The 136902-nt window shown below is 42.4% G+C and overlaps 17 protein-coding genes and 1 non-coding gene across 33 annotated transcripts in view; 7 read left to right on the top strand and 11 right to left on the bottom strand.

Moving 5' to 3' along the window:
- Nucleotides 1-48598: 48598 nt before the first annotated feature.
- On the bottom strand, nt 48599-57943 carry LOC143322152 (kinesin-like protein KIF23). Of its 2 annotated transcripts, XM_076733120.1 has the most exons (23): nt 57893-57943; nt 57565-57631; nt 57231-57359; nt 56639-56744; nt 56286-56422; nt 56061-56173; nt 55808-55978; nt 55579-55623; nt 54554-54666; nt 54135-54256; nt 53920-54022; nt 53760-53839; nt 53563-53682; nt 53297-53456; nt 52950-53111; nt 52678-52844; nt 52420-52593; nt 52043-52246; nt 50148-50381; nt 49931-50019; nt 49756-49834; nt 49195-49265; nt 48599-49109 (listed from the first exon to the last, which is right to left on the bottom strand). In XM_076733120.1, exons 1-23 carry the CDS (start codon nt 57904-57906, stop codon nt 49094-49096), a joined length of 2676 nt encoding a protein of 891 aa, XP_076589235.1. In that variant the 5' UTR covers nt 57907-57943; the 3' UTR covers nt 48599-49093. The 2 variants fall into 2 exon arrangements, with proteins under 2 accessions (XP_076589235.1, XP_076589236.1); XM_076733121.1 differs by lacking the exon at nt 55579-55623.
- Nucleotides 54377-54473, bottom strand: LOC143322801 (Z30 small nucleolar RNA). Its single transcript, XR_013077348.1, has one exon. It is a non-coding gene; the product is annotated as a Z30 small nucleolar RNA (small nucleolar RNA).
- A 256-nt stretch (nt 57944-58199) lies between the features above and the next one.
- Nucleotides 58200-63271, top strand: ddb2 (damage-specific DNA binding protein 2). 2 transcript variants are annotated; one of them, XM_076731995.1, is made up of 11 exons: nt 58200-58320; nt 58424-58564; nt 58652-58761; nt 59762-59953; nt 60466-60632; nt 60869-60968; nt 61144-61321; nt 61643-61788; nt 62413-62568; nt 62651-62696; nt 62779-63271. In XM_076731995.1, exons 2-11 carry the CDS (start codon nt 58432-58434, stop codon nt 63018-63020), a joined length of 1470 nt encoding a protein of 489 aa, XP_076588110.1. In that variant the 5' UTR covers nt 58200-58320; nt 58424-58431; the 3' UTR covers nt 63021-63271. The 2 variants fall into 2 exon arrangements, with proteins under 2 accessions (XP_076588110.1, XP_076588111.1); XM_076731996.1 differs by lacking the exon at nt 60466-60632 and adding an exon at nt 60131-60276 and having other exon boundaries at nt 58215-58320.
- Nucleotides 63272-63323: 52 nt separating this feature from the next.
- LOC143322724 (protein FAM180B) lies at nt 63324-64124 on the bottom strand. The gene is made up of 3 exons (XM_076734111.1): nt 64052-64124; nt 63792-63865; nt 63324-63671 (listed from the first exon to the last, which is right to left on the bottom strand). The coding sequence occupies exons 1-3, from the start codon at nt 64122-64124 to the stop codon at nt 63324-63326; spliced, it is 495 nt and encodes a 164-aa protein (XP_076590226.1).
- Nucleotides 64125-65141: 1017 nt separating this feature from the next.
- On the top strand, nt 65142-68904 carry kbtbd4 (kelch repeat and BTB (POZ) domain containing 4). Its single transcript, XM_076732066.1, has 5 exons — nt 65142-65210; nt 66142-66616; nt 66707-66848; nt 67126-67232; nt 67345-68904. The coding sequence occupies exons 2-5, from the start codon at nt 66155-66157 to the stop codon at nt 68203-68205; spliced, it is 1572 nt and encodes a 523-aa protein (XP_076588181.1). The 5' UTR covers nt 65142-65210; nt 66142-66154; the 3' UTR covers nt 68206-68904.
- Nucleotides 68905-70134: 1230 nt separating this feature from the next.
- Nucleotides 70135-74760, top strand: rapsn (receptor-associated protein of the synapse, 43kD). 8 transcript variants are annotated; one of them, XM_076733611.1, is made up of 8 exons: nt 70135-70359; nt 71009-71347; nt 72029-72187; nt 73402-73500; nt 73587-73709; nt 73809-73862; nt 74387-74586; nt 74668-74760. In XM_076733611.1, exons 1-8 carry the CDS (start codon nt 70135-70137, stop codon nt 74738-74740), a joined length of 1272 nt encoding a protein of 423 aa, XP_076589726.1. In that variant the 3' UTR covers nt 74741-74760. The 8 variants fall into 8 exon arrangements, with proteins under 8 accessions (XP_076589726.1, XP_076589734.1, XP_076589730.1 ...); XM_076733619.1 differs by lacking the exon at nt 71009-71347 and having other exon boundaries at nt 70168-70359; XM_076733615.1 differs by lacking the exon at nt 72029-72187 and having other exon boundaries at nt 70168-70359.
- Nucleotides 74761-76909: 2149 nt separating this feature from the next.
- LOC143321651 (zinc-binding protein A33-like) lies at nt 76910-79305 on the top strand. Its single transcript, XM_076732106.1, has 6 exons — nt 76910-77302; nt 77670-77765; nt 77963-78193; nt 78452-78474; nt 78556-78674; nt 78755-79305. The coding sequence occupies exons 1-6, from the start codon at nt 76910-76912 to the stop codon at nt 79303-79305; spliced, it is 1413 nt and encodes a 470-aa protein (XP_076588221.1).
- A 560-nt stretch (nt 79306-79865) lies between these two features.
- ighmbp2 (immunoglobulin mu DNA binding protein 2) lies at nt 79866-86080 on the bottom strand. Of its 2 annotated transcripts, none has more exons than XM_076734166.1 (16): nt 85929-86080; nt 85241-85323; nt 84894-85063; nt 84606-84801; nt 84413-84510; nt 84150-84313; nt 83788-83988; nt 83536-83683; nt 83273-83447; nt 82884-83066; nt 82376-82494; nt 82194-82288; nt 81908-82031; nt 80981-81796; nt 80688-80887; nt 79866-80495 (listed from the first exon to the last, which is right to left on the bottom strand). In XM_076734166.1, the coding sequence occupies exons 2-16, from the start codon at nt 85315-85317 to the stop codon at nt 80304-80306; spliced, it is 2958 nt and encodes a 985-aa protein (XP_076590281.1). In that variant the 5' UTR covers nt 85318-85323; nt 85929-86080; the 3' UTR covers nt 79866-80303. The 2 variants fall into 2 exon arrangements, with proteins under 2 accessions (XP_076590281.1, XP_076590280.1); XM_076734165.1 differs by having other exon boundaries at nt 85903-85974.
- An 80-nt stretch (nt 86081-86160) lies between these two features.
- chid1 (chitinase domain containing 1) lies at nt 86161-90766 on the top strand. The gene is made up of 12 exons (XM_076733856.1): nt 86161-86604; nt 86808-86951; nt 87700-87832; nt 87919-87963; nt 88066-88172; nt 88251-88312; nt 88398-88487; nt 88584-88685; nt 88800-88949; nt 89576-89656; nt 89742-89784; nt 89907-90766. The coding sequence occupies exons 1-12, from the start codon at nt 86500-86502 to the stop codon at nt 90003-90005; spliced, it is 1161 nt and encodes a 386-aa protein (XP_076589971.1). The 5' UTR covers nt 86161-86499; the 3' UTR covers nt 90006-90766.
- An 8-nt stretch (nt 90767-90774) lies between these two features.
- On the bottom strand, nt 90775-92961 carry gatd1 (glutamine amidotransferase class 1 domain containing 1). The gene is made up of 7 exons (XM_076733857.1): nt 92773-92961; nt 92461-92537; nt 91569-91674; nt 91371-91478; nt 91199-91290; nt 91016-91109; nt 90775-90914 (listed from the first exon to the last, which is right to left on the bottom strand). The coding sequence occupies exons 1-7, from the start codon at nt 92819-92821 to the stop codon at nt 90799-90801; spliced, it is 642 nt and encodes a 213-aa protein (XP_076589972.1). The 5' UTR covers nt 92822-92961; the 3' UTR covers nt 90775-90798.
- Nucleotides 92962-93033: 72 nt separating this feature from the next.
- cd151 (CD151 molecule) lies at nt 93034-97373 on the bottom strand. 3 transcript variants are annotated; one of them, XM_076733469.1, is made up of 9 exons: nt 97183-97278; nt 96149-96233; nt 95683-95874; nt 94935-95009; nt 94547-94567; nt 94130-94234; nt 93794-93943; nt 93630-93716; nt 93207-93504 (listed from the first exon to the last, which is right to left on the bottom strand). In XM_076733469.1, the coding sequence occupies exons 2-9, from the start codon at nt 96230-96232 to the stop codon at nt 93445-93447; spliced, it is 774 nt and encodes a 257-aa protein (XP_076589584.1). In that variant the 5' UTR covers nt 96233; nt 97183-97278; the 3' UTR covers nt 93207-93444. The 3 variants fall into 3 exon arrangements, with proteins under 3 accessions (XP_076589585.1, XP_076589584.1, XP_076589586.1); XM_076733470.1 differs by lacking the exon at nt 94547-94567 and having other exon boundaries at nt 93034-93504; nt 97183-97373; XM_076733471.1 differs by lacking the exons at nt 94547-94567; nt 94935-95009.
- Nucleotides 97374-97494: 121 nt separating this feature from the next.
- On the bottom strand, nt 97495-99040 carry LOC143322681 (ras-related protein Rab-6B). Its single transcript, XM_076734029.1, has 4 exons — nt 98964-99040; nt 98562-98669; nt 98371-98447; nt 97495-97797 (listed from the first exon to the last, which is right to left on the bottom strand). Exons 1-4 carry the CDS (start codon nt 98967-98969, stop codon nt 97713-97715), a joined length of 276 nt encoding a protein of 91 aa, XP_076590144.1. The 5' UTR covers nt 98970-99040; the 3' UTR covers nt 97495-97712.
- On the bottom strand, nt 98976-99855 carry LOC143321806 (ras-related protein Rab-43-like). The gene is made up of 5 exons (XM_076732464.1): nt 99790-99855; nt 99432-99558; nt 99256-99337; nt 99040-99154; nt 98976-98990 (listed from the first exon to the last, which is right to left on the bottom strand). Exons 1-5 carry the CDS (start codon nt 99799-99801, stop codon nt 98976-98978), a joined length of 351 nt encoding a protein of 116 aa, XP_076588579.1. The 5' UTR covers nt 99802-99855.
- A 409-nt stretch (nt 99856-100264) lies between these two features.
- Nucleotides 100265-105911, bottom strand: cracr2b (calcium release activated channel regulator 2B). Its single transcript, XM_076733584.1, has 10 exons — nt 105816-105911; nt 103453-103709; nt 103264-103375; nt 102982-103129; nt 102632-102778; nt 102423-102513; nt 102236-102331; nt 101961-102148; nt 101121-101192; nt 100265-101020 (listed from the first exon to the last, which is right to left on the bottom strand). Exons 2-10 carry the CDS (start codon nt 103705-103707, stop codon nt 100867-100869), a joined length of 1263 nt encoding a protein of 420 aa, XP_076589699.1. The 5' UTR covers nt 103708-103709; nt 105816-105911; the 3' UTR covers nt 100265-100866.
- A 267-nt stretch (nt 105912-106178) lies between these two features.
- Nucleotides 106179-108923, top strand: tmem138 (transmembrane protein 138). The gene is made up of 5 exons (XM_076733585.1): nt 106179-106308; nt 106883-107404; nt 108213-108384; nt 108509-108584; nt 108686-108923. The coding sequence occupies exons 2-5, from the start codon at nt 107277-107279 to the stop codon at nt 108796-108798; spliced, it is 489 nt and encodes a 162-aa protein (XP_076589700.1). The 5' UTR covers nt 106179-106308; nt 106883-107276; the 3' UTR covers nt 108799-108923.
- Nucleotides 108924-109775: 852 nt separating this feature from the next.
- tmem258 (transmembrane protein 258) lies at nt 109776-111580 on the bottom strand. The gene is made up of 4 exons (XM_076733586.1): nt 111500-111580; nt 111067-111176; nt 110019-110147; nt 109776-109927 (listed from the first exon to the last, which is right to left on the bottom strand). Exons 1-3 carry the CDS (start codon nt 111500-111502, stop codon nt 110021-110023), a joined length of 240 nt encoding a protein of 79 aa, XP_076589701.1. The 5' UTR covers nt 111503-111580; the 3' UTR covers nt 109776-109927; nt 110019-110020.
- Nucleotides 111581-111924: 344 nt separating this feature from the next.
- myrf (myelin regulatory factor) lies at nt 111925-131873 on the bottom strand. 4 transcript variants are annotated; one of them, XM_076733501.1, is made up of 28 exons: nt 131813-131873; nt 130912-131543; nt 122773-122863; nt 122362-122640; nt 121807-121868; nt 120872-121094; nt 120664-120764; nt 120384-120498; nt 119390-119585; nt 119222-119298; nt 118948-119058; nt 118747-118852; nt 117934-118134; nt 117520-117628; nt 117199-117308; nt 116957-117117; nt 116778-116850; nt 116602-116684; nt 116414-116482; nt 116227-116310; nt 115950-116017; nt 115745-115819; nt 115437-115667; nt 115173-115266; nt 114833-114895; nt 114507-114612; nt 114259-114333; nt 111925-114143 (listed from the first exon to the last, which is right to left on the bottom strand). In XM_076733501.1, exons 2-28 carry the CDS (start codon nt 130955-130957, stop codon nt 114063-114065), a joined length of 3090 nt encoding a protein of 1029 aa, XP_076589616.1. In that variant the 5' UTR covers nt 130958-131543; nt 131813-131873; the 3' UTR covers nt 111925-114062. The 4 variants fall into 4 exon arrangements, with proteins under 4 accessions (XP_076589616.1, XP_076589618.1, XP_076589617.1 ...); XM_076733503.1 differs by lacking the exon at nt 131813-131873 and having other exon boundaries at nt 120685-120764; nt 130912-131668; XM_076733502.1 differs by lacking the exon at nt 131813-131873 and having other exon boundaries at nt 118762-118852; nt 130912-131664.
- A 3445-nt stretch (nt 131874-135318) lies between these two features.
- LOC143322417 (transmembrane protein 80-like) overlaps nt 135319-136902 on the top strand; it is a 2241-nt gene continuing 657 nt past the window's right edge. The window contains exons 1-5 of the mRNA XM_076733595.1: nt 135319-135337; nt 135534-135550; nt 135678-135771; nt 135874-135966; nt 136295-136496. Of these exons, the coding sequence (XP_076589710.1) occupies nt 135319-135337; nt 135534-135550; nt 135678-135771; nt 135874-135966; nt 136295-136496 (425 nt within the window). The remainder of the gene's footprint in view (nt 135338-135533; nt 135551-135677; nt 135772-135873; nt 135967-136294; nt 136497-136902) is intronic.

The raw sequence follows: 136902 nt of genomic DNA, 5'->3' as shown, positions 1-136902 counted from the left end.
ATTAGCAGTAATCCTGCTCATTACCGTCTGCTTAATTATCCTATTAATAGCACTTCCTGGGAGAGCTTGTTTGCTACGCAGGCAAATGTTTGTTCCTAAATTAGCAGACAAGAAGACAGCTCCATTGTTCAAACAGCAGCTTTGACAAAGCAGAACAGGCAGGATTAACAGCAGACAGAACGGGCCACAAGCTCATCTCCGCTTGGCGCTGACAGGCAGGGAGGAGGCAGCCTGGGCCAACAACAGCACTCTTATCCTGCAAGCTGCTGTATAATCTACATAGTCAAGCACACACAATCGGCACAAGCAACTTGTCATATCAGAGCGGCAGTGCACTATGAAATAAGCATGGGTGACAAGAATAGAACACGCTACAGGTGCAATAAGATTAATGGCAATTGTACAGTTAATATACAGTTTTTGTCATTGTGCCTGATGTGCAGTTTTTCATTGCTGTCAATGGAGATAAAGCCACTGTGTTGTTCTTAATAGGATCCAGTCAGATGCCTCCAACCTGAGAACCAAGAGTATTACTGGAGCACCCTGCAGACAAGCGCCCGACTAACCTCATTACATTGCAGGTAACAAGACACTAATGTGGACTTACAAGGCTGTGTGACTTTCAAAGGGAGAGTTGTGCCTGCTCCCAATCTTGTAAGGCGATAGGCTCGTCATGGTAAAAATGGAGGTATTAGTGAATTGGATCTGTCTTATCCATCCAGCCCTCCAAGTTTCCAAACAAGACTCCAGAGGAAAGCTTTTAAAGTAAATAAGGCAAGCGCTCAGAGCGAGGTGAAGACCAGCCACACAGAGCTATGCACACTAACCTAAGCAGACCCAACACCTCACGCTCCAGCAGGCCCATATATTATAAATGACCCTCTCTCTTTCCCCCATGCACCAACCCCCTATACATACACAGTGTGCCATAGCTGGAGTAAGCAGAGCCCGGTCTGTGGAGCCTGCAGCACTGTCAGCCCATTGATGTACAACACTCTGCCCTTTGTTCCTTGTACACAAACACACTTTCCACATTAATATTTTACAGGAAATGTACTCCGTGCTTGTGATTTAAAGCCTTTTCTTGTTAACAATGCTGTTTTCTCTATTCTGTTGCACTGAATTATGAAGGCAACTTGTCAAAAAGAAGACATGCCCATTATATTATAATACTACTGGAGATAAATGATTACTGGCAAGGCACAAGTGACTTAATCCACTGTGCCTCCCGCTGTATTCCAGTTCAAACATTTTCCCTGAGGTTGCACTTGCAGCTATTAGTTAAGAGTATGGAGATGTGTTTAATGTGGTGTGCGCACAGTATGTGTGAGTGAGCATTTGTAATGTGTGTACACATTATGCACATATGCATATTATACAATGCTTTATTGCCAGTGCATTTTTGTCAGATCTATTTGTCAGAGTGTGAGAAAATGTACAGCCTTGTGATGTCGCTTGTTTGTTCTTGTTGTCAGAGAAAAGGCAAGGATCAATGGATTTTCCTTGCAAGAGTGAAACATGACAGACATAACGAAAGCCTTTCATGAGAAATGAATGAATAATTCATGGGCGCTCTCTGGCTGTGCTTTGTTGTGTCTCATACAGATGGGATTACAGAAGGCTAGATCTTGGAAACATATGAAAGATTAATTTGTGATCTGGGACACTGCTTGCTTACAAAAGGACTAAATAATGATTTTACTGAGAGTGGCAGGGATCTGGGGATGGGTGTGATGTACACAGGGGGCTGGACACAAAGAGCCTGCAGGGAACGCAGCACACAGCACTCAGAATAATGTGACCTGACAGATAGTCAAAAACTTTGCGTGAAAAGTGAACTTCAGCTCAAACAGTTCTCTCATTACTTTGATTGATTTATGTTGAGATGCAATAAAAACTAAAAGACAAGTTAGTGTTGGAATGGCATTGTTAATCATTTTTTTGTATTGATCCCCGAGGAGCGAAGTCAATTTGCTTCACCCTATTTTACACAGGCAGGTCAGACGTAGCAGCTACAAAACGTCTTCCCGAGCTGTCGGTGATTTGCTGAAGGACTCTTCAGCTGAGCGGATCCTTTTTGAATCCAGGCCCTCCAGCTGAATAACTGTCTTCAAATTAGAGCCTGCTGGCCAAAATTCAACAACGGTAGACTAGGTGCTCCTGTCATAGCTGCTGAATGTAGCATCAGGGGTTTGCCTGAAAATAACTCCTATCTTTTCAAAAGAGCCCTCCAATAATTCACCCGGGAACATGAGAAGCTGTTGTCTGGTGTCTCCCAGATGGCAGAGACTCTAAGGTGGCAGTGCTTGTTGTTTTTGATGAGCTGTGCATATACAAAAGCAAAACATCTGGAGCCGCCATGTGGCCTCTCCATTTGGCCAACCCCATACCTCCCTGAGCCAGATGCACCCAAACAACTGTGAGCTAAACAGCATGAATGATTCATAGAGGAGTGAGAGGCACAGCTCACACCAGAGACCTGCCAGCCACTTTGATTGGAAATCTGAAAAAGCTATGAATATGCACGAGACATTAAGCCTGCTATGGGGGATGATTTGTCAAATGATCTGTATTTGACCAACATGGAGAAAGCTCCTGTGGTTTTCCTGATTAGAAAATAAGAAATTTAATGTCCAATTGCCGGAATCATTAAATTATTAAGATGTGTAAATGGTTAGCAAGGTGCTGTGGAAATGTGACTGAGGCTCGGCGCTCGATTGCTTCCTGTGTCAAAGATGAGCAGACAGTGTGGAAGGAGAGGGATTCACACCTGCTCCATGACTGGGTTAGATCAAACTTAATTAGATTCTAAATTGGAGACACTTTGCATCTGATATCAGGCCATTTATGCAGGAATCCGTCTGTGGAAATAAATTGGTCAGAGTGAACAGACGTTTGCGGTGGAAATACATGCGGTCATTAGAGTCAGTGCTCGAGTCAATGAATGAGTGAAAATTGAACTTTGAAATTTTCTCTTTTAGAATCTGTGGAGAAACATATCATGATATTTGATATCATGTTAATAAAAAGTGACTGATCTATTTTAAAAAAAAAACAAACAAACTCTGAAACCCATTATTTCCAGTTGCTTGTGGCACGCTGCGACAGCTTTTCTCCGTGTCGAGGAAAGTGGTGTGTGCAGCCCAGCGTGTCACTAGGCAAGCTAAAGTTCAACTTGAAGTTTGGGCGCTAGCTCGCTGATGAACTGCTGAACACAGATTGTGTCTGAAAGGGCCTTTATTGGGCAAAACCCACAGAAGTGCAGACGGACAAGGGAGTATTCTGCTGTTGCTTCATTTGTGACTGTAAACATTAGTTTGAACATGTTTTTAATTAGGTAAAACATAAGGCTTAGCAACATTAGGTAAAAAAAAAAAGACCACCTTTACACTTTGTATTAAAATGGGTTTTGGGTCATCAGCTCGCAATCAGAAAGTGCACAACCACATGAAAGTACAGCTGTAAATGTGCCTGCATTTAGCTGCGTTTTCAGTTCATAGACGCGGGTGGAATTAAAACCTGTTGATAAGTACCAAATCTCTTCTCCACCTGCATGGCCAAGTGCATGTCTCTTCTGAATAACACCATTTGCCGTCTTCTGCAAATCAAAGGTATGATGGAGCATCCTTAGGTTTGACATCCAGTCTTCATCCTTTAAGGTTTCCATCACTATCCTCTCTCAGCAGGCTCGACTGCATTCCAGCATCCAGATGAAATAAAAGCAGCTGCAAAAAACAGCAGTCTCCTCTGCTTTGGTGTTTGGTATTCCAGCTGTCAAAGACGGCTTGTTCCCTCGATTTGGAAAGTGATCAAAAGTCCATACCATTGCCGATTGTCAAGGATAGCTGCCATCTCTTTTGTGTGTTTGTTTTTTGGTTGTTTTTGGACAAGTGCAAATGAGCTGGACAGAGCAATCCAACCTCAATCAGGTCTCAATGTGGACACTGGAGATGCAGATTAATAGAAGGTTAAATAGATACAATCTGGATACGTGATGCGTTATCATGCAAAATATGAAATAGGGGTGAAATATGGCAAAATACTTCATCTCATAATGTTATTTAAAGCAATGTGAGCCTGTTTATATTGGGAGTTTCAATTTAGAATAAAAAATAGTAACTATTAGTTTATGTTTGGTGAATTTGGCTAAACCAAACTACAGGTACCAGGTATTTTAATTTAACCAATAAGCCTTTAAAACTATATGTTCTTCTCCATCTCTTTTCTCATTTTCTGTACCTTTTTCCGTATTCTGTTCCTACTCAATACGAGTTAGTCATGCATTATGACTATTTCCTGAAACATTAGCTGGAATCCTGCTGGGGCAGTTATCCAGCAAAATCAGCATTAATAAAACGTTTCCTTTAGGTATGTATGAATATTCATTATCTCAAATTTACACATCAAGCCATTTTGTAAGTATAGGTGTAGACTAATGTAGTGTGGCGTGCAGATGGGCGATGTAATGATGTGTCTCAGCTATGAGGTGGTCACCATCTATAAACAGACACATGGAGAGCTGCTGAGGCAGGTCTGTGGAGGAATGTGTCATCAGAGCTCCGACAACATGTTATACTCAGCACTGATACCATTCACTGTCTAATGAGATGAGCTCTCACTGCTAATTAACCCATCCATAACTCCCAGTGCTCCATTCATCATCGCACAAAGCTAAGTGAAAACAGACGCAGGCGAGGAGAACAACAGAGTGTTTAGACCTACTGAATGTTTCTGCAGAGATTCAGAGCACATTTCAAATTAGTTACACTGAGCTGAAGAAACAGTTTATATTGTTTAGTAAAAGATGAGTCATTACTTCTTAAAGTCAGTTCATACTCATACAAAATATTGTTTAGGGCGTTGCTGAATACAAGTGTAACTGCATGCAAAACACATGTGGAACACAACAACATTTGCTCAGATCACATCTGGAAACGCTCAAGCAGTGGTGTAACGTAACTAAGTACATTTACTCAAGTACCGTTCTTGCAGTTCCTGAGTATTTCCATCTACTTCTACCCACTACATTTTAGATACCGATATTGTACTTTTCCTCAAGACACATCCTTAATGGACGAGTGACTTGCAATCTATCACAGCGTGATCCAGCCACTGTCTGGATACACAAAATGCCACATCTGTAGAGGGACAAAGATCTGATACTTCACCTTCAATTCATTTTCACAGCTTCTTCTGCTCATTTGCATTTATGTGGACAGTAAATCACTTTTCATGAGTCTTCTATGAGGCGCAGTGGCTGGTCAGACCTTGAGTTGATGCAGGTTAATCTGTCTGATGGCTCTGACTTTCACTCATAATCCAGTTAGTAAAACCTGACACCTCTGTTGGAAGAGTTAGTTTCTTTCCTGATCCTGAGGGACTGATCTTCGATTGTCTGTCGGTTAGCATCATATATCATTTGCATGCCTGTTTTTAATGCCACTTTTAGCATAGACACTGTCGTGCAGGGAACTCTGCAGGTTAATTATAAATTCACATGCACACAAATTACTTATTTACTGTGAGCAATTACATTAAAGTCATAATTTTATTGAAGCATTGAATCATTATGAGAAACCAGACGTCCCTAATAGCCTGAGTTCATCGGAACTGTTTGATAGTCACGTTGATGTCAGGAAGGTTGTGTGGTAGCAAACAGACTTCACAGCGTCGTAGCAAAATGGAGCAAAATGTCAATATTGGATGATTCTGCAAAACCTCGGATAAAGTTCAATGCCAAAGGTTTTTTTTTTTTTACAGACAGAGCTGAGGTTATTAAAAATCTCCCTTCCTGCGATGTCTGCGCCACACAACTATATTGTGGTTATGCTTAGGGAAAGATCACGCTCATGGCAAATAAAATGTGTTCACAGCTAGACTGCAAAAACAGGTTAACGGTTAAGGTTAAGGACAGTTTGTCGTCACGGTGCAGCAACCGCCACACCCTTCACCCACCCATCTCTGCATATACACAATCATGAGGTGCAGAATCATCCAGTATGACTGACTTCCTGAGCCAACACTTGGCTGTCTGTTTTCACTCTTTGAATTACTTTATAGAACAAGCCTTCTTGCCTCACCACATTTAATTCAGTTTAAGGGCCAGGGTGTAACATTTAGGGGGACCTATTGGCAGAACTGGAATATAATATGCTTTCATTAGTGTAGAATCACCTGAAAATAATAACTGTTGTTACCTTTGAATGATTCTATATCTACAGATGGAGCTGGTCCTCTTCCATGTAGTTCACTATGTTGCTACAGTGGCCCAGAAAGGACAAACCAAACACTTGCTCTAGAGAGCGCCTTTCATGTTTTTTGCACGTTTTGTGGCCACTGTAGGCTCACCCACACACTTGGAAAGGGAGGAGTTAGGGGAGGGGTATTCAGGGATTCACCACTAGATGCATCCTGCACACATGGTCGTTTAAGTAAGCCAGCTATCTTAATCTCCTACTCCTGCAATTACCTCAATGTAAGTAAGATAACCCGGTTAAGGTGTTGACCATACTCTCGTATTAATGGGATTACAGTTTGCTTGTTAACTAACTGAATACCTCTGCTGAGCCAAACTACACATCACAGTGGTTTAAGTTGCACAAAGATGCAGCCGGGAACAGTGAACTCTGAACCCAGCAGTGTCTGAGGAAACCAAGCTAAGGGAAAGGGAAAATATAATGATCCACTGCTGGAAACTTTTCATGGTTTGTGTCTGTTGGACTCTTGCATTATTCACAATTCTACAGAATCTAGTTTTCTAATGTAGAGATCCTGGGTTTGTTTTCATCTTTTGTAACAATACATTGCTTAGTAGAGAGGGACACAGATGAACAGCATTAGTGCCCTTGTATGAGGATTAGATTGTGCCCTTCTGCTTGTATTTGATTCTGGTTTATTGCATTGATGGCAGCTTTCAATTTCCCCCAGTTCCCTTTGGTTTCAGAACTAAGCTGCGTAAAAAAGGATTAAGATTATGCTTTGAATGAGTCATCACTTTAAACTACAGATGGAGTTTACAGTTCAAAAGGGATTATGAATATTAAAGAGGGTATTTTTTTTTTTCTTTTCAAATGATTGGGTTTTGCTCCAGTGCATTGCTGAATCACACAGCATACACAAATTCAAAGGATTAAGCAAACATAAATCTTCAAGGTCTCTCTCATGACTAGGTCTGCATTTGAATTACCCCTGAATAATATCCAATTAAATAATGCATTGTTTCTAAGACAAACGGGCCTGTCACAGAGGCTGAGTGAAAGCACAGGAGGTGGAAGTCCGCAGATAATCGGTTTGCTTTGATTTGCAGAGGGCTTCATTTGATCGAACGGCTCAGGAGATTTTTACTCTTTTTTTTAATTTCGAAAGACAGCATGACTGCTAAACCAAAGCCTTGTTTCCTCAAAAACTACATTTTACTTTAGAATGGCACCACTGTAGTGAAGTGACCATCATCTTATACAGTGTAGAAAAACGTATGCTTTGGTGCTACATGTGCTATGATGACTTTGTATGATATTTTGAGATATTCTCATTTTTATAAACACTGTAAAACATTAAACACTGGTAGAAAAAAAATCTAATTATAAGTGGATGGGATGAAGGACTTCAAGGACACCATGGTAGACATGAAGCACAGGTGTAATTAATTGACAACATTAATTAATAACACTCACTCACCTATTGTTGTACATACTGCCACCTGCTGTACTGGAAGATAATCTAGCGAACACATTAAATGGGTGTCTATACCTCCTGTCAACAGGGGCGGGCCTTGTGGACAGGCAAGCCAGGCAGTTGCCTGGAGCCCCCGGCTACTTATTTACAACAACGATTATTGATAGGCCTGGGCTTTCAGGGACCTCTGTTGGTCCCTGGACCTCACTTTGAGAACCACTAATCTATTTTTTTCAGTATTCATCTCAAATGTCCCAGAAATTGTGCATTTATGTGTGCAAAAACCATATTTTTGCAGCATCCCCAGGGATTTCTAGCAAGGCCACTGCCTGTCAACGTTACAGCCAGTCTTAAGGCCAAGCTAAGCTAATCACTGACTAGGTTTAGGCTTCTGCGTCGCGGCGACGCCGTACCTACGCCGTCGACGCAGACCCCTACGCGGACCCTACGCCGTAGCCTGACGCGCACCTCCAAAAAATCCTGACTACGCGTCGCGTCGACGCGTAGTGACGTGAACGTCGAGGACTGTGATTGGTCCGTTCAGAACGTAATTTTCGGTTCAGTCGCAGCCCTATGGTCGCAGCACAACAACACCGCCATTTTCAAAGTTTCTGTGGTGAGAGCTACAAGAAAAACTGGACCAAGCCGAAGAAAGAATTATCGAGGAGGTACGCAAGTACGACCACCTCTACAACTCCTCTTCGCGGCAGCAAGAGCCCCCCGAAACCATACAAAGACACAGCCGCACCCCCCTAGCGGCTTGGCGGTGAATTGCGGAGCAACGCGTTCCCTCGACGCAGAACTACGAATGCTCAGACGGCGTAGGGTGTACGCCGTAGGTACGGCGTCGCCGCGACGCCGAAGCCTAAACCAAGCTAACTCTGGCATTATGTGCAGCATATTTCCCTAAGTGTCAAAACTATTCCTTTACTGCTTTGTAAGTACCTGTACAGTACATACTGTATACACAAGGTGAGTAGTGGTAGTAGTATATAGTAAGCTTTAGTTTTCCTAACATTGACTGAGGTGGCTCAGTCACTGGCTATGAAAATGATTGCTTCCATTATTTTTGCCTCTTTTTACTTTGCAGCTACTAGAAAATAAACTAAGCTGAAAGACAAGTAAAACTAAACAAATGCAAGTTTGAACAAGTGACCAGTAAAACTTCCAGCCAGCCGCCAGATTAAAAAGCTGGCATTGTACTCTCCTGAAGTACTAGAAGTACGATGAAATTGTATGTTTATGTATTATATCAACTCGGTATTTTTAAGACATTGCAGCATTTTCAAGCTGTGTTTGTGCAATAAAACCAGATATTTTATGTCAAAACATTATCTTTTCTTAACCCTTACCAAGTGTGTTTTGTGCCCAAGCCTAACCGGACTTTAACCACAGTGCTGCCATAACATAAAATCGAAAATTGCAACCTAAAGTTTTAACATATCCGTAGTTTGCAGAGATGATCGTAGCTGTTCTCAAGCTTTCAGTCATTTTCAGTCAGTCAATAACTACATAGAATAAAAACATGATCTCCCACGCCTGCATGATTAGATGTGCGTCATGACCTTGGACATATTTAAATCATATTGAATGTCTGAAACCATGCCAGTGTGGCAGCCTCAGCTGTAGGTGAGTGTAACACAGACACAGGCCATCACGGGATAGAAACCTCATCTCTCAAATCTGTTTGGGAGCAAATTACTGGCCGGGTCGATGACCAGTAAGCACATGAATGGATCAATATCTTCACTCTGAGGGAACAGTCTTCACTTATAATGACAATGTATTGACTTTTTAATAACCGCTCGTGTTTCAGCAGCGCTAATCATTTTGCTTCCCCTGAAAATGGATCCTTAACTGTGTATTTGTGTGTGCGGTTTTGTGTGTGTGATTGAATGGGTGAATGGTTTTCTGCGTCTGTGTGTGTGCATTTGTTTATGTATGAAAGGTCACGCATGCATAACTGGCTGCATGTGTGTGGCATCTGTGTGAGCCTGAATGGATAAGTACGTGTGTGTGCACATGTGTGTCAACATGTGTCTGCGTCCCATTTATGGATTTAAGCCAAATGTGAGGCAACTAATTGGCCGGGTCTTGCTGTCAACTATCTTACCAGCTGCTAAAATTAAAACGCTTTTTTTTTTTTTTTTCAGCAATAAAACTAGATGCTACTGGTAATTGAGAGCCACCTGACAGGTCACTTTGACTGTCCAGGTATTATGACCCTTAAATTGTCTGCCCGGCTGTTTGCTGGTCCTGAGCTGAAGGTTTGGAGGTACAGTGGCCAACATGAGCCATCCTGCTCTGACAGACTGCTCCCTATAAATAAATGATGGACTGTGTGTGCAATGGTCGATGACTGAAATAGCAGCATTGCTGACGTGCTGCTGCTTTCATCCTTCCCTTGTCTCAACAGCTGGGAGTTGCACACAATTTCACTTAAACAAGATCATGAGTTTATGTAACAATCAATGCACCAAGTAAGAGGATGTGTAGTTTATATGAGCAAATCATAGTATAGGTATGTTTTTTAAACTTAAAAAAAGCTCATTTTTAAAGCATTTCTTGTTTTCCCTGCAGACATTCAAGTCATTTCTAGCAGCATCACTGGAGGCAATGTGCTGTCAGTCAGTTGGTCAGTTTTTACACCACTTTGGTTCAGACTGAAATATCTCAACAACAACTAGATGGATTGCCAAAACATTTTTGTACAGGCATCCATTGTGCCCAGAGGAGTAATCTTAATGACTTTGGCGATCCTCTGAATTCCTCACGTGCAACTCTGAGGTTGACATTTGTGCCTTTGAAGGAAATGTCTTGACAACTATTTCATGCATTGCTATGAAATATGGTACTAGACTGCCCCAGATGTCCTGAAAATTTTCAGACAGTCTTAATTTCTAAGCAGTTTTCTGAATCCTGTCTTTTTTGTGCAGGAACTTAGATTAAACCTGAGTTTCAATTAGCTATAGATTAATAGAAAAATTGAGAACTGATTATTGTGAATATTTTTGGAGTTCCAGCTCAGGCTACATCAGGTCTCTTGTCTACATGAATTCTGGCTGTTTTAATTCTTTGTAGCTGTGTAAAGCGGTGCTACAAATTGACACTTCTCATGACAGCATCGTGGAGCTATGAAGTTTCTGTATTAATGCATTTATGGAGGGAAATTAAATCATCCATCGCTGACATGGAGCCCAGTGTCTCAGCACCTGCTGAACATCTGGCCAAAAAGCAAAAAGTCTGCAGGAAAGAATTTGGCATTGCATGTCTTTTTCCTAATGACAGCAACCTCGTGAACAAAAATAACTAATTTTAGCACTTTCACATCCTTTCCTGTTTGTTGATACTGAATATAACACACTGGATGTCCCCCCACTGTGGCCACGAGACCACGCCCACCCCCAACTCCCCTTATTATGACACCATAACTAGCAAAACATGATGCTATATACACAAGATGGTATTATAACAAAAAAAAACCTGAGGATTTCTTATTAATTGGAAAGATTTGTGATTTGTGCATCTTTTTGTGGATTTTAGACCTACAATTCATGAACACGTAAGTATAAGATTCTATTGAAAGCTCTGACTTAATGATGTGGCCATGGGTAGAACTCAAGCTTAATGGATCCATGGAGAGAAATTTGTGTATCTACTGAAAGAGGATTTGCAAACTTACATAAATTCCTCTAACTGTTTTCTTCATCATTCTGGAGGAGAGCCTGTGTCCTGAGGCAGTGCTGTTGTATTTGCATAAAAATCAAAATGTTTTTTTCTTGAATGAGGTAAATTGGTAATGCCACTCTGGTATATATAAGAGCTGTCCAGCTGTCACACTGCTGTTTCAGCACTGAAGGTTGGAACTATGACAACAGAGCAGAATCTATATAAGTCAGGGCAGAGATGAGTCTTCAGACTTTAATGTGACAAAAACCAAACAGAGTTCAGGATTTTGGCTGAGAAGCTCTGCAATTACTTGATGTGCAAACTAAATGTTGGCATAAACACTTGCGTAGGACTGAAAATACACAGCCTAATCTCACTTGCAAATATGGAGTGATTATTTCTGAACTCACTTCCCTCTGAAAATTATGGCAAAAATCTAAAATCATCCCCTCTGTGTACACAAATACAGAAAACAAGCAACTTTTTGTGATAAAGAAAGCATTGTACCGCTCTCCATAATTTCTTCTAAAAGTAATCTGAGTGACAGACGGATTTGTTCATGTAGGTGAAAGCAAATATAACCCGGAGTGCCATGTCTTCCTCCTTGTGTCTAGCTCACTGCAGTATTCAGAGAGAGGAGAGGAGAAGCGGGCCTGTGTTAAGTGTCTTATTAGTGGGAAATGACTGCAGTGTCAGACGAGCCCAAGCTGTCACCGTGCACCCATCATTAGAATAAGCATGAGAAGCTCTTGTCGTGGATGGAATCACATTTTAATCCCCACCACATTATAGCTGTGGTGAGGAAGGTCAGCACTCAGGCACATTTAAGCAGGAATAAACCCCCTTGAGAGCTTATGATAATGTCTTCCCTCAATGGGAAATATTGGTCATATTTTAGTTTCAAGCTTTTTGTAGAATACGGCACGGCTAATGAAGAGCCTAATGTAATGCAGCTGCGCGGGCCGCCATGGTAACCATGAATAATTCAGCCTACTTGTTCTTTGGTTTCCTGGTCTCAGGAGGGTTCTGCCTATATTGTCCATTATGACAGGCCATTATCCAGCCTTCAGCCTGCAAGCTCTCAGATGGTGCGCAGAGCCCATTTGTTACCCCTCTTGCCCCTGGTAACCTTCAACCAGCTGGAGAGAATGATTGAGACTATACTGTTATATAAACATGAGAGCAAGAGGTGCAAGAGGCAAGAAAACAAAGAGAGACCCCTCCACACCGGGGAATTCAAGGAGGCCTTTCCATTTCATTACAAGTGCATATTACATCTGCCTAGAAGGCCATCAGTTACTCTTTGAATACAAATTGCACCAACAGACCACTATGATATATTAATGTGCATTGTGCATGTCCTCTTTTGATCTGTGGTGGAAGATGTATTCAGATGCTTTACATAAGCAAAAGCAGCAATACCACAGTGTAAAAATACTCAATACAAGTAAAAGTCTTGCATTCAAAATATTGAATATGAAAGTATTCTCAGCAAAATGCATTTAAAGTGTAGAAAGTGAAAGTAATCATTATGAAGAAATACTCCTTTCAGTATTAAACATTGTTATATATTATTGATCTGTTAAAAGCGCAGTCATGGATTTACACATAAAAGTCTATTTGCCTCAACTCATGTCATTTTAGTCAGAAAAAAAATCTGGGCTGGTAACCAGAACTCTACAGTTGGCTATATTTCTGCTTGAGGCTAGCAGCTCGAGGCTACAGTAGCCGCTACCAGCGTAACAGGCCCATACATCCAACGGAACGGTCAGTGGTCGAGCTGCATTATGGGTAATATAGGCAGATGGTTTTGAAAAGCAGAAGATGTGTGGAATTAAACATGATATCTCTGATTCTGCTCTACACAGTCTTACAGGAGTGTAATGCTAAATCAGTGGAGTCCTGTAGCTGCTTGAGATGGAGCTAATTTTTACGACTTATTCCAGCTTTTGGTAGTTTGATAAATAATAATGCATCATGTTTTACTACATGACTACATGTTTTGTATGTAAAATCTTAACTTTCTAAGTAACTATAACGCTCAACTAAATGTAGTGATGTATGAAGTTCAGTGCAATATTTGCTTCTGAATTGCAGCCATTTAGAAGTAGAGAGCATAAAATGGAAATACTCAAAATTGTGCTTTAGTAAAATACTTGTACTTAATTATATTCCACCATTGGCTTTGAGCTGTTTTCTGGTTTCAGTCTCCCTGACATTTCATTCATTGTGAATATCAATGATCAAATCACTTCCTATAGTTTAAAGATGGAGCAAAGAAGAGATTCAGTCTTAAAGGGAATTAATTGTGTGATTGCAGTTGGTCTGGAACGTAGTCAGTATTGGACCAGGCCAGTTGAGGAGGTGTGATGCATTTGATCTAGTCATTAAGACGGGCAGGGTGCTCTGTGCCTTGGTACCTCAGCCATTTCAAATCAATGCCTGTGGCGGATCTCAAATCAATGAGCGTGTTGCATCTCAGAGACTCATCAGTGGCCAGTCCCTGAGGGCCTGGATAGCATGGAAGAAGGAGAGGGAGATAGACACTGGGAGAGAGGAGGAGGGAGGGGGGCACCCTCTCAGCTACTGACCTCCATAATTACCCTGTGCTACTGCCTGAATCCAAATGCGATCCGATTGAGATAATTGCCTATTGGAAACGCCATTGAACCTTAGTCCAGTCACAGCTCTCAGTGATCTCTGCCTGGACACTCCTGAACCTATGTCACGCTGTGGCCGAGCTGCTGCTGCTGTGCTAAGGCCTGATATTTAGCAGAGGAGTGAATTGAGACTGATGTTTGTGTTCTTGTGATTCCAGCCCAGCCATTGTCCCAAGGGCATGGCACTGTAATCAGGGCCATGATAGCATCTCTTGGGGGGACAAGGAGGAAGCAGGGCCTGTGGGCTGATCCAGAGGGCAGATATATTTATCTAGGTAATGAGAGCCCAAACACTGTGGCTCTGTGGGGAGGGCCGGGGACATGGCCTAGTGCGCCGAGAGACCCGCCAATGCCATGGCGGCGTGGTCCCCGTGCTGCTCATTAAACTTCCATCAGCGTGTGGTCACCATGTTCCTGCCAGGCCTCCAAAGTGCCCGTTATTAATTCATGAAAGCACACCGCACATGTGATTGAGTCTGGCGAGCAGTGAAGCATTGAAGCACGAGAGATGGGGGAAATATTGTCTGTGTCTGAACACCCAACCCTCCACCAAACCCCTCCCACGTTTTCCCTCTGGCAGTGTGCCCTTGAAAAAAAAAAAAAAAAATACAGAGACAGAGACACAGATACACTATGTTGTGAAACATTAATAGCCCCTGCTGCAGTTTGCCTACAGCTGGAAAGAGAGCAATGCAGGTCATGTGAGTGTGTGTGTGTGTGTGTGTGTGTGTGTGTGTGTGTGGGTGGGTGTGTGAGCACATTTATGAATGTATGTGCTTCAGGATGTGCACGCATGTTTTGAGCCCATTTGCTTTAGTGTTTTTTAAATGTGGAGGAGGTGGTCGTGTATTGTCAAGACATTCTGTGTGAATATATTACCAACAAACGCAGCGTTGTTTTGGGACGGGATGCTTGTATATATGGTGAGCCAGCCGCTTTTATCTTTGCTCCGCAGACGTGCTCTCTAAAGCTTGTGTTGGGAGGGCCGCTTTTAAAAAGGAGACAGTAAATTGGCCTGGATATGGATTGTTGCAATTGAATTTAAAACATTAGCTCCAGGATAATAAGGGTTGCTATAGAGAAAATCTAGGAAATGCATTTGGTCGTTAGAGCATGGAGGGATGGGACTAATGGCGTACGGGGGTGGGCTGAGGGTGGAGGCAAAAAACGATGAAAACCATTTTTAGGATGAATGGGTTATTTGAGGGAGAGAGTGAGAAAGAGAAGGAGAGAGAGGAAGTGAAATAGAAAAGGGGAGACGAGGGAGACGGCAAGAGAGAGGGGTGCTACATGATTTCAAATTAACCATTATTGTAGGCTGTGACATGTATTATGTCTCCTGAGGCTCCGAATCTTGAGCTCATTTTCACGGAGAAGAGGGGAATAAGAGTCCAATGTCACAGTTTGAACATGTACAGCTGGCTTGAGCTCCTCATCTTACGGCCAATTATAACTCCTCTTCTTCCAAATCCTTACCCCAGCTCTCCAAGGCAAATCTCGCCATGCATAGCTTATTGTTAGCCTCACTCGATGTCCAATTAACAGAATGTTCCTCTCACTTGCTTCCCTCCCCCTGCAGTGGAAAATAAGACAGTGACCAGTAAAACTGTGTTAAGCTGCAGCAGCACTCTTCATCAATATAATGATAAGGTAATAGCAGTGGGAGTATTTAGATTTAGCTATTGCATCTATGCAAGAAAGAGCATAGGATTATAATTATGTATAATTGTTTCCTGATAGAGGCATTTTGCTGCTATCACAAGTGGGAAGTTATTAGCACTGTTCTTGTTCTGTTCGTATCATAATTTAAATTACAGATCAGGGATAATATATCTATACTTTGCATTAACAGTATGTGAATGAAAATGGTATATTAATTACTTTAAATCAACAGTTCACCTGTTTTTTGATCTGTTCTCTGAGGTGTGAGCCTCAGGTTACGAATCTACTGAAGCTCATCTCATAATTGGCATTGGGAGGGACAAAAGATTAGACAGAACATGAAACTGACCTTGTTCTAGCCTGTGAGAAAGACAAAAAAAAAAAAACCCTCTGCGTCAGCTTACCTTCCTTAGCTAGTCGTGCAGAAACGACAATGGCAACTGTTGAGAGAGCAAGAGAGAGAGAAGAGAAAGAGAGGGGAATGTTTTACTACATCATATTAGCTTGTGTTTACTATCTTCAAATGTGAAAGGCAGTGGTAATAATGTGGTGCTGTCCAGCCCAGGAGCATCTCTGTCACATTTCATTAGAGTGTAATTAATAAGACGAGCCGAAAAAGCTCTTCTCGTATTAATAGCTGCATTAAACTGCAGTGTTTATGATATCATTAGGCCAGTATGTGGTGCCATTATCAGATGGGTGGAAAATGCAGCACTACAATTATACAGAGAGCTTTAAGTCCAGTGTGAAACAAGCCATGATTATTACATGAATTTCATTATAGACGTGATTAGCTGTATTTACTTGTTTTGTCTGTGATATTAATTAAATTGGGATGTTGTTTCATGTCTAATGCAAGTACATGTGAACTACATGCAGGTGCCAGGGCAGATACAATTCTGTGAACTGATCAGAATCATAAATTGACACTGACAGTTCCCTCAATGTTATGATCTTGCCGTCAAAGATGAAAAGGCCCCGTGTCCATACAGAGCCATGATACCAGCAGGCTCCATTTACAGACATGTGTTTTATTTTACCTTGCCTATCGTTGACAATCATTAGAAACAGAAGACATCATGATGCATTACCTACAGCCTGTTTTATAGTCTTTCTGAACTTGTATTGGCATACTGATACTGAGTGGATAAATCCATATAACCATTTGTGATTGATTCCTTGGTTCATGTGAGTGTAAAATGTGTCTTCCCAAGATCCCAGTGTCTCAAAGTCGTTGATCACAAGACTTCATGGTACTGCGCCAAGCAACTGGGAAATGTACACATTAACACGCTTTTCACAGTTATTGACCATAGACAGTCCTCTATGGGAACTCAGAGGTACCAACAGCGACATGACGTGCTGTAGTGTCTACATTAGATCCCTATGGTGTGCAGAATGAGCGTATAGTTTAGGCACTTTTTAAGTTTCAGAAAAACTCTGAGTAAATTACAAGCCTACTTCAACTTGCTTTATGACTCTCAGCAAGAAATACTATCAGCAGTTCAAGCGGGCTGACATTTTTATCAGTGTTTGTTTTGGCTAAGTAGCCCACACCAAAGAAGAGACTGCCCATTATTCCAAAACCCCAATAGTCCAAAATGTCCTAAAAGAGCCGCCCATTGTCCTTCTGATTGGCTTGTGGTTGCTTGGTTAGGGTTAGATGGTTATGGTTAGGAAAAAATGTCAGGATCAGAGCCAATCAAAGGCAGATAGCAGGGGGCAGCTCTTTGAGGATATGGGTGGGGAACAAATAACACAGGGAATTGGAATAACGGGCCTTTGGAACAATGGTATGGCACCCCCAACAGATGTGCAAGAAAAGGGGCGTGTAATCTACAGCAGTGAGTGACGGCATCAGGGTTGTGACCTCCACAAGGGCTTGTGACATGAATGTCAAAATTTAATTCCTGGTCTAGACAATAATTTAAAGATTATTACATTTCTTACATGGCTGTTATCATCCGGTAACAACCCGGTCTACAGTTAAGAGTACTGGATTGGAAACACTAGGTATTGCATAGTCCCTGAAATGTGCACATGCATGTGCACAAAAATACACCGACGCATACACATAGACACACGCCACAGACGTGACCCCTCGCAGCTCCTCCAGGGAGCGATTTCTCGTCTCACCTTCAGAGTGAAAGGCATACAGTATTAGCTCACATTTACTGCAGCTCGGAGAGAAGCGTGCTCTCTGCCAGCAGAGCAGAGATTTACCACCGCCAAATGTGTGCCACCTGTCTGCCCTGTCTGTCTGCCACCAGGGCTGCTGCCCAAGAGGAACCATTAGCAGACCTCTCTGACACTGTCTCAGCCCCCACTGGGGAGGACAGATGACATGTGCTGGCTCAGGTAATGTTACATATCAAGTACTTTTCCTTTGAGGATAAAACTCATTATGAAGCAAGAAATACATTTATGTGTTGCAATGCGGCACAAGCATTTTGATGATCTAAGAAAATGAACTTCGGGAGAAGCGTTATGGTGTTTTGTTTAGCTTTCAAATTGCCCCTCCAAACAGTCTGCTGAGTCTCTCGGATGCAGGACTTCCTAGCAGAGGGACATTTGTGGTATATGTGTCAGAAATGTGTTAGTAATGTAGTAGCATAGTCGCGAGGGGCGCTGTGGAGGAACAAGTCCCACTGGGAGACAGATGGCACTGGCCACAGAAGTACGAGGCGTGTGCTGGCTCGGCACATTCACTGTAGGGCCTGATCTCAACACCTCACCCCTTTCGATTAATCAAGCCTGCCTTGGTTATTTAAGGCCCCTGATTAATCACGCAGGATAACTGAGGTGATAGATTAGGGTTAAAGGAAAGTTCGGGCATTTGAAGATAAAAGGGTTTATTCGGGGCTAGTCTGGCACTGCAGTCAACAACCATCTGACCAAAAGGCTGCAATCAAGATTCAGGACCTTTCAGTGCAATGAATTTAAGTATTCATCACTGAGACAAATTTTCTTCGGGCCGTCATTTGTAATGTGATATTCTGACTTGGTGTTTCAGTGCTGTGTGTCCATAAACAGACAGATAAAGGTCAGAGAGCGCAGACTGGACTAAAGTTATCTCTCTTTCTTGCTAAAATGGAAATGATGCTGTGGGTGGTTTTGCAGAGGTGGTAATACGGGGTGTGCCCTTTTCAAATCACTATGAAGAAATGGCATTAAACCTTCTTTAAATGATTTTTTTTTTTTTTTAATCATAGGTGGCGTGAGTGTTAATTCTGATGGGTAAGTGAGGCAGCAAGAGCCCGAGAGCAGAGCTCTTCAGGCCTCTTCACTGGTAATTTAACTGCTGTATGTGAGAGGATATGCATACATCAACACTCAACACCTCAACACTTGCAATTGGCGGGGACGGGGGGAATGTGTGAGTGTGTGTGTGTCTTTCTGCAGCTCAGCAGAACATTGGCATTGAATCTGCACAAGGAGCCATCAGAATAACATTTCAGTCCCTCACTATGTGAATGCTAGCTCATGTTAAGAGTTGAAAAATCAAGGTTGCAATTACTTGTGTTTATAAAAATGTGTTTCATGGCCCTTTGTGTGTCAGTAGAGGCCCCTTTAAGCAGCAGGTGTATCGGTGTAATCACAGCACTGGGTTGTAGTGAATAGAGTGTGTCTTGTTCATGAGCAGGCATTCCTGCTGCACTGCAATAACAAGTCCTTCGTTTGCTAATGAGCGTCTAAAGTGAGACAGTCTGGTGTGCTGTTAAATGGCAGAGAGAGCTGTGAGGATCTTATTCGAACACTTAAAGCTGACTTGATCTTCTGTCTTTACTCTTGCCAGCTGCTCTTTGCTCTGACAGACAAGAGCACATTTCTTGGAAAGAAGATTCTGGTTGAGCCGTTTACCTGCCAATCAAAACCCAAGGGGTCAACCCCCCCCCCGAGGGGATAGCATGCTCTCACTGCCTCAGGCCGTCATGCACTGTGGGTCTCCACATGAACCCTGCCGCATGTGTGTTGATGTAGGATCATTTGAGCATGTCAGCGCACAGAGAGTATGCTATGTCTATAAGGGGCCACAGTTAAGTTTACACTAATTAAGTGTGGCTGAACTTTTCACGGCAATGCATAGCTTCCAAGCAGTGGGACACAATTCTATATTTAAATCGTAGATGCAGCAAGGTTATTTACAGCTGGGAACATTATCCAACACATTCTCATTTTGCTGAATCCAAATGAAAACTGCCACCTGAGTGCACAGATTGTGAGACTTGAGGCGCGCTTGTTTCTTCTCTTTGGAAATATATATCCAAAATTTACACATCAAAATGTGCAGAACAGTCCCTTCCACGGTCATGCTATTATGTAGTGCACATTAACATTATTAACTTAAGAAATTGTACGCAGTTAATCTTATATAGTAATAGTTGGCTAAGGTGTAATTTAACTGCTTTATATACTTACAGGTAGTTTGATATATATTTCAAGAGCTAATCATATGTTTTTAAGTTAATAGTAGAACTGGACTGATAAATTTGCCAGCTAATGTCATGATATTAGGTTTTCACAGGATTATTGTTATTGGCACACATATATTTGATAAACAAATTTAAAGGATTCCATCCAAAAATATTTGTTTTACTGTGCTGTTATATTAAAAAAACACATTAATAAATACATTGATAAATAGTTATTGTATTTTTTTAATTCACAAATATCATTAACCTCAAAAAAAAAAAAAATGTCAGGCTCCAACAACTAACTAAAGCTCTAAAATAAAGCAGTGAATTCAAAAATAATAATACAAAGAAACATAAAATGAAAATAATCTAGTGAAGTACAAGTACCTCAATACTGACCTTAGATACAGTATTGTTGTAGAATCTCCTTTAGTTGCTGTTTCACATGGCTTTAGTAAGCTGCTAGGGCGTTTTAAGATGCCATTTGGGTTGTGTGTGGGCTCCAGTCTTTTGTATGATTGTATTAGAAATATTTATTTCTGGTTCTATATTTTTGTTTAATTGTCATTTGGCATGTCTCGTCTGTATTATGCTGTTTGTCTGTAACCATTCCATATATATATATATATATATGCAAATATGTGAAAATATGTGAAATGGAGGACACACTATGGAAGGATACTGTGACATTTCACAATAGCAGTCTAATCTGAGCTAACGCTCTTAAACAATGTGGCACCTGATTGTTGGCTTATCCCGGGGCCTGTGGTCACTGAGGCCTGTCGTCCAGTCGGTGCCCTGCTCTCTTGGGGCTTTAGTGAAGCTCTGCAGCTGAGAAGGGAAAGGGGAATTGCCTGCTGAGAGGGGTGGAGGGCGCAGCAATGCAGGGGTGCTGAAATTCGTGCTCTCATAAGACTCTCTCCCTCTCCCCTTCTCAGCAGGGCCCTGTTGCCACCTCCCCCTCAGCCTGTCTCCCCCACTGCTCCTCCCACATGACAGAGGAGCCGGCGGAGCAGCTGGGGTTAGGGATACTTGTCAGCAGGGTGATCGTGTGTCCTCTGAGTCTGTCCCCTGTCTGTCCCATAGCCACGTCGACTGACAGCCAGCATCAGCTGATTATCGCCACTGTGGCAGTAAAAGAAACCCACTTTGGCAGTGACAGGCTTATGACCTGCAAGACATGCTCATATTGAGTAACCAGCACTTCATCTGGAGGCTCAGGCTGTGTTACCCTAGCCTTGAGAACACACTACTGGGCAGATAGTCTGACACATTAGCAATCTGTTTAAGGTTAAAGGATCAAATCATAGCCACGGTCATAAATTGCATCTGTTACCCGTACAAGATGTTTATGTGTTTGAACGCTGTAATTGAACTTTATTGCTTTTTGGACACACAGAGCAGAGAGACTGTCCCGAGCTAAATGCGATTCTAATCGTATCCACAAGAACTTGTCTAATAGATCATTAACCAAAAGGTTTACTCATCATTAAACCACCGCTTTGCTATGTTTGAATAAGTTATATTGCTGACTGAAGGCAAGTGTGGAAACGACAGAGTACGAGCAAGGCGCTCAGAAAAGTTATTTTAATCCCTCCTGACCAGTCGTGCTTGCTGTTTGTGTATTTTGAGAATCTCTGAGAGGTTAACACCCCCTGTGCTCAGAGGCTCAGACAGACTACTGGTGTCTGGTATCAAGCTGAATTAAAGCTATGTCAACACATTCAGTCAGCCAGGCTTACATTACAGAGGCCCCCCATTCGTCTCTTATCTGAGGCACAGACATAAAGTCAGCTACATTTCAAACACATACACTCACTCAAACACACATGAGATACTCCACTGTTCCCCGTGTTTATTCTCTAAATATATTTTTGTGTTGAAATTTAAATGAGTTTGGAAATCTTTCTATTGTTTGCCGTGAGGACATGTTTTCCTTGTTTACAATGCGCAAAGATTAGAAAGCGCTGAGAGATATTATTTATGGATGGAATCAAATTAAAAGTCTCATCCTTGTGCCCATAAGCATCAGCATGGAATTAAATTATTGAGAGTACGTTTTTGGGGTTGTGTGCTGGCTGAAGTATAGCTCTGGAGTGGCAGACATTGTAACGTTTCCTTGCTGACTGAGTGTGTTATTGTGTCACCAGCCTCGGGGCCCTCGTGCTGCAGACTAACAGTAACTGACTAGCTCAGGCTTATGCTGTTATGTAAAGGAGCCCGGTCCAATGGGAGAGGCGGACTGCCGCCTGGTGAAGTCGGCGCGAATGAGGCGACGTTGATGCTGTCCTCAGACTCCTGTTGTTCTGCTGATTGCCTGTGTGTGTGGCTTGTTAGGCTGCTGAAAGCATTGCGTTTAGCCCCAGAGACGGTGGCTTGAAGGTGACATCTGTCTGGGAGGTAGAGGGGAGAGGAGAGGGAGAGTGCTGCGCCATGCTGCTATAAATACGCGGCGGCCGTGACAGCTCACAGAGGAAGCAGCTGAGAAGAGGAGCTTTGCTATGCTGCATACCTCCTAGTGACCCTGTCACTTCCACAGAGGTCTTAATTATTCTGCACTGGCAGCTCCCCTCTGCTCACTGCTGAAGCTGTGACACACGGGGGCTTGTCAGAGGAAAGGGCCACACTGTTCTCTCGAACATACTGCACCCACAGAACATGTAAACAGCAGTTTGGTTCAGTGTATAAACACAGTAATCCCTATATAAAACTGTCATTTAGGTTTTAAATTAGTATGCCCTTGTGTACTTCAGCGCACGTTTTTGCAGCCTGATGCCATTTATCCTGCGATTATTTCGTACATTCTCCAGAGACTGCATGCTGACACACATAATTTGTCATCTTTTGCCTCACAATTACTTCAGTAGCTTTGTAACTTCAATTGTTCTCTGATATTGCAATTTCATCTTCTTTGTTCCCTCTCGATTTATTTGTATACACCCATTACTTATGATTACACCTATTTACTCTTACAAGCTCTTTCTTGTACTTTGTTTTGTCGCTGGAAATGTCACCACAGAAATGATTCAGTTAGATGTGCAGTTTCTAATCTTATACTCAGGGTTGCAGTCCATAAAACAAGTCATATTTTAGCATAGTGTGAATGACCCCTGTCACCCTGTGAATGACGCTATTGGCTTTAACGGCTGGTGCTGGTATGGAGGTACATCTTTATCACCTTTGCAGGCTTAATGGCGACTTATAAATGGGGCTAGTGTTTCCACACTCAGGTTTCAGCATGGTCAAGGTCACAAACTAGTTCCTGTTACACATGCAAAACTCGCGCAACTACACTGACACACGCATAAGCGTACAGTATACACATGCACATTTCAAAATGTCTTTGTTTTCGTGTTTTTCTGAGGGACAACAGCAATATCGTCCAGGCATTTTGGTTTTATTTGTCTGCAATCTGATTTAAAGCATCTCATAATTACACTGTTCCCATCCTTGTTCATCACCTGATACCAGACAGCCTTTTTGCTGCATTTTCAATTTTGCACCACATCGCTGGCAAGATAAGTGCCCACGACTCACCCTGAAATAATTCCTCATGTTGTTCCTGCAGAGCCATAACCAGCACTCTGCCCTGACAATGACTGATACTGTTGTGTTGCCTTTATCTGGGCTCAATTGTGCGCTTATGCATGAGTGTGTGTGTGCGACACTAACTGGCACCAGTGGATAGATTACCTAATACAGTCCAAGCACGTTATTAGACCCCAGGGCGCTGGCTAAGTCACTCTGAGTTCTGTTTCTGGCCTTTTAATTATTCATCAAGGTATTGCCTGGGATGTAACCTCAATTACTGTGGGCTGCGGGGCCAGGTCACGTGTTGTTAACACTGCGCTGTGATCAGAGCCACCACAGGGAAGGCTGCCAACGGGAAGAAGTGCTCTGTGGCTTGGCACTCCACCCACCACCACTGATTGGCTCACATTTAGCAGGATGCTGGCTGCACTGAGGGCAGGGAGGGGAGGGGCATTCTTCAGATTCCCTGTAGCCACAATGGGGAGAGGAGGATGGTGTAAATACTGTAAATCAAAGCTTGATTGGTGTGATCAGCGTGGTGTGAGCAGCCGTATGAGGCTGAAGGAGGGAGGAGGAGTGGGGGCGAGGAACAGCTGAAGGTTTTAATGAGCCAAGAGGAGGGTGAGATGTGAGCTCTCTCTCTTGGGCCCACCTGTAGTGGGCAGACAGGCTGTGCACCTGCAGTCCTGGAGCCCTCAGCACATAGAGCAGAGGGGGAGAGAGAGAAACTGGCAACCCAGCAACACTTGACAGAAGGACACAGGGATGAGAGGCTGGTCTGATTTGAGTGGCCAGAAGGTGCCAAAACTAAGGACATCGTCTATCACATGCTCCCTGTTTTTAGTGTTGCCATGTTGAAATTGGGGTATTATCTCACCTTTCATTATTTCTGTTTAAAAGAGAAAGAGGAAAATAAGCTAAATTCAGCGTTCCCGCCTCAGTTTGCACCTTTAATATGCCATCTGCATTTCCATTTGTAACATCCATAAAGTTGAACAGCCAGAGCTGAATTTCCGTACTTCTATCAGATTTGGTGGGAGTGATCAGACATCCCATTTCTCGGCTGATTTGTGCCGATCATGTGTGGCCGTCCCCTGTGCCTGCGTCGCTCTGACAACCATGCCATGCATATCCAGGTAGTGATAATGAGAGCTGCTGTCATGGCGATCTATGACTAACAGCAGTTTCACGCTGTGTTAAATCAGGCCTGCTGCCTTGTTAGAGTCTGCTCCCTCAGGCCACACCTACCTTTACCATCTGATAACGAGGCCTCCAAATCCCACGAGTTAGGATGTAAAAAGATGATGATCGTAAGGTGACAAATGTACAGATATTTTTACTGACGATGTTATCCATACACCCTCACAATCGCATAAATAATCCCCCGCCCCTTGATGTTCCACTGCACTGATCAAGCGTGACACCTGCCAATTCTGCAGCTCTGAACCGTGGTTAAATAAACAATACAGTAAACGGTCCTGTAAAGATTTGTCCATTAATTTAGTTGTTGATCATCAGAAAAATAACCTGCAACAATTTTCAAAATTGATTTATTAGTTTTCAATGCTAGCTACCAAAACACCTTTAGGTTATGGACTGTGTGTCATATAAAACAAGCAATTTGAAGATGCCACCTGGGGCTCTGACAGATATTTTCACTATTTTCTGTTATCCTAGAGGCCAACCAGCTCATTGAGAAAATTAAAAAAGATTAATCTATCATAGAAATGGTGGGTTCCCATTTTGTTTACCTCATGTACACACACAAGGACACATGTAAGTGGGTGACACACATTGATACCAGTGGCTCACACTATTCCACTGGCCTACAGGTGGTGGTAATGTGATAAGAAACATGGAAATGTGCCATCAAAGGCAGGGAAGAAGAAGACTGTAAGCTAACTGCAAGTAATCATGGTTAATAATGCTGGTGTCAAACTTTTAAGGAAAAGTGTCTTTGGAGGCAGCAGTAACTCAGCCCGTAATCACTAGGCTAGGAAACTGGTTTGAGTCCAATGTGCCCAATAGCAAGGCACCTAACCCCTAACTGCTCGGGGTACTGGGATGTGGCGACCCATGTGAGTGTGCGATAAAGTACTGATTAGAGTGTAAAGCTGAATTACCCCCAATACGCATCGCAATGTCCTGAAGCCCATATCATCAAAATGCCAAAAAATCAAAGACAAAAGAAGCAAATCCTCACAACTGAGAAGCTTAAACTCTGGAGTGTTACTGAATGTGTCATTGATTAATCGGTTATCAAAACGTTTGCTGATTATTTTTGTTAAACAGCTAATTGACTATTTAATCATTCCAGCTCTACATGAAATGATCATCTCTGAAAATAATCAATCGTTGCAGCGTTGAACGTCATATCAACATATCTGGAGACAAGCTGTTTCGTCTGTGCTGCAGCTCCCCTGCTGTGGGCAACTGTATTGTGTTACACCCAGAAGAGATGAGCAGATGTCCCAGAGAAGTGCTACCAGAGCTCCAGGCAGCTCGTCCTGGGGGGGCGGGGGGGGAGGGGGCAGCAGACAGGAAGCAGCTCCAGATGGGACATCCTGTGTCATAAATATTGTGTGAATTGTGCTGCCTATAATCGCACATGCCTAGTTGTGCTTTGCTTCCAAGTAACCTTGACTGTGGATTTACAAGTACGGACATAAATTACAGTGAATGATCTAGAGGCAGCAAGAGTGTTCAGTGAAATGTGGACAATGTTTGGAGTTGTGGCTCGTGAATAACATATTATGTCTAGTTCCTTTTTTTCCCTGCGTCATAGAAGCAGACTTGAGTGTTTTTTTTTTCTTTATGTTACAGTGACAGTAATAACTAGAGTCTATATGAAACAAAAATGCACATTAATTTGCTACCCGACAGCTTTTCTCCCTTATTAGTTTTTATCTGGTGGATTAATTATGTCTTCTCTCTAAAGGTCCTGTTTAGATAATGTAGTAGGCGCTAATTAACCAGCTTGCCCTCCCACTTGTAGCTAAGGTCACGATATTGCTTTGTTCATGTTGATCCAGCAGCTAAGCCATACACTCTCCGCTTTCCATTATGCTTAAACCAGAGCACGCTGAAGTAAACCTACAAAATGAATTCTGGGGCAAGAAATGCAAACGCTGTGCGAGCCATGTGAGCTGAGTGGATTATCTATAGCTGCAGTCCTGCTGCTTCTCTGGGATAGTGCCTTTTATTATGGAGTGTTTTATTGCTGCCAGGAGTAAAGCTGACAAGGAAGAGGCAGCTATAAAATGAAGCCTCCCATTCTTGGTCGTCTGCCACCTCCTGTGAAAGCTCTGCAGTCTGCATGCATGCGTGTTCATCTCTACTGTATGTGCATGCAGGGGATTGATGTGCATTGTGAGCTTGTTTGTTTGTTCAGTTGGTATAAGATGAGAAGCTGAGTTTCTAGAATAAATAAGACATGAGTGATTACTCATGTGTCACCGTAATCTATGAGGCTCTGATACCTAATCTGTGCTGTGCTCCAACCACAGAGTGCATACAGGAGTTTATGTGTCAAACAGCACCAGGAGGAAGTTTGAGAAATGATTCATTTTAATGCGCTGCCACATCTGTTTTTGGGCTGACAGAGTTTTGGCAAAAAGAACGCATCACAAATATTTTTCCAGAACTCACAATGAGCTAATGGTCCCGTTCATAAAACAACATTTGACCAATGCTTTATATCAGTGAAGTGTGTTTGCTTTTCGCCTCATAGCTCAATTAGTCCAGAACATCAGCATCAGTCGATTCCCTGGTGGACAGTGGGATACACCAGGGGACATTTTTCCAAGCTCTGTGTGTGTTTGTGTGTGTGACAGCGTGCGGATGACCATGTTCACATGCTTTGCAGTGGGGAGCAGCAGGGATCAGTGGAAGCACAGCGCTGACAGGTTGACCCATACCAAAGCCCTCTGTCATTACAGGGATCAAACTGTTCAAGGCCACAGACTTTCACTTCAACTCCTCCCACTGAAAAAATGCTGTGCCTGCCCTCCTCACTCGCTCAAGTACAGTTACATGATCAGCCAGTTTCGAGGACCATATCAGTGTAATTTCGGCTTCTCGACATCACCGTAGATGGTCCCGGTCTTTTGAAAATTGCGTGTGCATAAGTATACACTATGCATGCTTTAGTAGATCTCAGCCTGACTGCTGTTCATGTGGAAAACACTCTGTGAGGCTTGAAAGTTGCCCAGCATCTATAATTTTACCCTTGTGAAAATTAAGCAGACACTTCTTTTTTATGAAATGACTGTATTACTCTGCGACAACCTGCTGCATATAGATATTAAATCTCTTCTACTTTTAAGTTCCTAAGAAATTAATATTTTTTTTCTTGGCTGCATCGTCTTTGGCCAAAAAATGTCTGGCTTGCTCTCATTGGGCGAGTCCCCTAAATGTGCTCCAAAACAGCAAAAAGACTTAATGTGAGCTTCCTGCCCTAAATATAAATTATACCTTTTGTATATTTGTCTTGCTAAATATGTTTAGAAGAAAACATAATTGCTGGCTGGTGCACTGACGTTTATTCCAGTAAAGAAAATGCTCCATTTTTGTCCTGCGCAGTCGTAGGGAGACATTTGGTTAGGGAGATTGGGGTTCACATTCTGCCCCAAGTTCCACGTGTGGTTAGGTTTAGGCCACTAAAACACTTAAGGGTGGTGAAAAATTGTGGTTTTGGTAAAATATTGTAAAATTAGACATGTCAAGTCAAGCATGTCAGCATTGACTTTTTTCTATATTTAACTACAGTCCACAATCTTTTCCTAACTTCAAGTGGTTTGAGTGTCTAAACTAAGATCTTACAGCCAGGCTAGCTGCTCCGTGAGCCTGCACTGTGAGCTTAACCGCTAACATCAGCATGCTAACCTGCTCACAGTGACAATGCTAACATGCCGCTGATGCATTTTGCAGGTATTTAGTTCCAAACAAAAATATTGGACAAAGTGAAATTTTGACCTGATGGTGGAGCTCTGTGAAAAGATAAGGCATCATTTAAGTAACTGCAATTCATGCTGAGGGGAGACATAAATGTGCATCAAATTACGTTGCAATCCATCTAATAGTTGCCGAGATATTTCACAAAAAAACACAAAAGTCCACCTTATTATGGCGCTAGAAGGAAAGTTAGGGGATCACCAGTCAGTGGGATTCATCCTCTGGGGAACCTGAATGTCAGTCCAAAATTTCATGTCAATCCATCAAACAGCTAGCAGCTAACATGGCTAAAACCATTATGATAGAGCTAAGAAGTCAAAAGTACATTATTCTGGTGCTGAACCTGTCAGATGTTCAACGGTTGTTTGAGGAGCATACCTGCTGCAACAGTACCGTAAGTTATATGTGTATGTACTTGTTTGTGTGTTTATGTTTTATAACAGCAGAGCAAAAGGAAGGCGTCTGTTGTGAGAAAGCATGTTTTCTCTCCTCTCTCCGTCTCTGATTACTGCTGTTTTGGCAGCTGACGCCCAGTAATGGAGACCTGGCTGTCAGGGAAATTTGTAGCTGTCTGCCGTAGAGCAGCTCTTCATTCCAATCAGCAGCTGTCAACCCAGCCTAGGCCGTTATTAATGACGGCCACTAACTGCCTCACAAATTCTCGGCACTATTTGAGAGCCAGCGTGAAATAAGGTTACACTCTCCCGATGTGCTGCTGTGGGTTAATGGAGAGGTCTCAAATATCAAACAACTCTAGAAACTGCTTCTGATCCTTCTCTCATTTTTGGGAGCTCACGCATCATATAAAGCAAAAAGTTCTGTGATTGATGATTGTAAACAATAATAAAAGCGCAAAATAAAAGTTTCGTCCTTGAGAACAGCTCAGCTGCTGGAACGGTTTGCTCTTTTGGCCAATGTTATCATGCTGAAGCCTGCGTCGTCATGTCAGCGTGTGCATTGCTGAAGTAGTCACCCTACTTGATTGACTGAGATAACTGCATCATAAAAACTTCTTTATATCCTTGTATGGTTGAGGTTGCACTAATAGAATTGTGTGTGAGGCCATAAATGCGACCGTGACAGAAAAAGCATGTGTTTGTCAGCTGTTAAACATGGGGCACGGGCATTCAGAACGGCACACTGGGGAACAGCTGCCATATAAATCACTCACCTTTGAAATGCTGCGATGAGCTCTCCGCCCTCACCGTCACTCCACGGCTGAACAGAGGAGGGATTCAGTGGGGGGAGCGGCTGACACCGGGGACATGACACCACCTCCCATCTGCCTGGCAGGCGAGGCAGCAGAGATCACCAGCGGACACCTCTCTCGCCAGGTTCCTCGCCGCTTAAGCCTGCTGCACCCCTGCTTCCTATTGCGCTCAAGGCAAAACGGTGCGGCACCGCCTAGAAAGACACAAAGAATTTTACCACAAGCAACTTCTCGACACGATTGCATTGACTCACATGGTTTCCTTCTTATCTTTCATCTGCCAGATTACTTATCCACCCTTTTAGGTTGATGAGTTACACCACAAAGACGATTGATGCTCTTGGCTATTATGGGCCTTGTAAAAGAGGCAAGATTCCTGTCCTGTGACAGGTAGCAATTAAGTCTTAAAGAGGTGTAACAAGGTCCTGGATTATCCTTGTCAGAGGTCATATCAAAGGACAGCTTGCCCGCAAAGAGAAGGATAAAGTAGATGGACTAGAGATTGTTAAAGATTTTTTTTTTTTTTTTTTTTTTTTGCCTGACCTTTGGTTCAAAGGTAATCCTTATCTCAGGAATCTTGAACCTCAAAGGTGTGGCTGTTTCCTACCCTCATTCACAAGACAATCTTTCCATCCCTCCACAGTCTGCAAAGGAATGCTCACACCTGTGGCACTTCACCCAAATGTGAAGCCTGTTGTGAGAATTTCAGCGGGGCAAAGCTTCTGCTCGCACATGCTGATCACTCCTCAGATAACAGGCTGTTGTTTTGGCAACAGCCAGGCTATCTGAGAAATGATAGAGCAAAAGAAGGAATGATGATGATAATAATAATAATAGTCACAGTTATATGAGGTGCTGGCGCCCCGGAGTCCTGCGGCTGTTTGTGGTTCATTAAGACCTGTTCTCCCCCTGCTTTAGTGTTGAGCCACATTCCACAGCATGTTAAGTTGTTTGTTAGTGGCTGTGTCGGTGCAGTGGAGGGTGGAGAAAGAGATATTTGTGAGTCAACAGCTCCACTGATCTGGGACTGAGGAAAGAGCTGTATGACACACAGCTAACCGCTCAACCACCTGTCAATCCACACATTGTTACCACCCCGCCCCGTAGGCACATCAGTGGGAAACCACTGACAATTACAGGATGCTGTAGATACTATTTCTCCAGGAGGAGGAGGAGGAGGAGGAGGAGGAGCGAACAGTTCTCGAAGTTTTCTGTGGTATTTGACCCACAGTGTCAGGTTTATAATTAAAGTGCTGCTGCATCGCGCTGATGTTGCTCTGTGGAGTCATCACAAGCGACAAGAAGTGGCTGGCAGAACAACTCAGGTCCAGATTTGATAGATTTCCTTCAGGAAAATATTGCAACAGCTTTATTAACACAGCTGACGTTTGTTCAACAGATCTAGACAGAACATTCAAACAAAAGAGTACAGGAGCCTGAAGGCACACTCGTCTGCGTGTTAGAGCAAAGAGCGCAGTGTCACACATCTCTTCAGCCGGTGCATAGTTGCCATTCACTGCCAATCAGTTTGACTAATTGATAATATGTAACAAATACACGTGGGTGAAGTTTTCTGGTTGTTTCTTCTCTCCTGTAACATGATCACATGTCTGAGGAGATGAAAGGAGAGAGAGATGTGACAGGAGGTCACAGTGCTGGAGGCAGTGCTGCAGGGAGGGGGTCTTCACACTTGTACCAGCAGTTCCATGAATGTGGTGAACTTCTTTGTTTATCTTCTTGCATACACACTCATTACTGTGCGTTTTCTGGAACCAAAGAGAAAGAAAATAACTCGCGTATTTTCTCTGAAACACGAATGTGCAAGTAATTCCCAGAAATTCCCAGAAATATTATTTAGCACAGACTATGTTTACCACCTTAGTTCAGCGTGTTAGCGTGCTAACATTAATTGCAAGTCAGTAGTTGGCAGTTACAACAAGTACTGGACAAATATAAATTCAGCCTGGTGATGGTGCTACATTAAAAGCGAAGGGATCATCCACACCATCGGCAGTTCATCCTGTGGGTTTCCACATGAATGTCTCGACTAAAGTTTAAGAGACCGATAATTGTCTCAAAAATAAAAACTTCGAAGTGCTGCTACAGGGAAAGTCAGCCATGAATATCTCTGTATCAATTGGCAGTATATCCAATAGTTGTTGAGGCATTTCAGTTTGGACTAATATGATGAAATGACTGTCCTACGTAGCCTTTCCTAGAAACACATCGCCAGCGTGGCTAAAAATCCCAGCTCTCTCTGTACCTAATGCTCAATAAAAATACATAATAAATAGAAGAAAATGAAATGTGTCAGGCTGCAAAACTGTTCGCACAAAACTGAACACACAAAAGTCTGATTGTAATAATTTAATCCAAAAACTATTTGATTTGTGTCTCTCAGCAAAGATTCAGTATGCCATAAAATCCCACAGTCTCCCCTCTATTTGATTAGATTTGATGAGCGCGAATACAATTTCATTCATTCTAGTCAGTCCAAAAAGTGAAACAGCTCCTATAAATATAAATTGTTAAAAACATTGACTGAACTGATTCCACCTAAACATATGTGTAGCTTACATTTATCTTAAAGGAAAGACTTGAAATGACTCAGCATGTGCTGTTTGTATCTGAGGGAGGACATAATTGATATTACTCAATCCCTGCTCTTCAGATCAATACATATAGTTGTCTAACATCAAACGGATGCATTTCTGTGAGTTTTCTACACCGCAAAATTGTGGATATTACAATACCTACAGCATGTCAGAAATTAAAATCCAACAATTTTCTTGATGTTGTTGACCTTGAAAGTCAACACAGCTGTTAGGTCTGATTTTCATTAATAATTAAAGCTGAAACGATTACTCAGAAACTAATTATGGTGGAAATTATAGCTTCTTGTTGTTCCATAAAGTATACAATAAATATCATAAATCCCCTCCAGAGCAAATACAAATGATGCTGGGATCTGCTAAATCCATCAGCCTCGATGAATGTAATATCAGACTGTAAGGGGAAATGGTAAACCTCACTTTTGTCAAACAAAACATGATGAAGAGCCATAAAGTCACACAGTACTGAAAGTTCACTTTTCCCACGTTGCGCTGCCACAGAGCAGGGCACGTCTGCACAACCACAAGACCATAACTCATGCACGCTCTATAAACCAATCACTTCCTGGGTTTCCTCACTCTGAGGAGTTCCTGTTTCATCTCTGTGCAGATGAAAAATCTGGGGTTGTGAAATTTACACTCTCGCAAGCATTAGCTTATTGTTGAATCCTCAGCGGACAAAGAAAAAAAAAAAAGGAATTCATGAGGGGGCTGTTCTTCTGTGCACTTTTATGGATTTAGTTTCAGATCCCTGAAATAAGATGCCTCTGTGTGGGTAAGATCTAGACAGGGGTGTCTAAAGGTGTCAAGATTGAACATCTGTGTGGCTGGAAGTTGTTTTAGCTCAGGCCTCCGGAGGAAAAGCAGCAGTTAAAGGGCACTCTCTCAAAAAGATTGGTCTGAGTAACAACGACTTCAATCCTCAGTGGATTTCACACTTTCATTCTCTCATTTAAATTCTTTTTTTTTTTAGCACTTTGGATCAGCACCTCACAACTATCCCCCAGGCCTCGTAAGGTTGTTTCCACTGAGCACATTATTTGTTGAAGTGGAGAAAATTGTGTCTCACGTCATTGATCACCTGTGTGTTCCCAGTTGCAGTAAAAACACTATGCACACTGGAGAAGCTATTCCATTTTTTTATGTCACTGATGTATAATCAATGGTGGGATGGCAAATGAACGGCGCTTAAAGTTGCAGTGCATTAAACAATCGGGTAACATAGTGCTAAATACCTACAAACAAATGAAGCAACAAACCAAACAACCAGTGAAGAAGTGCAGTTTCCACAGACGTTTCCCCTCTCTGTTCAGTCTCTGCAAAAGTTCTTCTTCTGTGCACTCTGGTTCATAAATCTTCTCTCTATAGTGAACTGCATTTTGTTGTTGCTGTCATAATCTCTCATTTTTATTTTCTTGTATTTGCTATTTCTCCCATAAACTGCTGAAACTCTGATCCAAACAGCTGATCTGTGGTGTAGAACTATGGAAGCTCTATAGCTGGGAAAATGTAGAGCTAAAGGAAAGAGCTGATGACAAAGCTGGAAATATTGTAAATGCAGCGTGTACTTAGACTGATATTGATTAAGGTGGACCTTCTTTCAGGTGAATAAAATGTGTTTTGCTGTTGACCCTGTCCACAGCTGTACGCTGCTCTTCCCACATGCCAAAAACACCCTTTGTTCCATCTACTATAGGTAACACTGCCTATTCATCAGCACCTCATACAACCCCACTTCAAAAAAAAAAACAAAAAACAAAACAGACTATCCCTTTAATACTAAGGTCATCTCCTCACACTGCTTTCTGACTTAGGTTTATTCATGTTTTAGTAAAGGGTTAATCACCAGTCTATATAACTTTGTTACAAAACCACAGCCATTAGAACCAATCAACATCCTATGAGGAACTACTAGCACCTGCGGATGGGCAGCTCCTAAAGAGGTTAGCGTAGATGCTGCTGTAGCATCAGTTCTGTCAGAACTGGAAAGTATTTTCTCTTTCAAAGAAAAGCAAAGATCGGCACAGGAGGCGTTTCTCGATGGAAAGGTTCTAAGCTAAACCCCTAAAGCTTCTCCTGGCTTCAGCAAGAGCGCTACTCCATCACATGGTTCATTGATCTGATTGATTAAAGTCAGCCTATGATAGACAGTGATAGGCAGATGGTTCATCCAATCACCTGTCAAGGATTTTTTTCAAAGTGTCCGCCCAGTTTCCAAGGACAGCTTCCCAGGTGGTTCTGTACAACAACCATCTGGTGCATCAGGTTAATGTAACTGAACCAAAAGGGAAAACTAACAGGAAACTTCACCAAATCTGAGATGCTTCATAATCTTTGGCCTTTATGCACCACAGGTGGTGCATCTACATCTTTAAATGCAAGCATAGAATCATGAGGGACGGCATGAGTGGAGTGCTTAGAGCATGACCTGTGCTTTAAATGACTGGAGGTACCCCTTTTATTTCAATTGATTTTATTTTAGCTTTGCTTAAAATAACACTAGAGTCATTGCAGTGATGGTTTTCATTGGAGTCAACCATAGACTAGATTTTATATTTGATATATTTTATGTATTTTGATGTATTTTCCTTTGAAATGTAGTGAAATAGAAGTAGAAAGTAGCAGAAATACATCAGAATTGTCCATAAAAGAGTAGTTTTGTACAATGGGACCTCTTCCTCCATTCTTGGCTCAGTAATAGCCTCTGATTGTGAGTGTGTGTGCTTACTTGTTCAGGTATTTCTAATTCAGCTATGACTGGTATTAGCGGTGGTTGAATTCAGGAAAGCGTTATCACTCTGAGCCTGAGCTCCCATTTACCGTCCAACAATGTTTTTCCTTTCATCGTTGTTCTCCCCATTGCAGCAGTTACACAAACGCTTCTCACCTTGACTCTAACCAAGAATCCACTTTGCAGCTGTCGCTTTTATTTCCGATGTTACTCCCAACAAAAAAAGAGCCTCAAAACCAGCTTCTTATCAGCGTGTGTCACCGGAGCAACAGTAAGTGAGAACAAACTGTACAGATGCAGCGTCCAAAACATCTGCCAGCGAGATGAATTACTGTGCAGATTCGGAATGCGCTGTAGAGGAGATGGAGTCGGGAGACGAGCTTTCCAATCTCGAAGTGGCAATCGGTGAATTATTGGGGGTCACACACATCCCTTCACCTCGACCACCTCCTCCTCCTCCTCCTGTTCCTGCTGGGCTAGGATTCGACACCCACCCTCATCCACTGGAAAGTCTGAGCCGAGGATATGATGGGTGCATCCCCCTGGGAGCAGCCCCACACAGGTTTGAGCAATCCACTGATGGCTGCTCTGGGACTGAACGGGCAGGCTGCTGCAATCACCTACCGAGGACCACTGTATGCTCAAAACATCATGCAGTCTGTACACCTGTACAGGCAAGCAGGTGTTTATAGGCAGGGAGAGGTAAGGTACTTAAGGTTAGGCATAAAAATTGTATTATGGCAACTTCACATCCCTGTGATAAGCCTCTAATTAATGCTTTAATTAACGGTATGTTGTCACACAGTCTCCTCATTATCACACAAATATGTTGGAGAAGATTTGTTAAAAGTTGGGACTTATTATGTGTTGCATAAATAAGGCTCCTGAGCTTTTTATATGCACACACCTGAGCATACTTACAGCTGCGAGCGTGACTCGAAGTCTTCTTACTCCACATGCGTTACTGCAGCTCATTCAAGCGGTGACGATAAGAGAGGAGAAGCTCTGACACCTGGCAGACACATGACATGATTGCAGCTTGTCTAATCAGTGTGTGTGTTTGGGTGTCCAGCGGTGAGGCTCCCTGAAGGGACGGACCGGAACCTGCCACCTGTTGGATTTCTGTAAGTAAAACACACACGATTACAAACACAAACACACACACACACACACACACACACACACACACACACACACACACACACACACGCATACATACAGCTATAAAGCTTTTGTTTGAGTTGAGTTGGTGTACAAGATTGCAGCAGATATTTTCACTCCTTCTGACTCAGCTGCTCCTCCACTGAACACCTCCATGCAACGTTTTGGACAATCTCGGGCAAAATGCACTTTTCTGTCTTGTGACAGGCTCATGATCTGCAGCAGTGGTTGCTAACTGGAAGGCTATAAACCAGAATCACAGTCACCTTTATATCCAGTTTATTGCAGCTGTTGTAGATGTTATTTGTCTGCCAAAGTGTCAGTATGAATATTATTATAATGAGTCTCTTATATTGAGTTTTAATGTACAACTGAGCAGAGAAAAGCATTAATTTTACCCATATCTGGTATTATTCTTTAGTGCTTCTCTCCCAAATTCTTTTGATACTCTGATGTGAGAAAAAGCAGGAAAGTTACGAAAAAATTACCCACAAAATATAAAAAGCCCAAAACAAAATTAAGGCATTAAATTTTAGTCATGGCCAAGAACAATAACAAAAAAGTGAAATAAAAGCTGAGCCAAAACTGAGTAAAGTACCGAGTAGAGCAAAACAACAGGGTTTAAAGTAGAGGGAGTTCAAATTAAAACAACTGAGGGTAAAACTCGTTCATTTGAATCAATTCATTTACTGCAGACATGAATAATATGCTCCTCAGAAGCCTGTATGCACAAGACAGAGTTTAATTTTTGCCATCCTCCAAAGTCGACATATACTCAACTTTCACTTCAAATCCTCCGTGGCCTATGCAGCTTAAACTGGCTAATGGATATCTTCCAGATCTTAAAATCAGTTGTAAAATTAACAGGAAATCTGGAATGAGGATAATTTAGCAGCTAATATGTCTCCTATTCCTCGTTAAAAGTGTAGTTGTGATTAACCTTATTACAGCCAAGTCGTTTCATGGATTAGATCACATTATTACAGCCCAGGTTTTAAGATGGGCTCCTAAAATGCGCTCCTGTATTAGTTTTAAGAGTCACAGACACATTTACTATGGAGCCAGTGCTGTGTACTGCCCGTGGGCTTTCATGTCAGCGTGTCCATGATGGAGTGTCATGCTGGGTTTGTAAAGAGGCGCCCACAAATATAGCAGCCTGTTTCCCTGACAGAGTGTTTTTGGGGTGACGGGGCTGTAAAACGTGGGTAAGAAAATGGCTCATGTGAAACACACGAAGCTGACAGAATAACACTGTGGAGGCGAGGAGGAATATCTTCCCATTTTATACACTGCAAGAGAACACTCAAGCAAGCAAAGGAAACCATGGAAATTAACAATTTTGTGGCTAAGCTATTAGTGGCTTTTTGGCTGGCAATGCTAAAGATGGATAGCTTATCTGACTTTAATAGCTGGCACAGCAGCATTAGTGCTGAGCTGGAGCGAGGAGAGGAACAATACGGCACATTAGAGGAGCAGCCAGCACACGCCAGAAACTGCTCCAGACTTCTAATTAGCATTCATTAACAGTAGGGGAAAGAGCGATTATGGTCTTTAAGTAGTGCATTAGCTAATGTTGCTTTTTCTCATGTCAGCAGATTTAAATAGGAGGAGTGTGCTGCAACATCAGAGCCACTGCTTTGTGCTGACTGGGAGGTTTTGGTTGATGTTTGTGATGACCTTAAAATACACTGCTGCTGTTTATTTACACTAGTTATTACTGCTAACAAGGCCACGGGCTCAGTCAAACATGACTGTTTGCTGCCATCGCAGCTGCTGCAGAAGCTTGGCTGATCGCATGACAGCCATCACACTGTTTTCATGTTTTCATATTGTTGCTTTACAGACTTGCTTGACTGGTATAGAGGAAATGCATGTGTGATCTATCAGCCTGATTGTGGGGCTCTACTCACATCTCAGGTTCAAACAATCAATAATGAAGTGAAATGATAATGGCAAAATCAGGTTTGTGAGCTACAGTTTATGGTAGGTTACACAGAACTTTCCAAGAAAAGGATTTCCTTTCCAAGAAAAGAAAAAAGCCTGAAAACTTGCTTTAATTTGTTTTTTGGCCACTGGGGGCAGCACAATCATCTTTAAGCACCAAATAATTATCACCTCTATGAAGTTAATGCAAATGGTTTTGCTAACAGTGCCTTATTTTCATGTCAAATTGGACCCATGCTAGTGTTCATTTGACAAATGTAAATGTCCTTTAAGCTCTGCTCTGGTCTGGTCTCCTGAGGGAAATATCTGGTATTTTAGCAGCAAAATGCTCCACTATGTTCACCAGGCAGTTGCAGGCTTCCCTTTGGTGTTGGGCAGGTAGCGTACAGTGTGTCTTTAGGGCTTTTTTGCTGAAATCAGCTGCCTCCTGTGGCTGAAAATAATGCTAAGAGTGAGTGAAAACAGTGAAGTTGCAGGCTTCATAACCAAAACACTGAATTGAGGCAGCTTTAAGGGGAACCACAGAGTTGGGTGATTGTTCTCTGTGGGTTCATCATCGCTATGAGCAGCCCATTTCATATTACACACAGCCATTTGATCCAGTGTTATGACAAATAGCTGCTTTAAGTATGTCTTTATAACATCAAGTGTTCGTGATTATATGAGCAACAATTACAGTTCAAGGACAAAACATCCTCATTAGTCACACGCCAGCCTGCTTCATCAGCTAATATCTGAGGAAAAAAAGCATTTTGTGGCTAAATATTTGCTGCACCTTTTTCCTATCTTGTTGATCATATCATGCCCCTGGGACACCTTGGATCCACACATTATAAACCACTGATTTAGAATAAGAAGCTGATAGAGAAAACTGTTCAATCAGATCCCAAAGCATTCATATGATGAAAGAAAGGAATAATAAATGCACACCATGCAGATCAATGACAGAATATTGCTTCTCCACTTCAATTTTCCTGTCGTTACACTGAGACTGGCAGATGCAGAAGCTCAGTATTTTAGTGTTTGTTTTCCAGAATCTCCCGCAGATTAAACTGTGCTGGTGGATGAACCCTGAACAAACAGAAGGTGCTGCTAGCCGATGGGTTTATAATTTTTCCTCTTACTTTGTAATTGCAAATGAGGCAAAACTCAAACATTATTCAGCTGCCCTCTGTAATTAAAGCTTTATTCAGTCACAAAAAATGCTATATGCCACTGCATGTTTCATGTGAGAAATCACAGTCAATGACCTTTAATACTGACTTTGCTTTGAGTTTACTCATCCACATCTATAAGACTGAATGTTGTAGTTGTGCAATCTGAGAGTGACACTATCATATCAGGCTGTTGATTTTGGCAGCTGTTTGACCTTGAATAAACTAGGGGGGAAAAACTCTCAAAGACTGAAACCATCTGAAGTGTTGAGCCATTCATGTAAGACTGTCAGCAAGTCCAGGCTCGACTGCACAGAGCGCCCTCGGCCAGGAGAGCGAGGCATGAGAGAGGCCGAAAGCAGGGACTCTGACGTCTAACATCCACATAAAAGACAGGCGATAAAAGAAATGTCACTCTTGTCAAACATGGAAGCCAGTGAGGCAAAAGTAAGCAGGAGTTTTCTTTCTTCTTTTTCCTTATTATCTTTATTATTATTACTGCACTGGGCGGTCAAGGTTCACTAACATAGCACGCTTAACCATATATCCTGTCACACACACACCCACTCACCCACCACACACACACATAACTCTCTGTCTGTCTCCTAACACCAGTCCTGCTCTGTGTGCTCTGCTAATATTGACTCTCCTGACTAACACTGCCTCTATTGAGTCAAACACAGAACTGTTTGACTAGAATTAGAACATCATTGAGATAACAGCCATGGACCTGTCCAGGCTGGAGCTGTGGTGCTAATGTAAAGCAGGGCAGGAGAACCGCAGCTGATGATTGTCACCGCTGAGGGTGCAGAGGTGGAGCTCGCAATCTGCTCCCTACACAAATGTTTTCTCACTCTACGGCTTTTATCACTGATGCACAATGACGGGCACTTGTGAAATGTCTTCTTGTGAAATCACACACGGCGTTCTTGTTCCGTGTGGGCTAAGCTGTGTTTATGTGCATGTGGTTTTGTGTCATTAAGCTCATTGAGTCCTTCAGGTTGTAAAACTGGCTTACTGGGGCCATTTTGTCGTTTGTGCCTCCGCGACGAAAACAAAGTGACGTCAGACTTGTTGGCAGTTGGAATAAGACCTTGCGTTGTGTGCCAAAGCACATTTTTAATCTGAGCGCGAGTATTAAATTATTATATTGGGTTACACATTGCAGCTATAATGTTAACAGCTCTATCCGATCATAAAACACTCCCACAAAGAACACGCAGACAGGCAAACCTACTTGACCACTCAGCACTTGCAGGCTTACACGGTCACTTTATCGCACTTTATCTCTCTGTCCCTCATACACACATTTCACAGACTAATTAGACTGTTTCTGAAATCATTCTCTGCGGATTATATGGAGTTCCTGAGTGTGCAATTTATGCACTATAATGTCTGACAAAAATCCATAAAAAAAAGCATCCTGGTCACATAAGCAACTTTCTGCTGACAATCCCACAATGCAACATGTTGCGTTTTATAGATGCAAACATTACAGTTTTGCAACTCAACAACAGATGGCAAAAAATGAGGAGTGCTCGGAAAAATATCATTTTAATATAAGCCTGTTTTTTAGCTTCTCAGCTTGCATAGCCTGCTTCCTTGCATTCTCAGACAGTATATCACCACTTTTAACGTTACAATAGAAAAGGATTTTTGGATGAGGACAAACTCATGTATTTGGCAAACCTATCAATGACCAAAGATGACCAAATCTGGCCTGGGCTGGTGGACACTCACTGCACAGTGGAGCTGCTTCATGAGCTGTCAAGTAAATGTCATGAAGTTTCTGTAAATCATCACTCACTGTTTTTAATCGACACACCTTGTTGACCCAGCCACCTGGGTCAGGGGTAAGCCATGTTTATCAGCCACATGAAATAGGAAGAGCTGAATTACAGGCTGCTGCTGCTGCTGCAGATGGCAGTGCAGCAATCTTTTCTGCTTATGTGGTTCCATTTTATCCCTACAGGCCCTCACGGTATTTTGAATTGCCCTGGGTTATGTATTCACTCGGTCATGTAAGCTAAATGAACCATCCATAATGTAAATGAGAATGAAAGAGAGATTGAGAGAGAGACAGGGATGCAAATGCATTGGTGCCCCTGGTGTTGGGAGGGAAGAGAAAGAGATGTCAGCATTTTCCCACATTTCACTTTCAAATGAGCCACAGCTGACTGGAGAGTCAAACCTTCGCAGCGCATACACCAAATAGCGCAATTACTTACCAAAAGATTCAACGATATATGAATTTAAAAAGTCAAAAGCATCACAAATGTGGTTTATTGTGTAATTTATACCCCCCTTGTCTTGGATTTGCATGTAGAGAGATGATTCAACAATCCCTGCTCCATCATTTAAAGAGTTGCTGACTCTCTCTGACAGGCTGGCAGGAGTTATGTGCTGTTGTGTTTATTGTGGTTGAACCTCCACCCCCACTTCTCCTATACCCACTTAGCACACAAAGTCCCAAATGCACCGTTTTCCCATTTAGGAGATGGAAAGCACTTTTGTAAATAGTTAATAGCTTTCCAGGGACACAGGTCATGTTTTGAGTGCAGAATAATCACTGTTGGAAATTCTTGTCTGCCTGTTCAAGTCACAACACAAGGTAACCACAAAACAACGCTGCTGCTGTCTGCACTCCATCTCATTTCAATCAGTAATTACCCGGCATATTTGCACTTGGCACCGCGAAATATGATGCAAGTTATTTTGTGTCCTCGATGAGAAATATTTCCTGGCATTTCACTGCTTCCAAAGTGTTACAGCCAATTTGATATTAGATAAATATTTGAGCTGGCATGCAATGAAGCGTATGTCAGATGAGCAAAAAGCACTGGCACTATGGATGCGTTTAGCAGCTCAAAGGGAGGGAAAAGACAAGGGAGAGACCTTGTCTGTTCTCCATTAGAGTCCACTCAGTTCTTCTACAAACAGAGAGGATGCTAGCCAAACAAGCTTATTCAAGGGGGTTCTGTGTGGACCGTGTTAGCTCAGCAAATCCAGCTCCACAAACATGCTTCAAAGAATCCTGCTATCTCCGCAGAGCCTTTGATGTGGGTATTGATCATGCAGCGGTCTGTGAGAAAGAGGGATGCAGTGGAGGTTTAGTGGTGTGTTCTGGCTCAGATAGAATAGATAATAGCAAAAACATGCACTCCCATCATGCCGTGCTGTGCTTCAGTTATGACAGCTGCGCAACCATTTTCTGGCTCCAAGGTAGACGCGATTAGGAGTAAAAGACAAGGGAAGAGCAAATCAGAGCATTTGCCCTGAGGACGGGCCACAGCACATTATGTTTACCACAGCAGAGGAGCCGTGCAGAATCCAAATAAAGACAAAACATGAGTTGACAGGGAAGAGCTGCACACCTCCAGGTGACGTTATAAACAGTCTGAGATTTGTGCACTCGCTGCAAAAAGCGTTAATACATTCTCATTTCATAAGGTCACCTCCTTCTCAGGAGGAAAACATGTACAACAAAAACACATTTTTTGTTCCCGGTGTCGCACTACAGTGGCAAGAAAAGCGAAGCAAACAAAAGCAAAGCCAACACTTCCAGAATCACACAGTCATGCTGTATGCTATAGGAAGACAAACAAAGTCTGTTCTTCTTAGCATGGTAAAACAACCACCCACAGCCCTGCTCCTGTCTCACACTGAGACCATTAGTCACAATGATTTCTCTGCCAGCTGTCCTGGTGTTTGCTTAAGCTAGCCTCGCAGGCAGGTTGAGCCTCATTTGAATTCTCACTTCAGTTTATTAGGCATGCGCTGGATCATTAGTATCCAGTAAGGCACATGCAGATGTGTTCCTCAGGTAATGTTCAAATGCAAACCTGAACGGCCATTAATCAGGCGGATAAACACACCATGAAAACAGCATGCTCTGTGAATTATACGAACGCACAGTCATTCAGTGTTTTTGCTTTTTTGGAACAACTGTCCCGTTCACCTTGTCAACAGCAGTTGCAGCCAGCGCTCTAATCTTATTTGTGCACATGGAAGCTGTAATCTCAGCTTTTATACTCATACCTGGCCCCGTGTGATAAATGTCGCTGCTTTATTAGAATGAATGAACTGAGCAATTTAGCCATATCAAATGAATTAAATAACAACTCATTAATGTGCCATGTGTAATTGCCTACCATTTACAAAGTGCAGCGTGCAACGTACTGGATAAGAGCAGCAGTGTAGCAGACTATTTTAAGATAAACAGCTGATGTGTGCATTCAAAGAGGCTTTTGTGTTTGCGTTTGCGTGGGCCTTTGTGTGTAGGGACCTGACTGAGCTTTATGCAGATATGAAAATCATGTGGTGCTATTTCACCCTCTTCCAAATGCCATAGAAGATTGCTCACAGATAAGCTCCAGTGTGAGTAATTTGCATGAAAGCATTGGCAGGACAGAGGTTTGAAATACCATTCTCCTTCTTTCTGCAGCAACAAGGACCCACTGATATCAATTTAGCGGTTTAATAAGAGGTGTTTTTAACACTCATTTATTCTTTGTACTTGCGGAGCTGAAGCTAGAAGATTGATGTGAAGTGAGAAAGTTGAGTCAATCACCACCACATCCAAATACCATTTAGTCATCATACATCATCCTGCATTGTGCCATTGTCAGTACAATCATTTCTGGCATCTCCTCTCCTTTCATTTCATCAGCAAACTGCTTGGAGCGCTGCTTAAATAATCAGCAAACTGCACGCAAAGCCCGGTTACTCCGCCGTGTTAACTAGATGAGATCAACCACTTGCAAAAAAAGCAGTCGGATTTTTCTGTGAGGGGTACATTGTGGTTACAATGAAAGTGAGTCAACGGAAATCAGTCATGGCATACTGTCACCACAGTAAGGACACAGCCAGCTAAAAGTCCAGCCAAGCCACATATACTGGGCAAGGAGAATGCACTCAACTGACAGCTGCAAGCACTTAGTTGGCTGCCAAGAACAAAGACAGGGAGGAAAAACACTATTCAGCCCAATTTGGCTATAATGAGCCTACAAAACAATGGCTTCCAATATTTGCACTAATAAATCAGTCATGTCTTGAATTGAGTTTGTCAGAGGTCAGCTCTCTCAGTGTAGATGCGCAACCACAACAATAAACAAAGGGGACAAATGGATCCCTTATTACAACTTCGGCTCAAAATGATAACGTGGCTGAGAGGAAATCCAATGGACAGCGATAGACCAAACATCTGCTCCAGTCATCTGTGGAAAAAGTCGTCAAGTGCATAAAGTAAGAGCGGCTAAGTGACATATCAGACTAAAAAGCAGAGCGGGAGAAGGAGGAGGAGGAGGAGGCAGCAGATGGGATGAGGTGTTCTGAACCACTAACCACATGCGCTTAAGGGTCAGAGCAATTCTCTTCCAATGTGCTTCTAAACAGCTGAAAAACCAAACTTTACCTCCGGGAGCTGGTGACTCTTTGACCCATCTGCTCGTCACAGCCGCAGCAGCAGAGAGGAGAGCGTGGGAGCTTTTACCTTTTATTAACGCTGAACATGGTGCCTCATACCTCCGCTGTGCATTTTAGTATGCATTAAGGCAGAGGAGCGTGAGGAGAGCAAGCAGCGAAGAGGAGCCCTGCAAAAAAAAAAAAAAAAAAAAGAAAAGCCAGATGAGTCCCAAGAGGCTGGGAGATGGGCTGAATGACAATTGACTGACTGTCAACACTCATCTGCATTCACATATCTGTCTGGCCCGACACACTTAGCTGGCACGCAGCCACAGCCTTGACATGTGAAGATGTAGTGTGCAGACCCTGCTTAGAGCCTTGATTTGCAAAGCTCTGCTCTCATGCAGTATTTACTTGTGTTTCCCACTAATTGACTTTCATTGTCAGGGATTGTTATCCTTGCCACTAAAAGAAGGCAGAAAACCTTGTAATGGGTTGTGGTTTAAAGGACAGCTGTGGCTGTGATTGAGGCACTTGCTTCGACATGCCCTTCAAATCAGCAACCATTCAGTTGTTATGATACAGCTTTGGAGGCAACTGAAACTGCCATCATTCCTCAGATGCCCCGTGCAGCCAAGTATAGAGTGCTACTGGATAGGGTTACACTTTCATCACACCTATTTAAACTCGTGCCCACTTTTCACAGCCTGATTCAGTACAGCGTGTTAATCATGTAAGCAGAAAGAGGTCACGAACCTGCTGCTCAAGTCAAATTTACCAAATCAAAATAGCCCCTTCAAAGCTGCCATAATGCATATTTTATATTAACGATGGATCAAGTGACTATGTGCAACGTGAAAAGTGTCACACATAGTGATCGACCTGCAGCTCTAGAGCTTTAAAGCGCTCATTGTTTTGATGTTCGTACCTGCAACTTTCCTGTGTTGGTTCACTCTCACTGCTCTCATAGCGTTTTTAGCAGCAGCAGGCGGCATCGTCACAAAAGGCACACCGTGCACACTACCTGCTCAGCAAACAGCAGACAGACATAGTTAGCAGTTAAGTGATGCGTAGTGGAACATTTAACAGCTGACGAGACAGATATTTCCCTTGGGAGAAAGTGGGGGAACATTGGACTAACATTCAAGAGGTGGACACAAACATGACTCCTAATGAATGGTGATGCGCTCAGTAGCTGTTGGATGTGTAAATAGGCAAGTGTTTGCAAACAAGCTCAAAAACTCAACTTAAAAAATGATGCTTTTGTGCTCACAGTGTGTGTTCTTGACATCAAGGGGCCAAAAATTAAGTATTAAAAATATATGTAGTTTTAATCACATAATGTTAATGAAATTGTTATATGACAGGTACAGCAGTGGACAGCGCTCTTTCAAACCTCTGAATTATGAATTGCCCTCATCAGCATCATGGATTGGTGTGAAGATTAGTTCATCCTGCCTGTGCCAAAAGGCAGCTTAAGACCTCTTTATCAGAGCCATTCAAGCAAAGAGTCAATAAAACATTGCAATTAGGCTCGCTCTTCTAAAATCTGAGATGGTCTAATTGACTGTGTGTATTCAAGTAGAACATCAAAACTCCCTCCAGCAAGTTTAATAACACTGATAAGCATAATCATGAGCCCGACGCTCTGAAACACGGAGTGATGTGTTCTTACCACACAGTTGGATGAATGGTGTTGACTTGGTGTTCTGCTTATTGTGGGCCTCTGAGAGCAGTTTTCATTTCTTTTCCTCAAGTGTCTTTTTGAATGTGGTAATGTTGATCAGGGGTTCAACAGGAGTTTCATAATAACATCTTTATAATGCTCACGCCACTTGGTTGTGGAGGGCTTGCAGTGAGGAGCTGGGGATAATAGTGCGGTGTAGCACATCAAACAGACTCTGGTCAAAACAGCAAAGCACTTGATATCTCATAGGAGAGAATTTAATGGCCACTGGTTGCTCTTGGCTCTTGACCCTCTCCAAGAGGCTCCATGGTTGTCACTCTCCAGTGCTTTCCAATTGAAACTCAGCCAGACTGGTGGTAGATGAGATTTCAAATGTCTACTCAAAGCCTGGATGACTGTACCACGAGTCTCAGCTGGTCATTAGACTGGTGATGCTCAGATGATAAGAGACAGTGAAACTGGACACTGACATTTTAGACTTGTAGTTTTAGCCGCAGTTTTAAAGCCTGAGGGTTTTCTCATACTCTTGTCTGCTGGTAGTGGTTTGAAATGCATGTAGATTGTTATTCAATCAATAATTCACAGTATACTTTGCCTGTTTGTCATAGCCAAAAGCAGCAAAAACACAAAAACAGAGGTGGAAGTACATTTGCTCCAGTGCTGTAAGAAAAACTTTGAGGTACTTGCACTTTACTCAGGCAGTTCCATTTTAGGCTATTCTACATTTATTTAAATGTATCCACTATGTTTCAGAGGGAAATATTGGATCTTTTAAACCTCTACATTTGACAGCTATTGTTACGAGTTACAATAAAGACCAACATTTCACATAATAAACATATGTTCCACAAATAAAATGTGATGCATTATCATGATCCCCAACAGGAAAAAGTAGTTAAATTTGCTCCACCTCCACAAAAATGCTGCTTTAACAATAATAATGCATAAATATTCCAATAATCTAATATAACACCGAAGCTAGTTTGTTAGCTTATGTGTGAAAGAGTATTTTTATGGCGTGGTAAGAAAAATAAAAAGCTTTTAAGTTATGACCAAGCAACCAAACGAAGTGGAGAACCAAGCACATAACAGTGAAGGCTGAGACACACTCAGGCTTTTTAGTACCTGGGACCCAGCTGACTCGACCTGAAGGCAGCCAACCAGACTAATTTAATATGGATTTACATGCAAGGCGTCCTGTTGGACATAATGAATATCTAATCAAGAATGAACACAAGAAAGCAATTTCTGCAGAGTAATTGAAAGCAGCCTTTGTTTATATGACAGAGAATATTGCTAGACTCTTAGCACAGGATCACCCAGAGCTCTAACTCGACATTAAAAGTGCAATATGTAAGAACAGCAACCTGTCGAATTCATACTACAAATACAAGCAGCATATGAGCAGTCACCACTAATGCAGCTGCCGTTAACTTGTTAGCTGTGCAGCTAGTGGTTTTATTAGCTGACAGAGCTCAGGAGTACCTGGCGAGTGCCCACCTCCGGAGGCTTGAGCTATTCTTTTGGACTATCGGACTATCGCCTCTTGATGTACAAAGTAGTGTCATGAGGCAGGATGGGCCAGGGCTAGCTGGTTAGCATGCTAATATCAATAGATATTTCTGCAACACAGTACATAGACAGCTGTGAAATGATGTCAAATTTTATTTCTTCATAGTTTATAATTTGTTGATTTTTGAATGCTTTAAGCTAGAATTGACGTATTGCATCTTTAAATCTTATCTCAAGTGTCATTTTGAAGTAAACAGGCCATCTCTCCTTATTAGCCTGACAGTTCGGCTGACTAAGGGTTGTTAATCTGTTTTAAAGCAATACAAAATTGGCCCATGGAACAGCAAAGACGTTAAAATTTATCAGATGACAGTTAACATCTGTGCTTGTCGTGGTGCTTGTTGTCATATTAATATGCTTTCAGAGTAGCAGTGGATGAATGCCTCCCCTCAGTACTAATATCTCAAGTGTTCCTGCCATACAACTGAACTCCTGTGTTCAGGATTTCTAACGTACTGCAGTCCTGTGCTGCCACCTGGTGTTCAAAAATGATCCTGGCGCTAGTATAAAATGTTATTCTGTCATCCTTTTGCATATAAACACAAACTGGTGCCGCAGGGGAATTTTATTCCTGAGCTTTATCAGTGGCAGAAGCAAATTTTATGTATAAAGAGAGAAATTCAAAAAGAACCGGATAATTCAGATTCCACTTGAAGCTCAATATAATTCACCAATCAACAGACAGAAACAGTACAGAGTGGACACACATCAATATTCTCTCACCTTCACAATGCCTCCTCATGTGCCAAATAACAAATGTGACTAACTATTACACACAAATGTGCAAACAGACTTTCCAGCAGCAGAGCCACAGCAGCTAAATATCTGCCACCATTCAATCAAATAACACGTTATCTATTGGTTCAAATACAGCATATAAAAATATTTTACACAGTTGCTTTGGTGACCCATGAAAATACAGTCTTGCATATATAAAAGCTTGGAAATGTTTAAATATTTTCACTAGAGCTAAATATAAAAAAAAATTCAGACTATTGCACAAAAGCCAGGTGAGGCAAGAGGGGAGTGATCACTGGAGCAGCTAGTGGTTGTTTTTATGGCTTTCTGCGCCTGTAAAAGGGAACAGAGTTAATCAAACACTGTGCATGGTGGAGGAAATGCTATTTAACGTTATCTATAAAAGATGACAGCTTACTTGGTGATCCCATGGTGCTCATAGCCAGGACCCATGTTTGATCCAGCCCTCATCTCAACAGCCACAGAGCACTGCAAACAAAAAACAACTTGGGTCAACCGAGAGACGCATTAGTGACAACGCAATCAAGATAAACAGTTAGTTGCTCTTTGTTAAATGTTTGTCTATGCCGGCAATGATTGTGTAATGATAAGAATGCTACATGAAGTAGCCTGGGGTGGACTGTGTACAGGAAAGGTCTACATATACAAATATAAACCTGAACATATATAAGCTAGTGTTCTACCGTGTCAGTGATGTATTGATTTAACTCTGTGGGTCATTTTATAAACCAAACTGTTCATTAATGGAGACAATAATCAAGAGATAATGAAAATAACAGTTGTTTACAGCCCCTAAGTACATGAAATTATGACATTTTACCCAATCATATTCCCTAACGACAGGAACCATCTGGCTTCCATACACATGGAAAGTTCATTACATGATCCGTCTGCTTTCTAAACGGAGACACAGATGCAATGATAGTTTATTAGACGCTCATCAATATCATCATCTTACCCTCGTCTCCACATCAGTCCAAGCTCCATCTGTCTGATCTCCGCTGGAAGCTTTGCCTTCTGAAGATCTTCTCTTGCGGCTGCAGACACAAATGTAAAGGGAAAGAATGAATAAATAAAGCGTCTTTATAAACATCCAGCGAATCTGCGGCTAATAACTGGCTGAAGGCTGCTACCTTGGGACTGTGGTGAGCTGCTGTTTCAGTGTCTCAATGTCGGTGAACTGGACAGCCTGTCCTCCTCCTCTGGTTTTAATCACCTCACCCTGAAAAATGAAGAGCGGCCAACTTCACCGAGTCGTTCATCCCAAGTGAAAATTGTGTAATCATCTGGTGTTACTCAACTACTGGTCAGTTGAAAAATCTGTCAAATACCCTGTTGCAGCGTACTCACCTTGATAAGTTTGGTCTGTATCTCGCCATCAGAGGCAACCTCCTGGTGTGTCAACACATATCTGTCGCACTTCGACAGGGCCTTCTCACTGGGTGCAGACACCTGGATGGCATTGGGGATGACGGGCTGCAAAACTGTACCCAAGTCCATGCTGGAGGAGGGCTTGTGGTCCACCCACTTCTCCCCACCAGCAGAGCGGGAGCGACGGTGCAGCGGGCGCACCGGCGTTGCCGTCTACAGAGCAGCGTGGCAGTTAAAAAAAGAAGAAAAGCACATACATACATAAGACAAAGGCAAAAGATTACTTCAAATACTGAAACTTACTGCTGTCTTTAACAACATAATTTCCCTGACGTGGGATTAATAAAGTTATATTTTATCTTATCAATGATCTGTCATGAAACAGGTAAAGAGCTGGGGATATCTTCAATATTCCCCCGATTGGTGGAAGGGCAACAAATCTAAAAGCCAATCAGAGGCACCAGTTTTCTCTACAACATCATGCTGCTGCCTGTCGCTAACTCACTGACCCTGTAGCTTCTCTCAATTAGGTCTAGATCAAATGTGGGGCAGGTTGCCTTCTCTTCCCCTCTTGTCCAACACACAGCTCTCCTCCTGGCCTTGCTGGCTGAGGCGTCCGCTGGGGACTGGTTTCTCGTGGGCGTACTAGGGGAATGGTAACCCTGCCTGATGTCCTGGGCCGCCCACTGCTCCCACGAAGAGATGTAGTGAGTCAGAGACAAAGAGCTACTGGTGCTGGGGACGGGGCAGGTGAGCCTTGTGTGCCTTTCATCTTGCTCAACTCTAGTGCAACTGACTGGCCTGGCCCTGGTCTGACAACCAGGCACTGGGGAGCTAAGCAGAAAGACTGCACAGTTACATACAGGCACTGTTACAATTAGTACAAAGACATTTCATAAGAATTAGACGTCACAGTAGCTGGTGGAACAGGAATGGCAGCAGACACCTGCATGGTCTAATGTAGTCAGATACAGGAGCCTTACAACACACTTTGTGAGGACAATAATAAGATCATATTGAATATTTCATCTTTGAGCTGATATAATCATTGCAGCCCTGTTCTACAGATGAGAGACGCATGCAATGAATGGCTGTTTTTGTGTTATTATCATTTTTATCACTATTATTATTAGTGTACACATTTAAATTACATGATAATGTGGCCATAATGCATGGGAGGGTTTCTGTTATGCAGTAATTTAGTTTGTTTTTTTGAGAAAATCTGCTGGCATATTTAAATCTCTGCAGTCATAATGTCCAGTGAAAATAATTCCTGAGTAAGATGTGAAAATATTTTCCAGCTCTACAAGCCATCCTCCCCCTCTCGCTCTTCACCCAATTCAGAGAATTATGGGTTTATTTCAACCAAACCAACCAGAGTTGGTGATAATTGTTGGAAAAATGCACAAATGCCGGTCAGGATTGCATTGCAGCTCACTTTGCGGCTGCTGGCTGCAGCACTCTTGCTCAATACTTTCAAAAATTTCAAAAATTGGTGTCCCCATTAGTCAATTACACACAAAAACATGGGAAAATATGGTCCATAAATTCAGGTACTATTTGACCAAAATTGCTCCCATTTGTGTGGGACATTGAAAAACACATGGACCGACACCAAAACCCTGATGTGCGGTGCAAAGTGCTGCATATTTCAGCAGCATTTAAAATGTGATTTGGTTATTGAAGAACGTCACTAACTGTTCAAAATGTCTCCTATAATAAACAGTATTTTTTCAGACAATGTTTAACCCTTTTAGATTAAACTGTGCTCAGATTTTTAACTTTTAAACTGGTCAACTCGTCGAAGTTCAAACGTCTGTTCAATTAGAGGTTAGGAACATCCCTACCACAGAGAAACCTTAAACACAACGTACAGGGAGGGGTGAGGGTGAGGCCGATCTCTTTGCAGGGAGGCGTTCCTCTCTGGACGGCCGCTTTGGCTGCGTCTGCCGCGGTGGAGGATCAGGGCGACCTGGAGTCTTGCTCTCTGTCACAATGGCCTTGAGCTGCTTCAGCTTCTCGTCTTTCACCCAGAGTTTGTTTTGCATCTCCAGCTGCTTCGCATTTACACGTCTGTCCTGCACAGCGAGAGGCAAAATGTTTGAGCACAACAACACTGGCTGTACAGATGATCATTGGGAACCTTGAGGCACGACAAACAAATAATCCGAGGCAGTAAACAAACTGTGCTACTTCAACACACAGAGGGCTACTTAATATATCAACATCTGTTATTAGAAGAGTCACTCACACATTCTTTCTCCCACTTGAGCTGGGTGTCTGTGACCACGCCATGCATGCGCTGCTCCATGCGTCTCTTTTCAGACAGCTCCCTCAGCAGCCTCTGCTCTCTGGTCTCCAGCTCCTGCTGCAGCGAACGCTTGTCCTCCTCATAGATTTTAGCTGTTTTCTGCAGGATATCAATCTGGAACAGAACCATGGGGGACATTTAAGAAACTGAGCACCACATCTACAAACCAGAAATCTCTGGGAGGTTTGAATGACTCACTTTGTGTTCTTGCATCTTGGTTTTCTTCTCCAAACGTTCGATCTCTGCCTTGTTGTTGTCGATGATTTTGTCCTTCTCTAACATTTTGCCATTTTGTTCATGAATAAAATTGTTGTTGGACTTGAGGTTGCCATCCAGTTCCTGAAGCATGGACTTCATGGCGACGGCTATAATAACATGAAGGAAGACAACATGTGAGCTGAGATAAGGAATCGAACTTGTCAAGTAAGCGTCGAAGCAGAGAGGCGAGGGCTGAGAATGTTAGCAGACACCTGCTTTGCTGTACTCGTCAATCATCATCTGCCTGATCCTGTGTCTGTTCTGCAGAGCTTCAATCAGCCTGGGCAGGGTGATGTCATCATGAGGGTCGGTCAGCTCAGACGAGGGGAGAGGTGGGAGGTTGAGCACCAGGTGACTTAAAACAGAGGGCGTGTCTGAGGAAACATGCATTAATGCATAATATGCATTAATCATTAATATGAAAGCATTTTAGAGAAAGTGTTTAACTCCTATAATCAGGTTCTTCTTATACTTAGGCCAACATGATTTTCTAGTATAGACTCATAATTAACAATATAGCTTCAAGTAAATGATTTGGTTTATACAGTGCATAACTTACCTCGGTCTACTGGACCGCCACGCTCCTCAAGCTTGCGAGACAGCTCGTCTTTAAAGGCCTGGTTTCTATGGCGACGGCCCGGGGTGAAACCACAGATGGGCCTGTCCACCGGCCGAGCCACCTCCACCTCCTGGGTCATCTCTGCAAACCGCATCACCAGCTGGACAAAAAGAGCCCGTCTCGCGTGTCAGACGAAAAGCAGCGTCTGTGTTCATTCAAAGTAAAGTTACGGAGCTGAGTGCAGCTGGAGTGTTGGATGAACATACCAAGGTTTCCTCGTAGTCGTCAGCTTTGGGGTTGACACAGACAACCATCCTGACTTTGCCCTCTCCATCAAAGTAGTTCTTGAACAGATGGGTTACTTTAGAGTCTCTGTAGGGAACCATCTATAAGAGAAAACTTACATCACCTACATGGTTCATCAGTGATTATAATGACAGCACTCAGCTTTAGTAATTCATACCCTGTTTGTGCCGCACATCTGGTTTTCTCGAAGTATCTCAATGCACGTCCGCAGATTCAGCAAGGACTGATTGATGTTACCTGCAAAGTAAGACTGTTGTTTAATGTCACATGAACTTCAGCTACAAACAATCTCAAATGCTGACGCTTGGGTAACAAACCTGCTTCACGTATACGAGTGCCTTCTGCTCCAGTCCTACCGGTGCGCTCACTTCCTGCCAAGTCCACCAGGCACAGCTGACTCACGGTCACCTGGTTTTTATCCTGACAAACAACATCAGAAAACACCTCAGTGTTAAAATTATAGCCATCTAAATATGAATTACAGGCCTGTGACTCTGGGACCAGCAGACATTTGGTTTCTGTTTCAACAGACCTGAAGAATTTTGTCGCCATCTGCATCGAGAGGAGCCTGAGCCAGTTTAATAATGAGCACACTGTGGGAGCGACTGGACTCTCTGTTCAGGCAGGTGTTCGCAACCTTCCTCTTCTTCTGACCTGGAAAAACAGTGTGGCAACCACATTTAGTCACTGATAGCATTGCAGCTTTCAATTTCAACTACTCTAAACCATTTTATGCACAAAACTCCAAACTGATCCATTTAACTTGTTAAAGACCTGCTCAGAGAGAAGATTAACGGGGGTCATTTCCTGGCCAAAGCCAGCCCAGAGGCCAGCAGTGCCAGGTCAGTCACATCTACAATCATCAGTGCAGTATATTTTCCTCATTCCTTTTTCTCTGTTGCCTTAATTTTGACTCTCTGGTCTCTAAATGTAGATTTTAGAGCAGCTTACCTCTCCAAAACACTTGAAAAGCCTCCTCAGCAGACTTGACTTCGATCTCCATACAACCAGCCACATACATGTTGTGATTCTGATCCTCTCTGAGGATTCTAGATTGAGGTGGTCTACATTGAAAAAATAAAAGTATTAATCACTGAAGACATGAAATTTCATTTTTCATGCAACAGATGTGGAGAATCAAACATCTGGGGGAAGGGGGGTAATTAAAGTTGCTTGATTCCAGCCAAGAAAAACAATTATAGTTACAATCATTAAGCGCCAATCAAAGCAACAGACAGCACGTTTAAGGACATTCAGGAGCTTTGCCATAACAACAACTAGAAGCAGCAGCAGGGTAATTGTAATGAGTTTTAGGAATGTAGGAGCACTCATCAACGCTGGAGACATCACGTGGTGTAGCCTGCAATCAGCAGCTCTGTCAGTCAGTTTTTGGGTAGGGCTAGGTAACTCACCCCATTTGATTTAGATTGTAATTTTATCAATTCGGCTGTATTTTGAACAGGCAAAGTTCTTATACAGCTGCTTGTGTTTTACACTTGAGAACTTTGGCTTTAGGGCTGAAACAAATGATTATTGTGTCAATTCACTTATTATCTAACTGACTCATTTTTTCAGCTGTATTTGGCTTTTTTTGTCATGTATCAAGAAAAAGGGGGTCGGGACCTCTTTAGAAGTCTCGTCTCTTACATGCCATCCCTTGGTATTGATGTGTTTTGTCGACACATAGATAAAATAAAGTCCAATCGATAAAAGTATTAAAAGCATTAGTTTTGGCATTGGGACTGAAACTGGTGTGATCTATCTGCACTACAATAAAATGATTTTCTAGCTTTTGTGATAACTTTTTTCCCTAAAATAAGTGTTTTTATAACATTTTCGGAAGTTTGAAATTGTCTCCACCATTGACAAGGTCCCACTTACAATCTAGGGTGCAGATTTGTGTGTAAGAGGGCGAGTTCATCGTCATAAGGCTACGAGTCTGATGTCTGATGAACGACTATTCACTGGTCACATACATGAACTCAGTGTTCTGGCGCAGAGGTGTGCCTCCACCATTCCACCTAATAAAAAGAAGAGACAATAATTTTGTCTTCTGCTACTGACATAAAATAATCAGCTCTAAACACAACTACACATCAATCATAAAATGTCAATGTCTGACTTCTATAAACAGTCGAAACCTTCCTTAAATGCACACGTACATATCTGAATTATGTTCCTTTGATTTTGCATCACTCAACTCACTTTGGCTTGATTGCATCCTCCTGAGTTTCCTCCAGGAGATCATAGATGTAGTTGTTGTAGATTTCGATGTAGGAGACAAAGACGCTGTAGCTGCTGTCCTCATCCACACCATCTACTTTGTAGGCCTCCTCTGACTTAATCATGTCAGCAATTTCAGGATCGAGCTTTTGTCTGAAATCAAAACGGTGACTTTTGTGTTATATAGCAGTTACACTACAGCAGAGCACTGGTATTTCACAGGACTCAGACTCACCTGGAGGAAGGTGTTTTAGGAACAAACAAGTTGTTTTCCCGCCTTTGGCGCTCCAACAAAGCATCAACATCATTCTGGACTTCCATACCATTTTTGTCATCTGTCTTGAAAACCTGTGGAAAAAAACATGAGGTGTGAGATAAAGATACAGATTTCACAAAGTATTATCAAATTATGTGAGTATAAGCGAGGATCAACACTAATCTTGACTGTTTTCTCTCTTACATATCTTTTCGCCTGGTAGGGTCCTATACTGTTGAAGATCATGTCAAGTGAGCGAGGTAGAAGTCCACCTTGGCCTGGAGAGCCCGTCATGGTGAACGTCTTTCCGCTTCCTGTGACCCCGTACGTAAAGAGCAGACCTGCAACAGCCAGAAAGGAGAGAATCAACTGCCAATAATGACCTCAAAGCTAAACAGCTCTTGGTTCCTGAACATGTTGAAATGAAGCAAGCGGGCATTTCCTCCTCAGCAGAATTACTGATATTAAGTAGACAAACCGGGGTATAGCTTTACTGACATTGTTTTAAAAAATATATATATACAAGGCTTCTTTCTGAAGCTGGCCAGTGCTCTTACCATTTTTCCCAAGGATGAGGTCATCAACAAGAGGTTTGGCCACATGTTCAAACAGCTCCTTCTGAGATACTGAAACTCCAAATACTTTTTTGAAGGAATACTGTGTCTGGGAAGCAAAAGAGAGAAATTGGAATATTTAGGGGAAATATATTACATTAAAAGATGAAGGCTGGCATTATCATCTATTTTTCTTATTATCAACAAATCACATAAAAAGACTGAAGCCAACAACGTATTATTTTGTCTCTCAATAGTTTGACTTTCCCAGTATTTCTGTGCCTCTCAGCCACAAGCCCCAATGCTAAAGATGTACCTCTTTAAACACAGGTAACAAATACGGTGTTTCCCACCCAGTTAGATGCGGTCTGGAATACCTCCATATGGAGGTGTCCAACAGACACCCTAACCACTTCAATCAGCTCCTTTCAGCATAAAGGAGGAGCTGCTCTACTCCTACAAGCTGAACTCAAGGCTGGATAAATTTCATTACACACCTTCATCTGATGATGACAAATACCTCTGGTATTTCCCTGAAGTACTAGAACAAAGGGAGAAAACATAAAAACCTACTTCAGGTTCACGGCGTTATTACCTCTTTGTACTCTCCATTGCGGTTTGTTTTGAAGCCTTCAGGCGCGTGCAGCTGGATGGTGGAGCTGCTGATAACCTCAATGCAGCACTCCTTGTCTTCCACACCCAGAGGTCGTACACGACAGTACACCTGAGTAAGAATTCATCAGTCAAATGTATCCAGGAGGACATGTTTATCCCTTAGTATGGACATTGTAGGCCTTAAAAAGACTATTAAATTAGTAAGAAGCTTTACACTACACAACTACTTACCCAACATTTGCATATCAAACCCTGAAAGTACTGAATGCTACCGTTGTGTCGTTTGCTAATTATTGAACAACTTATTGACTCACCCCAACAGGGTCTTTCTGGTTGCTGGAAGGCTTTTTAGGAGCAGGCCTGCGGGGGGTTTTACCCTTCCTGAAAAAAGTATCACCTTTCATTAGCACAGTATATTGTTAGCATCAGCTTTTCATTACAGTAAGCGGTGATGCGTTAACAAAGCCACTGGCTAGAAACCTAGCCCACGGCTAACGTCACCGTTAAGCTAACTAGTCAGCTCTTTTTTGGTTTCCGTGGACAAGTAGCTAAGCTAAACTGTTACGCGACATTTAGCATAAGCATAATATATGCAGACAAAGTACTTTACATACAAAGTAAAAAACATTAAACTCTACTTACGCTTGTCTGATCATTGTAGTCGCTGCTCTTTGTAACGTTAATTTCACCGTTCCTGTTGATATAATTTTGAACTTTCCCTCCGCCTCAAATTAGATGACTTTTTTAAAACTAGCCCATAGCAGCCAATAAGATTTCAGAACAACTGACACGTGTTTCCGCCTGCACTTCCGTGCTTTTTTTGCTCAACTTTATTGATCGCCTCTACTGAGCGCTGATCCGACGTCAGTTTGTAGTCCTGCCTAAACACCAAACATGGCGTCCATTGTAGATAAACACTCACACCTAGCGTCCACCAGCTGTAATACACACACGTTACAAAACAGGCACATTTGCAGCCGTCCCATGAGCACGTTCACGTGTGCTGCCGTGTTATGCAAACAGTGGAGTTCCTGCCTTGAAACTGCGGCGCTGAGCACTGAAAATCACAGGTAAGCAGTTTGTATGAACTTTATAGATACAGCTAAATGATTAACTGTCGAGTCAAATGCTCTGTGTTGTGTTGCACTACAAGAGTCGTCGTTTGTTTTTTAGGGGGAGACATGAAAAGGAAACCGACCAAGTCAGATGCATCTGAATCCAGGGATAACGTGAAGAAAAGAACCGGGGAGAACTTCGCTCCGACTCTCTCCAAAAAACTTCGAGACAAAAAAGATGCAGAAACGTCCAAGCGAGGTGTGCAGCCCTGACAGGACAGCCTCAGTGCGGTGACATCGCAACGGTAAAAGCCATGACAGCTGATTTGCTTTGTGTGTCTTGCAGGGCCTCCTCTCAAGTCTGCAGGAGTCCAGAGGAGAAGTGGGTATGGAAGCATCCTGCACTACATTTACAAGAGCACTCTGGGGCAAAGTCTTCACTCACAGATGAGACAGGTGAGACACACACAGGCTGCACAGAGGGACCGCATACACAAACTAACAATGCACATGAAAATATTATCCCATATCTGCATGTGAAGGTCGGGAAGTTCTACACATGCATCACTGTTCACTCTTTGCAAGTGTGCATGGTATATGTGCATCAGTGTATAGTATGAAGACACATTTTCGCCGCCATATTAACTTGCTAGAGTGCAAAACATGAGATGCCCCTTTTAACCCCTGTTTCTCCCATTCCTTCACACCTGATAATAATGGTAAAAATAAGAAGGATGAAATGACAAATAAAAAGAATGCATAGTTTAAGATGGAAAAATAAAACCACCGAATAGTAGCAATAAAGTTAAACACAGAGTACTTCTATTGTATAAACTCAAATCAAATACCACAATTAAAGAGAGTACAGCAGAGCAAAAGTGTGAGGCGAAGCACAAAAGTTTTAGGTCTAAATCAGGAAGTCAGAGCTTTTTAAAGGCTAAAGTGAGCTGGCGTCAGTGAGGTGAAGTGTGCTCCAGAGCTTTGGGGTGTAATAGATTAAGGCTGCATCCCTGATTTCCTTCGGCTGTTGATGGAAACCTTCAATAAACCAGCAGTAGATAATCAGAGAGTTCTTGAAGGCAAATGGTGAACAAGGGAGTTCGAGATGTAGCCTGGTCCGAGCTCATTAAGGGCTTTGTATACAAGGACCTTAAAATCAATTCTGAATGTCACAGGGAGCCAGTCAGAGCTTTATGTTGGACTACTTCATGGCCCTAGAGTTGTTATTTATGAAACTGCAGCATGTCAGCAGAAAGTTCAGAGAACTAGGTTTTGTCTTTAAGTCATAAATAGCGCAGTTAACGAACAGAAAGGCCAGATCTGTCTGCAGCTCCAGATTGTCTTTTGTTACTTCCATGAGTCATGTAATGTGTATTTTGTATCTCCATATGCTGGAAACATATTTCCACTTCAAGTCATCGAGCTGTGGTACATTTAACTCGATCATCTCTTGCAGTGTCTTCAGGAACCTTTCGTTCGCTCCTTGTCCTCCTATCATTTCCACGGAGCCACCAGCCCCTTCGACCGCAGGATCACCTGTCTGGAGTGGCATCCCACTCTGCCCACCACTCTGGCTGTGGGGTCCAAGGGTGGTGACTTGTATCTGTGGGACTTTGAAGTGCCCACAGAGAAAGCTTTCATTCGAGGGGTGAGTCCTGGTGTGTTTTACTGGTTGTTTGAATGACCAACTATGCAGGGTGTTCAACAAATGCTTCTAAATTAAAGAGACCAATGATAATTACATTTGAGACTGTGAAACATTTCAAAAAGCAAATCAGATTCCCATGATTTTATCTGGTGACGCTGTTATTGGTTCTCTGCATAGATGGGGCCCGGAGACTCAGTTACAGGCATGAAGTTTAACCAGTTAAATCCCACTCAGCTGTTCACCTCGTCTATCGGGGGTACGACAGCGCTTCGAGATTTCAATGGGACGACTCTCACAGTGTTTGCCAGCACAGACACACTGAAGTAAGGCTAAGCCCCGTTGTATTCTGGAAAAACTGCAGCCTAAAAGGGTTTTAGATCTTCAGGCCTTATCGTTCAAGCGTCAGCCTTCGTACCAGGTGGCCCTCATTGATTTAATGCAGCACGTTTGTGCAGCGGTGTGGTGCTCGTAGCTGCCCTGTGATAGGCCTGCATTTGTGTTTCTGTGCACAGAACGGAGCGGGAGACTTTATCGGAGGGATGAAGTTTTGCCCGTCGGACCTCTCCAAAGTCTATGTGGCTTCGGGCGAGGGCACGTTGACCATGCAGAGCTTTGAGGGCCGAACACCCACCGTTCTGTCCAGAACTGGAGACTGTGGCCACGATCACCACAATGTTTGGTGAGAAGGCTGATGCTCACCAAAGAGATGCTGCGATCGTGCTAATGTTGTGATAAAGTATAACACTGAAAAGGAAAAACATGCATCTCGAATAGCTTTTTGTGACATAAGAAAAAAGCTTTTAAGATTTGTAGCAGTTCTTAGATTATGCTGTGTGTTTTTCAGCCTAAAACATACAAATAACCTTCACCTGTTTCATCCTGCAAATCCACCTTTTTTCCTGTGTTTTCTTGCAGTTACTGGTACTGCTGTGTGGATGTGTCAGTAAGCCGACAGATGCTTGTGACGGGAGACAATGTGGGACAGCTCTTACTGCTGGGTTTGGATGGCCAGAAGGTGTGTGTCCATCCTCCAGTGAGGTGGATCATTTGAGCTCACACAGCTACGCTGCTCTATTTTAACGCTTTGTCTTTGAGCCACTAAAGAGAATTCCTCTAACAAGCAAACATTGTAATTGACTTTGAAAGACATCTGCATTTTGATCACGGGTGACTTCATTTCGATGTCGTAGATTTTCAGTGACAAGTTGCACAAAGCCAAAGTGACCCATGCAGAGTTCAACCCCCGTTGTGATTGGTTGTTGGCGACGGCCTCGGTGGACCACACGGTGAAGCTTTGGGACCTGAGAAACATCAAAGACAAGAAAAGCTTCCTCCACGAGCTGCCTCACGAGAGAGCCGTCAACTCAGGTAACCCTCGCATTCAGAAAACCCTTTCTTATTTAATAAAGTATTGTCTGTCCGGTGCTGCTGCATGCATATCTTTCTTAGAAAAGTCTGTAGTTTGCAAACATCGTGAATATAAATTATATGAAAGTAAATGATATGACATTAAGTTTAAGTTGTCCTGATTTCTTTGTCCATTAAGTCCAAGTCTGTTCAGTTTTCTGAATTTATTTGAAGAAAAAAATCGCTTCACGTTCATGAACAGTGGAGATGGACGCTGTGACCACGTGCTGCAAAGAAAATCTTCATTGTTTGGGTAAAACCGGTGCTGTCGTCTGCCCACAGCCTATTTCAACCCACTGGACTGCTCCAAGCTGCTCACCACAGATCAGTACGACCAGATCCGGGTCTACTCGTCCTCCAATTGGTCGAAGCCTCAACACATCATCCAGCATCCACACAGACAGTTTCAGCATCTCACGCCCATCAAGGTTTGATTCTGCCCCACGTGTGATCTTTTCCTTCTGTAACTCATGTAGAAATGTCACAGAGTTCAGTTGCACAAATGATCAAATGCACAAAGAAAGACACATGGTCGTCCTTCTGTAGGCTGTGCATCATTTTTGTATTGACTGTTGTTGTGGTCTGCAAAGCACAATTAGATTGCACCACTTTTCAATGAAGTGTTGCTTTCGAGCCAAAGATATCCCCTCAGTCATGCATGGAAAAGGTATCATCAATGAAAGAAATCTGTACCTGATTGAAGGAACCCATCTTCCTCTGTGTAATCAGCCATCTAACCACATTTGTGACATTTGAACATTTCAATTTCTGTATTATCAGGTCCAACACTGGCAGGGTCTTGAAGAGTCTTGTGACTTAAACACATTTCATCTTATCAGTAGAGGTTGAGGAGTGTGCAGAGAGAAAGTCAAACTGTCGAGCCGAATGCACATGAAGCTGATATTTATAGGAGAATCTGTTGGAGAAATAATATTAATATTCATGTCATTTGTACATAATAATGGACCAGGTGGTATTTAAAGAGACCTGCTCGGGGGAGCAACATTTTGTCACGTATGTAACAACACAATGCTGTTAATATTTCTCTGTAGGCCACCTGGCACCCTGCCTATGACCTGATTGTGGCGGGCCGCTACCCTGATGACCGCGTTTGCACCGGAGATCAGAGGACCATTGACATCTTTGATTCCAACACAGCAGAGCTCGTGTGTCAGCTGCAAGATCCCACTGTGTCAGGGATCAAATCTGTGAGTCTGCTTCATAAACACCAAAAAAAAACCCTTAAAGGCCAGAAAACCTTTTGTCATTAACACAAATATTTCTTTACAGATCAACAAATTCAACCCTATGGGCGACGCGATCGGATCGGGAATGGGTGAGTTCTTCAAAAGCACAGTACTGCTAGATGTAATCTGATGATGACTGTGACACATAGGCTGCTTCGTGCTCGCTCACAGGTGTGACGGTGCTGGTGTGGGATAGAAACGAGTCACTAATCAGCGATCGGCACAAACAGGAGGAAACCTCGACCTCAGCGGACGGTTTAAGAGGCCAGAGGAGGAGTCAGCAGCGCTCCAGCAGGGACAGGAGACGTCCTGCTGTGGACGCGAAGCTCAAGAAGAAACTGGCGTCTGTGGAAGAATCAGGGACCAAGACCAAGTCCAAGACTGGGTGTACGAAAAAAAACAAGCAAAGATGAGGAAGAAGTAAACTGTAATAGGGAGGATATTGAAAATCCATGTATATATTTCTGTGTTTACAGTTTGTTGGGTCTTCAGGGATTGTTTGAATGTTTAAAAAAGGTTCCACTTATTCTTTTACAAACCGTTTTAAAACTCTTGATTGTTCTCACAAATGTTTTTCTACTGTACTGTAATAAAAAGAAAAGATTGAGTTTTGCAAATCTTTGACCACATGCGTTATGAATAAACATCACAGGAAGATGTAAGGCAAGCGGTTTATTGCATACACCTTTAACTCATACAGAATGGCAGCATGTGTGTCATGCATAACTGAAAAGATAACTTCCACGCAGGTCATGGACCGTGACATTTGCCAGCTGGAGGAGCACTCCGCCCCAGGCCTCCTGCTCTTCCTCTCTCTCCTGATGCCGGGCCTGGTGGGCAGAGTACACCATGCTCAGGACAAGACTCTCAAACTGAGCCTGACTCAGCGGCCTCCTCCTCTGAGCCTGCAGCCCGGCCACCATCTGCACCATGGAGCTCCGGCTTCTGGGGATGTTGTCGTTGATCTGAGACAGGAAAGCCCGCCCCGACCTCATCGACGCCAGCTCCTTGTCCAGCAGGACGATGTTGTTGTCCTGGTCCATCTCTACCCCGCCCAGCAAGAACTGCATGCAGAATAGCAAAAGAAATATCCACCATTTACTCTGGAATAAAAACAGCAAGATGTTTATCTGCATGTAGATTTATGTGCCTTTAGACAATTAACTCCAAAATGAATCAAGTACCTCAAACATCAGGTTTGGATCAGAGAGAGATGAGCCAGTTGTTTGAGAAATTGGATTTTTGCCCGCAGCCACATCTAAAGTAGAAAATACTGAAGTCTTACTGCAATGTAACTGAAATTAATCAGTGCAGATAAACTGTCGGTGCCTGCAAACACTGACACAGTACTGCAAATTAAACTGCATGCACTATCATTATATAACAGCCTAGAAAATTCTGTCTTCATCACACAGTACTGCTGAAAGATGTTGTTTCTACTTACCTTGCAGAGTTTGCTCAAACCAAAGCCACAGAATGAGCTGAAAGCAGATATTAAGTTGTATTTTCATAGTCATCCTCCTCTTGAATTTTTTACCGACAGATAATGCACCACATCCATCTCACCTCTGCTCTCTCTCGCCTATTTTGCGAACCCCGAGAGAAGCGACTCAGCCTGAATACCACACATTTTTCCACCTTGGAAAAAAGCACCAAAAGCCAGTTGGCTGCAGTGCAGAGCAGACAGCAATACTTTTTTAATTTCTGGTTCTTTTTATCCTGCATGCAGGACTTTGAACTAGCAAGACCCCAAAGTTCACAGAGCCAACTAACCTGTTCATCATCTATTCTGCGAAATACAAACATGTCGGACATTACTTGAGTAATGCATTTTCCCAGTATATTCACTCTGAACAACAAATAAATTGATGAATAAAACAGCCCACAATGTCAGTACCAATTAACTGAGGGTGAGGGTCCTTCCCAACATAAATAAGTCCACTCAAGATAGAGGTTTTATGGTATTTTGTCATTCAGAGGCTGAAAAGATATTGTAAGCAAATTTCTTTCATTCTCCTTTGTCGACTAAGGGCTTAACATTAAGTATACCCCCCAAATTTAACTATTAATTAATTAATTAATTAATTAATTAATATAACAAAAAATTCAAATTTTTGTGCTTTATAAAAGCTCCAGTTTAAACAAACATCACACTCAGTGGATAAGGTCAGCTCTGAAAAGATAGCCTGCACTACAGTCTCAGTATCTGTATCACAGAATCCACAGGTGTTATTATCTTAATGAAACGTTTTATGGAAGATTTCAGTGGATGGAAAAATTGCATTCAAGATTTTAAAGCTCACCTCTTTGGCTTTATGTGAAATTGCATAAGATACAATATAACCTTAAAACCTCATGCATGTGGTGAAGATGCTATACAGTAGATGCTGTTTAAAAAAATGCATAATTTTTAGAGGTTCATATAGCATCATCTACATTTAGACGGTGTATTTACAAAATAACTGTAGTAACGCAGTTTCACCACATGGAGGCAGTAGCACCCATTGATACCATTGCGTCATTTCATAACTGACAATGAAAAGTTTATTTACTTCCGGTGAAGAGTTCAGCTGCACCTGAATGGTAAAGTAGTGGAAATAAAGGTAACCACGCTTGTTTAGCATTCATGGTTTAAATGTTAGAAATCTTTTGTCTCATTTCCACCCCTAGTTATAACTTTACCTTTACGCTGAATTTTCACTTGTGGCAACGTTAGCCAGCTACCATTAGCTGCTGTGGGTGCTAACGTAAACACAGCTAGCTTTAGCAGAGCATAGCCAGTCAGTAGCTAAACGTGTACACTTGTATGAGCTATGAATTGGCGTCTGTTGTTCATCTGATGTCAAGCTTATTTGAGATCAGATGTTGTTAAATGGGACATCACATAACATGCAGAGATTTCGATACTGTCTCAAAAAGCATATCGGGTGTTTATTTATGTTGTCTCTTACTGGTAGTTGTCCAATATTTACCCTTTCCTAGTTGAAATAAATGGGGTGGTGATGATTTTAAAAAGTGAATAGAAACACTTGTAAGTAACACAGTGTAACGCAACACAGCGCCACAAAATATATCATCCAAAATCATAATAATACTGAATCAACACCAGAGCTAAAGGGAGACATCACCCACGCCGATGTATCTGGCATATTTTTGCTATTTTTTGTCTGGGTATGTCGGCTGATTACAGATTTTTTTTTAAGTTAATTATATAAAGTATATTGCATGATCTCAAGTAAAAAATAAGAATAATTATCAAAAATGCTTATCGTTTATTTATGTTAAAATTATTATTGGCTGATTTGTTGTCATCACCCTCCAATACCACATCCATATCGGTCTCTAGTATCAGTTTGGCGAAAAACAACATCTACAGCCCTCAACAGTTTCAACAACATCTGATCATTATAACTTGACAAAGGCAGGATTTATTGCAGGGCTTTTGTGTTGGACTACATTAGTTTTAGCGAGACGTGTCTTATAAACTGATAACTGGGTCTAAACGGAGTCTATGCTGTTCTGTGACTTTGTCAGGTGAGCAGCAAAGATGGAGTCCAGCGAGGACGGGGGCCTCAGTGTTGGGGGCTCTGTGGGAGAGGAGAACTACTTTCTGGGATACACCTTCACCGACCGCTCCCACTCCAGCCGGGTTGTAAAGAGCATCATGGACCTGTGTCTGGAGGACGGCCTGTTTGCTGATGTCACTGTCACTGTGGACAGCAAAGAGTTTCATCTGCACCGGCTGGTGCTCTCGGCGCAGAGCAGTTTCTTCCGCTCCATGTTCACCTCCAACCTCAAAGAGTCCCACAACCGCTCTATTGAGCTGAAGGATGTCAGTGCCACCGTCTTCCAGCTGCTGATTGACTACATCTATCATGGCACAATTAAACTGAGGGTGGAGGAGCTGCAGGACACCTATGAGATGGCAGATATGTACCAGCTAACTGCACTGTTTGAGGAATGCTCCCGCTTCCTCTCACGGACAGTCGAGGTCAAGAACTGCCTGCAGGTGATTCACTGTTTCTCGCAAGCCTTGTAGTCTATGCTACTTAGTCATACTCGTGTTGAATTAGTTTTGTGATTACCTGTTTTTGCCCAGGTGATGTGGCTCGCGGACAGACACAGTGACCAGGAGTTGTACACTGCAGCCAAGCACTGTGCTAAAATCCACTTGGCCCAGCTGCATCAGGCCGAAGAATTTCTTAATCTGCCCCTCTGTCTGCTCTTGGACATCATCAAAGGTGCTACCCATTGCTGTCTTATCATATTTTTGTAATTATTAAGATTTGCAAAAAAAGATATTCCTGTAACCTTGAACTTTTTATGGGGCGTCCTTGTAGCCAAATAGTTAAGGCAATTATGATATGACCACAATGCCCCTGGTATGCACCACCCGTCTCACCACCCCAGTTTCCTACCTGCCTCTACACTATTAACTATGCAGTAAAGATGAAATGTAATGGGTACACATTTTATGAATGTGACTTAGTCGGCTCTGTGCTTGTTTCTACTCCACAGATGGCGTGCCGAGCTCCCAGAATCCTACAGTGGCCATCGAGTCGTGGATAAACCACAACAAGGTGGAGAGAGAGGAGTTTTCTTGCATCCTTCAAGAAAATCTCAAGGTAACATCCTTTCATCTAGAGCTGAGAGGAACTATTGATGGAGAGGGTGCTCTCATCTCATGTCTGCTGTAATTCTTCTCATCACCGCTGTCTTTATCTTGTATGTCTACAGGAAATCGGTGAGAACGTCCACATTTACCTGATTGGTAAAGAGGAGACACGGACTCACTCCCTGGCTGTTTCACTTCACTGCGACGAGGACGATGCGATCAGCGTGAGCGGCCAGAACAGTTTATGCCATCAGATCACTGCAGCCTGTAAACACGGAGGAGACCTGTACGTGGTGGGGGGGTCTATACCTCGCCGCATGTGGAAGTGCAATATGCACACCATGGACTGGGAGCGCTGTGCCCCACTGCCCAGAGACCGCCTCCACCATACCATGGTCTCTGTCTCTACTGAGGATGCTATCTACTCACTGGGAGGTAAGACGTTGCAGGACACACTCTCTAACGCCGTCATCTACTACACAGTGAAGGACAACATGTGGACAGAGACCAGCCAGCTGGACACTGCAGTGTCAGGGGCTGCTGGCGTTAACCTGGGAGGCACCATCTACCTGCTCGGAGGAGAGGAGAACGACATGGACTTTTTTACTAAGCCATCTCGACTGATTCAGTGCTTTGACACCGCCTCCCAGAAGTGTCAGATCAAACCTTACATGCTGCCGTTCGCGGGCTGCATGCACGCTGCGGTCCACATGGACGTGATCTTCATCGTAGCAGAGGGAGACTCCCTGGTGTGCTACAACCCTCTGCTGGAGAGCTTCACCCGCCTGCGCTTCCCTGAGGTGTGGAGCTGCGTTCCTTCTCTGTGGAAGGTGGCAAGCTGTAATGGCTGCATTTACGTCTTCAGGGACAAGTGTAAGAAAGGTGACGCAAACACGTTGAAGTTTAACCCGGCCACGTCGGTCGTCTCCGTTATCAGAGGAATAAAAATCCTCCTCACAAACTGGCAGTTTGTTTTGGCCTAAACTGTCCTCCGGATGTCCACGCTGTGGTCCACAAACTGGCCACAGAGAATCAGGGAAGACTGTTGGGTAACTTACCATGACTTCACTGTCAGACATCCTGAGAGGAGACCTGCCCTAAATGTATTAAACCAGCTGGTTTCTGTGTCACTCCTTTCATTCTGACTTCACCACCAGACCAGTAGAAACAATTCAGCACTCTGTGTGTGTGTGTGTGTGTGTGTGTGTGTGTGTGTGTGTGTGTGTGCGTGCGTGCGTGCGTGCGTGCGTGCGTGCGTGCGTGCGTGCGTGCGTGTGTGTGTGTGTGTGTCACTTGCTTGTATTTGTGTGTCTCATTGTGGATCCCTTAGCTGAGAAGTCAAATAGTTTGTGATGATGCTGTAACCAGTGATGATCTAACCCACATTGTTTCCCTGTGCACTGCCTGTTTATCGACACGCATGAACAACTCCACTGTACAAACCTTGACTGATCATAAAACGTCCGTCAGTATATTGGATGTGAATACGTGTATCATGATGTTGTAGGCTAAATATCCTCAGATGTCAAATTTCAAGTCTTTTAAGAATCATAAACCTGATGACAGACAATGTTTTCTAACTTTTCAATTTTTCACAGTTTCTTGTCTTAAAATGTTATTTTTCAATGTACTGTGTTCAAGTTAAACCGTGAACAGAAATGTTAAATATATCACTGTCGCTACATGCTGTCGCTGTTTGTTTTGATATTCATGGCCCTTTATGCTTTAACAGCCTCTTACTATTAATATTATGCTTATTACTGGGGATTAAGGAGGTTTCATTCTTGCAATTATACAGTGATGGGTTTAGAAATGGCGCAACTGAAAGCTTTGCCTCAACAAAGACATAACTCCCAACAGTATTTATCTTTGGATTAGTAATGCATCTTGTGAATGGCGAGGTGGTAAAGGTGCCTGTTTTGTCCTTGGGAGGGGGAAGAAGGGGTGTTGAAGGAGAGAAAGCTACTACAGAGAGGCCAAAACTTTGATCCCATTGATGTGTTGCAGGAGGCTGTGCAGTTGAAACCCAAACCCAGTAACATGTCAGACTTTGTGAACTATTCTAAGCATCAGTTGCTGACGCCAAGATGAGGGGTGGGGGTTTCTGGGGCCGCATATGCGTCTCCATAAGAACTCCCAATAGGAACTGACGGCCACTACGAGCACCATCTGACATGCAGTCCCTTAATGTTGGGCAATAAAGCTGTTTATAGCCCCCGTATCACAGTTCACAGCCCCACATGTAAGGGTGTGGTCAGGTCCATTTTGTGGATGTGTGTTTTTAATGCTCCAGGGGGTTGTGATGTAAAAATGTGTAGTCCAGTTTGGCCAGTGAGTGAGGGTTGGTGTGAAGGTAGATCGCTAGGAGCTTAAGTGACCTTGGGACTGCTTGCTGAGGGCAGGACAGAATTCCTGAAGGGACACATGGTCTAGAGTGACAAGGCCATCTGCTGTAGCGCCAGCAGTAGGAGGAAGGTGGAGGGGGTTGGACACGGGGGGTGCTGAGAATTCCTTTCGCTGGGGTGTGGAGGGAGTAGATATTCTGGGATATCTCTGCGAGCACTCCACTGGGAAACGTGTTTCTTTGGCATTTTTCAAACGGAAATCTGAGGGAGAATTTTTGAACACTTGATGGCGACATGGGATCATCGCAGGGTTAAATGGGGAAGGCGTTTTTCCGGCTCTCTGCGACACGATTGGTGATAATGGTCTTGGTGTGTTGCCGTTTTGCCTCGGTGGATCCAGTTTCCTCTCCGTCTCAGCACAGCCGGAGCTGAGAGAGCGGGATCTGCTAGGCCGTCTGGCTCCGACCTCTGAGAGGATCATCTTCAAGGGATCTTCTTTGGAGCTGTACTGTGCATGGCAAGGATCTACTTTCTTGCTGCCTCACCGAAATTGCATGGCCTAAACGAATGAATATTTTTATGAGGCGCCTTGCACCAGAGATGGGCCAGGACCAAACCAAGCAGCAGATAGAGAAGGGCCTGAGGTTGTATCAGTCCAATCAGACAGACAAAGCCCTCCATGTCTGGACAAAAGTGCTGGAGAAGACCTCAGATCCTGGAGGGAAGTTCCGGGTGTTGGGGTGCCTGATCACAGCTCACTCAGAAATGGGAAAATATAAAGATATGCTCAAGGTAAGAACACTTGAGTTAACCAGAGAACATGTAATCAGCGTTCAAGGTTTATTTTAGGGGAAATACAATATTCCTACTCTAAATAGCTGTGTTGTCATTTGGTTTCAATAATTCATGTGAAGACATTTCTCACAGTTTTAATACTGTGTGATCATATTTTGTTATGCAACCCGCAGTAGTGTGTGTGTATGTGGGTGGGTGACGCTGAATGCCAACGTATATCTCATCAGTGTTATATGTCATCATGTTTGCAGTTTATGCTGTAGCGGCATTTTAACATTTCCACGACGTCCAAGTGATTATTGAACGTAAAGAGGTCAAAGGTCACCGTCTTGGTTCCATTTACAGTGATCTTGAGAAGCATGGGTTAATTTGTGGCTTCCACGCGATGCAGAGTAAATAAGTGCCCTGCAACCTGAGTATCAGTGTGGGGTGTCTTGTTGACATAATCATCTTAACTCAAGCGGCACCCACTCTCTTTCACACAGCTTTAATGAAGGCTTTAAAAAGTAGAGGCCTTATGTCTTTGAATAAATCTATCATATCATTCCTCTTTTACCCAGCACCTATTTGAATTTAACACTCAACATCCATCTTATTATTCACAACTCGCCTGCAAGTTTTCCATCACCTTACGCTCTCTTTGCAGTACGCTCTCGATCAAATCGACACAGCCAGAGAAATGGAGGACCCAGACTACTTGACAGAGGGCTACCTGAACTTGGCGCGCAGCAACGAGAAGCTGTGCGACTTCCAGAAAACGGTGTCCTACTGCAAAACCTGCTTAAACATGCAGGGTACCACCGTTAGCCTGCAGCTCAACGGCCAGGTATGTCTTAGCATGGGCAACGCCTTCCTGGGCCTCAGCGTCTTCCAGAAAGCTTTGGAGAGCTACGAGAAGGCCCTGCGCTACGCCCACAACAACGACGACAAGATGCTGGAGTGCAGAGTCTGCTGCAGTCTGGGAAACATCTATGTCCAGCTGAAGGTGCTTCTTACAAACTAAATGATTGTTCTGAGCTGAAAGTTGATTTAGGTCATTTTAATGCACACTGCACTGCAAATACCACACCCTAGTCTTTGCCCAGCGTTGCCTTTTGGCTTTCTTTAAAAATGATTCTTGCAGGAGGTGTAGTCTGATTGCTGCAGACAGGTAAAACAGCATTGGATTACATGTGTGTCTTAATTATGCAATCAATACTAATGTTGCCAGTCTATTTGCAGAGTATGATAACACTGCAGAGAATCCAAGCAAACATCATCAATGTTTAGCTCATGTAGTGCTGGGCATTGTAAAACACGGGCGGAGTGAGCAGCCTGGCCGGCGCAGGGCTTATGTAGTACCACTGACATCAGAGATTTGTAAGAGTAATCCCTCGGCTTCCCAGGGAGGATTGGTTTCAATGGGATTGTGGTGAAGTAGCGTTTGAAGAATGCACTTTACGTCACATTATTTTAGCAAACAAAACGTGCAGTATTACTGGTCATAACACTGAAGATGCATATATCAAAAATCCTCATTTTCTAAAAGATCATTTGTTTGAATACTGTCATAGGAAGGGAAGTCCATGTAAGTAGTGTCTGAATAGGACGTTTGACTAAGATATGGCCATTTGTGGGCAACAAGTGGACACCAGAGGTCTTGCTCATCAATAATCTCTGCCAACAGGACTATGAAAAAGCCCTGTTCTTCCCCTGCAAAGCAGCTGAGCTCGTCAATGACTACGGCAAGGGCTGGAGCCTCAAGTATCGAGCCATGAGCCAGTACCACATGTCTGTCGCCTACAGGAAACTGGAGCGCCTGCCGGACGCCATGGAATGCTGTGAGGTATTGTTTTATAACCAACACATGATTCCCGTCCTCAGGGATTCATCCCACGAAGACAAACTGGTGCAGCTCTGCGGAGGATGTCACAGTTTTTGTTTCCTCAAAAAGTCGCCTGTTGCCTTCTGGCGTCGGAGCTGCAGATACAGTAGATGTTGTGCAGCCGACAGGTGCAAGCACCAGTTGTTCTGTTGTAGCAGCCTTAGACCTCGACAAAAATATGCTCACAGAGGCGCTGGTTTAAGGTGTTAATGAAGAGGGTCACTTTAGTCTTCACTGTGTTCTAATTATGTACCGAGGGTGAAAAATAACTTGATGTCATTGCCGTGGAGTGTAAAAGTATAGTAACAAGACAGCAGGATGCATTTCAGATTTATTACATTTGCCAAACGCTTTTAGCCAAACAATTTACGCATCTTGTCATAGTTAGAATACCAGCAGACAACAGAGCCAACAGCGAAACAACAACGTCTCACATTCTGCATCACTTCTCAGTCTGGTTAATTTGGAAGTCTGCTGATACCGAAACCGCTAAATGCAATAAGTGCATGCTGCTTGTAAAAGTAGTTTAATAAAATGTAGCTTTTAATTAAATGCACCCTGTAACATATTTGCATCTGTAATGAGACTTAAGGACTTTAGGAGTTTAATAATGCTGTTACATTTAGTGTTATCTACTGATATTAAACCTGACTAAATGGAAACAAACAGACAGGTATGTGCTCTTCAGAGAGGTATACCTGTGATACGTCATTCGTCCTTTTTTACATACGTATATAGTGTGGTGGTGGATGATAATGCTGTAAGTGCAATCTAAGTACACCCAAGGACACACCTGAGGTGCCTAAGAACGTAGGTTGTACTCTCGCAAATCTGTTAAAAATGTACCATTTTGACAGGCGGGAGTATCCAAGAACACAACAATAGTATAATTCTATTATATTTAAGCACATCTTAAATACAACTTTCAACATACTAAAGTGTGTACTCATAATTAAATGCACTTTTTTCTTTAGTTCTTTTGTTTTGTCTACCTGAGCATAAGGTTACAGAGGGAAGGGATGGCGCCTGAGGATGCTCAGTGCACTGTTACGCTTGTATGTTTACCCATTGGTGCTGGTTATTGTAGACTCTTAAAGAAAAGGTGATTTCAGCAGAGCTTTGGTATCACACGCGAGGAGGTCAGACAAACTCCTCTCTCCTGCCTCTGTCAACAGGAATCCATGAAGATTGCTCTGCAGCATGGTGACCGTCCTCTGCAGGCTCTGTGCTTACTGAACTTTGCAGACATACACCGCTCCAGGCATGACGTTGATGTAAGGTGAAACGTTTTGACTCAAATATTCATTTTTTTTCCATCTATATGGTGAGCTTTATCTGGTATTTCTCTTCATCCATCCAGAAAGCATTCCCTCGCTACGAGTCTGCACTGGCTATCATGACTGAGATCGGAAACCGGCTGGGACAAACACAGGTCTACCTGGGAGTTGCGAAGTGTTGGCTTGGGCAGAAAGAATTTGACAAAGTACTTACAATTATGTATAAATCTCAGCAGCAAAATATGACTGACAGAATTGTTTTATGTATATTTATGGCACACCCTCCACCACTGTTTGTTTTCCAGGCTCTTGACTCGTTGCAGCGAGCACAGGAATTGGCAGATGGAATGGGAAACAAGGTAACTGATGCTCCTTAAACAGGACGAACCACACATTTAGAGCTGCAGCGATTAGCCCGTTAATCAATAAGTCGATGGAAAATTAATCAGTAACTATGTTAATAATCCAATAATCATTATAGTAATTTGTTAAGTAAAATGCCATTTGCACTCTTGACTTACTGTCACACACAGTGGTGGAAGAAATACTTCAATAAAGTGAAAGTCCTGCAAAATGTATACTCGTGACGCCCAAACATTCAACTGAAGGAATAAGAAGAAAAAACATTTTAGACTGGAGGAGTTACTTCAGCTACTTTCCACCACTGGACACACGCAAACGTAGCCTGAATACACTTTAAGACAAAACAATTAATCAAGAAAATACACAGCAAAACGATCGATCGAGAAAATAAGCATTAGTTGCAGCCCTGCACACAACTCAGATAAATCATACAAGCTGGTATGACAGTGCTCACACACACACACACACACGCACAATCTATATGTGACATTGACGGCCTGTTTCTGGTATGTGTCTGAAGCTTTGTACACTGAAGGTTCACTGCCTGAGTGAAGGGATTTATCGAAGCCGGGGGCAGCAGGAGGAGCTCCGAGAGCAGGTGGTGAAGTTCCTGCAGTGTGTCGAGGAGCTGGAGCTCTACTGCGGCATGTGTGGAGAGTCCATCGGGGACAGGGACCAAAAACTGCAGGCCTTACCCTGTTCCCACATTTTCCATCTCAAGTGGGTGTTCTAGCATAGAGCACTGTTGCCTTTCATTGTTTTTGACACATGAAGTGACGCCTGGCTGTTTTATCCTCTCAGGTGTCTGCAGACAAACGGGACAAAGGGTTGTCCTAAATGTTTCAAGTCCTCCATGAAGCCTGCGTTCGTGTGATTGTGAGACCGCGTTCGTGCGTTGGATCTGCAGAACACAGCATGACGCCTCGCAGGCTCCTGACTTATCCGAGAGAAGCAGGCAGCCTCGGGATGTGCTGAAGATTTGAGGAGTGATGATTCACTGCTCTGTGCAGAGGATGCTGAACTGAACCCAGAGTGTCGCAGAGTGCGGCTCTGAGGACACAATCAAGGCATCCGCCTCATTGACAGACAGACGGTCTGTGAGTTACAGCCGACTGAGGAGGAACAGTGCCACATTTCACTATAAGCTGAAGAAGAAAGAATCTGCTTTGTCTCTGGCGACCGGCCATTTGTTGCAGAATTTGAATCTGGACGAATATGGACGTCCAAAGAGCATTTATATCTTGTATTTGCTATTTTATGCATTAGAATTGTTTATTAGAATCAAGATGAAATGATCTTCAGTCGTATCTCCGTAATCGTAGTCACAGGATTTGTTATATTACCTTTTACAGAACATCCACAGAGCCATTTCTGAGTTGAACTGATTTCATACATGGTATATTTATTATTGTATTCATGTACATACTATTCTCATGTTAATGTTTTGAAAGTTTGATTTATTTGAGGTGTTTTGTAAAATCTAACAACGAACTAAAATCTCTTAACCATTCAAAAACTAGTATGTCTTTACAAAACAGGTACATGCAGCTGTTTTTTTGTTTTGTTTTGTTTTGTTTTCCTTATTCACTGAGATTAAGGAGCAGGATCAACACACATTGTGTTCATAGAAATTCCTTTTCTGTCCATTTGGGAATGTTTTACTCTTAAGTCATCAGCATAATAATGTGGAGAAGGAAACCTATTGGGAAAGGATCTTCTTTGACCAATCACACACTCGTCAAATGATTAAGTAGAGCAGATGCACACAGTATGTTTTAATGTAGTGTCTTCATACTTGTAGTCACATGTAAATATTAAGTAATTGGTAAAATCTTGATAGTCAGGTGGAGATTATTTACATGACGCCAAAAAAGAGAGCTATCACATCATTTATCGTTGCATGTTTTACTCACAATGCCAAGCAACAGGGTTGGATTACATCAGATAATGAATCCACCAAACTGTGTATTTACTTATTTCATACTTGCTTATTACAGTGTTATATATTAGTTCAATTTATTTTAGACATATTGTGATTTGAGGGGAAAAAAGCCATATTAATTAAAAATGATCATGGCCTAAATAAGGTTTTTTGTACACAGCAGATTTTCCTCCAGAACTCTTAAAAGCCTTGAAATTGATTAAGTTAATTGTTTGCTTGGTACAGCGAAGATAAAAGCATTTAAATATTATGAAGCCCTTTTGAGACATTCACTGTCAAATCATCAATCCTGAGGAAAACACACCACACTGTGGCTTTAAAATATGAAACTTTTCTCTCTCCATACAACATGTGAGTGGGTTGACTGCATGAGAAGAGAGAGAGACCAACACATTTACCTTTACTGCACAAGCACTTACGTTTCTCATTCTGAGAGCACGTCACTACTTGACCTCCCACCTGAACGGCACCTGGCTCTTGTCTGAGGTCCCAAAACACGCTGATTCACTGTCTGTTTACCTGTAGTGCAGTCAATGTAAAGCATAGACACTATCTACACGTTCTGTGCTTGGTTCTGGGGTATAAATATGATTGAACTGACAGCAGAGCCACTCATCTATCACGGTTTAAACTACCTCTGTTTTTGCCTCTAAGCTTTGCCTTCCTCAGAGGATGAATGCAGTATAACAGGACATTTAAGTACATGTAGAATTGTTATGTTTTTCTAGACATCGCGTTGATATAACCATGATTTTAATGATTCAGAGTCTGACTAAAATGCATTGTTAATATATTTATGCATTGAGTCAAACCATGGTACTGTGTTGCATATGGAAACATCTCATCATGAACAATAAAGTGCACCGAAAGTCAATATAAGTGTCCTGCTGCTATTGACTATTTGTATTGTGTGTTGTGTCTGCTACTGTGACTTATTAACAGATGACAGCTTTGACATACAAGATGTTGTCGTACTAGTTTGCCAACATTTACAGAAGTTTCAACCATGTGTTCTGGGTTGTCCCGCCTGAAGTCACTACACCTGAAGAGCAGGAAGAAACATTTCCTGTAACCGCAATTCACAGGAACACTTCAAACCTGATGGCAGCCACCAGCTCACCCTCCGAAGAGGACTTACTTTGTCCTCAATGCTCTAACATTTATTGCCTCCCGGTTCTCCTGAAATGCGGCCACAATATCTGCAGAGTTTGTTTACAGAAATTCTGGGAATGGAAAGGATGTCGAGAATGTCCTGTGTGTCGCACCGTGTCTGTCCCTGGGAGGCCTCCTATCAATTTGGCACTAAAGATAGCTGCAGACGAATATCAGGTGCAAAGAGCCGGTGGGAATCAAGAAGTTTGCCGCCTTCACAACGAGAAGCTGAAGATTTTTTGTCAGAATGACGAAGAGCCCATCTGTCTGGTGTGCCAAACATCAAAACAGCATAAAGTTCACGAGTGCTGCCCGGTGGAGGAGGCGGCGGGACAGAAGAAGGTAGGGTAAAAATAGAAAGTGGTAAATAACAGGGGGATTGACTGTTCATCCGCTCACAAAACACAGAATTCAATTAGTTATCTGTGAGAACAAAGATCTGTTGTGACTGTGGTTGTTATTTTTTATTCTCATTATTGATTAACGTGCCATAAGTTTCCTCAATCAGTCAATAGTAAACGTCAAAATAGTGACAAATGGCCCAGGTGACATCCTCTGATTCAAATGAAATAAAATCAAGTTTACAATGATGTAAAACAGAGAAAAGCTGCAAATTGATTACTTAAATAGTTGCTAATTAATTTTCTATCAATCGATTGATTGATTCAGCTCCAGATTTTAACTGATGACTCTTCTGTGAATGCCTCAGCCTGAAATTTCCACCATGCTGGAGTCCCTGAGGAAGAAGCTCAAAATACTGAACAAGACAAAGGAGCACTGGGAGGAAACAAAACGCTATATCACGGTAAAAGGGGGTACACTCATTGAATGCATCATTACATGACATGGGCTGTGCGAGGTTTACTGTGTTAACACTCTAATGCTGAATCTCACATGTGTGACTGTTCGTGAGCGTCGTACTGAGAGGAAAATCTGTCAGCGCGCCACAAAGACATTCCTTTTGTTTACTGCTAAGAATAACCAGCTCCCTCAACATGACAGACTCAAGCTGATCAAAACGAGAAAGAAATCAGGGAGGAGTTCGAGAAGCTACACCTGTTCCTTCGGGAGGAGGAAAAGTGCAGGCTGAAGGTGCTCAAACAGGAGGAGGAAATCAAGAGGCGGGTGATGTGCGAGAAGCTGGAAACCATCGAGGACCAGATCAAAACCCTCTGCTCCACTATCAGCGATGTTGAGTCGGCTCTCGGAAAAACGGATTTAGCATTTTTGCAGGTACATTTACAGCCAGTATTTACATAACATGATAGAAGTTTGTCACCAACACCTGCGCTTTCACCACATGTGCTCCAACATAATTATCCATCACCTCCATTACCAACTTTATGTCGATGATACACAAATGTGGTGTACATATAGTGTGGTGATACATATTGTGTGATTTTGACCTGAAAAACCTCTGACTGGGTGCAGGTCTGTCACCAATACTCTGATATTACTCTGCATTTCTTCACTTTCTTTCTGTGACTTTAGGACTACAAGCAGACAAAGAAAAGGTATGCACTTCTCACAATCTGCAAAAATTAGCACTATCTGTCAAGATAAGACAATATTGTAATTATTATATCGTGTTTCAGGGCGAAATGCAACATTCGAGAGCCGGAGTGTATCAGAGATATCCTGATTAACTCTGCAACGCACCTGGGATTACTTAAATTTGGGGTATGGAAGAAGATGATGAGCCTTGTCAAATATGGTGAGTAAGCAGATGATGGCCTGGGTCACAGTTTACGATGACGAAGCTTCAGTGTTTCTGAGCCTTGTTTACACTTTCAGTTCCCATCACTCTGGATCCAAACACGGCCCAGTCCAACTTAAAGTTCTCCGAAGAGCTGACGTGTGTGCAGTACAGCAATAAGCAGCCCTTACCTGACAACCCTGAACGCTGCACCAGCCGTGTGTGTGTGCTGGGAGCCACCGGCTTCACATCTGGAAAGCACAGCTGGACCGTGGAGGTGGGCCAGGGTAAGGAATGGTACATTGGAGTGGCCCGAGAGTCCGTCAAAAGGAAGAGCACCGTCTTCCTCAATCCAACCGAGGGCTTCTGGGTGATCGGCCTGTGCAACGGAGACACATTCTGGGCTCAGACCTCGCCTCGCACCAAGCTCACGTTGAAGCAGAAGCCCAAGAGGATTACAGTAAAACTGGACTATGACAAAGGAAAGGTAGTTTTCATCAACGCAGCCGACTTGACAACAATACACACTTTCAGTGAAAGATTCACAGAGAGGATTTTCCCCTTCTTCTCCCCTGGACTGTATGACGAGGAGAAAAACTCCAGCCGGCTGACAATCTGTCCTCTGACAGTAACAGTGGATGTGGAGTAGACTCACATGCAGTAGACACGTGACTCTGTGTGTGTGTGTCTTATAGCTAGATGTACATTTCCTCAAATACTGTACATTAGTACAAATTTGAGGTAGCTGTACTTTGTTTCCATTTTATGCAACTTTATACTTCTACTCTACTTCATCTCAGAGGCAAATATTGCCCTTTTTACTCCACTACACTTTTCTGAAAGTTTCAGTTACTTTGTTAAGTAGTTGTTCATACCCTTCCTGACCAGTGAAAACCACATGTCTACAAATTTGGTGATTTTTTGATTTTTGAACTGAAGGAATAGGTGTTCCTCCTCCTTAAGCTAAATAAACTATGACAAACTCTCTCAGATTAGCTGGAAAATGCATCATCACAGAGCTGAAAACAGGCTGTTTTTCTTGACTTTTCTGAGATCTGTGGTTCTCACAGGACAGCAATGTTACAAACATGATGATCTTATACAATATAAAGGATTGCTGTAGATTAAACTGCCTAACAGCATATAAAGAAGTTAAAATTAGTTCAACCTTAAAAATCTACAGCAGTGAAATGCAACATACACATCAATGCATTAATCCAAGAACATCATTTATAACAGAAAAGCACTTACAGAGACTGTTGTACTTAACAATGAATACTTTTACTTTTCATACTTTAATTACATTTTACTTATAATACTTAGACTTTTTCTTCAGTAAGGTTTTGAAGGCTTTTACTTGTAGTGGAGTATTTTCAGAGTGTGGCATGAGTGCTCTTATTTAAGGATGTGAATATTTTCTCCATCACTGGTCAAAGCTGCTATAATTGACAAAAATGAGGGACGTAGGAAGTCGCACAGTTTAAATACTGAAGAATCAGTGCTTCATTCAACAAATTCAGTTGGAACTGTATCAAACTGTGTATTTGATCAAACGAGACGACCACCGTTTTAAAACATTTAAACTGTTTAATTATGTTCAGAACAAAGTCGTCAGTTCTGTTAATTTATAGAGTTGATTTGGTACCATTAACTGTCCTCTTTTTTTGGTTTCCTCTGTGATGCCATGTCTTTCAGTTTAGAGTCCAGCTTCCTTTGCAGATAGGCTTTCTTATTGGGGTCCATGGATTTGTCTTTCTTCCCACTCCCGGCATAAAGAACGCCTTCTCTGCTTATTCTCATCCGAGCATGAGACTTGGCTTTATCTCCACAGCCGTGAACCTAGAAAAGGTTTATGACGTGACAATCAGATCAAAGAGGCACAAAATCTCAAATTGTCTTACATTTGAGCTTTGACTTATGGTGAAATATCATTAAACTTATAAAGTTCTTTCTTGCACCCATACATTTTCAACAGCAACCTCATTATCAAAGCAACACAAATCCTACTTGCTGTGTCTGCTCCTGTCTCACCTCTGGTATGTGATGACTGAGACAATACTGCCTGTTGCAGAACAGGCAAAGCTGTCCAAGTGTTAGCACAGAAGCTTTGCACTTGACAAAGCTGCACACACTGTCAGCCTTCCTGACGGCAGAGATAAGTGCGTCAAAGTCATCGTCTGGAGTGGCGGCGGCAGCGATGTCGCAGGCGCCTGCCTTTGTTCGGGTCTTTCCTTGGGGAGAAATGGTGGAGTTGATTTGTTGCAAACGTATCAGAGCAGACAGGTTATGAAAACACTTGCAAATCAGATGTTTGTGTGACAAACCTTTGGCTGACTTGGACTTCTTTGATGATGACGCTGGTGGGATGTTGTTGTGTTGCTTTTTTTGCTGAGCGTTTTCTTCCCTTTTCTGCTGTTCCCTCCTCATTCGCTCCAGATGTAAACTTTTCAGGTCTAATGGAGGCTGACACAGCGGCTCGTTTTGGGGTTTTGGGACTGTTTCCTCTTCCTGGACTTCTTCTTCTTGCGTTGGCTCCTCAGCTGGAGTTGACGCTGGGGGCCTGGAGACGGTGATACACCTGTCTTTCCCCTCGCCTTTACTCTCATGCATGAGGCCCAGCTCCTCAGCGACCTGGTGGACCAGCAGGCGGTCATGAGAGTTAAAGGATGATGGAAACTGTAGTTCACTGCGATTTAAGTCCTTCAGAAAGCTCTCCACCTGCTCTCTGATCTCAGCGTATCTGTTCTTGTTCTCCTCCTCAGTCAGTGCTGTTATGCAGGACTTTGTGTGCTTAGCATTAGCAGTGTTCTCATTACCGCTGCTACCTGCGGACTTCTTTTGTCCTTGCTTCGCCTTGCTGTTCGGCTGGTCTTTAACCTTCTGTTTGGTGGACACGGAGCTGCTGGTGGACGTACTGATCTTTGTGTCTTTGTGGTCGCGGGTGTAGTTCTGTGGCACGATGTCTCGGAGATACTCAAACGCTGTTCTGACCTCGCCAAACTCAGTCATGTGACTGATGAGGGACTTCAGGAAAGGGTGATTCTGGACAGTTTGGGTGTCGCACACTACAGCGATGTGACGTCTCGCACGTGTAACGGCCACATTGATCCTTCTGTCCTCCGCCAGAAATCCAACTTCCCCTAAAATAAAACAATGAACAAAGATGTGTGTATATGTGTCAATGAATGCCGCCACTGTTCACAGTGTGGCAGAAACAGACACAACCTCACAGAAGAAAAAAAAAAAAAGACCTTTTCTGTTGGAACGAACTAACGACAACACCACGGCCTCCTTCTCTCTGCCCTGAAATCCATCCACTGACTTTATCTCCAGCTCTGGATGCCTCACGGAAAGTTTCTGACGCAGAAGATCGACCTTTACAGAGATAAAAAGTAAAAAAAACACACACGTTAGCCTACCAAGTTTCATGATGATTCCTGTCAAATGCTGACAGGACGTACAAAGAATAAAGTTTTACACAGTACAATAGTAGAGGTTAAGATGTATTTTACTGAACAGGTCAAATCAGTGACTTACTTGTAGGTTGTACGGAGCAATAACAGCTATGTCTTTAGCTTTAAGCCCAGCTTCAGTCAAGGCCTTTATGTGCAGTTCAACAATGTCCACCTCACCTGAGGATACAGTGAACATCCTGTTAGATCCCACAACACAGTAAATGTAATAAAGTAATTTTATTTTTAACAATAAAACCGGCGAACCTTGATTGCCTTTGGACTGCTCGTCTGTGACCTCCATCTCACTCAGACCGCAGCCTGCAGTGTCGATGAGCAGCAACGGCGTGCTGGTCTCTTCAACGCAGGCGACTCCTGGTAGATCTCTTTTACATCAAACACATAATGTTTGATGGATCATCATCAGTGGCAGAAAGTACATTTACTCTTGTACTGTACTTGTACTTGATTAACACTTCACTTATTTGCCAGCTTTAGTTACAAGTTACTCAAAAAATTTAGATTTTTACACACAAAATGTGTGAAGAGTTTATAAAATATGACATTTTCAAACTACACAGCAGTTTACACTAGTAAACTGCATACTTGTTAGTGATTAAGTACATTGTCCTGATCATACTTGTACTTAAGTCAGTAATGTAGACTAATGCTGACATCCACTTTTAACACAGTTTGGTATTAGTACTTTAAAAAATCACTTGCTCCACTGTTGGTACCAAAATGAGATACTTCCCATCACCAAGCTCACACTCACTTTAACAGGTGTCTCTCTACAGAGCTGTGAGCCGTTAGCCTTCCCTGGTACATCTCTTTGGAGGCCCACTCCATGATGGCGCTGTTCATGCGGTACTGAACTGTTAGCATGCGGACCACTGAGTCCCCGTACATCTGGATAAGTCTCTCCATCAGACTGAGGGACAGGCCTTTTGATGCAGCCCTGCGGAGTACAAAAAGAGAGCAATGAGCAGCAAAACACAAACATAATCTAACGCGATCCTACAAAAGGGCCTGAAAACACATTTCTCAGTCAGCCTCTTACTGTGACTGATGGGATCATACAAGAACTCACATTTCTATATAAGAATCAGGAATCAGCAACATTTAAGCTCTTAAAAAGGACGGAGGAAAACCTGTTTCCTTTACGTTTGTGACTTGATTGTAGGTGGTAACTGCTTGTAGTCTCCGGCCAGAACGCACTTGCGCGCTCTGAGCAGGGCGATCCAGCAGCCGCTCTCTAGGGCCTGAGCGCACTCGTCTATCACCACCCAATCAAAATGCTCTGCTGGAAGGAACTTCAGAGGGCCGTCATCGCAAGCACCTGCAGACACAGACGAGTGCTCCGTGACTGCCTTTCATCATCACTGCAGCAACTGAATATCAGTTTCTACACTCGAGCCACGACTGACCTGTGTTGGTTGATAACACAACATCAGCACTTTTTAGGATCTGGGTGATTGCTGTGGCTTCTCTGGTTTTCAGCTCTTTTCTGAGCTCCCCAATTTCCCTTTTGAAGTTCACCCGCTCTCCTTTCTCACGCATCTTCTTCATTCCCAGCTTGAAAAAAAATATACAAAACATTACAACACAAAAAAATCAGGGTTGTACAGATCAATCAAGATGGCACAAATGTCAGCAGGAGCACACACTAAAATACTTACAAAAGCTTTATCGATGTCTTTACGGATGTCAGTGATGATGTTTGCGTTGTCACTCTGAGCGAGGATGGCGTCTAGTGAGTGTTTCTGTATGGACTCCAGCAGTCTGGCAGGGTGTCCCAGCCTCAGGACCTTCGCCTTGCACCGAGCTAACCTCTCCACTAAATTATCCACAGCCACATTAGAGGGCGCGCAGCACAGGACCTGCACAGACAGAGAATTCAAACATGAAAATGAGCCTGTCTGTACTGAGATGCTGCAAAGACAACTGCAGCAAGAGATGACAATGAGAGAAATTGTAAGTGAAAAAATCAACAGGAGGAAAATTATTCTCATATATACTCATAAAAATCCACTTTCTGCACCTTTTGGCCTTGTTTGACCGCTTGCAGGATGGTCTCCACCACTGTGGTGGTTTTCCCTGTTCCTGGTGGTCCATGAATTACAGCCAGTTCTCTCTGAGACAAAGCAAAGGACACAGCTTCTCTCTGGGAATCATCCAGGTTCAAGTTAAAGAACTCAACTTCATCTGATGAGGCACAATAGAAAACCAAGAATTAGTGCGTGCAGTGTATGATACATGGTGATCAGGGTGAACAATACGCTTGCTTTGTGAAGTGTGGCTTACTTGGCTGTGACTGAGACGAAGGTTTTGAGTCTCCAAACAGAACATTTATCAGATTGCCAGCTGGTCCGTTGCTGTATCCATTTAATGCATTCAAGGCTCTGCAAGCACAAAACACAGTGAAAACAAGCTGTTTCAACATGTCTTACATGTTCAGAGCAGACATTACAGTGAGTTCATCGCAGGTGTCACTCACTTTTTCATTCGTTTGTAGGTGACATCATTTGCCAACTTTAAGAGGTTGTAAAAAGCATCTGTGTCAAAGCTGAGGCCATCCTTCAAATCATCAAAGGCCACGCTTAAAGATGCTTGGCTGACCCTCGTCACTAATCCTGTGGCAATCTGTGAGGCTGCAGTGCATCCGCCAGTGTCGTACAAGCCAACTATGTCCCCTGTAACAAAAGACATACATGTCACATTAGACAAAATATGACACTTAAGTCACAAAAAACGCACAGATCTTTATTGAGATCCTCCGTCTCACCGGGTCCAAAGCTGTTGCTCGGCAGAGATGAGAAACCAAGATGCCTTCTTGGCTCGAGGATGATGACTGTGCGACCATACAGGCCTGTAGACTGACTCCCGATCTGCAATTTCAGCAGGCAAACTCCTTTATTTTGAAGATCTTTCAGAGAGATGTTCTCTTGCCATATCCTGTGGGCAGAAAACAAGATGCTGTGATTTTATAGAAACAGCTATACAGGAAATTCACTGATTCTACACATAAAGGTCAGTTTTCCTCAAACTAAATAAATAAATCTGCCTGTGCTGCTTCATTTCTGAGCACTCTTTTTTGCATCTGTCCCCCAAATTGAATGTTATTTGACAAACCTGGTCTCCTCTATTTCAGCCTCCCTCTCCTCCTGCAGAAGCTCGAGTGTCTTTGACACAAACTGTTCGACCGCCATCGCTTCCTAAAAACACAGAGAAGACAATCAGTGTTACAGCACAGATCCAAAACGTGCTAGTACTTCTTCACTGAAGATGAAAAACATACAAACCAGATGACCTACTCACTAACTGCTGTTAAGGTTTAATGTTATACACTTGGTCACATTGACTGGTAAAACTTAAGCTGTGGATGGATCAGTTCCTCACTATATACCATACTTAAGCACAGTCTTGAGGTACTTTACGAGAGTATTTTAATTTTATAACCCTTCTTCATACTTCATCACCAACTACAAAGTTTGAATATAGTACTTTGAGGTATTGGCAGCTCTATTTAAGTAACAAGCCTGACTACTTCTTCCACCTCTGACTCTCACAGTCCATGCATTTACCAATATGGTGGTATATACAATCCAAAATTGTGCCTCTCATGTATTATTATATTCGGCTGGAGGTGACGTTAAGAGTAACACATGCGAAGAAAACAGCAGCCGAGTGGTTTGAAATGCGTTATATGTTAAAGTTTCCTCATTCACAGATATGCTGACATGTTAGCTTGCTAGCCACACTTCACTCAAAACCATTTACTTTGGCTAACTTACACTTAGCATGCGACAACGACACTCACCCACTGATGTTAGCCCTGTGGAGAGACACCGGAAGAGCAGAAGACAGAGAAAGAAATGTTAACCATGCCGCACAATTTGGGAATCTCTTGGAAATAGCCTCTATGAGATTACACCAGTTTGTCTGTTTGGCTCTGTCGTCTTCTTTTATTGTACTAGGTTGTTAGCATGATAGCTACACTGCCACCTATCTGCTCAGATGACTTATCTCACGCGCATTTTATTTTGAAAATCACAGAAGGCGGAAGTCGCCCAGCTAGGTTGACGCTCCAGATAGAAACACGTTGAGCTAAGTTGTCAGTCAAACTGGCATCGACCACCCGACAGTGAAAGCCAGGTTATTTGTCATAAATCCGGGCTGTATGTCTTAGCAGTGTAAACAGGGCTGTTTTGGCGCGTTCTTCTGTGTCATCTCAACCCGCAGGAGGATATGCTGGTTGATAATCTGCCAGATCTCAGTCAGGAAGGAAGCATTTGCACTGCAAACCTGCAGACCTGAGCTAACTAACCCATTTTTATTGAACTGCTTCACGACTCCTTTCCACTGCGTGCTTTGTTTTTTTTTTTTTGGAAATGAGAACGACATTATTCCTGCTGCACGCCATCTCATGCTGCTGGTTGGTCAGTGCCACACTTTCAAAATCTGATGCAAAGAAGTCGCATAAAGCTGAGGCCGAGGTGGGTAACTTCAGGGCTTTACCTTGAGAAAAGGTGAGAGCTGGCATATGTTGCAAAGCCTCCTCTGTATACCCGCTATGTCACTGGACGTACCTGAATTTTGCAGATTCTGGAAGAGGCCAGTATCCTCACCTGTCATGTCCAGTCATGATGCTGATTTTCTGTCTGAAATGGGGTCTCTCCTCTCTGATCTCACTGTTTAGACGTCTCCAGCTGAGCTGTCTGTGTTGGAGAGAGGCCTTGTTGTGTCAGACCCGCACTGGAAAGACATAGTGAAGGAGGAAAAGAGATACTGTGCTCACATCAAGAGAACATTTCAAGGACAAGTGCTTGGATATGTCACACCTGTAAGTCTGAAATCCAGCCGCCAGCAGATCCACCTTCTCCCATGCAGCTGTTCAGCATTTGGCACTTTTTGCACAGCATTAAAGGATAAGTTGAGGATTTTTCAAGTCTGTTTTAATGCAGTACTCACATGCCCACCTGTGCATTGGAGGAGTTTGTCGCTGCAGTTATCCCTCACAAAAAATGCCTGTAAAGAGATCCTTTCTTTAAAGAGGAGGGATGAAATCCAGAGTTCACCTGAAGCAAACACGGCATCATGAGTCTTAGTTGAATTGAGCCAAATCCTTCAAAGTTTCTTTTTTTATTGCATTTTTCAAGCACTTGATGCACTTTACAGTATCGGTTGTAAGATTAAGATCTGGGCTTTATAGGTGGGTTGTTGGATAAAATGAGCAATTTGACCGTGTCGCCTTTGGTTCTGCAAATTTTTATTTTTTTTACTATTTTCTGATGTTTAAAGACCCATTGTTTAGTGGGATTTAGTGGCGTCCACAGAATCGCTCACCCCGCCTTTAACTTAAGAAGCTATCCATTGTAACCTTCTCGTACACTGGAGCTGTACAAAGAGGGCCTCACTTTGGTCAGTGTGCAGAGGGGCAATGAATGCTGTGACCGATAACTGAAGTGACCGATAACTCTTTCAACAAGCATCCAGACATTTCGGTGTTATAAAAAAGACCTGGCAAACTATCCTTTGATATTTTGACTCACTATCTTTAAATGACATGTCTTATTTCTGCCACCCCCCAGTGGAATTCCCACGGCTATGACATCGCCAAGATGTTTGGCTCTAAACTCACCTCAGTGTCTCCAGTGTGGCTTCAGCTCCGCCGACGGGGACCTGAAACCTTCGACGTCACTGGACTACACGATCATGACCCAGGTAGCAGATCCACTCCACTGACAGTCAGATGGAAAGGACTTTCCGGTCTCATGTACATACAGTGAAGGGGTCTTTTGTCTTTGCAGGCTGGGTCAAAGCTGTACGAAAGTCGAACAAAAAAGTCAGGATGGGTGAGTAGATGCTCTCCCCTCTGCCCTCAGCTCTGTTGATGTGGGTCAGCACAGACGGTTTCAGAGAAGACAATCAGGTCATTTTCGTGTCTCTGCCCTCAGTGCCTCGGCTGCTGTTTGATGGCTGGTCTTACCAGGACTACATGAGCGTGCTGGGGAGTGAAGATGAAATTGAAGAGCTGGGAAGTGAGCTGGTGGATGTCGCAAAGGTAATCAAGTAGCTTTAACTCCCTTACGGTAGTGTTTTGTTCGTCCTGTGTCTGTCTAATGAAGCGGTGGCCTTACAGACCGAAGGTTTCGATGGGTTCACCTTGGAGCTGTGGAGCCAGCTGGGAGGGAACAAACGAAAGTGAGTTATTTGGTGGACATCTCTGTATTGTTACTCTGACCAGCATTGACTGAGACGATCTAAATGTGAAATCTTCTCCGTACAGGGAGCTGGTCCATTTGGTGAAGCACATATGTGAGGCTTTGAAGGCTAAAAGACTAGACTGCATTCTTGTCATCCCACCTGCTGTGACGAGGTGAGTGATACTAGTTTGTATGTTCGGCGACTGTAAATGCTAAAAAAAAGAGGAGAAATCAGTGCTGATATTCTTTTGCTTGTCCATCACGATCAGTACGGGGCAGCCGGGTATGTTTGGCAGGGAGGAGTTTGAGCAGTTAGCCCCTGTCGTCGATGGATTCAGCCTCATGACGTACGACTACTCCAGCGGCGCCAGGTGAGCGTCACAGACAAGTGATGTCCAGAAATTCATCGTGGTCAAATGTTTTAGGTGGTATTCACAGCATCGATGTAGACCATGTCCTGAGTTCTTTCGTTCGTTTTGTTTCAGGCCGGGCCCGAGCTCTCCCCTGCCCTGGGTGAGAGACTGTGTCCTCCAGCTTGCACCCAACACTCAGTGGAGGCAGAAGATCCTGCTAGGGCTCAACTTGTATGGCCTTGATTTTGCAAGCCAGGGAACAGAGCCAATCCTGGGAGGAAGGTGAGATAATACTGCTGGAACACTTTATTCTAAATTTTGGTGTTATTGCTAGTAGTGGCTAATGTAGCCTCGGGCCGCTAGCCTCAAGCAGAGATGAGGAGTGGGCTTCAGAGGTCTGGTAAGCTCACTTCTCTGTAACTCCACACCCCCACATTTTTTTTACCTTCAAACTTGTAGTTTTCAGTCCCAAATGATGCTTCCTCGGGGCAGTTTATCAGATCTCACGCAGCTCCCTCTGGAGCCACAAAGGGCTTTATGCAGCTTTTCTCACTATGCAGTCGTACACCAAAAGACCCGTGAACAGACTTTGATGTTCTGAGTTTGCCTTTAAAGCCCATTTTAAAGAACTTTCACATCATAACTATTTCTCCAGAACATAAAATATTCATGACCAAATCAGCAACAATCAAAGTTAAAGTTTTGGGGGAAAGCACCCTGTGTGGAAGGTGTTTGATCAAACCTGCAACAAATGTTGAACTGTCATCAAATTTTTGACTCTTTAAACTGACTGGAATACAGAAATCTCTCGTGTGAAATAAGACAAACTTTTCTAACTTTGACTGATAGCGCTGAAGTCCCTGAAAGTCTTGTTTCTCTGTCTTAAACTTGTCTTTGATTTCCTGCAGGTACATCGAGATTTTGCGAGAACACAGGCCGAAACATCTCTGGGACGAATATTCTGGAGAGCATTATTTCACTTACAAGAGGTACTTATTTAATAACAACAAATTATGGCTGAAATCTTAAACTTCCAGCAGCATCTTTTAACAACATCTGTTACTTTCACTTCAGGAACAATGCAGTGAAGCATGTGGTGTACTATCCGTCACTGAAGGTGAGTCTTTTTCAGATAAGTTCATGAGTAAACACAGAGATGATTTACAAACCGTTTCCTGTCACTTTATTGACTGAGGTTTACTTCTACATGTGGAGATTAACATTAGTTTTATTTTACAGTCCATCTACCTGAGGATTTCTTTAGCGACTGAACTGGGAACAGGGATCTCTTTATGGGAGTTAGGACAAGGACTGGACTATTTCTATGATCTCCTATGAGAGCTGGACTTGAAAAGTGAAGAGCGTGGACCCCGAATCATCAGCACACGGATTTGACTTCTCTTCACCCTGAACGTGGGGCACCAAAAATTCAAGAGCTATAAGCAGGTTTTTTTTTTTCCTTCATTTTTGAGAGTGCGATGAGCCTTTGACAGGATTTCATTAATACACAACTTGTTTGAAGTGTTGGGAAATCTTTTCTACATGAACACATCTGTTGTTTGAAAGGTTATTAGCAGCTGACACAAGGTACTTCCATATGTTGTATTCATGTATTGTGAAAAAATTCAGTTTGTACAATACAGAGTGCAGTAATACATCCGTCTCCATCAACAGAGGGTGCATGATCATCGATATGTACACAGTCTAAATGAAGGGTTACATTCTTGTTCTGAGGCCCTCCGTTCATGTGCCACAAACATCTGCAGCCTCCTCAGTCCAAGTCCAGAAATCTTCTGTTTTGCTCTCTATTGATCACAAATGTTTCTACTCTTGGATGCAAACTTTGCTTGGTGTGAGGATGAATCTTTCTCTGCTTTTAAACATCCTCAAAACTGCACTTGACACCCCAACGTGTCTCATTTTTTTTAATTTTCAAATCAAGACATTTGATTGTGTGTGGGTTTTTTTTTTAGTACGCAGCATTTTTATTACACAGCATTGACAAGTCATGAAGTTGTATTTACAGTGTTGCTAAACATCTTCCAATATTTGTCTGAGATGAATGTTTAATTACATGAATATAAATGTGGAGCAAATGAGCTGTTTAATTTGATGTTCCTGATGTTAAAGATTACTTGGCACCACAGAGCAGGATTAGATTATTTACAGCAAGTGAGGTTGACTGCATGTTCTGAGCGGTTATTAGGTGTCTGTCGATGACTACGTGCACAGCATCTTCTTGACTTGCTGGAAAACAAAGAGATAAATATGAGAGTTTAGTTTTAGCCTTCAAAAATGCTGATTAAGTCGCTATAAAATTGGTATCTGTGCTCTGCAGGTCAGCTCACCTGTGTACGATCCACCACTGTCTTTCACAAAGTCTTCCACGACCAAGGGCAGGTTGGCAAAGTCAGGCCTCCGCACCAGTTCAAACACTGACGGCTGTCAGTGAAAACAGTTAATGGTATTAAATACATTGAACGCAGAGATATTTGGGTATATTATCATCATGTTTAAAGAGGAAGACTGACCCCTGTTAAGCTGTAGCCACCGAAGATCCACTTCTGTCCCTCAGTGGCGCAACACAGTGCCGACACTCCTTGTCCCACTGCACAAACAGGCTCTGCAAATAGAGACACGAGCATGTCTCTACACCGGACATACAGATTACATGACTGCTTTTAAAATTAGCCGCACACTCACTTTGGTGAGAGATGAAGTGTGTGAGAATGCGGTGCAAAGAGCCGCTGTGTGCCAGGTCCGTCAGCGCCCCGGGGCAGTCCGGGATGAGCAGCGCCTGGTACCGGGCACCTGGGAAAGGTCATCGTGACTTCACTGAGCAGAGTCCAACCAGCAGCACACGTAAAAGCAGCCAAACTAGCGTGAAATGAACGCTCTCACCGTCTATGGATTCAAGTTTAGCCGGTGTTGCGTAGGGTTTCACGCTGAAGTCCTGCACCCATCTAGCTGTGCTTTCATCCACTCCAGTAAAGTCTATCGGCTTCCCCTGCAATTCAAACACACTCTTAGGCCCCGCAGCTCTCTGTTACTCTGTGCTGAGGTCACATGAGGTCGCCTATGCCAACTGTAAGGAAAATCTATAAGTTTACTTATATGTCAGCAGCAGTTTTCATCTTCAAAGGTGATCCCATCATCTCTAATATGAATAACAAAATGTTCACCAATGGAGAAATCAAGCAGTATAAGTTCCAATAACATCACTGCAAACACAGCCCTGTTCTTCTATCCTCTTTCACACAGATCGTGGAAATATTGGCTTTGACTTTTGGTTTAAAACACTGCATCATGACTCCACAATCCACCAGCTGATTTAAAGAATCCAGATCCTTTAGTAAAAGTACTAAACTGCAATGTGAAAATACTCCATTACAAGTAAAAGTAAGTGACCTGAAATAATTTAAAGAAAAAGTAACAAATCCTCACATAAGAAGTTGAATATTTATTGATTAATTAACCATCGTTTCAGCTCTAATTGTCTACAGTGCTGTTTAGTTCCACCTAGCGGCATATTTTGCATGTGAAGTACAGTATCCCCTATGAATTAGTGGAAGTAGCATAATACTGAAATACTCAAGCACCAATTACTCAAGTACAGTACTTCAGCAAATGTACTTAATTACATTCAGTGCACTGCTGCTGACTCGTGGACTGAAAAGTTTTCTGATGATTGAAACATTTGACAGTAACGCGCTCTCAGAGGGAACTTAGCGGCAGAAACATGGTGGAATATCTACTTCGTTGAGTATTTTGCAGTAATTAATAAAAGCCTTACCCCTGGTGTGGCTGTCTGCAGGTTAAACGATGAGGCACAAAGACTGAAGGACTGATGGAAAGACTGAGCTGACACTCCTGAAGGAACAAAACACATCAGAGCTCAGCGCAAACTACACCTAGCTCGGTGGTTAAGCTAGCTAGCTAGCTAGTTAGCAAGTACTGTTTTACCACAGCTAACAGAGTACTTCAATTAGAAAGTAAGCTGACACAAAACTGCAAGAGTAAAGTGAATACTGCACTGTGTCACTGTGTAATTAATCCCCCTCATTCAGTCATTCAGTGATGGCACATGAACCGCTGATGGACCCACCTTGTGCAGACGCACTCGCCACTATCAGACAGGTTGGTTTCGCAGACATTTCATTTACATCCGTGTTCCCTCCACATGAAATATTTCAGCTTGTTTGAAACGAATAAGAAGTCAATTGTGGTTGAAATCATGAAAGAGGAACAGGCGAGGAGGAAGTAGTGTCACCTGACAACAACATCCGCCGAAAGATTTCAAAATAAAAGTTCACCATCAAAGGCAGAGTAGAGTGCACCGTGATGTGAGAAATTCGTTTGGAATAATGAATGGAAACTATTTTTATTAGCATTTCAACAGACAACAATATCTTTGTACTAATTTTTAAATCAGAACTTTGTTAAGCAAAAATAACTTTGTTTTATTACATAAAAAAATTATAAACATCAAGATCAACACTGATTGTAAATGCAGGCATAGCATGCTCACATTTCTCTGCTCTTTAAAATGTGTTTTTTTGGTTACATCTTCATCCACACATCACTATCTTAACAGCGAAGATACTTAGTGCTGAACAGTGCTGCCCTGCAGCATTATCGTATCTGTAGCGTGTGTATCCTTAACTTTTATTCATCATGTCATCATTTGAATTGGCAATTTCACAGCATACAGAATTGGAAACCATTTACAATTCATGGTGTGACTGTGTGATTTTGTCATATTAAAGAAAGTCAATAATCAGGAGGGATCTTCTTTCAAATTTTGATAAAGGCAGCAAGTAAACATCATCCCCACAAGCTGAAAGACAAACACACAAGGAACTGGTTACACTGCACACATATTGTTAACAGTTAGGTTGTTTGCACAACATTAAACAAGATGTTCATGTTAACCTGTATTTTGCCCAGAGGTTATTACTTTACCTGAAGAAATGCAATCCCAATGCCCACCGAACCGAGAATATACAACTGACTCAGAATGAACTCCTCTAATTTCAGAATGCAGCCTCCCTAAGACCACAAGAAAGGGAGAGAAGTTAAAATCTTGTTGTGATTAAAATCATTTATCCACAGCCATCTTTACCTACCTCCACTCTGTAGATGTTGGAGGGATGGTCCCTGCGTCCACAGAGGTCAGTGGGAGTTTTACAGCAGCTATCAGGAACGAGCCGCTCATTCAACTGGATCCACACACTGTCTGCCCAGTCTGTGGAGTTATGACTGCCACAACACTTAAACTGAAGGGGAGCCAGTCAGGGAGAAACACAAGAAAGAAAAACAAAGAGACAATGGTGACAAACATGCTGGTAAAGGGTCAATTCAAATTTAATATTATCTGACACTTAAAACTGAGAGTGGTATTACTTTTTGTCTGGCTGCCTGTAAATCAGCTGTGATTTAAACATAGAGTTTCACTCCCACACCTCCTGCTGAAGTTTATCCACAGCCTGCGTGACGCTCTCCTCCCCTGGCTGCCGGTATTTCTGCTGCATGGTCACCTTCAGGTTCTGTCTGAGCTCCTCATCCAGCTGTGAGACAGGAGAGGCATTTCAGTGACTGCTCTGGAAAAAAAAATGTGTCACTTACAAATCTCCTCCTATCAATAAAAATAGCCCCTGGTCAGGTTTCTTTCCTCCCCTGTAACATTCCAGTGTACCTGTGCAATGCCCACACATAACTCAAAACATATGAGCACAGATCCTCTGACCCCACTGCCTTTTCCACATGAGCATTCTTCAAATGAGTTTGCAAATTATCAAAGTGTAAAGAGTGAAAACAGACCATTTTAGATCAACCAGAAACAGTTTGATATAAAATGGAAACACGTGGCTGCAGATTACCTGGTAGCAGAAAGGGAAACACTGCAGCAAGAAAAGGGGGGGGAGAAAGAGAGGTGTGAGAAGGGTGGAAAAACAGGACAAATGAAGAACATGCACAGAGAGGCATGCAGAGAAGATTTCACAACAGAGAGTGCAGCAACTGCATGGGTAGTGTAAAAAAAAAATGGAAATAGAAATGATGATGAAGAAGTTTGAAACCACATTAAGGGAAAGTGGATGAAAGCAGTGAGATTTAAACTCAATGATAGCCACTAAAGAAAAATATGAAGTCCAATCAGCTGGTCATATTGTACAAAGGAAATATTGACATTAGACTATTAGATTATTAGACTAACGTTTTCTCACATCGTTTCGATCAAACATACAAACAGAAGGTAAAGCACCTCACCTCTTGGTAGGTAATGTAGGCCAGCACCCCAGCAATGATTTCCAGCAGGAAAATAAAGAGCAACAAGCTCAAATACTGTAGAGGAGATGCATGAAATAAGCAAGAACCCAGCTGTGAATAAACTGAAGACGTGTGCCAGTATATTTCTGTGCTAAAACGTGGCACTGAATGTGATTTTAAATTTGGCATTAGCATTGAAAGTATCTGTGCACGAGTAGAAATACAAATAAAAGCAACACTCTGGAGAATACCGATTAAAGGAAGGTGTTCATTACAAAGCTTGTGGTGAATATGGAAATAGACATAACGTCACAGAGCCTGTGCAGTTTTGCTTCTGTATTACATCCTGACACGCTGTCTGTCTGTGTCTCTCACACACTCTTCAGTCCAAGCAGTCGCCTGTGATGCCCGTCATTCCTCTGGCATGAGCTGCACTCCAAATCTAAACTCTTAAAGACACACTCTGCGTGACTTTGTCTGTTATAGTTGACAGTCATGCCTGTCTGACATAATGAGCAGCGCTGAATGCAGGCGGACAAGACAGAAGGTCACCAAGGATTAACTTTCAGTACACTAGACTCAGATCAGGTTGTGTGTGTGTGTGTGTGTGTGTGTGTGTGTGTGTGTGTGTGTGTGTGTGTATAAAGAGGAACTTAAATTGTCTTTCACTGGTTTCTGATTCTGGTGACATAAAACAAATCAGTATCAAAGTAGAATTGACTGGTTTTGTGAGTCTGATCCAGTTTACCACAATCAAAAGACTCCTCATCTCCTTCATAGTGGCACAGCATCCGATGATCCCGGTCACTATCACAATGACTCCGGCAGCGATCAGGATGTAAGCAGAGGCTGAGTAGAAGCTGGAGTTCAGTAAACTGATGTAGTCGCTCTTTTCCACCAGAGTCCACACTCCCACCGCCAGCACAGCCCCTCCTGCCAGCTGAAAGAACGTACCGTTATCATCTCAACTCAAACCAGATGCGCGCATCGAGCATGTGTTGCATAAAATTCAGCAGGAATAACATAACTCCTAAAATGTGACAGTGATGCAAACAAGACAACGCCTTATTCTCCTCCACCGTCAGCCTCAAGAGACACTCAGCTAAATGTTTTTGTTATCTGGACATAAATCAGGGCTTCATGTGGAGATGCGCAGAGGGTTTTATTGTCTTAAATTCAGAGAAAAAACACTTAACTATTGCTTGTTAACTTACCCAGAAAAGAACATTAAAGAGAAGAAGCAGATACTTCAGACAAATTGTCCCACAGGTGTGTGTTTTTTCACCCTGAGCGTCCATTCTGAAATGAAAAACATACACGTGAGTTCACTGTAGGTTGATGTACACACACAGAGAATTACAAAATCAAAAATGCTCTAATAGCAGAGCTGAATCCAGAGAACGAACTCAAGATGCTCAGAGCTCAGGTCATACCCTCTAACACTGAAGACCATTATCACACACATCTTTATGCTCACATGACGGCTAACAACGGCGAGCTGAAGCCGACGAGTGCTCTATCTGATCGAGACTAGTCAGCTGCGGTATATGTGTAGGAATTTCCTCTTTCAGTCTGCTTCAGTTCCACGTTTGGTGTGAAAAGGTGATTTACTGGGTAGAGTTCGATCACAACTGCAGTATGCATGAGCTTTTCTGGCAACAGGTTCTCCATGTTTCTCCTTTGAGAAACATCAAATACAAGACCAAAAAAAGAAATGTGGTGCATTTCAGAAAGCAATGGGAAGAGCTCAAGGATGAAATCAAATATGTTGTGGGAAAAACAGACTTAACTTGTGTCACATGTCATCCAGCAGACAGATATATCCCCCATCCCCGTAACTGAACCTGACCTTCCCACACTCCAGTGATATACGGCTGACTTAATGCTTTACTTTATGAATTAGTCAAAGTCTGTCCTACCCTGACCTGAACTGTCCTCTGATTCTTTTTTAAGAAAAGTTGTGACGCCGAGCATCAGGAGGGAGACTGATTTTAAATCTTAGCTTTCCATCAAACATCTAATCATAAAGAATTAAGCAAATCAAGAAAGGGAAACTAGCTATAAACATTCAAATATTCAGCAAATACAAAAAATGTGATGTTTTCCAGCAATAAGACAAAAAACTCCATGTGTGACAGTGACTGTCCAGAAAAACAAAATCTCCCAATGGTCAGAATGAAGTTATTTTTAACTCATTGTGTCATGGAAAAACTGCTCTCCCTTTCCGCTGAGACTAAAATACTCCTACCTGATTTTAGATGTTGGGCCCTGAAGGATGTAGATTATCGGGGTAACGTCTTCCCAGATCCACCGACCCCGGTGTCAACAGGCTGCTGTCTTTGAAGGTTAACTGCAACAGCGTACGTTCTCAGTTGACACTCAGACCCGAGCCTCCCGCCCCAGCGCCTGAGCGTCTGTCCTCTTTTGGCACAACAGGCCAAAGCTCCACAAACTATGCAGAGGACATGGCTGCCCCCAGCTGGTTTCTCACGCATATGAGCTCTACTGGCTGACTGGAATTAAAAAGAAGTACTACGACAACAAAGCAGTCATCAAAAATATATTTTATTGGATGGATTATAAAGACATATAGCAACATAAGAAAACATTACAGAGACTGTTCAGTTAACAGAAACATGGTAAAGCTGAAATGATAAAATGACCTCAGGTTTAGGGCACTATGTGTCAACATTCCCCATAATCCAACTGTCCCAGCAAAGACAAACATGGCGCCAGTCAGCCATGGTGTTGACGCGGGAGTTTCCTTTCCTCGTGTGTTTATGCACAGCAGCGTCTTTCATCGGTGTCCTCGGTCAGTAAAAGAGCATCTTCACATTGTCGGTCATGCTGGGACATTAACATGCTGAGAGGCAGAAAAAGATTAAATCATTGTGTGTCAGAAACCACGACGTGAGAATAAAAATCAGCTTGCAGTTTACAGCTGCAGATGAATTGATTGATTGATTAGTAACAGAGTGCTGATTTGCTCTTTTTCTCTGTTTTATTTCTCTGTAAACTGAATGAATTTCACTTTTGGAACAAACTATCTTAGGACATCACCTAAGGTTCTGGGAAATTTGTCACAATTTCTGGTATTTTTTCAACTAAACTATTGATCATTTCATTAAAAATTGGCAAATTATTCAATATTATTTGTGGCAGCCCTTATTAGATACACCTCTCAATATAATGCAGCACAATACAATTCAACAGCACCACAAACAACAGTCAGAAATGACTCTACAGTAGAATCAGCACCTGTTCAGTCACTAAAATGTTCATTATTGATTGCATAGCAGCTCTTTGGGACAGCATACCTGATAAACTGAGTATATTTTGGCCACAGTGAAAAACACTGAGATAAACTGAGCGTACAAACATGTTACAAGATCCAGATGATGTGAAAGACGTACAGCAAAGAAATAAGATGCCATACCTGGCCAGATCAGTCATCAGCTCCACCATGTTCCATCCAGTTTTGGCACTGCACTCGTAAAACAAGGCTTGATGTTGCTGTCAGGAAATAAAAAAACGTAATCTATTTTAAAAAATAATGCTCCTTCCTCTGCGGTGCCATTGTGAGTAAATCACAGCAGAAAGTAGTTTGAATATTCAAACGTGGCTCACCTCTGCGAGCCGCTGGCCCTCCCCGGCTGTCACTTTTCTACTGTGACCGTCTGCCAGGTCCAGCTTGTTCGCCAGCAGCATCAGCACAGCACCTTCACACATCTTCTCCTGGGAGAGAAACACAGCAGGTTAGCACACACACTCTTATTAGCGCTGAAACCTGATGCAAAAAATACATCAATGGAGACGAAGGGTTTTACATTATCTACAATCCTGATTCCAAAAAAGTTGGGATATTGTATAAAAAGGAAATAAAAACAGAATGCAAATGAATTCTGTTTTGTTTTAAGCCGTGTCCCAATTTTCAAAAATAACCCAAAAAACTACGAGTACTAACAAAAAGAAGAGTTGAGATTTATCTCTCAGGTGGCATTAGTGTCTACACAGGTTCCTGTCATTTACCTGCATGTGTATTCAAACTGGGACAGTCTTTTGCATGTTTTTCCATCAAACCACTCATGCACCTCCACCTGCTCACCCTCACAGAGTCCATCCACCCTCTCACAGCGGTGAAGGAGGCGGAGTGGGTCAGGTCATACATGGCGAGGATACCGTCGGCTTTACGGTAGTACTGCTCAGTAATGCTGCGAAACCTGAATGCGAAAAATACCAATAATAAATAAACAAAAATAACACAAAAATAATAATAAAAACGGGTCTGGTAAATGTGGGGATAAACTGTGTTACATCTGACCTCTCCTGTCCTGCAGTGTCCCAGAGCTGCAGGGTGATGGTGGTGGAGCCCAGAGTTAAAGTCTTCATCTGGAAATCTATACCTGGAAGCAACAAGGTTTCATAGTTATACAGTATACACACTGAGGAGCATGTTAATCGATGTGATAACAGAGTGACAGCAAAAGAAAGGCTTACCGACAGTAGTGCTCATGTCACTGTGGAAGCGACCAGTGCAGTAGTGCTGGATGAAGCAGGTCTTACCCACTCCGGAGTTACCCAGGAATACCACCTTGAACACTCGCTGAGGACTGACAATTCTGCTCTAAAATTCAGGTAAAGGCACCAAACTTAACATTTTGATATCACTGTCTCTTCTTCTTTGGATTCAAGAGGATGCACATTTTTACTCATGACAAGTCTGCACTCCATTACTGCAGTAGACACTACAAAAGCCTCAGGGTATCATCTTCATCATCTGTAGCTGCTGTCACTCTGCTGTCAAAACTGATGGATTTGGGATTTAATGGATTTGTACATTTGATATGTTCCATACCTGAGTTTGCATCTGTTCAACATTTTCACACCTGACTCTACATGACGGTTGGTGTCTCTTGGATGAATATGTCACCTCTTTCTCTTTGTCCTGCTCCAACTCATCGGATGAGCTCAGCTGTCTTCAGAATCAATGAATACACAAGGTTAGTTGCTTCCTTGGGCAGTCTGCCTCGCTTTACTGCAAAGATGGCAAATGTGATATCAGATGCAGTCGGTCATACAAACCTTTTCAGCGGCTTGTCTTGACGTAAGTAGTTACCTATGATTGACCCTTTCTTCTGCAAAGTCGTTGAGACATTTGGAGTCTAAAAGGTTTTTTGTGAAGCAGAAGAAACGAGGAGCATTAAGGTTTTTATCATATACGTTTTTTGCAGTATAAATATGTGGGTGTGTATAAAGGTAAGTTTCCACACAACCTTAAAAACTGTCGAACACAAGCCACTTCACACAGGCAGATCATTTTTGATCTTTTTATACATTAGAACAAGTTCAGTCCAATTGTGACATTTATTCTGCTGCAATGAAGTTTAACATCATAATCATCGAACAACAATACACTGATTTGATTGTAAATGATACAAAAGTACAAGAAATGACCAACATGTTCACTGTTCATTCACTGTAGTATTGTCCATATGGTTTCTTGAATGAATATTCTGTACAACTTGCCTACAGGTAACAGTTTATACCTACTATGACGTACATTGATTTCTTATAGAAAGTGGAAGGGGAACCTGCTCAGAGATCTGCACTCCTTTAAGGATTGTGACAAAGGGATTTATTAGTTTGGTAAATACTGACCCACTGTAGTTCATCTGCATATATAATGCTATGTACAATATCATTAATAAACACATAAAACACTCTTTCCTTCAAGTTGACACACAACAAAATCCTTCACTTCACTGACCACATCTACAAAAGAAAAAAAAAACATTGCTGACATTGCAAAAATACCCAAACCACGTTAATGGCATTGACAAGTTCAATCAATAACCAAACAATAACAGCTGCCCATATAAATAATCATTGTCCAAAGGAATGACTAAAGCCCGACGCCATTCCCAGATTTAGCTTACGTCGGATAAATCTTCTGTGTCCAAGGGGGACAAAGGTCTTCACTGAGATAACAGTTTAACGGGAGAGGAGGAAGGACAGAGTGTCTGTGACTAACCCTCCTCTGAGACTGTTGGGCATCTTTCTCATCTCGCAGCCTTTTGTTCATGTCCCTGACACAAAGACAGGAAATCAGTCACAACCAACACCCCACTGGCTGAGTGGTTACTTCAAAGACATATCAAAAAAAGAGACTGAAACAGCAGCAGTTACCTCAGGAGCTCCAGTTGTCTCAGGAGACTATCCTTCTCCTTCTGCATGTTCCTCGACACCTTCATCACGTTTCTACAGTGAAGCAGACAAACTGTTGTTAAAAGATGCGTCTGGTGATAATCTATATGTTTATGATTGGATCAAACCCCAAGTCAATTCTAATTACTGTCAGTGTAACTTAAAATCAGATCAACTTATTCCTTCCTGCAACAGATTCCGAACTCATCAGTGAGCTGTTGCGCTGAGCGATGTATTCCTTCATTTTGATGACATTTTTAGAAAAAATGAAACTACGTATTTGTGAGCTGTTTTTAAAGGTTTATAACTTCAGTAGGGCCAAAGGGGCCTTGGTCCGAGTGCCACAGACAGGGTAAAGTAATGACTGAGATACTGGTTTGGTCTTTTCATGGGATTATTGAAATCATCTGAAATCATTTAATGAACAACTGGTTTGCTAAGAAATATTATGAGATCAGCTACCTAGGAGTCATTTTTAGGCTCAACTGAGAAAACAAGTCCACATGAATGTTCACAGTGATCTCGCTTTCTCCACATTTGAATATATGCAAATTTGCCAGACATGGAAAATTTAAATGTGATTAAACCTCTTTAACAGCCTTCAGCGAGTTCGACTGGAACTGGAAAGAGAGACTGTGTGACTGCCATCTGTTTATGTTTGTTCTTCTGTAATACTGAAGCACTCATGCACTTTGGAGTTAAAGTACTAGAAAGAACATGTTTCAGTCATACTTGAAGGAGAAACAGTATTTTCATGATCATATTTCTGCTATAATTTTATGGGACATGTACAGCATGTAGTACACGCTGCTCGCCGCTCACCTCTGTCTTGCCAGCTGCTCCTGGGCGGTGTTGAGCTGCAGCAGGCTGAGCTCACCCAGAGCGGCCTGAAGCTGCTCTCTGCTGCTCTCCACCTGCTCCTGTAACTGGATGTTGAGGCGTCGCAGCTGCTGGTTCTGCTCCTTAATGTCTGCCTGTTCACAGCTCAGCTGCTTTACTCTGGTCTCCAGCTTAGACCAGACAGAGACAGATCCTGTTGATTCACTCATTATACTAAGACTCTTCAGAAATAACACTGGGGCTGTTTGGGCACGTACCTCTCTCTGTTTGGTCAGTGTATTCTCAAACTCTTGCTCCCGAATCTTCAGCTCCTCCTCAAGTTGCTGTCCTCTCTGCTTCTCTTTAATACTCTCCTTGATTTCACAATAAATTCATTAAAAGCTATTATGATGATCACTTCTGTCACATGGCACAAAGGCTGGACTAAGCTGCACATGTCTGTACCTGAGCCAGGCGTTTCTCTCTCTCCTCTCGAATTTGGATTTCCATTTCTTCATATATGGACCGGACAACCTGGTCATGTTCATTCTCCCGTCTAAACAGAAAAAAATCAAAGTTGAATGGTCTTGGAAACTCTGAATAATAACAGTTGAATGTGGCCGAATTCATGCATACTGTTCCACATGCAGAGGACAGAGAGAGGAAGTCGGCACCTGCGTAGAGCTTGTTCCAGACTATCTCTCTCTCTGATGGAGTCCTGTAAGTGGGACACTGCCTGGATGAGGATGCCTTCCAGGACGCCGAGCAGCTCTGGTCTGTCTCTCTGGAGGTCACACCACAGAGAACACAACTCCTGCTGACTGACACACAACACAAAGCATGACACAACAGCTGTTAACGCGACTGTGGACATCTACCCTAAACAGCACAGCACCACTCTTAAATTACAAAAAGGTGCTGTATCTTAATGATTAACTGTATATATGAGCACATCAAATGCATCATATGCTAATGTAGAAGTCATGGGGAAATCTTGGCAATTAATTTGTGACAGTGATCTTACTCTTTGAAGAGTTTGTCAGCACCCAGCTCCATCAAGATGTTAACAAATCTAACCACAGCAGGGTCCTGGGACCAGTCCACCCTGTCTGTATCCTCTTCTCTTTCCTCTTGACTCAGCTCAGTTGTATCCTCCAACCCCACCAACTCACCTGCACCACAGACAGAGAGCAGCACAGAGGATTTGGTTTAAAGTGGATGACAGATGTCTGTGAATGAACAGTAGCTTTCCCCATAGATGTCACAGTGAAGAGCGGCATCAAAACACTCAAGACACTACACTCACCAAGTCCTGTGTTGAACTCAGCAGGAGTCAGGAAACCATTGCTCTGTCGGTCCAGACTCTCAAACACTGTCTCCAGCTGTTCAGGAGACAGCGGCAACTCCTCTTGAAGCCTCTGATGACCAGAAGATGGAAAGTTCAAGACTCTGTAATTGTCCTAAATTTTGTTATTCGACCACATCAGCTACTCACCTGCATATCCCGCTTTGTGATGAAACCTTTCCCCTCTTTGTCACACAGCACAAACAGCTCCTTGGCCTTGCCCATGATCTCCGCCTGCGGGCTGCCTGGCACCACCTCTCTGGCACTGGGTGAAGCCAGTGGACTACGTCCCCGGCCCGGCATGGGGCTCCCAGCTGGTAGGCTGCGTGGTCTGGGGCTCACTGGTACAGCCTCACCACTGCCTTCAGCTACCAGCACTTCACCATCATTGAGCCACTTAGACATTACTGCACGGAAGCAGACAGGTGGCAAGTTGGTGTGTGTGTGTGTGTCTGTCAGAAAAATACTGGCTATACACACGTCACCCTCTTAGTTTTTCATCTGGTATTAAAAGCTTCACTTTATTTCTCAGGGACGCATGAGAAGTAGAAGTGAAAAAATTTGTTGATTAGTCGTTCAAGAGCAAAATAATCCACCACTTTTTGATAATCAATTAAGAATTTTTCAACCAGAAACAGTGAAAAGAGCCAAAACAGTTTCTGGTTCAAGTCGCTCAAATAAAAACATTTCCTGATCTTTTTTTTGGTCATATATCATTTTAAACTTTACCATCTTCAAAACAAGATAACTGAAGATGTCAACATGGAGGTGATGCTGGCCATTTTTTAAAAACATTTTTGACATCTCACTAAACGATTCATCGACTAACTGAAAAAACAACAGGCACATAAATTGATAAAAAATAATTACAGCCCTAATAAGAAGTCTCTCAGTACTTCAACAGGGTTTACTACTGGAAACTACCGATCTGAGGCATCATCACGGAGCCAGGCTGAATTAAAAGACACTTCTGTTCTCTCTCAGTGCTGCAATATATTGTGAGAAGCTGGCAATACAGGTCCTCCCTTGTCAAACATGATACACAGAGCAAACTAAGCTGTGACTCGGCACATTATCTATAGCTGCTGTAATCAGGTGTCTGAAAAGTCTACACTCACTAAGATTTATAATGTTTGAGGTATCCAGTATGACAGCATGTTATTTTACACATCTTTATCCAAAATGTTTAAAGTCCTCTGCAACATAAATTCTTGGCTTCATGCAGCACAAGCAGTTATCCTGACTGTTTATTTAGATGAGAAAAAATTAAGTAACATGCAATGCTGTCACTGCTAGCAGTGTCCATGACCCTGCACCGGGATGTGGAGAGGGTAGAAAACAGGATGGTGTCATATGAGAAGATTTACTGTGTACTCTAAGGGGAGGGTGAATGGTCGGGGATTGGAGATGCAAATAAAACATTTGCAGTTGTTTGCATTGTCAGACATGCCACAACTGCAAACATGTTTTACTCTTAAGAACAATGGGGAAAATATGCCTCAGTATTTCCACATTCATAAAACAGTGATTTATGACAGGTTAGACAGCCTTTCTATTACACAGCATTAATCCTAAAGAGTGTTGGGTAGTGTGTTGAATAAAATTAGAAATGGTTCAAAATCGATGCAGGAGAAAAACATTTCCCAAGTCCTCAGGAAGGTGCACACTGAACTCAAATCTAAGTCGCTGTTAAACAAACTACTGCCTCTCTTTCCTATCTCTCTGCACTCATGCTATCTATGAGGGCTTAAAACCAATACTTACAAAGTATGTACTGATAATGGTGAGTAAAACATCAATCAGGATCAAAACTTCTTTATGACACAAGAGATGTGCTGGGATCCCAGATAGATCCCTATTGTAAATATTATGTTATATTATGTACGTCAAAGCAGACTCCCAATGAGCCACGTCAAAGGTCAAATGCTGGTACACACCTATCACACTATTTAGCATGGTCGGTGTGTGGCGCAAGGTGGAATCTCACGTTCAGGGAAAGTGGCTCCATGTAAATAAAAGGTTTTAATTTAACAAGCTGTATGCTATGAAACTGTCAGGCAAGCGGTCCTCCACTTTCTGCGATGAATGTCAACATACTGAATTTGACTACGTGGGTTAACTTAGTACATATGTTGCTTGAAACCTCTGTGGAGCTGTGGTGATAAAACAGCAAGTTAAACAGACGGTACACCTGTGAAAAGCGCATACACGTTGGCGACTGTACGTTAAGGTCAGCAAAAAGTTTGGTTGAAACTCAGCTCACTATGAAAGAAACGGCTTACGTGCGGTCAGTTTTGGTAGCTAAGCTAGCCGCGGTAACCAAAACCCAGAGAATGTGGTAACGTACGTTTATTATTAAAGAAAAAGAACCGCGCAACACAACAGTTGGTCGGTTATTGATGTACCATAGCGGAGAGAAGGTGAATATTAACTCTGTCTTAGTGTTTCTAAACGACGTACATCACTATACTTCATATCAATTCAGCGAAGTTGTAGAAACTTTGACTACTCACCCTTCGTGTCCTGGACGCAGATGTCCACTACCTTTGATCACTTGACAGTCCTCTAGTCAGTCAAGTACCGACTTCAGCCGCTGGGTGGCAGTGAAGACCACGTGCTATCGAAGATTACCGTAATGTTTAATGTGGAGCGCGAATTGAAGCCACCCACTCCTACTATTTAAACGTTTTCACTTACACAGCAGCTACTTTCAGTGACATTTAGGACATATCAGAATCATTGCAACACATTCAACAACAAAATAAACCGCATTCTCTATTCTTTTGGTAACATTAATTTTGAAGAATTCTCGGAGAACCTATAAATGCGTTATTACGGTAAGAAGTATCGTTACCATGGAATTTACGGAAATACATACGTTACCGCCGTGAAAAGCAGCCGTGGGCGCTCCGAGCTCATTGTTTGGCGATAAAAGTAGGATTGTGAGCAATTTAGTGGGTCTTCTTGCCTCTGGGTGACTTATTTTCATTCTTCACACGTTTTCTGGTAAGTAGGCGTTGGTTAAATGGTATTTATGAGGCGACCGTCTAACAGTATTGTGATGGTTATCGTTTACGTCGCAAAGTGTCTGGAAGGAGTTCCTCGAAGTTAAAATCTGAGCTGTGCCACTGCCAACCAAGTGATTTGTTTTGGAAATAAGATTGTGAAACAGTCAGTCGTAATTCTAGTATCTGTCTCCCAGATTATCTTCAGCCATCACTACATAACGTGCAGGTTACCGTGTTAGGTAGATTAGATATAAGGGAAGGGAGTGGACTGCCTGAACAACAACAAAACAAGAGATTGCTGTTCCCGCGTAGGTGAAATTAATCTGTAATCCCAGACTTTACCTTTCCATGCTTGCCTGTGTAACAGCCTGGGCATCTTGACCTCGCATGGTTAGGTTTATTGCTAATTTAGCTGTTTGCGAAAGACGACAAGTTACATCCACACATATCCGAGCTGGAGAAGGTAACAAGGCAAACATATGAAGCTAGGAATACGCTTCGGGGGTGAAAGAATCACAATGCCTTTTCCTTTCAGACCATATAACAGCCTGTCTGTTGTTTCTTTCTTGCAGGAAATGCAGCAGGCGACGAGGATACTTTCCACACCAGAGACGTCAACATGCAGCACATGAAAAGATCACAAACATCTAATCTGGTGTCTCGGACTGCCTGCAATCAACACCAAGATACATTTTCCCAGAGGACAACCAGCAACATGTTTCTGAACAGAGAGACAAACTGGAGTAAAGAAAATCTAAAATCCAGTTTCTGAATATGTGAATGGACAAGCTTTGAAGTCAGATCTGTCTGTCTGCTTCTAGTGTTTTTGTACTGAAGTATGTGAGCGGTGGATCTGGACCAAATAGACTTGTGTCACCATCAAGTACCTGTGTTTTGCAAGTGTGGAGAAAAGCAGCTAGGCAGTGAATCAACTGTGAAGTTGGTGTGCAGGATCGGCCCCTGAAGATGCTCCAGACTGGTAACTACTCTCTGGTGCTGCTCATCCAGCTGACACTGTTGGCCTATGACCTCTTCGTCAACTCCTTCAGTGAACTCCTGAGAGGAGCGCCCGTCGTCCAGCTAGTGCTTTTCATGTGAGTCACTTAACTGCATGCTGAGATGGTTGCTTGATTTATCAGTCAGTCACTGGTGGGTTTTATTTTTAATAGCAGTTTTTGCTGTCAATGATGAGCAAAAAAACCAAACAATCGGGTTACATCTTCACACATGTGCAGACCTGCTTTCTTCACTTCATATCACTGTCATTTGTCATATAGTTTAAATGTTATATCTTTAGAAATTGGAAACATTTTCATATTTTTCTTAATATTTTATATATGAAATGACCCCCCCAGATGATTAAAAATCAGTAATGAAATGATAATTAGTTGTGGCTCTCATTTGGGAGAGATGGACAAAGCTAAATATGTTTAAGGCTGAAAATAATGATTAATAAGCAAATAGCAACGTGACATTTAGAGCAGTGGCCAGAGATTTACATTATTCAGATTTTACCTTAATCTGTGCACTCATTTATTTAGAGGTTACTAGAACAAATCTATTTTTGCAGTTTATCATAGAAATATGGTAACTTTTAGATCCTGGTACTGTGTCCTATGTGTATGCATGGAAAATACTGAGATAAAACCTCTTTATGGCAGATTTTTATTCAGTGCCTGGTCTCGATTCAGTAGTCAGTCTGATTGGCAGCTCTCACACAGGTTCTATGTTCATTTTTCTCTATATCAACTTTTCTGAAAAAAATGATCATGTACCAGTCTTGCACATTATCCTTCTCTCTGACATGGTTGTATGTATTTGGTTTACACTTGAAGTATTTTAAGGCAGATACTGCATCAGAAATCCATATTATAAATAAATCAAGAAAATCTGTGTCTGCAGCATCCAGGACATCGCCATCTTGTTCAACGTGATCATCATTCTGCTGATGATGTTAAACACCTACATGTTCCAGGTGGGCCTGGTGTCCCTGCTGCTGGAGAGGTTCAGGGCTCTGCTGATATTCTCAGCTCTTTACCTGACCCTCAGCATCTGCTTCCACTGCTGGGTGTTGGTACGCTTCGTCACACCATCACAGACACCTGCATGTTAACTCAGTCCTTCAAAATCAGTGCCATGCATTTATACAATTTCTGCTGCGCACAGTTTTGATCCATGCAATTATTTCCTTTTTCTAGAATCTTAGATGGCTCGAGTCAAACCGTTTTGTTTGGACAGATGGTCTTCAAGCTCTTTTTGTATTCCAGAGAACAGGTAATTGGTGGATTAATTCAGAGGTACATTTTCCACCACAACTAATCTATTTTCCATAGTCTCTGTGGTGGTTAGATAACTGTACTTCTTTCTGTTCACAGCGGCAGTGTTGTATTACTACTTATACAAACGCACAGCAGAGTACATGGGTGACCCGAGGCTGTATGAGGACTCTATGTGGCTCCGTGATGCCTTTGCCAGAGCTCGTCAGTGAAGTGGCTACAGGCTTGAGAGAGACCTCAAAGGACCTGCAGAATAAGCCCTTCTGACATGCTAACACTGGACATCATCATCAGCTAAAAAGGACACATGGATCATGTTACACTATTAAAGATGTTTTAACAAATCAGTGGACTGATGTTGAACACTGATGGAACTCTTCAACAGGCAAAGAGGATGAAGCAAAGTCTCAACCACAGTCTGTGTTTAATGGCTCTTCATAGCCAAGTGGGCAGCCAGTTAAATGGTTTACAGTGGCAGGTAAGCCAACCATGGCATGTATAATATTGTATTAATCCAGATTGGGTCTGTTAATCTATGTGGCCTTTGCAAATTAATTTGAATTGCAGGCAGAATGAAGGGTTTTAGAAGTTTAGAGAACTGCTATAGATGCAGGTATCGCCTCCAATGGCAAGTTTGTTTTGATGTACCATTTGTAGAACAACATGTAGTAATAGCTTTGTTGGAACAGTTTTGATTATTTCCCCCACAAAAGGAAGAAACCAGTTGGTTTATTTGCCTTATGTAAGGTTAGTATGAGCTGTTTACATGGTCAATGTAATTTTAATAAGCCAATTTTCATGTGAATCCAGTTGTCTTTGAGTGGGGATCTTTGAATCGTGTTCCCACTGTTTTTATTAAATAATCCTTCTCTAATCCCTGTGTAATCCTTCATCACTAGGGTAGTCAGTGTTATCCTGGAGACAAGGTGAAACAGACTGCTCTATTTTTAACACAAAGATTAATCGGGGATTTAGGCTTTAGGCGCCACTAGTAAACGCACCATAAATAGTCTTCCGTGTGTCAAAATAACTGTCTAATCGCAAGCGCCCAGCAGGTCAACTTGCAGTGAACTTCTGGTGTCATTTCCAATAAAATTTAATGTTTTGTATAAAATCTATGAGATTATGATATCCATGGATTATTGCAATCATTGCAGATATCACACTCAGCAAAGAATGATACCAAAAGTTGTACAAATCTTCTTTACTAGTGAAAAGAAAACCATAGTCCATGTGATCCCAGAATATTGTCAGTGCAGTCCAATTAAATCCAGTTCGTGTTGTGTGTGATGTCCTCGGTTCCACTGGAATGTGTCATTCTTTTAAGTCAGTCACCCGAAACTGTAGGAAACGAGGCAGACGGAACAAAGTTAACCACGACAAAATGGGTTCAGTGATTTACTAAAACTCTGAAATAAGATTTTAAATGTACCTTCATACATAGATGCCAACCCAGAGTAGCAAGAACAACACACCGAAGCCCATGAAAAGTGAGGCCACGAGGGAGATCAGCAGCTCTTTGTAGACATCCCTCGTGTATTTTGTTGATGTCACCTCATAGCTGATGAAAAGTTAAGGTAGGTCACAAAAATGTTCAACCCACAGTCAGATTTTACAGACTCAAATTTTGTCTTTGGCTCAGTTCCAATCATGGTTTTGAACTTTTCTTTGGTTTGTATATTGATCAATGGTTGTGCCTTTAGAAGGTTTAATAAGTACTAAATCAGCATTATGATGGAAAATTTGAATCTCATATCTAGAAATCAGTCCATGAGAAACTGAGCTTTGTAAATCCTTTGTCGTGTTCAGGCAACAATTTCTGACAACAGATTAGACAAAATTAGCAACCACTGTATTTTTAGATACGTCTGAGAGTGAACACACCCAAAACATCTGTAATAATCCCACACTGCACAGGGAAACTGTGTGGACACTCTTCAGTAACAAGTCCCATAGGTCAGTTTGTTATGTGTCAAATTTGAATTGGATGTTTGGGAAACAATTTTAGCATTCACCTTCATTTTCTCTTCCAGCTCAGCGCAATTATCCTGTTTTAAAAATCTGTGTGAGCGTCTGGGCGCTTGTGAAAAGATGTCACCATGTTCTCAATCTCAGCAATAACTTGATGAGTACATTGTTAATGTTAACAATTAAAATCATAGTCTGAACAAGGAAAATATGTCCCAAGTTGAAATAAACCTGATTTATCACTTAAATGTCCCATTTTACTCAAGCAAGTGGAAACCAGAAGGTTTTTATGGGAACAAACATGTAAAAATGTATGATATGGTTTGCTTGTTGTGCTCCATGAGAACCTGTGCCATTGACATCATGCAAAAGGCACTAATATGACCCTTTATGTATCATACGGTTTAAATACAGGTTGCTATTCTGCAATAGCCAAATGGTCTCTGGAGCGACCCTGTATTTCGTTTTGACCATATACAAACTGTTACGTAGAACAAGCGTTGAAAGGATACACGAAGAACCAGGCAGTGAAGAACATGCCGATGGCCAACAGGACGACAGTGAGGTGGGGGAACACAGCCGGGTTCACCGGGCTGGTGTATCTGGTCATAGCCTCGAGTTCCTGCAGTCACAGTGTAGATACAAACAGTTTAAACTCTACTTTAACCTCCTACCACAATGTAAAGCGCTTATAGCGTTTGATTAATGTTGTAAAATAGCATTAACTGTTATCTGACTTTGTATAATAAAGCGGCTAACAGTGCATTTGACACGAAAAGCTAACGTTCCTCGGCTAGTCTGCACATCTAGATACACAAAGCATAACTTCTCACAGAAAGCGCAGTTTTTGCTGCGGAAATTGCAAATAAAGTGCACAGATAAACAGCACATAGATATATAGTAAAGCTTAACTAATATCAACGAGCAAAACATGAACAATTCTACCATTTTCTAATGAAGCAGAGCTCCTGTTTCTATGATCCAAGACGAAAAGGCCACGTACTGATTAGCACTTCCTGGTTTTTTCGTGACGTGTAGATGCTAACATTGAAACGAGCTTTCTTCCCTCAGTGTAACCTTTCAGGATTCTCCTCCCTCACGGGCTGCTTACAAATTTCGTCTTTCTCTGTGATTGGATTTGCGATTTCCTTACCCATACATTGTAAACTATATCCATATGTCCAAATTCTCCCACTGTCTTGTGGTAGTAATTTGTTTTTGCTAGGATGGTGCGAAACCCGCTACCGGAGAGGCAGAACTCAGGGCAACAGGAGCCCAATAACATAATGACTGATAGTAAACCCTCGGCTGCCATCTAGAGGACAGTTCGCTTTCAGCTCATAAAGCCGTTGGAAAATCAAACGCAGCAGGAAATTCAATCACAAATTTATTTACTATATGCATTCATAGTATTACAGCATATTTTTGACAAAACGTTTTGAAAATGTAATGATAAAATGGGCTAAAAAGATAAAGTAGTGATATTAAAGCACTCAAAGACTTTTAGTGTTATGGCATTTTCTCTTAACAAATAGTGCTAAAATTAGTGTGTGTGTGTGTGTGTGTGTGTGTGTGTGTGTGTGTGTGTGTGTGTGTGTGTGTGTGTGTGTGTGTGTCTGTGTTTTCATGCTTATCCATCATGTCTGGACTCCATTAGCTAAGAGTTAATATATTACAGATAATACAACAATCAAAAAAAAAAAACCTATTATAAAAACAATATGACAAAACACATCAGATAAAAAGGAGCATGGGTAGTAACAAAATGAAGCTATACAGTTGCATGTAATGCAGTCTGGTGCACTGGATAGAGCAAAAGCAGTTCATATATACAGTGCAAAAAGTGCTACAGTGGTTTCATTATGCTAGCTGGTGCATTATAAATAAGCTAAAATAGTACACTATACCCACTGATGTCATAATAATTATACTGAAAGCATTGTACAGTGTCATCATATCATGATAGATCCCATAAACTTCAGTCTGATGGCTATTTTTCCTATTTAATATTGATTTTACATTTGAGATCCACCCTTTTGTTTTTTTCTTTGTGGACACAGGCATATATGGCATATGGATTTAAAATCAAATGTCAAAAGCAACAAAAGCATGGTGTGAGAGTAAGTGGAAAATGCCTTTAAAACAAGAAAGGATAATTGAAAACATTATAGAATTCAGTTATATTAAAAGTGTTATCACTACATATTCTTATTTGTATAGGCACATGAAAAATATTTAAAAACATCCAGAGAAATACATGAAAGAGTCCAGTGTATCATATCCATTTTTATCTCGAGAGTGTGCGTAAATAAATGCAACTCTGTCTCAGCTTTACAATGGAGCCGTTAAAAAGGAAATTCCAAAGCTGAAGCAGCATTTGAGTTGCCTCTGAGCTGAGATGTATCATTTTAGAGAAGTGATTGGGCATGCATCTGACACAATATATGCCATTTATTTCCTTACCAGCATTCTGTCCAGTTAGCAAAATACAGTGTAAGCTATTCCAGTGTTTCTTGAAATATTGTCAGTGTTTGCATTTCCACATTAGATGCTAAGAGCTGTCAGTGTTTCTACATGTTCTTCTCCAGTGATTTGTTTGCTTATCCAGTTTCATAGCATGTCATCCAGTGAATCTGCAGTTCCCCATTTGAGAAACAGTAATAAGGATTTCTGTGTGGTCGTATGCATATGTATAAGCATTTAAAGTAACGATCTGACATTTCATTCAATGCCACAGTTGAGATAGGAATTCTGCAGAGTATCTCCCACTTTGTACAGTGTTTAGTCAGACGCTGCATGAGGAGACAGCAGACAGTGTAGTCGACTGCAGCAGCCTCAAACACAATGCTCCACTGTAGAGACCCAGGATTTGCCAGTGTGCACTACTGAGGTATATTTCCAGTGCGAGTTGCAACCATTCACTGTGGCCTTCAGCAGAAGCCAATGATCTTCTCTCCAGTGTATTAAACTACTGAGAAGTGTTTTTGTTTTCAGTTGACACTGGTTTCAGTGTACATACAGAATCCTTGTGATAAAAAAGAAATTGAAAAAAGTGTGTAGTGTCATCTCGAGTATCTTAGCCTGGACTTCTTTAAGAAACTTAAATTCTGATAAAAAGTAATTATGGCTTATAGTAAGTATGGCAGACATAGTGATCAGTAATTAAATGAGCTATGAACTCATGGATATTACTTACACAATGGTAGTTAACAGTGATCCAACACAGTTGTCAATTACAGTGATCTAAAACATTTTCAGTGACAGAAAAAAAAACCTAAACAGTGTTTCAAATTCCAGTGATCACAGCAAAAAGAGATGTCTTAATGCATATTCATATGGAGGGGAATACAGTGGGGACAGGGGCATATAGCTTGTTCTGTATGAATATCTTTAAAAATAATGTACAATAATGAGACAAAACCTGATCCCATCACAACAGCGTACAAATGGAACCACAAAGGAAAAATGTGGCATACTTTAAAGGCACTGGGACACATCGTCTTCCTTCTCACACACAGCTGCTTTCAATGAGGAAATGGTAGTCAGAGTATGACGAAGTTTCTTCTTCAGTGGCACAAGTCACGTCACTCTGTCAATGAAAGGGGTGTGGAGATAAAAATCATTAGTCAGTCATTGACTTTATTCCAACCAAGAGCACAAGCATCTGAAAAGCCCCTCATAGTCTGGAGGCCAAGTTTACTCACAGACAGGGAGACACGGAAGTGATAGGTGATGTCCTGGAAAGACAGCACGGGCACTGACCACAGGTGCTGAGTCCCCTTAGAGAAAGACACAGAGAGTATAATGAGTCAGTGTATAGTTATTTGCAGTAAGTCACCCTTGGGGAACTAAGTACTGATAAATAATAACTCTAGTTTCACATTCAAAATGACAAAAAAAGAAAAAAGCTTTAATTTCTTGATTAATCTTGATCAAGTACATCGTTATGTACCTTTGTTGATGTACTCTGTCCACCATAGAGCTCTGTCTCTGTGTGGTTGGGGCATAAATGTCCCTTGGTGGCTCCACATTGCTGTACCCACACGCTGTTTGTGGACCTGCAGTAAATGATATATGTTTTATGTCTCCGTGGCCTATTAAGTCTCTGAAATTGAAAACGCTTTGTTTTCTTTCCTAACAATTTCCAAATAATTTCTTGAAAGTTAACTGGAAGTGTAATTTGGAACTCATTATAGGGAACGTAGAGATAGATAGTAAATAAAGTGTTACCATGTCATGCGTGTAGATACGTAGCGAGTGTCATGTTTGTATACTTACTTCATGTGCAAAGTGATTTGTGAGATGGAGGAATTTCTGCTTCCATGGAGGGATACTGTGTAACTAGAGTTGACAAAGAGAAAAATAATATCAAGCATGAAGACCTGAGCTTAAACTAACTGCGTAAGAAGAAAAGAAGACAAGTAACTTGCACAAACGAGTGAAACAAATGCAAATGCTTCCATACAGAGAATAACACTCAGTGCTTTGATGACTTTGGAAATGATGGGATTTATATGGTGGGGCCTTCACAGTCACCAGATCTCATTGCTTTTTCCTTTCATTCATCACTTGTCTGTACGATATCAGATGAAGACTCATGCAACTTTGCGGTATATACCTGCAGCTCTCTGGTGTTGCACAAGTTTGTGCTGTGATCTCTTGGTTTGTCTCGACGATATGTAGACTTGTGAGAGAGGGAGCTGACCTTCCTCCTGCAAAAATAAGAAAAGCTGCACTATGAGCACTATAATCACAGCATTCCATTGTGCAGTATGTAGATAAGCATTATTTGCTGTGGTCAAACAAATGCCTTTAGTGCGTTTGCAGACTTCATATTACGTGTGTGAAGAAAGTGTCGTTCGTGAGCTGTTTGTGGATTTACCCTTTGTGTGTAAGCTACGCTGTCTGCGTGACAATGTCTGCTGACCCCCGGGCAGACGGTTGGTAGCTCCCACTCCATCCGGGTCTGTGGGTAATGGCCTTTTGGACTTAGCAAGGTATAAAGGTGGTGAGGTGTGACTCAGGCGGTTTCTGCCGCGGCCGTCTTTGTCCATCAGTCTGGACTTGGCCTTCTTATTAATAGTGCTTGTTGTGGGAGCCAGGCTGCCTAAATCTGGAGAAGTTAAGATAATTAATCTGCACTGAAGATAAATGTATACTAGAGGAAAATACGTCATATTTTTGACTTACCTGGTGTGGATTGGTTGTTACTCAGTGTCAAAACTGTAGCTGATTGGTTGTTTACGGCTGTAGTTGAACAGCAAGCTGGACGATTTGTGAGAGTATAAAAAAAAAGATCTCAGTAAAATGTACTTAAATTTTGTCTCTATGTCCTGAGTGAGTTGATGATTGCTGTATTTTTCAAAGCTGCCAAATTTAGATAGGATCTCATCACCTGGTGCAGGGGTGGTGGACGATGGGGTATACGGACTCTTGCGTGACGATCCCAGTGCTGCTCTGGACCTGCACCAATCAGAAGGCGGTACAGGAAGTCAAGAGCAGGCTTTGGTTAAAATAATGATGCATTTAAAACCCAAAGAATTTTAGGGTGCTCAGACATGTGACTCATGATCACGACAAAAGAAACACCCAGCTAAGCAGTCAAAGATAAGACTGAAAGAGTAGATCATAAAGGAAGCAGGTAGCAAGAAAGGCAGATGTTGAAAGCGTACCATGGACAGACAGGTGGACAGAAAGTTACAGTGGCAGTGAAGATGGGCATCCAAGAGATGTAGAGAACACAGGAAGGAACAGAGCTACAGAAAGCAGGAAGAGATTATGTAGAAACACATTCATGAGGAAGTAGAAAATTGATTTCTTTCACTGTAAAGCTTAAGTGTCTCCCTGAAAAGCACGTACCCATCTTTCTCTGTGACGTCTCCTCTATGATGAAGAGTCAACACATAAAGGACGGACATGGAAATGACACTGTTGCAGGGGAAAAAAGATCCAATACATCATCATCATCATGTCACCGCTGTACACAGATGAAGCAGATTTTTCTTTACCCACCACATCCTCCCCAAACACATTTTGCTCAGTCTAACCTGAAGGCCATGACAATGACCAGGGCCAGGATGGTTCCCTGCATGAACCTCTGGCTGATGCAGCCTTGATCTGGGAGCAAATTCTGCAATACACACAAAGATTACATTAAAGTTGTAAAACCTGAGTCACCTATAAGTTTAAGACTGTTTTTAAATCCATCATTACCACCACAGACCTTGCTCCCAGGTTTGACTGTCTTCTTCTTGAGTGGGCCGCTTCCTGTTCTGCTAAAGTAACTCCCTGATTGGCTACATGGACAAAGAAAGAGTAAAGTAATTTAAACTAAGTCCCTTCTATTCCCACAAGATTCCCTCCTGCTCTGAAGCCTAAATTTGAGGCGACGTCTGCTCTCACCTGACAGTGCCTCCGCTCACGGTGCTCTTCATGCTGTCGAGACGACGCAGCTTGGCCAGTTTGCGGCTCCAGCGCTCCAGTTCATCTATGCGGGTCTCCAGGTTGTCTGTCAGCTTGCACAGCTCCTTCACCGCTCCCACATTCTCCATGAAGATACGTTCCTTTGAAATTAGAGGGAGAGCTGTTAGTGTGCACGGAAATAATGTGTGTGTGTGAACCGTATGTTCATGTGTATTCGTTACCTTGTTGACAACTAACAGGTTGGGGATAGTTTCTCCGTTGGCGCACACCACATCACCGCCCTCCTTCACTGCTTCAGGCAAGATTTGCTGAACTTCTTGAGCGATCACTCCTGCAGGAGGATATAACAAGTGCTGAAGTGAAAAAGAGCTGCAAAAGCATGATGGTGTGCATAGATAAGAGGAGGTACTTGTATAACAATATACATGCAGCAAATGACAGATCAAATATTAAGATATTAAGATGATAACATGCTATACAGTGTACAAAGAAATGAGATGATGGGGGAAAACATTTGACTTTGTTATTTATGAAGTCGTTACCAGTCTCTGCAGTGTTCTCTATGCCCACGGTGGCAGCGAACTCAGGCTTGTACTGATAATGGACCAGCCTCATCTGAGAGATCCGTTTCAAATTGTCTGTGGTGTCGACCTACACACAGACAGAATGACAACGACATGCAGATGGTGTGAAAACACGATGTGCATGTTGCAGATGAAAATGCTTGGATCAAACATAATGAAAAGGCAAAAGTCAGAGTTAAACTGCGCAGTCAGCTGTGCTGAGCTGGGCGTTTGGATGACATGATTCATGATGACAAGCACATGAGGCACAAAATGACACACACTGACAGTTTGGAAACACACACCCACCCACACACACACACACACACACACACACACACACACACACACACACACACACTCATATAGATACACACTGAGCATCATCCTGACCTCCTGGACATTTTCTTTGGCCCTGATGTCAGACGGGTGTACCAGGGAGCCCATGACCTTCAGGTTGCCATGAACAACAAGGGCCTCGTCTGGCCGGTCGGTGTTGATGCCGACTCTCCCGTGGTGGTACACCGAGTCTGGCAGTTGGCCACGCTGCCACAGCACCTCGTTGTCGCTTTCAAACTGGCCTGGGTTGGATGCCTGTAACAGAGACAAAAGAGAAGGTGCACAGGCAAACAGTGGTTCAGATATTTCTGAACCAGAGGCTAAAAAATTATTTCAATATTTGAGGAGAAATAGTTATTATAATTTATAGCTTATTCAATGTTTAAATTTACAAATACAAATTTACAAATATTTGCATCAAAGAGTCAGACTTTTTAATGAGGGAGGAGTGGTCGATGTAAGGATTTTAAGATAATAGAACATATTTTGTGGAAAAACCATATTAGAAAAAACATCATTAATCAAAGTACAGTGTTTCATATACATCTTAAAGCATGCCGGGGGGGGGGGGGTGTTAAATACATCATTGAATTATCTGAAAAAACCGCAAAGCTGTAAACATGTTTTTTCTTTGAAGATACATGGTTTTCACAGGACAGCAACAGCAGGCTTTGTTTCACACTCTGAAGTCGCCTAAACTGTGCATAGTGAAGTGTACTCTGTGTGTGTTGGGGATCAAATCCATGCAGAATCGACAGACAGACAATGGGGAAGGTGCTGAGATCCACACAGTGACGCGTGTACAGTAGACCAAGAGAAAGGTGCCACATTCACAACAGATATGATTGCTGTAGGAGGCAGACAGACATGGCCAGACGTTACCCTGACGATGATCCTCTCAGACACTTGAGCAGCCACAGTGTAGCTCTGACTGTGGGACTGAGCGTGCAGCGCCACCACCAGCATGAAATATCTATGAGGACGAAAACATCAGGAGCAGATGTGACGACTGGAGTCTGACTGGATCACAGTGAGTCATGTGTTTGCATGTGATGGCGTGTCTTTCACCTCTGGTCGGGGTTTGGTTTGCCCTTCTTCCTCATGTTATTTGCTGTGGTCTCACTGAAGTGGAGCCGCCCCACTGTGACCTTTGTGACCTGCTCTGAGGGCAGGGTGACCCTAGGAGAGACAAAATCATGAATTCATTATGCAGAAAAATCCTCCTTCCTCAGCTGTATACTGTTTGTGCTTCAACTGAAGTATAGGCTATTTTTTTCTGGTCTTTTTCGACTCAGCTGTTGTGACTGTATGTGAACCTATCCATCAAAGTGTTCAGACTCACAGTACTGGCTTAAAGGGTCTCTTGCTGCGGTCAGACTGTGACTGCTCCACACTGATAGACTGATTCATGGCCTCCACCTTGTAGCAAAGAGAGAAATAAAACATGCAGTCAACAGCTAACAATCACTTGTCACGCTGATGGCACGCTCACTATTTTGCCCTCACTCACCTTTACTCCATTGAGTTTGAGATAGAAGCAGTCAATGGGCTGCAGGCCTTCACTTGTCTTAATGTACTTGGGGTCTCCCAGCATGCCTATGTATACTGTGACCTGGAAATGGTTCTTCTTCTGGCAAACGAAAGCATCATCAGCCAAGGAGAAGTTGAAGCCCTTGTCAGCATCAACACGGTAGGTCGGCATAGGACTGAAGACAGGGAGAGAGATTGTGACATGTGAATAATGTCAATAGGAAGCTTGCATCTGTTGTACAAAGAGTGGAAAGAGAGTTTTGCCATTTTTAGCACCAGGGGGAGACTCTTGACCCTATTTCAGGGGGCTTCCACATGTCTTTATGTTCAAGAGACATGTGAATGGAGCATATGTAATGTACTCAATGTGCGGAGCTACTATAAAGAGGGTAAACCTGACACCTTTATTCTTCTCCTGTGATGCTAATGTCAATCATATAAAATAAAAGTCTCTGGTCTCTTGGTAGATCCCACTGTGTAGGCCCCTGAGGATCCCTGTTTTGGTGCCATTACTTACTTACGATAACTTCTGAAAAAGTCATTGAAAACAAACGAAAACCCTCTGTTCCTTTCCAGCAGCGTAGTGTGCTAAAGGTTGTGATGGGCAACCAGGTGGTTTTGATAACATATCTGAAAGGTCTTGTGAGTTCTTTTTAACCTTCCTCCCTATCTACGCTTCTTTCTATTTTGGCATTGCAAAAGAAAAAGAAGGTGCACACTAACTTTTCCCTTTACCCCTCCTCACGTTGGCTTTCTAAGCCGAAACCCTGCACTCATTCACTCCCCCACGCAACTCACCTCTGAGGAATTTGTAGACCTCTGCAACCCTGCTATTCCTTTACCACTCCCGCTATACACTTTGTTGAATTATTCTTTTAACCAGTTATAACTTCTTTCACTTTTGACTCCGGAAAGTTCTTGTGTTCCGCAAAATACAGACTATATGTATAGATGCCAAAATAAATTCCACCCACAGCTCTTTGCAGTTTGCATCGTATAGCGGCGTCCACTTGTTCTGCTGGTGAGGTTGCCACTTAATGCACTGATAGTTTGGGTCCAGGTAGGAGTTGTCAGCATCCTGCATTAAACCTGTGACAGATTGAAATATAAGCAATTAAAGCAAGAGAGAAGAATGTTAAGAATGTCTGCAACTGTTCCGCAAAAGTCTTTATCTGAGTGAGAGGTCAAGGGTAGGTAAGAGCAGGTGAGCGTGAGGTAGAGGAGGCGAGGAAGAGAGGAAGGATGCCTGCCTACCTGGTTCTTGTTTGATGATACCTGTGAGGATTTGGGAATTGAGGGTGCTGTTGGGAGAGTCGGAGTGCTTCCTCTTCTTGGCCTGGTGAACGGGAACGCCGCTGTGAGACGAAATAGAAACACACATTACTACTCTTGCCGTCATTCCTTCTGCTCCATACAGAGCGCACAGCACAACCCTCCCTCCTGTATTATGACCATGACTCACTCCTGCCCCTGAGGATGCTGCAGCAGCTGATGGAGCATCTGGGTCTGCTGCATGTCTCCACTTCCGCTTGTGGCTGGACCAATAGGATACTGTGATATCATGGGCTCAGGCTTCAGGTACATGTCCCGATGCATGCTGGAATAGTGACCGTGTGGTGGGAGGGGTGGCGTTGGAGTCATGTGACACATGTTCTCTGGTGTCATGGTCCTGATCATGTGAGGATCTAGAAGACACAATGAGGATGGAGCAGAATGTGTAGGTGATTATACAATACATGCTATTACAAATACATGCGATCACAAAGAGAACGCAGCTTTTTCTCCTTGAGATTCATCTGTTCGCATTTCAGCCTGCAGTTTATTACACTTCCCTCCAACCTTGGGTAAAGGTACTTTCCATTGTTTCAAACTGGAAAACTGGACGGTGGCCCATCAGATAGCATCATTCCACACCTTTTTACTAATGGGCAAGACTAACACAGGTGTGTGAACGACAAGAGGTACACAGTGACTTTGAGCACTGTTGTTGTTCAACTTGTATGTTGAAAGAAGCCGATCATACAGCGGTATGGAGGCACTTGAAATTAACGCTTATAAAGCTTCAAAAAAAAAACAAAAACAAAACGTATGTTGTTGATAAAATCTATTTTTCAAACTGTGTGAAGTGTTAATAATAGACAGATACACACTGTATTCAATGTATTGATTGGTTTGCAAATGAACTTTTCTTCTTGTCGTGATGAGTAACAGGTATTAACTTAAGCAGAGGGGTGGCTGTGACCCACACACACCTGGAATACTTCAGTGGCTTCCTCTGACTCACTCCACAGATTAAAGCACCATTTCTGTGTGTTGCATGGTCTCTTTTGTGTGTGCTCTCTGCCGCATCTTTTCTTGTGTATTTGTGCAGGGAAAGGAAAAAGATGTGTTACTCACCATTCACCTGCTGAGGAGAGTACGGCTCTGAGCTGGAGTCTGGGGGGGACTCAGGTAGTGTCCTAAAAAAGCAGACAGTGGCAGACGTTACAATCACCAAATCAGTAATATTTGACTTTCAAAAGTAGAAATACCTTAATTCCCAAAGAAATACCATGCTTGAAGTTGGCAAGCCCTTCCTCGTATATTCTTATTTTCAAAACTCCCATTATATTTAAGAAACCAGGATCAGAGTAAGTGTAGACGTTCTTTACACAAGATTGTGTGCGTCAGGATTTTTTTTCAGCAAGTAATTTGACTCTCTGTCTGTTATCAGTCTCCCTCCCCCTCTCGACCAGCCCGAGCTTTATTTGTACAAATGAAGCTTAATCACGTATTGATTGCATAATGGACCTGTAGTAGGGTGTGTGTCTAGTTTCGTTGCATGCTTTAAAAATAAATACTGCATCATCTGCTGCAACTTTTGCCTGAGTTCGTTTAAAATGTGAGTTGCGGGAGCATCTCAAACCCTTCTTGAATACCTCCATCCATCTACCATCTAGATGTTGTGCTCACCCTGGAGCGTAGTGGCCCCTGTGCTCAGGCTTGACGTGAGCCTGCTGTTGCTGCTGCTGGTGTTGCTGCTGCTGACCCAGGCAGGAGTAGTTGTGTCGGAGGCCCAGGGATGGACCTGGGGGGTAGGCGTTCTGACAGTTGGGGGGCCCAGGTAGAGGGGCTCCTTGGCGCAATGGAATAGGGGGGCTCACACCACACACCAACCCCCCAGCGGAGGACACTCCTGCCTGGGGAGATGAGTAATTTGGTCCCTGGGCGCTGTGGACCTCTGAGAAACAGCTGGGAGAAAGCAGAAGAAGAAAAGGGGATTAGCCTTATCAGAAAAAACAAATTCCTTTGTAACGACATGATCTGATTCAGTCGGTGCATGTTGTTTTGACGTTGCCGGTTTGGTCTGGAGTCCCTACTGACATGTCAGTGCTATCGTCCTCCTTGCTGATGTACTCTTCCAGGATACTGGTGTCGATGTTGGCTGGCTCCAGAGAACTGGTAATATCATGACCTGTGGTGAAGGGAGGGTCGGGAACACAGAGGGGAGATGGAGAGCATCTGGAATTAGCAACAGGAATCTTTCAGCAACTCCACACACGACCCCGACGGCTCTAGTTTCAGCACAAGTTTATGTTGTAACAATTCCCTGTAAAACTTAACTAATGACATTGCAGCAACTCTGTTTATTATTCATAGTGTTTTCTGCATACTCCAGAGAACTTCATTACATCATATCAATGCATTCATATAAGAAAAATTTCACAATCTTTGGCCGAACAGATAATCAAGATCATGTGGGCTCTGATTTGCTTTTCTGAGAATTTAAAGATTAAGGCCACGAGAGTGACCAACAGTCTAAATATGTGTTAGTAGTCAACATTACAAATCACATCCTGATGATTCAACCTCTGACTGGTTACACATATAGACCAGGAATCACTCCAGTAGGTGGTTACTGTTTTGTACTCAGGTACCTTTTCAAGAATTACAGTGAACATAAAGTAACTACATCATAATTACCAAATTATTAACCAAGTTCCTAAACTAGATTGTGTTGTCTCCATACAATTTGCCTCTGCCATAAAGATGAACTAAATCTAAAAGGCTGCTTCACCTCATTGTGTGTGGCAGAATATTTTTTTGCATTCATTTAGCATATATATAAAAGTCATTTTATAATTCCCTAATGCTCCCCTTTCGTCACCCCTGGGTCATTTTCAGCCTTTGATAGCCAAAGCCTCACAAATCCCAAACACATGACCCCGCTTAATCTTTAAAATACCAACATGTAGGACAAGCACTTTCCTATGCATATATTTAGAAAAGAGGAAATCACTTTATATAAACTGGGCCTCCATATTGCACACGGAGCAAACAACGCAAAGGTTACACGAGAGAAAGTGGTGCCTTTTCTTTAAGGCTGTCACTCGTTTTCCCAAAGTGCAGAAACAAAGTGAGTGTGAGAGAAGAGAGGGGGAGCAGGACGGAGGGGGTGAAGCAGAGGGTAAGGACCTGGTATACAGTGGGTGGGCAAGCAACCCCAGTCTTTCTCCTTCTCTCTCTCTCTCTCTCTCTCTCTCTCTCTCTCTCTCTCTCTTTCTCACACACACACACACACACGCTTTCTCTGATAGATTAAGCAGCTACTCAGTTGGGAATGCAAGGAATTTTTGTGTTAGCGTTGGAAAAAAAAAATCCCAAATCTCCTTTTCCCTCTTTTTTGTCTTCCACTAACACTTCACTCTTGATCAGAAACCCAACAGAAATGCCCCTGATTAGTGTCATTGTCACAGTTTCTCCTCTATGCCTCTTCACACATGGCTACCGCTCACCACAAGTGATTTAATGGGCCGTAGTATTTTGGGAATAATGTGTGATTTGTCCCATACATCAAGATCTTACAATCTTCTACCATTAAACCCACAAACCAAACCACTTGTCTCCTACCAGTCAAATCAAGAAGACTCCAGATTCTGTTGTTCAGCATTATACATCCTCATGTTACCATGATTTTTTAGAAAACTAGCATATTTACACTGACTGGCTTTCTTCAGCGGATAGAAACAGATGGTTAATGTCTCTTAATACGTGCCAGTGCAAGGGGAGAAAAGCAGGATGGTTCCCCGTAAAATAAGATCCAGATGTGCACCCCACCCAAAGAGGCAGTAAATTTAAGTTGGCAGGCCTGATAACAGAGAATGGAGAGATGGAGGGAGCGGAGAGGGTAGATAGATGGAGGGTGAGGAGAGCGGGGGCAAGAAAGACAGAATGTAAGTTTGATGTCTAAGGATGGAACAGAAGTGGAAATGGAAAAAAAATCTATAAGGGTAAAACCATGGAGAGGCTGTAATGAAGACATCTTTGTGTCCAAGAGACGTCCAAGGTGGAGCGCAGTTGAGTTCAAGTCAACAGTGGCAGAGGTTCAAGACCTATCTCCAAAATCAAGTCCTCGTCCAAGATTCAGTTGTGTTCAATATTTTTTTCTTTTCTTTTTAAGGAGGAATCAGCTCCAAATAGAGAGTCAATTTTATGTTTCATACTTATGGGCAGTATAAATACATCGACTTGAACTGTGGAAATAACAAAATGAAAACAGTAAAAACTACCAGCAGTAACGTTTTGGGCCACAAGGAGCAGCAGAAACAAGTTGTGAATGGCACCTTTTAGGTATAACCCAAGTATTAATGTGATGAACTTGCATATGTAAGCAACATTATCATCCATACGGGATCATGGTTCTATCCATACGTATACATATGTGAATACAAGGCACTCTCTTTGAGCTCTATTTTTGGTCTGATCCACTATGTTCATCAGCTAGAAGTTAACTGTGCCTGACTGCTGCTGTTGGGGTGCTGAGCAGGTAGTTTACAGGGCTTTTTTACTGAAAAACAAGAGTGATCTTTTTCACATTGTTTTCACAGTCATTTCATGCACTGTTATAGCAATAATATCAGTTATAGCCACTTTAATTAGTTGCACTTAACCTTTAAAGTACTGGGTCATAAGAAAATAGACATTTCGGGTGCATATGTGTTATCTAAATTAATCAGAAGTATTATTGTAATCACACATTGAAGCATTCTATTAAGTTTTCTTACTGGAAACTACTGAACTGATAAAAATTGTTGGGTAAGTTGATCACTGTTTGGAGACAAAGTTAACACTGAAAGAAGGTAAAAGGAAGTTAACCGGTACACAGTTCATAGAGTGGATACACCGCAAATCAGACTAGACTGTGGAAGAACGATTTCATTGGTGAGACAATAATCACAACATCAAGAGGTGTGCTGGACAGAACTGCCACAAAAAAAGAGAAAAGTCTGAATACTGAAAAAACTACTCAAGCACTACAACCCAAGTCTCTCATAACGTCCCATTTGGAACCAGTAAAGTTATAGGCAGTGCTGCCATTAAAGGCATTTTCTGCAGGCAAAGAAAAACAGAAACATAAATGAAGTCATTTTAAAATCACCAAATCAGTCAAGTTTAAATTGCTGTGAAATGTGTGTAAGTTTCTCTGCCCGCTATGTTTTTTCTCTGTCCAGCTGTGTCCAGCAAGGAACAGTGAAATGATTGTCAGTCCAACTTCGATACAGACTGGCCTTTTGAGAGATTAGGGGCTGAGGGGAGTGTGCGTTTGTATGTGTGTAAGAATGCGCATGCATGTGTTTGTTTGTGTGTGTGAGTGTGTGTGTTCCGTCACAATGTCAATGCCTGGGTTGTCAGCAGAGTAATAATCTAAAAAGAGCACAAACAGAGGAGCGAGTGTGAGTGCCAATTAAACATGGTTTGACTTGTATCAGTCAATCAAATGCACAGCTTTTTCTGTTCCTTACACACACCTTTTAAATAATAGTATTAATGTAATTATCTTCTTTTAGAAATGTATAAACTACTATTAAGACCACAGAAAGGCAAGAAAACGAGCTTAAAGATCCATAAAAGCTGGACACAATTTGGTAGATCTTCACTATTACACAGAAATGAGATTTGTGTGTACTCACATGTGTGTGTTAATAATTAAACACTTTCAAAGGAGGAACAAAGTCCGTCTGGTTATCAAACAGTTTGACTAGAATGAACTTGGCTGCACACCCACGCCACATACACACACATTGTACAGTGAATACCCTTCATAAGAGATTTCACATCAATTTATATATTGGACCAATAATTAAAAAAAAAGCTTTGCAACAGACATTTAAACTGAGGACTGTAGAATCATCCAAGGTATTGAAGAGCAGGTAGTAGTGTACAGTAAATGAACACGTGCTGTTAGTCAATGTCCTATGAGATGATTTAAATTTGCGTTGTCTGTTTATGCATTTTTCCCAGTAGCACGAGATAATGATCCAGGAATCAACTAAAAACAGCCTGACGGATTTTACTAATGTCAATACAATCAATGTACACGAGCAAACAATCTCTCAGCTCTTCTGTAAGATGCTGCACAGTCTCGAAATACAGGGATTGCGCCCGCAGTGTACAATCTAACACACAGACACAGACACAGAGCCAATGAAAGGAAATGTATCAAAACTACACTGAAAGTGTTAGACGGCTCTGCCATGAAGCCTGAGAGTTACAGACCTTCTCCATTTGTTTCCAGGATAGGGTTATTGGTGAAAGAGTGAAGAGGATCGCTATGACACAGACATTAATTCAGAGGTGAACACAAACAGAAAGCCCCTCACCAGGTAGGGACTAATTAATCACAACTAAAGAGAAGCAGAGCGGACAGAGCGGCAGTGTACCTGCACGTAGCCAAAGCATGTTGATGTCCTTGAGATGAAAGCACCTGAAAAAGAAGATGAGAAGAACAATTCCTCTCTATTTTTCACATGTTTCCCTACTCGGGCTGAAAGAGTTTCTTCTGCAGACCTGGGAGATGCAGATCAGGGGAACAAATGTGCGTGTGTGTGTGTGTGTGTGTGTGTGTGTGTGTGTGTGTGTGCATATTGTGTGAGTGCATGTGAGAAAGGCTCGGAGAGTGTTATAATAAGGATTATTTCCCAGTCATGAGAAAGGGCTGTACCAGGCTACCACACACAGCCCTTGTCGCACACAAGCACTGGTGGCACCGGCGGACCTGGCTCAGGAGATTACAGGACTGACATGGCTGGGACCGGGACACGGAGCGAGGTTGCAAAAAAAAAATGAAACACTCCGAATGTGAGGCTGAGGGCCAGCGGTGGACTTCCAATTACAAAGCATGGTCAACGAGAGACGATGAAGAAGATATTTAGGAGAGAAAAGAAGAGGAATGTATAGAAGAAGAAGAGGCAAAAAGAGGATAAAAGGAGACGAGATATAGAGCAACATGAAGAAGAGTAAAAGGAACAACTGGCTTATTAGGCTGATAATGTTCAGAAATCAGAATCACGATGGTCAAGAGAATATACTCATGTAATCTGGATGATTAAAAACTGTGTTTTTATTATTGGATCACAGACACCTACAGTCTTTATGGCTATACTTGGGTTATATACATTATGTGTGTGGCAATGACTGATATAATATAGGATGGCACTCTGATGCTGCACAAGTTTTTTTTTTTTTTTTCCACAACAGCCTCTCGTTGACAACAGATACAAATGAATTCATCTCATGAAGTCCAGTTCAACCACAAACCACACTCGCTGGCTGAGGATTACTCAGTTGGCAGTGAGCACTGATGGGAGTGAGGCACAACAATGAAAAATAAAACCTACTCGTAAGCACTGTAAGCCTGGCTGCTCACAAACAATACATTCCTCTAATTGCAATTCACCTCTAAACCTATAAATCAGAGGAACCATCCAGACTTGTCTCACGCAGGTTTTCCAAGATGGACGATGGCCGTTACATCCATGATTCACAACTACTGTGGGAGTACAGCAGGAGTTCCTTGGAAATTTGATACAGTATCACGTGTGATGAGTTCATCTTTTAAAGGCAGAAAGAGTGATAACTTGATGAATTCATCTTCAGACTAAGACGGTTAGGAGGTGAATATAAAATTTTATTTTGGGCATTAATAAGATTCCTCAGCTGTACTTTCTTTTGAGCTAAATTAGCAAATGTTAGCAAACTAACACATTGAGACAGTGACCATGGTAAACATTATGCCTAATAAACATCAGTATTTTAGCATCCTCATTGTGAGCATGTTAGTGTTCTGACTACGCATGAGACAATTAATCGATCCATAAAGTAGTCGATCCATAAGAAAATTACTGTGCAACTATTCTAAAAAATTGTTTTTTGGAGAAATCTTTTGTAGAAAATTTAGTTCCAGAGTCTCAGCTGTGAGAACAAGGCGGTTTTCTTTGTCTTACGTGGCTGTAGAGTGTTTCTTGGACTCTTGAAGGCGTCACATTTGGAGACTGTGATTTAACTCTTTTCTGACATTTTACAGACCAAACAATTCATCGAGAAAATGATTGGCAGATGAATTGATAGTGAAATAACTGTTAGTTGCAGCTCTGTTTCTGGTGTAGCATTTAACTCAAAGCACAGCTGAGTACAGCCTGATAAGAGCTGCTGCCAAAACTATTCGTCTGCATGACGATTGTACGTGAACATCTCAATTCCAGTGCATTTCGTCTTCAGGACATGCTGAAAACGGAGCACAGGCAACAAACGTCATGATCCTTTGTATGTACGAAAACGACTCTGCGAGTGAGAGCGACTCTTTGTTGTCTAAGTGAGTCAGAGAGGAGAAGGTCAAGTTTTGGGAGGTTGGTGGTTTAGATGGTTTTCTCTCAACACACCAGTCTCTCTCTCTCTCTCTCTCTGTCCACCCTGAGTCTGCAGTATCTCACCTCCTCACCCTGTCTGCTCACTGTCACTCTAATGGAGTCAGAAAGAGCGAGAGCCCGGGGGAAGGCCAAATAGTGGAGGAGAAACACCAGTCTCACCTCATTGTGTTTTAACAGCCACCGAGGCTATGCCAGGAATGTACACTGTGCATTAGTGTGAATGTATACATATTTCACTAATCCCATTAAAACACAGTTTGCCAGTGCCAAAATCCATTATGGCGCTCTGTGTGTGTGTGTGTGTGTGTGTGTGTGTGTGAGTGAGTGAGAGTGTGTCTTTTTTCAGATAAAGAGCAAGATCAACACGGACACTAATTGATGAATTATCTAAAATCTAAAATGCATTGATAGTACTTTCTGTCATCCAGGATCTGAGAGAGATATAATGAGGAGTTTGATATCATCAAGGTTAGTTAAGAGAAAGAACAAGTTAAAAAGGAAAACGAGGATCTGAGGCAGCACCTATGCCTCTCGTGGGCAAGTTGACATTTTAATACAAGCAGAAGTGGCTGAAATAAAGTCAAAGTAAGAACAACTCTCGTACTCCCAAAGCAAGAATGTAAACACACTAAATTCCTGTCAGAATGGCAAGCAACCTCTGACAGTCATGGATGGCTGTGTATATTCAAGTCAACACTCTGTGTATACTATAATCAAGTGTTAAGACTCTCTACAGATAACTTATTATACATAAAGCACAGTATGTGTTTTTTCTGGGCACTTGACTTCTGGAATATTTGACACCAAGTTTCTCTAAGGAAAAAACTATTAGTGAGATTCTGAGGCAAGCTGTTAATCAGTGAGTATGAAAAACTCTTCAAACAAATGTGACAAAGTGTGACTGTTTTGCCTGTGATTCATAAAATGTATCTATGGCTGGAATAAGGTTCACAAGACTGACTAACTTGAGTCTAACACACAAAGGGTTGGTAAATCAGAGATGTGTTCGGGACGAGCCAACAAACTCCTTTTGTACATGTGGGAAAAAGTTTATTAAAATCTCAATGATTCAAAGTCACAGTATATAACGTATCTTTATGAAGATGTCTTACTATGATTAACATAAATGACCTCTTTTCTTAACTGACCTGGGTTCTGTTTATGAGTGTTTGCCTCCTAATGATCAACACCACACTACAACCCATCACCGGCTGAAATCACACTGCTCATGTCTGTCTCTAACACACGCACATTGTGCCATATTACCCTTGCAAAACACACCATTTATCTTGACTTGAAATTCCTACACCCTTCAAACCGTCAACCCCACCCTCCTCCACCTCCTTTTTTTCCTTAGGATTCCCCGTTTAACTTGATCTGTTACCCATCACCAGCACTTTTGCTCTCTGCACCCATTAACCCTCCTTCCTTCTTGCATTTTTATGATAAACTGCAGAGGAAAGTTTAAGTGGAAAACAGAGTAAAGCGCACTTTAATGTTTGAGAAGCCTTTTCCTAAAAGTCCTGTAAGATCACTCACAAATAGTGCAGCTATTGTTACCCACCTGTCCTGAGCGGTGCCTCGTAACACTTTCAGCCAGGCTGTGCATTCAATGCAACATAAAACTACCACTGACACTTTAACACATTTGTTTTATTACTTCTTCACTGAAACAATTCTGTACAAGTCGAAGTGATTGTAAAAGTACCAAAAACACACCGTTTGCGTTTTCCTTTCATATTTCTGCACAATTATTTTATTACCGATGCGTATTAATACATAAAGTCGCCTTCAGATGATAATCAGGACTTCTTACCTTCAAAAAATCTCTGTAACGCTTCTGTTTCATCTACCACGTCCATCCTAGCGGGTCCCACATAAAAACTCCATGAAAGTCTCCCCTCGTCCGAACGGATTCAATTCGGATCGGGGAAACTTTCACATGGACATCACGGAATCCAGATGCTGATCTTGGTTCTTCTTGCGGTAGTTCAGCTAAATCCAAAGCTTCATGCGGAGAGCTTCTTTCTCCTGTTCAGCAGCTTGGCACTGGATTGACGTCCCTCAGCCAAACGCCTCCAATGACGCCGCGGTATAGACTTTAAAACTGCTCTTTTTTAAAATCAAGGTGCCACCAAAAATCCATCCAAGAGCAGCGTTTAGAAGCTTTCCTCCTGACGCACCTTGTCCTCAGCCCCCACAGGCGTCTTCATAATAAGTTGTGGTTTTCGTTTGGCAAAAAACGTCCTCATCCTGCGGGAAAATGAAAAAAAAAAAAAAAAAAAGATGGACAGGAAAATATAAGTCTTTCAAAAAAAAAAAAAGAAAAAAAAAAGTGTGCGTAAAAGTTGGCCAAGCTTGACTCCCGAAGTCCCTGGAGTTGATCCTCTTCCTCCTTTGCCTCTCTGTCTCAAACAGGATGTGTGCAGAGGAGTCGGAGGAGAGGAGCTGAAGCAGGTGAGAGATGTGTGAAGATCCCCGGACAAAAAAAAAAAGAAAAAAGTTAGTGTAAACACTCATGAGTCTCATGACATTAACATTTACCTCATAACGAGCTTTCATCAAGAGCTGCAACAAGTAGTCGACTGAAAAGAAAATTAATTGGTTTATTGTTTTCGTCATTTTTCAAGCAAAGATGACAGAACTTTACTGCTCTCATCCTCTCAAGTATAAAGATTTCCTGTTTTTCTTGTCATATATGTTTGTAAGTGAAATACCTTTGTGTCTTGGACGATTGAACAAATAAAGCAATCTGCCAAGTTGTGATTTCCTACAACAGTTAATTGAAATAATAATTATCAGCAATCCGTAGTATGATCCATTATTAAAATAACTGTTACTTGAAGCTCTTACTGGTATATTGTGTGAGGTTTGGTATTTGAAATAAATATAAATGTTTATTTATATTGCATATTTATATAAATATAAAATAGAATAGTATTTTTCCTGAACATTTCAACAGGAAAAATAAAGTATCATGCTCTAAATCTTTAAACGGACTCGTTATCTGTTGTAATTCGTTCTCCTTCTGCCTGTATCTGTATGCGTGCATGTCTTTCCATCCTGGAAGAAGGATCCATCCTCTGGTTTCTGTTTTTGTATACTGAGTTTTTTTTATTTGTATTTTATATAGAGAGGATCTAAAGATTTAAAGCCTTGACACAAATGTGTGATACATTTTAAAAGTGGATTTGACTTTTCTTTAATCATATGAAAACACCACATAAACACAGCATGCAGTGTTAGAGGGAAAAAAAACATCCCTACACAGTTGATCTAATGTCATTATGTGCTGTCAGGTTCAGTTTTAACCTGATTCCTGGTCCTGAAATAAGTATTTTCTCTCTCCCTGATCCAGCAGCATGGACGCATTTGCGAGTTTGATCTACAGTATGTGAATTTAAAGGGCCTCTGTGGGGCCTTTTTGAATCCCTCCAGCTTAAACAACCATACAGTAACTGGAGTGTTTTGTGTCAAGGCTTCCCAAGGGGAGGATTTGAGGGAATGATCCATTTCTCTAAACCTTATCAGCTGCATCCCACCCCCCCTTATAACAATGCCACTGTGTGCAGCCCCCGCAGCCTTGACGCCCCCCGCACATCACCCCCCCACCCACATGTGAGATGCTGTTGTGTTGTCTTGTTCCCCCACAGCTGGAGCATCTCCCTCTCCACCCCTCCACCCCTCTGCTTTTCCTCCATTCAAGCCAAACAACGCCTCCGTTCTTTCGGCCACACTATGCAGATTGTTTCAGAGGACAAGCAAGAAAGAGAAACAGATAGAGGCTGCAGGGGACAATGAAACAGCTGGCTATGCTAAAGCAGTTCATTTTGGTATTCTTTATTTCTTATCTCATGTAACTCTGTAGCTGCATGTGCATGGATGTGTGTGTGTGCGTGCGTGTGAAGCCCGTGTACTAATCCTGCATGTTGTGTGGATAGAAACCCTGTAAACAAAGTCACATCATGGGGACTCACCTCCTATTTGGGACACAAAGCAGGTCCAAGGGTGGAATATTAGCCTACAGTCTAGGATTTAGGTTAGGGTTAGGTGAGGGTTAAGGTTTAGGTTAAGCCCAGATTAACGTGAGTCTCCAGGGAATAAATTTAGCTAAGTGAAGCAATATCCCCCAACAGAAACACTGTGTGTATAATGTTGAGGTCACCATTTGAAAAACAAATTGTGTCCTGATGTGTCAACAGTTATGGACTTATAGAGGAGGTGAGTGGCTTCCACCTCATTATTTTCACGTAAAGTCAAGGCCACTTACCGCACGATCTGTGTTCCAGTCGTCATCCATTATTTAAAGCTGCGTTGACTGATTTTGTGGCCACTAGGGGGCAGCTGAACAAGCTGAAAAACATTAGCATACCATCACCTCATAAAGCTGTTAAAACAAACAAGTTAGCAAACCTGTTAGCCTGTTTACAAATCCAGCAGACATGGAGCAACATTAGTATTCATTTTCATTCACGTGTCAAAAGAAATATTTACTTCTTTTTGTTCTAGTCCAGCAATGCTGAGAAAACTGTCCGGCTCTTTAGTGGCTAAATGTGCAATATGCTCACCAGCTAGCTTAGTTGCTTACTTTGTTTGCTGTTTGGTGGTGAGCAGCTGGTGTACAGAGGGTTTTACTGGAAACAAACTGGCTCTGTAGAGCTGAGACTTAACTACATTGATTATTTAAGCTTTAAAGTTTGTTTGTGGTCAGTTTCATGTACATCGTAGGAGTGAAATTCAACTAAGGTTGCGTAAATTCTAGGTACTATTTTAAATACCTTGGGGACTGATTTAATGGTTGCACTAGCTTGACGACCGTAGACGGAACTAACTTATGTTTGAGCAGTCAAAGGGACACTTGTCAGTTAATCAGAAAATAGATAATGTTATTGTCCAACATGCAGAAAGTATGCTTGGACTGTTGGTGGACTGGGACCTGCATTACCTACAGCAGCCTACCAGTCAAATGTTTGGACTCACCTTCCCAGTCAATGGGTTTTTCTTTGATTTTCTGATTTTCTACAATGTAGATTTATGCTGAACATATCAAAACTTTGAAAGAACACATATGGAATTATGTAGTAAACAAAAAAGTATTAAACAAACTAAAATATGTTTCATATTTTAGATTCTTTCAAATAGCCATTGTTTGCCTTGTTGACAGCTTTGTACACTGTTGGAAGTATCTTAAGCAGCTTCATGAGGTCATCAGATGGTTTAATTAACAGGTGTGCCTTGTCAAAGTTAATTAGTGAGATTTCTTGCTTTCTTAATACATTTGAGACCATCAGCTGTGTTGTGCAGAGTGTTGGTATGCAGTAAATAGCCCTTTTTGACCAGTAATCCATGTTATGCAAGAACCTGAAAATCAAGTAAAGAGAAATGACTGTGCTAGTTTGGAAAACTTTAAGGCTTTCTTGTGCACCGTGAGGAGGCGTGGGGCTTTCTTTCCTCTGGCTGGGCGTGGTTCTTCAGGTGGCTGAGAGCTGGCTCCAACACAGCTGGGACTCATCACAATCAAACACAGCATAAAGACTGTGGACTGTGCAGACTCATCGCCAGATTGTTTCCTCTGTTTAGTGGTATTGTTGGCTGTTTACCAGTGTTACCTAAGAGTATTACTAAATATCTAGTCTACCCCCAGTGCCTGATCTCCTGTGTCTTTTTCTCTCACACCACCTGAGCTCTGTGTGCTCCAGTGTATCTCTGAGCTTCTCACCACCTCAGTACCTTGTGCCTCACATGTTCCCAACTATGAGTGCCCTGTGTACCTGGAGTCTCCACTCATTGCTCATTTACTAAATTTCACCCTTCTGTGTTTTTTTTTTTTTTTTTTTTTTTTTTTTTGTCAAATTAGTCCAAATTTGAGTTTTGGTTCCAACTGCTTTGTCTTTATGAGATGCTGAGAAGGTGCATGGATGGTATCTGCATGTGTTGTTCCTCTGAGGCACAGATGAGGTGTGATGGTGTTTGGTTCTTTGCTGGTGATGCTGTTGGAGATTCATTCAAAATTCAAGGCACAGCATGGCTACCGCAGCGACATGCCATCCCGCCTGGTTAGTGAGTGAGAAAAAAAACTAGTACTGTATAAAAAAATATTAACCATCCACCTCTCCAATTATTTGACTGCGCTCCCGCGTTGTAGTTCATCTTCCAACCAGTAGGCGACGCCATTCACCTTTTGGTTAAAGGCGAACGCGCTGAGGGAAAAAAAAAAATCAAAATGGCGATGCCCGGACCTGGTAGGTGGACGCGTTGCTATGGTTGCTATAGACACGCTTTTCCAATAAAACGCTGACAGAGTCATTTATATTATGTAGCGTTAGTTATTTTATTTATTTGGCATTAATACTTCTTCTTTGGTTCACTTTACTGACTCGAGGACGTTCAGAAAGTTCGTTAGATTGGTTAAGTTTCTGTCTGTCCCTCTCCCTCTAGGAAGATCAGCCAGTGTCGTATCCTTTTCGTTTCCTTCAGCTGAGTACGCCTGAAGTGAAGCCTTGTCAAAACGACAGACGTCTCTCTCTGTGTGTGTCACTGGCGGTGGGAAGATGATCGATGACACCTTAACTCCGCTCTCAGCTGTCATCTGTTACTTTCCAGCTGCTGCTGAAGCTGACATCCATCTACTTTGTCTTCTACTTCCTGTTCACTCTCGGCTTGATCATCAGAAAGAGTGAGTGCTGAACATGTAGCGTAGTCTGAGGGTTCCCCCCCCCTTTAAACCAGGAGTTTTGATGTACCTGTAGAGAGCAGTGAACGTGTCTGTTGCTGACAGGCTTGGTGCTGTCTTACCCTGCTGATGATCTGGTCTGTGATGTCGGTCTGCTGTTCCTCCTGGCTGCTCTGGACGTCCTCCATTTCTTCTGCGGTGAGAGAGGCACAGACTGAACCATGGCTGACTTCCCTGTCATGACCAGGCTGACGCTTGTCTGGCATGCATTCATATCTATATATCCAATCCTTCCACTCACTTCTAGCTTATACAGTAAATAAGAGAACAGTTAATAACACAAATTTGTTGCTGAAAGACCTATGGCCATTCTAGTAGCTTTTGTAGTTTACTTAAATGGCATAAATGGAGCTTTAAAATTTGTCCTGATTGAAACAGATTGGAGTCATTACATGACTGCACATCTTCCCTCTTGGAGGGGCACTCCAGTGATTTTATTTTTTCCTTTCCATGAAATTGTCTGCAGGCGTGAAGGGCAACCTGACGGAGAGTCAGGGCCATATTCTGGCAAACCTCATTCTGACTGGGACGACTATCCTGCTGACCGTCTACTTCCTGTTGTGGCAGACGTACGTGATGAGGGCAGACGTAATCATCAGCAGTGTCTTACTCGTTGTCTATGGCTTAGATGGAGTCCTGGCTTTCAGCACCTTAGCCCGACTGGCCAGGTCAGTTCCACTTTCATTACTTTTCATCATGGACACTTTGTATTAAACCTCACCAGGCATGATTGATGAGGAAGATATTTTGATGTGACATGTGAGATCACAAACATCTTCTCTTTTTTTGACAAGGTCAGATGTCAACATAAATGACAGACAGGTCGGTCAAACACAATATCTGGTATCAAACACAGATGAAATCCTTCATTATCACATGAAGAGACTGGCCTACATTTTAGGCTCCATTTATTTTGATTGACAAGATAGTATGCCGACGTAATTAGCATCTCATACATATGTTCTGAAATGGTGGACGGCACTGAAGTCTCCTTTGTTCACGCTTTTGTTCATGAATGAAATAAGCCCTGGTTCCCTTTAGGACTTAGGACTGAATTATTGATATGGGTGGCAT

Source organism: Chaetodon auriga, chromosome 6 (assembly GCF_051107435.1).
Source record: "Chaetodon auriga isolate fChaAug3 chromosome 6, fChaAug3.hap1, whole genome shotgun sequence".
Taxonomy (NCBI): Eukaryota; Metazoa; Chordata; class Actinopteri; order Chaetodontiformes; family Chaetodontidae; genus Chaetodon; species Chaetodon auriga.
The sequence above is the reverse complement of the archived record's forward strand: the minus strand, read 5'-3'. Positions and strand labels throughout refer to the sequence as shown.

Coding starts and splice junctions, on each gene's coding strand:
- LOC143322152 (XM_076733120.1), bottom strand. Junction 55,979..56,060: donor CCTAAAACACCTTCCTCCAG/GTGAGTCTGAGT, acceptor TTTTGATTTCAG/ACAAAAGCTCGATCCTGAAA. Junction 53,683..53,759: donor AGATGTGCGGCACAAACAGG/GTATGAATTACT, acceptor TTTCTCTTATAG/ATGGTTCCCTACAGAGACTC.
- ddb2 (XM_076731995.1), top strand. CDS start 58,432: ATGAAAAGGAAACCGACCAAGTCAGATGCATCTGAATCCAGGGATAAC. Junction 59,954..60,465: donor AGAAAGCTTTCATTCGAGGG/GTGAGTCCTGGT, acceptor TTCTGTGCACAG/AACGGAGCGGGAGACTTTAT. Junction 60,969..61,143: donor TGGGTTTGGATGGCCAGAAG/GTGTGTGTCCAT, acceptor TCGATGTCGTAG/ATTTTCAGTGACAAGTTGCA.
- LOC143322724 (XM_076734111.1), bottom strand. CDS start 64,124: ATGACTATGAAAATACAACTTAATATCTGCTTTCAGCTCATTCTGTGG. Junction 63,866..64,051: donor GTTTGAGCAAACTCTGCAAG/GTAAGTAGAAAC, acceptor TTTCTACTTTAG/ATGTGGCTGCGGGCAAAAAT. Junction 63,672..63,791: donor ATCCAAACCTGATGTTTGAG/GTACTTGATTCA, acceptor TTCTGCATGCAG/TTCTTGCTGGGCGGGGTAGA.
- kbtbd4 (XM_076732066.1), top strand. CDS start 66,155: ATGGAGTCCAGCGAGGACGGGGGCCTCAGTGTTGGGGGCTCTGTGGGA. Junction 66,617..66,706: donor AGGTCAAGAACTGCCTGCAG/GTGATTCACTGT, acceptor GTTTTTGCCCAG/GTGATGTGGCTCGCGGACAG. Junction 66,849..67,125: donor GCTCTTGGACATCATCAAAG/GTGCTACCCATT, acceptor TCTACTCCACAG/ATGGCGTGCCGAGCTCCCAG.
- rapsn (XM_076733611.1), top strand. CDS start 70,135: ATGAATATTTTTATGAGGCGCCTTGCACCAGAGATGGGCCAGGACCAA. Junction 72,188..73,401: donor ACGCCATGGAATGCTGTGAG/GTATTGTTTTAT, acceptor CTCTGTCAACAG/GAATCCATGAAGATTGCTCT. Junction 73,863..74,386: donor CAGATGGAATGGGAAACAAG/GTAACTGATGCT, acceptor ATGTGTCTGAAG/CTTTGTACACTGAAGGTTCA.
- LOC143321651 (XM_076732106.1), top strand. CDS start 76,910: ATGGCAGCCACCAGCTCACCCTCCGAAGAGGACTTACTTTGTCCTCAA. Junction 77,766..77,962: donor AAACAAAACGCTATATCACG/GTAAAAGGGGGT, acceptor TCAACATGACAG/ACTCAAGCTGATCAAAACGA. Junction 78,675..78,754: donor GATGAGCCTTGTCAAATATG/GTGAGTAAGCAG, acceptor TTACACTTTCAG/TTCCCATCACTCTGGATCCA.
- ighmbp2 (XM_076734165.1), bottom strand. Junction 83,684..83,787: donor AAGACATCGATAAAGCTTTT/GTAAGTATTTTA, acceptor TTTTTTTTCAAG/CTGGGAATGAAGAAGATGCG. Junction 83,448..83,535: donor TGTGTTATCAACCAACACAG/GTCAGTCGTGGC, acceptor CTGTGTCTGCAG/GTGCTTGCGATGACGGCCCT.
- chid1 (XM_076733856.1), top strand. CDS start 86,500: ATGAGAACGACATTATTCCTGCTGCACGCCATCTCATGCTGCTGGTTG. Junction 86,605..86,807: donor CGCATAAAGCTGAGGCCGAG/GTGGGTAACTTC, acceptor CTCACTGTTTAG/ACGTCTCCAGCTGAGCTGTC. Junction 88,488..88,583: donor ATCCCACCTGCTGTGACGAG/GTGAGTGATACT, acceptor CATCACGATCAG/TACGGGGCAGCCGGGTATGT.
- gatd1 (XM_076733857.1), bottom strand. CDS start 92,821: ATGTCTGCGAAACCAACCTGTCTGATAGTGGCGAGTGCGTCTGCACAA. Junction 91,110..91,198: donor GTGGCTACAGCTTAACAGGG/GTCAGTCTTCCT, acceptor TTTCACTGACAG/CCGTCAGTGTTTGAACTGGT. Junction 90,915..91,015: donor CAGTGGTGGATCGTACACAG/GTGAGCTGACCT, acceptor TTTGTTTTCCAG/CAAGTCAAGAAGATGCTGTG.
- cd151 (XM_076733469.1), bottom strand. CDS start 96,232: ATGGACGCTCAGGGTGAAAAAACACACACCTGTGGGACAATTTGTCTG. Junction 95,010..95,682: donor TGAGGAGTCTTTTGATTGTG/GTAAACTGGATC, acceptor TCTCCTCTACAG/TATTTGAGCTTGTTGCTCTT. Junction 93,944..94,129: donor TGGATAAACTTCAGCAGGAG/GTGTGGGAGTGA, acceptor GCTCCCCTTCAG/TTTAAGTGTTGTGGCAGTCA.
- LOC143322681 (XM_076734029.1), bottom strand. Junction 98,448..98,561: donor AGGGCCAGCGGCTCGCAGAG/GTGAGCCACGTT, acceptor ATTTCCTGACAG/CAACATCAAGCCTTGTTTTA. Junction 97,798..98,370: donor CTGATGACTGATCTGGCCAG/GTATGGCATCTT, acceptor TCTGCCTCTCAG/CATGTTAATGTCCCAGCATG.
- LOC143321806 (XM_076732464.1), bottom strand. Junction 99,338..99,431: donor TGACATGAGCACTACTGTCG/GTAAGCCTTTCT, acceptor TGTTGCTTCCAG/GTATAGATTTCCAGATGAAG. Junction 99,155..99,255: donor GACACTGCAGGACAGGAGAG/GTCAGATGTAAC, acceptor TTTCGCATTCAG/GTTTCGCAGCATTACTGAGC.
- cracr2b (XM_076733584.1), bottom strand. CDS start 103,707: ATGTCTAAGTGGCTCAATGATGGTGAAGTGCTGGTAGCTGAAGGCAGT. Junction 103,130..103,263: donor TGAGTTCAACACAGGACTTG/GTGAGTGTAGTG, acceptor TCTGTGGTGCAG/GTGAGTTGGTGGGGTTGGAG. Junction 102,332..102,422: donor GAGAGAAACGCCTGGCTCAG/GTACAGACATGT, acceptor TGTGAAATCAAG/GAGAGTATTAAAGAGAAGCA.
- tmem138 (XM_076733585.1), top strand. CDS start 107,277: ATGCTCCAGACTGGTAACTACTCTCTGGTGCTGCTCATCCAGCTGACA. Junction 108,385..108,508: donor GCTTCCACTGCTGGGTGTTG/GTACGCTTCGTC, acceptor TCCTTTTTCTAG/AATCTTAGATGGCTCGAGTC. Junction 108,585..108,685: donor TTTTGTATTCCAGAGAACAG/GTAATTGGTGGA, acceptor TTCTGTTCACAG/CGGCAGTGTTGTATTACTAC.
- tmem258 (XM_076733586.1), bottom strand. Junction 110,148..111,066: donor TTCACTGCCTGGTTCTTCGT/GTATCCTTTCAA, acceptor ACTTTTCATCAG/CTATGAGGTGACATCAACAA.
- myrf (XM_076733501.1), bottom strand. CDS start 130,957: ATGGACGTGGTAGATGAAACAGAAGCGTTACAGAGATTTTTTGAAG. Junction 122,864..130,911: donor GTTACAGAGATTTTTTGAAG/GTAAGAAGTCCT, acceptor CCTTCACCACAG/GTCATGATATTACCAGTTCT. Junction 118,853..118,947: donor AAACCAAACCCCGACCAGAG/GTGAAAGACACG, acceptor TCGTCCTCATAG/ATATTTCATGCTGGTGGTGG.